Source organism: Cnephaeus nilssonii (assembly GCF_951640355.1).
Source record: "Cnephaeus nilssonii genome assembly, chromosome: 15".
Taxonomy (NCBI): Eukaryota; Metazoa; Chordata; class Mammalia; order Chiroptera; family Vespertilionidae; genus Cnephaeus; species Cnephaeus nilssonii.
The window spans coordinates 2,364,985-2,470,481 of NC_137086.1; the positions used below are offsets into that span (position 1 = coordinate 2,364,985).

Here is a 105,497-nt window from a genome sequence, read left to right on the forward strand (position 1 = left end):
ATACCGAAACGTGGATGTGGAAGGAGGGAGACCAAGCCCAGGCTCTGAATCAGCCGGGAGGTGCAGCGCCGGGAAGACTCCACGCAGGGTGGGCCGCTGACTCACCAGGCGATCCTTTCGCGTTTCCTAGCGACCCACCTGACTTCTCCAGGCTCAGCGAGTGATTCACCACCTGCTGTCTCCGTGACGTCACGGAGGCCGTTCTGCTTTGTTGGGGTGTCTATCTCTGTGTTTCTGTGTCACCCCCGGGAGGCTTTGGGGAGTCTTCTTTTTCACACGCCCTAACCCACAGTTGTTGAAATCCCTGGGCCCGAAACCAGCCGTCTCCTCGTTCTCTAAGGAGGGGGCGCTAACGGGGGGGCTGCGCCCTGGACTGGGAGGCGGGCTGGCCTTGCCGTCAGGAGCACAGCCTCCTCCTGGGGGCCCTCCCTTCTCTGGCCCTGGTTTCTCCACCCTAAAAGGAGATTTGGGCTACACCGAACCTGAGCTTTGGAAGTCCAAGGACGAACCACATTGGACTCTTCTCTGTGAGTCGTTTCGCTAGGCGAGAGTTCCCCGCAGCTTGGGGAGCGAACCCCAAGAGCGTGGCACCACAGAAGGAGACATGGGGACTCCGTGAGGGAGTGGGGGGCAGGGGAGGAAGAGCAGTGGGTTTGCGCCAGGCCTCTTAATGCTAAGTGAAGACAGCCTTCATCATTCCCTCCCTCTCTCCTGTGCTGTAAGTAACAGACAGAGGAGGAGCGATGGGCAAACAATGACCGTGGCCCTCGGCAGACCTAGGCCAGGAGAGAGGAGCGGGCTTTTCCGAGACAGGGATTGTCCTTGCACCTGCCCTGCTCATCCCCCGACAGGAGCGCCATGTCCCAGGACTGGCCAGGTCTCTACTACCGACCGTGTCCCAGCAGCCCCTGGGGCACATCATCGGGCAAGGGAGGGCGGTGATGGGCACGCAGAGTCTGAACATCCTGCTCACTTTTTACTTCTCGTCCTGGGCGTTGGTTGGCTGTTCAAGTCCATGGCTTGGCATTTTCCATCCGTTCTGAACGTTTTTCAGACATTATCTCTCCAAATAATACTCTTGCCCCTTTCTCTCTTCCCAGTCCTTCCAAGCTCCAGTTAAATGTAAATCACATTCTCTCTCTATCCTTCTCGTCCCTGAGCCTCTTTTTCATAATTTTCATCTTTTTTGTCAATCTGGGCTGTCATTTGGATCATTTCTTCTGACCCATCTTCCAGTTCATGTATTCTCTCTTTGTCTATATCGAATCTCTTTTTAAACCCACCCATTAGATGTGAAATTGCAGTTATTGCATCTCCCATTTCTACACGTGAAAAAAGATCGATCTGATTCTCTTCGAAGACCTTCCAGGACAGTTTTTTGTGTATCGTTCTCTGTTGCCTGAAGATCTTTTCAAACTTGCCCGTTATTTCTTTGAACCTAATAAGCAGCTTTGTCATTTGCTGCCTATGATTCCGTTATATTACGTGTTCGGGGGTCAGCTTAGCTGCCTGTCTCTTACTGCTTATTCTCGCTCTTGTTGCCTTACTTGCCCGTGTGCGTCCTTACCTTTTACTGAGGCTGCTTCCTGTTCTGCTCTGGAAAAACGCCTTAGTGGGAATTTTTCGAGGCCTGGATGTGACGTCAGAGAGGCGCTTCCACTGACCGGTCACCTGCCTGAGCGTCTGCCTGGTGCCTTCCCTGCCCTTCGGGCGACGAGCACCCGGGCTCTCCGTCTGCGCAAGGTGAGCACGTGGCGGCAGCCTCGAGAGGGGCTCCCCGGCTTCCTGGTGCCCGCATGCTGCTGTGGGCAGTCTCTGCAGTGGGGGAGGGCGGAAGCCCTGGGGTGCAGCTCCGGCCACGTCAGCCCCGGGGTGCAGCTCCGGCCATGTCAGCCCCGGGGTGCAGCTCCGGCCACGTGAGCCCTGGGGTGCAGCTCCGGCCACGTCAGCCCCGGGGTGCAGCTCCGGCCACGTCAGCCCCGGGGTGCAGCTCCGGCCACGCCAGCCCTGGGGTGCAGCTCCGGCCACGTGAACTCTGGGGTGCAGCTCCGGCCACGCCAGCCCCGGGGTGCAGCTCTGTGGAGCTGGCACAATGAGCCGAAGCTCGTCGGGTGGGTTCCCCGCCTCACATGGGTCCTGGGCTTTGAGCGCTCACAGGTTAACTTCTTCCAAGCTTAGTGACAAGTGTACTTGGAGTACAGGAAGTCTTAGAAAATTCTAGAAGACAAGGTTCGCTGACATGACACGGCGTTTTTCTGCCACATCAGACATGGTGCGTGCTCAGATTAAACAGCCTGAGGCTGTGACAGCTACACGGCCCCCGCAGGGGACTTAGGGTTTAGACACACAGAGGAATCATTGGGAATGCTCCCAGCCACGGGGAGCAGAGGCCTGGGGAGCGGGGCTTGCTCCTCTGTGTAACCCGTCTGGGGGAGACGGCGGGGGCACTGGGCTTCCGCTCAGGCCTTTGGGGGGGGGGGGGTGCAGGCCCTTTCTAGATCACTCCTCTTGCGAGCTGGCATTTCCTCGTGCTGCCATCTCATCATCCTGGGACGGCCACCGTAACGCTAGACGTCGCATCCATGTTTATGGCAGGAAACCAGGAAAGAGATGGCGCCAGTCACACCCGCCTGTTATCAGAGCGGCAAAGCCTCCCCGCGCACGCCCCCCGCACCTCACTGCCCGACAGGCCGCCGACCGCCCGGGACGGGGGAGCCTGGAGAAGCCAAGTGTCGAGCAAACAGAGGACGGCGTCAGGATGACTCAGAGCCAATACGACGCTCCCTCATCCGAGCACGGTCCCGCCGGATGCCGTGGGGACTGGAGAGGACGGAGGGGGCCTGGCCTGGGTGGGGAGGGTCCGGTCCTGTCACAGCTGCTGCCCATCGTGTCCCCACTCACCTCCCAGCAGAGCAGCGCGAATCGACACGGAGCCGAGAGCCTGCCTGTCGGGAGCCCCCGGGAGAGGCTTCCGAGCGAGACGAGGTTCCCTCATAACGGTTTGGGTTTTTTAAATCCACAAATGCCTGGGGTTGACGACTGCCCTGGAAAAAGCTCCCACCTGGCCCTAGATGCTCTATCCCACCTGGCCCTGGCTCAGTGGATAGAGCGTCGGCCTGCAGACTGAAGGGTCCCGGGTTCGATCCCAGTCAAGGGCACATGCCTGGGCTGCGGGCTCCATCCCCAGTAGGGGGTGTGCAGGAAGCAGCCAATCAGTGTTGCTCTGTTATCATTGATGTTAACAGAGAATCTCTCTCCCCCTCTCCCTTCCTCTCTGAAATCAATATACAGTGAGTAGCCAGATTATTATGATTTTTGAACGCATAATAATCTGGTCACTCAGTGTCTATCCTATATAATAAAAGGCTAATATGCAAATTGTCCCCTCGAGCAGGAGTTCGACCAGCAGGCAGGCTGGCCAACCACCCATGTCCCCTCCCCCTGGCCAGGCTGGCCAGACCCCACTCATGCACGAATTCATGCACCGGGCCTCTACCACACACACACACACACACACACACACACTGAGTGGCCAGATTATTATGTGTTCAGAGATCATCATGATCTGGCCACTCAGTGTATATTTTTTTAAAAAGAAAGAAAAAGAGAAAGCTCCCACTGGAATGCAGATGGCGCAGGGGGTCCAGCTGTTGCCGGGCAGACACAGCGCCCGTCTCCAGCCCGGGCCTCGGGGAGATGACACCCATCAGGGCGCGCGTGCCAGGAAGAGGCACAGACCGTGCGCCTGGGCCCAGAGGGGCTGCCTCCCTACTGGCGATCCCTTCGGCAAGTCACACCCACGCGCTCTGAGCACCAGCATCAGATGGGGCCCGGGCCCAGGAGAGCGCACCCCACGCTTTGAAGACAAGTCAGATAGGCGTGGGCGCTGTCCTCCCTTCTGGGTGGGTCAAGTACCAGGCCTGCCTTTTACAGGGTTCACAGCCGGGCCCATCCGGGAGACCTACATCTGGGAGCCCTGGGCGAACGCACAACCACGCCCATCTCCACGTTCCCAGCACAGGTGACTCCCCAGATCTTCAGTCCAGGGGGCTGGTGAGTGACAGGCGGGGCTTCCCTGGGTGGGAGGGTTGGGGAAGGGATGGAGGAGCAGAAATTGCTTCCTGCAGAGAGATTCTGGGGGCAGGGCGGGGGCGGGGGCAGGCTTTCTCTGTGTGGCCATCGGATTTTCTCTTCCTTTCTCTTAGTGCTGTGTGCTTCCCACAAGCGGGGCCTTTGCACACGCCGCTCTGCCTGAACCGTCACCGCCCAGCCGCCCCCCGCCACGCCCCCCATGCCCCCCCTGCCCCATCTTCAGATCTTAGCTTCAGCATCCGTGCCTCACAGGCTCTCCTCACCAGGTGGGCGCCCCCAGAGCACGTCCTGCACCTCCAAACCCCTGTCACCCTTCAAAGGAGCACATGCTACCCAGCTTTCCATTGGCTGGGAACCCACACGAGGGCGGGACTACATGGCCTTGGTTACTGCTCTGTTCTCAGTGATCCACCCACACGGCGGGCTCTACACTTACACCCACTGAGTGAGGGGAGGAGGGAAATCAAACCCCCCCTGGGGTTTCAGTAGAAACATGGGGACATGCTCATGCTGCACTGAGAAGCTAAACAAGTGAGGGGCACGTTATACAGGCAACACGACACCAAAACACCCCCAGGACAATACTGGGCGACATGGAAAGGAAGGCCACAGGATGCTGGCCAGACGACTCCTGAACTGTGAGACTACGAGGGATTTAATATCATGCACCTTTCTGTAACTTCCGGAAATCTCTGAAATGTGCATGTGCGTGTGTGTGTGCTTCTAATCTTTACTGAGAGTATCACAGATGTCTTCCCCTCACCTCGCCCTCCTCACCTGCCCGCCCCAGGCCCTCACCCTGCTACGGCCTGTGTCCACGGGCTGTGCATACATGCAGAGCAATTCCTGGGTTACTCTCTCCCCACGCACCCCTTCCCTCTGGGATTCCTGTTTTCTGGAATGTACATATTTACCTCCCAAATAAAGAGCGATGTGTAAGCCCTTTCAGACAGATACCAGAAGCCCTCACTGGCCTTGGAGGCACTTGCTCCTGGTGCTGGGGGGGAGTTGAGGGGGGGCAGGGCGGGGGGCATCAGGCGCGGGGTGTGGGCACAGCCGGGGCCTGAGCCGGCTCAGTGACCTCTGTGGGCCCAGGGCATGAAGCTCCCTCCACACAGCAGGCCCCAGCTAGTCGCTGACCAGTGCCCAGAGCCCTGGGCATCCGCCCTGGGCACCTCTCCCAGACCATCTGGGGGCGCGTCACGTACTAAAGCAGGTACGTGTCGGGGCCAACTGTGTGTGAGCAGCCTTTGGCCTTTGCCCAGCTGTTCTCTCTGCCAGGGGCACCCTCGCCAGTTACCCACTTGGCTCACCCCCCCCCCCCCACTCCTCTGCTCAGCCCGAACCCCTATGTGTTAACGCTGTCCCCTGCTACTCCCCACTCCTGAGTCCCCAGAGACATGGCAGACCCCCTCCCCCCGCCCTGTTCTGCCCTCTCTCCTCAGCACTTCTGTCCAGGCCTGGCCCCTGGCATGGCACTCGCTGAGGCAGGAAACTTTGGTTCCCAGATGCAGCCCCAGCATCAGACGCTGCCTGGCCCCGTGGGCACTCGATCGATCACTGTTGCGTGAAGAACCAGTGAATGAAAGGGCGAGCGAGTGAGCGAGCGAACGGGTCACTGAATCAGGGTTCAGTCTCTGCAGGGCCGAGGGATGAGCGGAATGGGGGTGAGGGGTTTGGGGGGCAGGCAGCCGCCACGGGAAGGAAGGCCAGGCAGAGGCTGCAAACCAACCAGGCAGGGGCTTCCGGGCACAGGGCCAGCCTGGAGGGCAGGGGGAGAGGAAGGGAGAGAAGGGGGCGTCCTGGGTGACTCCACAGAGGGTCTGACCTGGCTGCCAGGTGAGTGGGGGGGCGGCTGCCAGGTGAGTGGGGGGGCGGCTGCCAGGTGAGTGGGGGTGCGGCTGCCAGGTGAGTGGGGGGGGCGGCTGCCAGGTGAGTGGGGGGGCGGCTGCCAGGTGAGTGGGGGGGGGCGGCTGCCAGGTGAGTGGGGGGGCGGCTGCCAGGTGCGTGGGGGGAGGGGCCCCGGGTGCCAGGTTGGCAGGTCCTGACCCCTCGCAGCGGCCCATCCTGTCACGTGCAGGTACCTTCGCACACCAGGCCTGGCCCACCCGGGGACTGTGCTCAGCTCCCGGCCTGTCCCCGCTCCTTGGCCGTGGGGTCCGGGTGGCAACGGGCAAGAGCCCGAACACGGTCTCGCTGACAGTCAGGCCCCGCCCTGCAGAGGCCGTGGCCCGGAGAGTGAGCTGGGCCTTGGGATCGGCTCCTGGTGCTGCTGTAACGAAGGACCCGGCAGGGGCACCCCGCTTTCCTCTCTTCCCCTGCGGGCCACATCCTCCGGCAGTCAGGGGGCTGAGGCTGCCGCCAGCCCGCCCCTCGCGCCCCGTTTCTCCTCATACCAACAGCGGCCTGCTGTGCTCAGGGCCGCCGGTGCCCGCCTGCACCCCCACAACGATCACCTGCATTTTACACGAGTGACAGCCGGGCCCGGAGCCCCTGGAGAAGTGGCGGGGCGGGGCTCGCACCCAGGGCAGCACTTGCAGGGGCCCCTCTGCTGCCCGTGATTCGTGAGCCCGGGCGCCTGGCACATGCTGGCAGGACTCACGGAGCGTGTGCCCCGTGAGCCCGGACACCCTCCCGTGCGAAGTCCCAGGCGTGGGAGAGGGAAACCGCGCCCCGGAGTCGCGTGTCCCCAGCGCTTCTCCGTAAGTGCGTCCCACGTCGGATCTCATCTGAGTCTCCTGGCAACTATGATCCTCTTAGAAATGGGGAAACCGAGGCACTCAAAGGCCAAGACCCCGGGGCAGCGAGGAGGCATGCCCAGGTCTTCCTCCTCCTCCTCCTGGCCTCCTCCCGCGACCTGGGGTGGGTCCCCGGGGGCTGTTTCTCAGCGAGACGAGCTGCCAGAACCCCGCCGGACCCCAGCTTAGGCCAGGCCGTGACCACCTGCCGTCGGCAAGCCCAGGGCCTGTCCCAGCAAGACTCAGGTCCATGCGGAGGCCACTGTGCGAGCGGCCGGTCGTCCAGACGGACGGGCCGGCACCGTCCCAGGCGCAGGGGGCGGCTCGGGCGCTGGGCCCGCTGCCTTCCGAGCAGAACCTCCGGCGCCGGGGCTCCCGCTCGGGCCGTGGAAGCCAGGTTTCAGCTCCAAGTGAAAATGGGGCCGAGTTTTTAAGCTTTGAAGACACGGGTTCGTAATGAAAAGGCCGAGAGAAGCAATTAGAGCGGCAGGAACAGTAATCACTGTAATAAGGGTAATTGAGTTGGACTTATTAGCGCTGACGATTGGCTTTTTTTCCTTGCGCAGAGAGAGAAAATAATTCACTGATATTAAAACATTTAAGTTTTTTTTCCAAACCCCTGGGAAAGGGCTGGGTTTCTGGGTTTCTCAGATGTGAGGCGACTTTGGCGGCGTGACTTTCTCAGGTGGGGGTTCTTGTAAGAAGCGAAATCCAACGGACCCTGAAGGGTCTGGGAAGCAGCGAGGAGAGCGGGAAGGTCGGACACTGGGGAGCTGAACTCTCTCATCCTCTGTGTGACCTACCGAGTTCCCCAGCCTCTCGGAGCCTCAGTTTCTTCGTCTGTAGAATGGGGACAATTATACTCAACTGCAGGGTTGTTGGGGAAATTAAATTAAGCGAAATCATATAACATTTAATTAAAGAAGGCATATAATATCCCTGGCAAATGGCAGGCACTTAATAAATGTTAGTACCAGTCCCTAAAATTTATTTATCTCACACAAAATCCTACAAGGAAGCAGTCCAGGCTGGGGGGGTGATTTCACGACGGGCAGGGACCGGGCCACTTGGCTCTGGTGGCTCTGCCCCCCTCGGCAGAGACTCTCACCTCATGGCCCCATGTGGCTCCGAGCTCCAGCCACCGGGTCTGATGCCCAGCTAGCAACGGGGAGGAGACAGCAGTGTGGTTCTGCCTCTCCTTTTAAAAAAGAAAAATGTATACATATATTTGTATGATTTCAGAGAGGGAGAGAGAGGGAGAGAGAGGAAGAGAGAGGGAGAGAGAGAGAGAGAGAGAGAGGGAGAAACATCCGTGATGGGAGAGAATCACGGATCGGCTGCCTCCTGCACGCCCCACACTGGGGATCGAGCCCGCAACCCGGGCCTGTGCCCTGACCGGGAATCGAACTGTGACCTCCTGGTTCATAGGTCGACGCTCAACCCCTGAGCCAGCCGGTCGGGCTCTGCCTCTCGTTAAAGGGCACTTCCTGGAAGTCCCACACAAACACTGTGGCTTACAGACCTTTGGACAGCATTTGTCACAGGCCCCGCTGGGCAGCCAGGACTCCTGAGGAATGCGGTCTTGATTCCGGCAGCCACGTGTCCAGATAAAACGGGGTCCTTGTGTTAAGGAAGAACAGGAGGAGCCCGTGGAGACAGGCTGTCCGCCCCACAGCCCCCGCGACAGGTTGCCCTGGGGGTGGACGGGCACAGCGCACATGAACCCCAGCAGCGGCTGTACCTCTGACCTGCTTGGCCCTGGCAGACCCTGAGGCCCGGCGGCCCAGAGGGGGGGCTGGGACGCAGGGACAAAGGCCCTTTATCAGGAGCGCCTGGCAGCGAGCACTGTCCCGGCCCGCACCACGGTCTCCGAACCTCTGAAGACGCAGGCGCAACAAAAGCGAGAGATCATCGTGCCTTTTGTCTCCGGGTGTGGGCAAACCCACTCCGTTTTCAAAGCCGCATGGGGAGAGCCCGGCAGCGCGGTCCCAGGTCCGGTGACCTTTCCGCCCGGACACGGCCTGGAGGCCAGTGGCCCAGAGGCCACAGGCTCAGTGCGGCCTGGGGAGGCTGCGGGGAGCCCTGCCTCCTCCCAGGTTCCCCTGGCTCCGCTTCCTCTCATCGGCACAAAGCAATTCAGTGACACACACACACACACACGAGTGCTCAGGGGATGGCGTGCGGCGGCCCAGGTGGGCAGGGGGCAGCCCGCACGGCTTGGCCTGGGCTGACTCTCAGGTTTGGGACGATCCCTGGGGGCCGCCGGCGCCTGTGCAGCTGGAACCCGAACACAGCGGCTCCGGCTCCGGCTCAGGGTCAGGGGAGGCCGCGCAGGGGGCCCAGGCTCTCAGAGCCGACCTCGGGGCTGCTCCCTGCGCCACTGAAACCTCCCGCTAGACGTTCGGGGGTTCGGGGGTTGGGGGGGGGTCTCATTCCTCCCTTGCCCTGGAGCCCTGGGCACGCCTGCAGGAAGGACACAGGTGGCCGGGACCAGCCCCAGCCTGGGTGCGGGGGTGCGGGGTGTGGACGCAGTGAGAGCCCAGCTAGCTGAGAGCGGGGACGGTGTTCTGGTCCCAGCTCCGGTCACCCCGTGGGTCTCCCCGCCTATGCTATGGAAGCAGGGGGGGTGTGGAGCGGGGAGGCGGTGCAGACTCTGGGTGGCCCCCTGGATTCCGAGTCCCCGGTTTTAGGGACGGACCCACTGGGCCGGTTTGCTCGGAGGCTACTCCGTCCCTTTAATCAGAGGAACCACCTCTTTGCCACTTCCTGCTGACCCTCCCCACTCAGAGCACGAGCACGCTCCCCTCCCTGCTCCCACGCTTCCCTCCCTGCTCCCACGCTCCCCTCCCCGCTCCCACGCTCGCCTCCCCTGCTCCCACGCTCCCCTCCCCGCTCCCAGGCTTCCCTCCCTGCTCCCACGCTCTCCCTGGGCCCAGGAGGCAGGGCCTCACTGGAAAGGGCTGGGTGGTTGGAGAGGGCTGGGTGGCTGGAGAGGGCTGGGTGGAGGGTCTGGCTGGAGGGAGGGAGGGGAGGGGGGACAGGTCACAGGAGACCTGAGGGCAGTGAGGCAGGGCCAGAGGGTGACAGTTAGGAAAAGCGCCTGCTGGGGTGGCGAGCCCCTGGGGCTCAGTGAGGGGACCTGGCCCATTCTCGGGGCGAGTGCAGGGGGGGCACCGCTGGGTGGGCACCCGCAGCCCCTGTGATGCGGGCGGGCCCGGCCCAGCGCCAGAACCTCCGATGAAGCCTTCAGAAAGAGGGAGGTGCGGGCAAACCCCTCAGAGAAATGAGCCAAGGGCGAGAGCGGGGTGGGGTCGCTGAAAACAGCCTTGGGAGTAAGGGCCGCTGACAGCGTCCTGTTCTAGACGTCCCCAAGCCTCTTTCAAATATATTTATATTTCTTTTATTGATCTCAGAGAGGAAGGGAGAGAAATAGAGACAGAAACATCGATGATGGGAGAGAGTCACTGATCGGCTGCCTCCTGCGCGCCCCCCACTGGGGATGGAGCCCGCCACCCGGGCCTGTGCCCTGACCGGAATCGAACCACGACCTCCTGGTTCCTAGGCCGACGCTCCCCCTGAGCCGCGCGGCCTCTTTGATCCCCAGTTGGGGTAGAGACTGTCACATCCTCCCAGGTTTGTGGGTAATGTGCTGGCTGGTGAGGGGGGGGGCAGGGCTCTCCCACACCCCCTCTGCCTGTGCGGCCCTCTGCCTGCCCTCTCCCCACCCTGTCTCTCTCTCCCCCCACTCCTTCCCGCTCCGTCTCCTCTGTCTCTCAGGCCCCCCCCCCCCCCCCCCCGCCCCATCTGTGTTGGTAACAGTAGGTTCTGGCCCTTTCCTCATCTACAAATTCCCTGACCCCCACGCCCCCGGGGCTCCAATTCCTTCTTCCCTGCCCAGCCGCTGGCCTCCTCCGCACACAGTGGCTGCATTGTGCAGCCACCCCTCCTCACGCCTGTGGCCAGGAGCCACCCTCTCAGGCCGGCCGCTGCTCTCCCTGTAATTTACTGACGTTCCTGCCAGAGGAACCGGCTCCCTCAGACCTGGGCCCGGCCCGCCCCCTCCACCGTCCTCCCCAGGAGCGGCTGCTGGCATGTTTGTTTCCTCTGACCGCCGCCGGAGCCTGGATCACCCGCTTTTGTGGCAGGAACTCTGCTCCTTCCGCTAGTCCGCCCGGGGGGTTTGCTCCAGGCCCCGGCCAGCTCACCCAGGCCCGGGGCGGCCGGGAGCAGCTTGGCCGGGTGCTGGGCAGGGGGCGCCCCCACCCGGGCCTCCTGGGCCGCAGTGCTGGGGGACCCACGCGGCCGGGGCCGGCACGGCACTGCGGGTCATGAAAACCCAGCCTTACCCCGCCCGGGCCCCGGCTCCCCTCCTCAGTCCGCTGGTGCCGTGAGCTGAATCGTGCCCCCCCGCAACCCCCCAAAACCAGGCATGTTGGAGTCCTGACCCCAGCACTTCCGAGGGTGCCCGCACCGGTGTGGGTAGTGAGGACGAGGGCACTGGAGTAGGGAGGCCCCATTCCAACTCCCAGGAAGAGGAGGTCCCCGCGGGGTGACAGGGCAGGGGCTGTCGGCCACGCAGGAGCCGGAGAGGGCGCGTGCACGTGCCCCCCGCCCCCCATGCTCTCAGAGGGAGCGCGCCTGCCAGCCCCAGAGACGCCAGATGCAAATGTAGTTATGGGTCACCCCGTCAGGGCGACAGTGGCCCTCGGAGAGGATCGTGATGGGCACAGGGGTTGCCCCGGGGGTGGGGGGGACGGGGCGGTCAGCGACAGGCGGTGGGTGTGAGCAGCTGCACCTCCATGCTCCTGTGCTCCGGGCCTTCTCCGCCCTGGTGCCCGCCTGCCACCTCCCTCGGCGCTGAGCCTTCTCCGCCCTGGTGCCTGCCTGCCACCTCTCTCGGCGCTGAGCCTTCTCCGCCCTGGTGCCTGCCTGCCACCTCTCTCGGCGCTGAGCCTTCTCTGCCCTGGTGCCTGCCTGCCACCTCCCTCGGCGATGAGCCACTGCCGGGCGGACGCTCAGCCTGGGAGCCGGTCCTCCGATGGAGAAGAGGCCCTCGCCCAGGAGAGCACTGCTTTACCCGCAGCAGGGTGTGGGCGCTGTGCCCTTCGCCGCTGGCCTGGGCCTCCGTCACCTCCTGGTCTGGCAGACACGTGGGCCCCCGCCCTGCCTGCGTCTCCCGACCCTCATGCTTCGCCCAGGAACCTCATCTCCTTGGCTACCCTCCCGGAGCCTGTGGACCGAGCATGTCAAACTCAAAGGCTAACGCGGGCCAAATAAACGAGGCGTGCGGCCCGTGGGCTGCGAGTTTGACGTGCTTGCTGTAGACGACATTGGCGCTGAAGCCGGGGTTGGAGCTGGAGGCCTCCTCTCGCCTCCGTCCTCAGCGTGGCCGCTCCGGGGCCCTGAGCTCTGATGGGCTACGAGGCCCTGAGCGCCTGGGGGTCCGGGGACAGATGTCCTGCTGGGAGTGAGGTAAAGCCGCCAGGAGAAGTGGGCCTGGGACTCAGGAGGAAGGCAGACGGAGGCTCAGGAAAGAGGAGGGCCTGGCAGGAAGCTACAGATCCAGAGGTCACGGTCCGGGGCTCCTGGGGCCCCACAAAGCTTCATGGCCGTGGCCGCCAACAGGCCTCCCTGTGTTCCAGCCGCTGCCTGCAGGCCCCCCACCCCCACCCGACCCCCCAGTTGCTGCCTGCAGGCCCCCCCAGCCCCCACCCCGACCCCCCAGTTGCTGCCTGCAGGCCCCCCATCCCCCACCCCGACCCCCCAGTTGCTGCCTGCAGGCCCCCCCAGCCCCCACCCCGACCCCCCAGTTGCTGCCTGCAGGCCCCCCATCCCCCACCCCGACCCCCCAGTTGTTGCCTGCAGGCCCCCCCATCCCCCACCCCGACCCCCCAGTTGCTGCCTGCAGGTCCCCCGGGCTGAGCTTGTTACCGGGGAAACTGGGAAGCTCCAGCAGCCCTGAGGGTGGACCCAGGGTCAGTGGCGGGGGGGTGGGGGTGGGGGAACGAGTGACTGAACGAGGGGGCAGGTCAAAGTGCAACCGCCACCAGACACGCTGGAGGCACATGGCAGACAGACCAGCGTCCTGGATCGGACACCTGGGCATCCCTCCGGGCATCTGGAACTGGAGGGCTGTGAGTCACCTGCCGGGGCACTGGGAGGCCGCCGGGCGGGCGAGCCCCAGAGGGAGCGGGGACACGCCGGTCTCCTGAGCACCCAGCCACTGCCCGGCCGAGGGCCGAGGGCCGCCAGCAGCTGCCCGGCCCCTGCACTTCGCCTTCTCCATCGCCAGCCCTCACGGGCGTCCGTCCCCACGTGGGAACAGCATGCTGCAGGCTGAGCAGCCACAGCCACTCCGAGCGAGTGTGCCCCCACCCTGCCGTCAGCGGCCGGGCTGGCATTTCATATTTGGCATCGCAATGCCCGGGGCCGAGCTAGAGAGGGGCCTCCTGTCTGGCTGCTGCTCGCGGTTAAAGATGCTGGCTCCCCTCCCCTCCAGCCGTCCTCCCCTTCCAGCCCGGCTCCCCGACAGACCAAACCGTCCAGCCCGGCAGTTTGGAAATGCCTGTCCCTGGAGCCGCAGCTTTGATCTCTGATCGTGTGTCTGGAAAACGGTTCTTTCTTAACCTGGGAAGCGCTGTTCCCGCAGCGAGGCCATGCGGGCGCCTGAACCTGGGGAGTGGCCTTCCGAATGGGAGCGGCGTCATTTCCTCCCCTCTCAGGACTGAGTGGGTGCCGATGACCCCCCTCCCCCCAGGATCCGGTCCTGCAGGGGGCTCGGGCCTCAGAGGAGTGGGGGGGTCGTGAGGACAGGGCTCGGGGTTCCTCCCAGACCTCCTCTCCAGGGGCAGAGCCGGCTCAGGACCAGCCCACAGCCAGCCAGAGTCCACAACAGGCCCTGTGAGCACAACGTCACGGACATGAACGCGGTGCTGACGGCACAGACAGGCAGCTCAGAACGGTTCCACGGGTATTGGGGGGCTTGCTACTCAGTCAAGGCGGCCCCACAAGAACGAGGGGTTAACGAAACTGGCTCCTGTGCACACCCAGTGGAACTGGACCCCAAAGCACAAGGCATAAAGGGGCAGAATAACAGACTCTGCGTCTGAAGCCCCCTGCCCACCGCACACCCTCCGCCGTCCCACCAGCGCTCGGAAACCTCGCTCAGCACCCCTCCAGGCCCCGAACGCCACGCATTCCCAGTGTTTCTGCACCCACGGCCCCTGTCCACCCCTGGACCAGCCTCCAAACCCTTGGGATGCCCTGACTAAAGCATCTTGCTTTCGTGTGTGTGTGGGGGGAGGGGAGGCAGCCCCACCTGACAGCTTATGCTAACCAGTGAGCAACACGGGCCAGGGCGGGCTTATCTTTTTTTAAAAAAAAACTTTAAAACTTTTTAATCCTCACCCAAGAATATTTTCCCATTGATTTTTAGAGAGTGGAAGAGAGAGGGGAAGACAGAGAGAAACATCGATGTGAGAGAAACACATCAATTGTTTGCCTTCTGCATGCGCCCTGACCAGGCGGAGGGCCGGGAGGAGGCTGCAATGGAACGGAGGTACATGCCCTTGACCAGAATCGAACCCCAGACCCTTCGGTCTGCAGGCCGACGCCCTATCCACTGAGCCAAACAGGCCAGGGCCGGGGTTTATCTTTTAATAGAAAAAGTTCACGAGGCTAAGATGAACTAGATAATGGAATACACTGGGTGGCCAGATTACTATGACCACCTGACGTTTGTAGGCAAATTAGCCGTACGCTGCATCGTATGGGATACGGAAGCCGAAAGCCTGTTCGAACACTTTTCCTGTCTGCAGTTACAGAGAAAAAACGTCTCCAGTTCGCACAGGAACACAAGGATTGGACAGTCGAGCATTGGAAAAGAGTCACGTGGTCCGATGAATCACGTTTCCAGTTGCATCATGCAGATGGCAGAGTGAGAATTTCGCAGAAACAGCATGAAAGCATGAACACCACATGCATGAGTACAACCCTTCAAGCTGGTGGGGGCAGTGTTATGGTTTGGGGCATGGTTTCCTGGCATGATTTGGGCCCTTTAATTCGTGTGGAACAACGTCTGAATAGCACAACATACCTAGGTATCGTTGTTGATCAAGTTCGTCCTGTCATGTTGATGGCGTATCTCAATGGAGATGGCTTCTTCCAACAAGACAATGCGCCATGCCACGGTGCTCGTATTGTGCAGGAGTGGTTTCAGGAACATGAGGGAGACTTTACCTTGCTTAGGCGGCCCCCACAATCACCAGATCTCAATCCAATTGAGCATTTGTGGGACGAAGTTAAAAGAGCCATCAATCAGGCAGCTGGTTCCACAACCATCCAATCTCACAGAACCGGACAGGGCTATTCATCAGGCATGGTGTCAGATTTCTCGCATCCCCTTTCAGCATCTCGTGGAGTCAATGCCAAGAAGAATCGCCGCAGTATTGAAGGCAAAAGGTGGCCCAACGAAGTACTGACGGGGCGGTCATAACAATCTGGCCACTCTGTGTAGAAGATGGTGCTACACCAGGATATAGCCCTTAGCCACCACACAGCATTAGAAAACAGCAGTGAAACGCGACCCATCGTGAGAACAAATCGCTCCGGGGAACGCTGCTATGCAGTTGGGTAACGCTGGGCCACGGCACCACACTGGGGACATTGTTACCACATTAGGGCCACGGCACCACACTGGGGACATTGTTACCGACCTGGAGAAGATCATGTCTCAATAGCGACGGGCACAAAGGACTCCTTTTATTCACGAGTCACACGGAGAAGGCATTTTCCCGGCTGGAAACGGCCTCTTTAGAACAATGCGTGATTGAAAAGCCCGGGAAGCCACTGGGGCTGCGTATGGCGTGGCATTCTCTGAAAAAGGAGACAGAGCCCGGGATCAGGTTGCGAAGATCGTGGCCCAGAGAACGCGTGGCTTTCACCGCTGGGGAAGGTGAAGGCCAGCCGAGGGCAATGGGCCGGAAGTCGCTGGCTTCATAAAAACAAGACGCCCCAGCCAAGCAGGCTCCACCCACTCTTTGGCAATGAGACGGGAGCGAAGGGACCCTGCTGACCCACAGGGACCCACAGGGACCCACAGGGATCTGGTGGCAGAGAACTTAGGGACCCAGGAGCGGAAGGCAAACAAAATAGATTTTCCCAGCAGGCACTTCACACACACACACACACACACACACACACACACATGCACACACACTCTCGCACACACACACACTCACTCTCACACACACACACACATACACATGCGCGCACACACACACACGCGCGCACACACACACACATGCACACACACACACTGTCCCTTCAGAAAATAGTTCTAGTAAGAATACGATTGCTTTTTCTGGTGCCATTGAGCACAAGATACATGTATCTTTTTTAAAAAAATTTATTTCAGAGAGGCAGGGAGGGGGAGAGATAGAAACATCAATGAGAGAGAATCATGGATCGGCTGCCTCCTGCACGCCCCACACTGGGGATGGAGCCTGCAACCCGGGCCTGCGCCTTCACTGGGAATCGAACCGTGGCCTCCTGGTTCATAGGTCGACACTCAACCACGGAGCCACGCTGGTCGAGTGAGTTTTTATCTTTAATCGTTAATGGTTTCCTTTCTAAGAATCTATTTCAAATGCTTCCTTTTAAATGACAGAATTAGGCAATAGGCCTTGAGAAACTAGACACAACAGAGAGAGGCAGAGAAGACAACGTGCGAGTTCCTCCCCCCATAGTCCGCCCAGCAGGCCCCGGGGAAGAGCCCGGCCGGAAGCAATGGCTGCTGTCAGAGCCACTGCTTCCGACCACAGGAAGCCGGCCTCGTGGCCCCGACACTGTCCCCGCTCCCGGGCGAGGGCGGTGCGGGCAGGTCCAGGCCGCAGTGCTGCAGGCCAGGAGCGGTCACAGCTCTGCCGGGGGGCCCGCCGCAGGCACCCCGCCCGCGGGTGGCTGACCCCAGCCCTTCCTTCCGGAGGCCTCTCCTCTCCTGGGCTCTGACCCGCACGTGGCCTCGCCTGAGGCCTCCCGTCTGCAGAGAGTGGCTCCGAGAAGTGGCACAAGCCAGGCCCGTCTCGGCATAACCGGGTCACCAGTGAGCTGGCATCCGGGGAGGGAGGCGAGAGCCCGCGGCAGCTGTCAGAGGCCGGAGGGCAGGTCACTGTGGAGACCGAGGTGCCGCCCGGGTGGGCAGCAGGATCCGAAAGGGTCGGAGCGAGTCAAATCCACCACCACGGGGTGCTGGCCGCGAGGGGGGTTAGAGGCCACACCACGCTCCCCCTCGGGGAAATGCCAAGCCAGGGGTGCCTCTGCCACTTGGCCACATGAGCCACCGGCTGGCACGGTCTCTCAGCACCTACCTACCTCGTCCGGGGGCGGCCCTGTCCTCGGGCCCCGGTGGCTGCGGGGCGCGGGCCGGGCGCGGGACTTCCAGCCGCGGGGAGGAGGCAGGACTTGGCAGGACGCCCGCTCCGCTCCGCGAGGAACACGGACTCCCCGAAGTGGCACGTGTCACTGGGTCACATCAGCTTGTGCAGGAAGAGGCCACACGGGCTCCGGGAGGGTGGGAGGTGTCCCCTGGCAGAGGGCACGCTGGCACGGGGTTGCCACGGGAAGGCGGAGTCCTGGGACCTCAGCTCGCTGAGCGGCAGGCACGCTGGTGGGCGCAGGGCAGTGCGCCAGGGAGTCGCCGGGTGGTGACAGGCCCCGTGACACCGGCCTGCGTGTCCCCGTTAGTTACAGAGACCCCCCCAGTTGTGGCTACAAGGCCTTCGGGACACTTGCTCCCATGCCTTCCACCCCGGGTGGGGGTAGCTCTCCTGGGGGCCCCTCCTGGTTGACCAGACCCTTCGGCAGGCACTCGCCACCGTCCAGGCAGCGGTCACCTCTCTGACTGGCGTTCCTTTAGTGGAACGTGCACCTGCTCCGACTTCACGCGGGGACAAGTAAAGGCAGCAACGCAGACGCGGGACACGGGACGCGTGAGGCTCCCCATGTGCAGTGCCCGCTGAGCTGAGCTGAGCTGAGGGCAGGGGGTGTGCCTGGGGGCGGGGGGCAGGGCGCCCCAGGGAAGAGAGCAGGTGAGGGCGGGCCGCGAGGGGGCTGGTTAACACCTCTAGCAATAGAGCCCTCCCCGCCCGTCACCCCGGGGAAAGCTCGGCTCTCTAGGCCCCCACATGGCTGTGGGCAGTGGGGATCCCCCTGCCCCTGAAATGACGCTACCCTTCTCCTGTGAGGCCTGTGGGCGGGGCACCCCCAGTATCACTGCCAGGAGGAGGGGGCCAGGGGCAGGGCAGGCCAGGTCCCCCAGGCCTGGCACACCCGGGGTCAGGCGGCCTGTCGGCCCGCTGGCTTTTTCCATATTTACTCCGAGAGCTCTTCGAACAATGAGGCGGAAACGCGCCAGCTGTGCCGGATACGCCGTCTGCAGCCTTTCCAGGGAGGGGCCGCTCAGCGGGCAGGAAGCCGCCCGCACCCCAGGAAGCAATAATGCGGCTCGGCCTCGCTGCCCTCACACCCTCACCCTCAGGGTGAGGCCGAGGAGAGAGGCCTTGCACGCATCCTCCCTGACGTCGGATGTCGCTATGGGGGGGCCTGGGGGCTGTCCCCCACCAACACACACTCCACTCACCACAAACCAGAGCCCAGAGGGCTGCCCATGGCCCTGCGAGACCCCGCGGCGCTGACCGCCCTTGCACCGTGCACACGGCCTGCTCAGGCCCACCTTTGGGGGCTCAGACTCCCTCTCACAAGGGAACCCTCCCTTCCAGCCTATCAAGCAAGCCTCAACCGATCAGAATCTCCCCATCACAGACCGCCGAGCCTGGAGGCCTCCCCGCTGAGGCCGCTGTGCTGACGGCCAGGGCTGCCTCAACGGAGCCCCGCAGACTGGGCCGCTGGCCCGGGGCACTCCCAGCTCTCGGCACTGAGGGCCGGGCTGTGGGAGGCGCAGCACCCCGAGACTCTATCCCGTGTTCCTGAAACCCAGGTTCCCGTGTGGTGCACAGCCCGGCAGGGAAAATGGCAGGGAAGTCACCCACAGTGCATCATGCCAGGGCTGAGCTCCCACAGCTGAGCCGCGTACACTCCGGGCCCTCCCAGGGCCTCTGCCAGGTGACGCACCGGCAACCAGACAAGGGGCAGTTTGCAGGGTCCTGGAACCTGGCAGCTGAGCTGGCTCAGCCCCTCCTGCCAACACGGCCTCAGACAAGGAAAGCGCCACCTCCTGTGGTTAGAGCCCGTGAGCAGATGTGCCCGGCCCCGAAGGCCCCGGGCTCTCTTATCTGCCCTCCTGCTGCCCGGCCTGGAGCAGGGCCCCCAGGGGTGCCTGGCCGAGCGAGACCAGGCCTGGCCTTGAGAACTAGTTTGCTCGCATGTGGGCAGACAGGAGCACAGACACCCGCTCGTGGCCCTCGGTGAACAGGAGGGCGAGCTGGGCTCCGCGGGGCCCCCGTCCTCAGCGTCCACTGCGGCCGCACGCAGGGACACCTACGGCTCAGAACCTGGGGACCAGCCACACCCCGTCCACGGCTCTTCCTAGACAGGGCTCTTCCTCTCACGTCCAGGGGAGCACGGCGCAACACGGCAGACACGGCCTGGGGTGGCCCTGTGGGCAAAGCTGCAAGGACGCCAGCTTGGCAGCGCACTTGATGGCGAGGCTGCGGGCAGAGCGGCAGCACCCAGCAGCCGGAAATGCCAGGGGCCTGTGGCACAGCCTTATTCCTCACACAGTGGTCTGGAAGAGGGCGTCTGAGCGTGGAGGCCCACGTTCCTTCCACCCAGCGGCTCCTCGTGGGCATGGTCAGCGGTGGGTGCCCACCACACTTGAGCAACAATGGGATGTACTTACACATTGAACTGCGCACTTAAGGGTGGTTCAAATAGAGAAACCTGCCCAGCTGGTGAGGCTCAGTGGTTGAGTATTGACCTATGAACCAGGAGGTCATGGTTCGATTCCTGGTCAGGGCTCATGCCCAGGTTGCAGGCTTGATCCCCATTAGGGGATGTGCAGACGGCAGGTGATCAATGATTCTCTCTCATCATTGATGTTTCTCTCTCTCTTCCCTTCCTCTCTGAAATCAATAAAAATATATATTTAAAAAAATTAAAATGAAAGAGAACCCCTGCCCCCATGAAGGGTCAGGCCAGTTACCTATCTACCGCCTGGCGGTCTCCACTCCGCAGCGGCTGGGTTAGCAGGGCAAAGCCCGCTCAGGGGGCCAGTGTCGGCTCTGGGCTGGCAGTGCCGTGATGGAGCGAGGCTGGCCCGGGTGCCCACCGTGCCACCCCAGCTTCACGCGCACAATCATGCAAGACGGGGGGACGGAGGGAAATCCAACTGAGTCATCAGGATGTGCAGATCCGGGCAGGACCTGCACACGCGGCAGCCGCGAAGGAAACGCTCTTCATGTTTTTAAAGACTCAGTAGCCAGACACTCAGCTGGGACCCTGTTTCCTATTTCAGGACCTTTCCACACAGTCGTGCTCACAGGGACCTTCACAGACACGTCGAGGGGAAGGAACCAAAGAAGGCTTCTCCGGGCCTGGTCAGCTCCCTGGGCTCCCAGCGCTCAAGCGTCTTAGCAGGATCACTGGCTAGTGGAGGGCAGCCTGGGTCAGGGAGGACGACAGCGGGGGTCAGGGAGGACAGCGGGGGGCAGGGAGGACGGCGGGGGGGCAGGGAGGACAGCGGGGGGCAGGGAGGACGGCGGGGGGCAGGGAGGAGGGCCGGGGCAGGGAGGACAGAGGGGCCAGGGAGCGGTGGGGCTCCCAGAAGCTGCTCTCTACATGTGCCCTCCCACAGTTAAAAACAAGTAAAGAGCCTGGCCGACATGGCTCAGTGGTTGAGCGTTGACTTATGAACCAGGAGGTCAGGGTTCGATTCCTGGTCAGGGCACATGCCCGGGTTTGGGCTCAATCCCCAGTGTGGGGCGTGCAGGAGGCAGCCAATCCATGATTCTCTCTCATCATTGATGTTTCTTTCTTTTTTTTTTTTTTTAATATATTTTATTGATTTTTTTACAGAGAGGAAGGGAGAGGGATAGAGAGTCAGAAACATCGATGAGAGAGAAACATGGATCAGCTGCCTCCTGCACACCTCCTACTGGGGATGTGCCCGACCAGAATCTAACCTGGGACCTTTCAGTCCGCAGGCCGACGCTCTATCCACTGAGCCAAACCGGATTTGGCTCATCACTGATGTTTCTGTCTCCCCCTCTGAAATCAGTAAAATAAATAAATAAATCAATAAGGGGTGAAGAAGAATGTGTCGGCTCCAGGTTTCAGGGTTACCTGAGCCCATGACACCTGGGGCTCTCAGGTGGGGAGGAGTGTGGCCCCCAGACCAGGATGCTGCTATGGTTACCCATACAGATGGAACTCTAGCACATATTGGATCAAGTTCACCAAGGTGTAGGCCACTCTCAGCCCGAGAACCAGGACCAGGCCGGCCCCCCACCTTGTGCATGCACCTGTCACCTGCCCCAAAGCCAGGCCACAGGGCAGACCCATGGGGCACTCTGTCCCTCCCTCCCTCCCCCTCTCTGCGTTGGTTGGGACGGGCTTTGTGGCCCACACACCGGTCTCCTGGGACCTGAGGGGCTGGGAGTGGTTCATTTGAGGGTCAAGGGTACAGAGGATGATGGCAACCCAACAGCCAAGAGTTAGAAAGTGACACGAGCTGAACCCCGTGCTGGTGTGGCCCCGAGGACTCCCCAGGCGAAGGGTGAGCTGGCAGTTTCTTCATCGAATTGCGTGGGGTGCCTGCCGTGCAGCTCTCTGCGGAGAAAGGAGAACCCTCGTTTTTCCAAGGCGGCGCGGGAGCAGGAAGGCTGCGAACACGGCCTCGGGCTCTGCGCGGTCTGGAGCCTGCGGCCTGCACATCCCGGGACCTGTCGGCCTCCGTCAGCACGCGGGCCGATCCCTTAGAGGAAATCTCGCTCCTATTGGTTCCGTGCTCTGGAGAACCCGGACTGCTGTAACCAGGGTCCATACAAAATGCCCCTCTCCACAGGGGATGCGTTCCAAGACCCCCCCCCCCCGCCCCCGTGGGTGCCTGAGACCGCGGACAGCACCAAACACTCCATATGCTGTTTTTCCTGCAGATAAACCTCCCTCAACGGAGCACGTCAGGGCTCCTCCCTGGCACGTCCGAATTGCCGGCCCCACCGCCCTGGCGCTTTGGGGCCTCGCTAAGTAACATAAGGGGGACCTGAACACGAGCACCGGGAGGGGTACCGTGACAGCCGTGGAGACGCTGGTCAAAGGGTGACCACGTCCTGGTGGGACGGAGCGGGACAGCACATTTCATCCCGACACTCAGAACGCGCACCATGTAAAACTGATACATTGTTTATTTCTGGAATTTTCCATTTCATATTTTTGGACCGGGTGGACCACAGGGAACTGAACCCGCGGTAAGTGAGACTGTGGATGGGGAACGACAGTTCTGTGACTCTATCTCCATTTTACGCAGAGAAACCACCGCTCGGAGCTGTGGAGAGCCAGGCACTGCGGTCCATTAGTTCCGAGTCGCGTGTCAAGTGCCGCTCGCTGCTGTGAGAACCGGGCCGCGGTCCTGGCGCGGAGGCCCGCTGCGCGCAAGTTATGTCACCGGAACCAATGGCTGACGGTGCGTGACTATTGGTAAAGGTTCTTAATCACAACAGAAAGCAGCAAAAAACATTGACTGATTATTGAGATTTATAGCCACGCCCTTTTACATGTTTTTCAAATAAACCTGTTGTCATGGTAACCCTATTAAAACAAGATGCAACCTGGTTTAAAGAACCCGAGAACTAATTACAATAGTGCTTTATACTTCGTTACACCTTTCTTCTGAGGAGTTCAATGCACCTCACTCATTAGGCTCTATAACCACCCTCTGAAGTCTTTAGGGAACAGAGGTTATTAAACCCATTTTACAGATGGAGACACCGAGGCACGGATGGGTTAAATGGCCTGGCCACTGGCAGCAGCTCAGCCTCGAGCAAGTCTGGGCTAGGCCAGGCCTGCTCCTTCTCCTTCCTCCGTCTCCACTCAGGAGACCCGATCTGGTTCTGAAAACCCTCACCCTGAAAGCCTGCTTCCCACAGTGCGTCTGGGCTGCAGACTCTGCTGTCGTCTGTCTGCAGACAAGGCTGCCAGGCCAGGCCGCTGCCGGGATTCCCGAGGGAAGAGAGGCAGTGCCGGAGGTGCAGAGGGTGGGACCTGCCACTCCCCGTGGACTCAGCCTGCAGAGCCCACCCCCACACCCACGGGCCTTGGCGCCCACACACTCAACCTGATGCTCCCGGAGTGGTGGGGCCGCGGCGGGAACCGGCTGGCACCAACCTGCTCCTGCCTCCACCACAGGAGAGTCTGACCCTCTCCATCGGCCACGTGGCCGACAGGCTGTTCCTTGAACATCCAGGCAAAACCCCGCCCAGGCCTCTGCTCTGGCTCAGTGGTCCTCAAAGCGGGGCCCAGGTCAGCAGTGGCGGCTGTGATGATAGAAAGCTCTGGCCCCACCTCTGAGCCCGAGTCAGGCGGTTTACCAGCCCTCTGGGGGCTTCTCTGACCAGCATGTTCCTCCCCCAGGCATCCAGCTGCCGTCCCTTCCCGCCCCGCAGCCTTTTCTCAGTGCCGCTGTGCCCAGGGCCCCTCCCGACACAGCCTGGGGCCCAGGAGAACGGGGTGTCCTAGGGCGAGTAAGCAACCTATAGCCAACACAGGAGATGAGGCTACAGAGCCCCTACCTTTTACTTCACAGGAGCCTGAGGCGTCCCACCCTCCCCGCAGGGGGGCAGCGGGCGGAGGGATCCTGCAGCCGCGGCCAGATTCCCAGCAGGCCCTGCGCCTGCCCTTTTAGGAGTCCCCCGAACAGAAGCTCTAGACACCCTTCCACATTAAAGGACGGTGAGTGGAGAGGGGGGTGCAGAGGTGGGGGGCTGGTGAGAGACGCCGTGTCCGTTCCCGTGAGCCTCCATCTGTGCCAGGTGCTCCCCTCAAGTGCAGCCTCAGTCCGCCCTCGCCGAAGCACAGTGCTGGGCTCATGTTATGGGAGGAAGTGCGACTCAAGGTAAATAAACAGGCCAAGTTCACAGAGCGGGTAGGCCACAGGGCCTCCCCCCACCAGGCTGCTGGCTGCCAGCGCCCCAGGGCCCAGATGGATGGCCCCCCGGGACCTGGCGGTGCTGAGGCCCAGACCTGGAAGGGCCTCGCTCCGGAGCAGGCGCAGTCCCTCTGCAGCCTGCGCTCCACGGCTGGGCCCACACCAGGGCACACGCTCCCACGCCGCCGGGGGTGCCCCAGGAAGGGAGAGGGGCCCGGGAGCAGGCACAGGGGCGCAAGGGCCCGAGCCCAGGGAGGGCCGGGAGCACTGGGCCCGGGAGCCTGGGCCTCGGCCTGAAGGAAGCCAGGGAAGCCGGGCGCTGAAGCCGTCCTTTGGGAGAGGAGGTGCATGGGGGGCGGGGAGGGGACAAGCTGAAGGAGGAAAGCAGCCAGCACCAGGCACTGAGGGGGCGGAGGCCGCGGGCACCCCGACACAAGCTGGGGATAAGGGTCTTTCTGGTGACCGTCTCTGCGCGCGCACACACAGACACCGACATACACACACACACACACACACACACACCCGCACAGACACCGACAAACACTTTGTGGAAAAAAATCTACGTCTCAGACCACAGACGTGGACGTGGGAGCCACGCTGCCCCGGCCTGTGGAGCCAGCTAGTCTGCACAGAAGAGCAGGGACAGGACCGGAGAGAGGGGAGCTGAGAGAGCGGACCGAGAGGAGGCGGCGAGAGGAGAGCAGAGACCAGAGGAACGGGGACCCCGGGTCCAGGGCCAGGCAGCTACAGCTCCGCAGCCTGTTGGCTAGTGAACAGCCTACGGCTTCCCAGGCGGATTCCATCACCTACCACCCGCTGCCGCTCCAGGGCGCAGAGTCACACCAACACCCGAGAAACAGGAACCAACGTCAACTCTCAGATGAGCTCACAGAAAGGGTCTGTTTAAAGAAGCCGTTCATACACAAGTATTTATTTTTATGAATGTGTTCTCCAGCCGCTTCTCTCTATGCCGGTGAGAAACATAAAAAAGTCTGAATGTAATCTTGAGCTGAGTATAAAAGAATACCCCATAGCTTCCATTTCTTGTTTTAAGTTATTACCATTATTTTATATTCTCTTGGTATAAAAATACTTTAAAAAATCCCAAACTGATATATAGACCAGCAGCACACCTACCAGCATACTTACACACACACACACACACACACACACACATGCACACACGCGCTCACTCACACACACACACGTACACACACACATGCACACACGCGCTCACTCACACACACACACACATGACCAAGGCTGCACAGGAGCTGAGCCCCGCGTGCTTCCGGGGGTCCACGGTGAGAGGCGGGCCTGCCAGAGGAAGCTCGGGGACTGCTCAGCCGGCACTGTCAGCACAGGACCCCCTGGCCCTGGTCCCCGTTTCACAAGGTGGAACACCAACCACCTGGTCCACGTGACTGAAACTGGGAAAGGACGATCTTGGGGGAGGGGGGGGGGGCACACCTTTTGTGCCCGGGGACACCGCTCTGACCCAGAAGGCGGTTGGACAAGTTGCCAGTCTTGACCGTGGAGGCGGGAGCGGACCCCGTGCTCCACCGATGACGCCCGGAGGACGGAGCTGCTGAGTCCGCGCGGTCCGTCCCGTCAGGGAAAGGGCCGCCCTCGCTGGCGCCTGGACTTGAGGTGGCCGGCTGGGCGACGCAGCGCTTTCCTCTCCTGCCGGTGCATTTTCTCGGCCGCCTGCTGCTTCTTCTGCTGCTCAGACTGAAGGAGAAAACCAAATGAGAGGGGAAGAGCAAGAAAGGCCCACATCCCCTCGGTCACCCTCCGAATGCCAACAGCACGACCCCCGCTCTCAGCCCAGCCCAGCCGCCCGGGCACACGGCCTGGCGCCAGACTCCGCCCTGACAAACGCGGCCCTGGCTGCAGCCGCAGGACAAGGCCCACTGTCCCTGTCACACAGGAAACGCCACCCCCCGGGCGGGACAGGCGCCCTGACAGAGCCCCGAGCCTGGCTCTGCACCCCACACCGCGCTGCCGGACGCCCCGAAGGGACGGTCCCTGGGGAAGAGCCACCTCCAGGAGACAGCACCGCGCACAGAGGCCACTTCTGTTTACAAGCCGGACCACCGTCTTCAGACAAACCAGACTCCTGTGCACCAAAGCGCAGTGACCAGCCACGACGCAGCACGCCTTCACCAGCGCTGGTTCTGGGCTCTGGCTGCTTTCCAACACAGACACGGCCCTGACAGCCCGAGACCTGCTCCCACTGACCGAGCCTCCGGCAGCCCGCCCGCCCGCCGGCTGCTGAGAGGCGGCGTCCAGCGCTCATCACTCGGCCGAGCGGGCTCCTCCGCTCCCAACGGCCGCGCTCCCGCCTGTGTCCCCGCTGCGGTGAGGCTGAGCAGCTTACAGCACGGCCAGGGCTCGGGGTGCTTCCTGAGCCGGCAGGACCGCACAGACAGCCACCGCAAACACTGCCAGGGACACGAGTTCAAGTTGGAAACGGACGCCTGGGCGCCCGCTGGCCTCTGCCCTGTGTCTGCTCTAAAAGGGGGCTGCTCGGCCTGAAACGCTCTCACCCCGGACAAAAGAACCCCCTGGAGGCGGAGGGGCTGGAGGAAGGTGGTCGGTAGGTACACCCTCCGGTTCCAACACAGGCAGGTGCCGGGCCGATGCCTGGTCACCGCCGACCGCTCACCGCTCACCGCTGTGGGACCCGGGGCGTATGTGGGAGTTGTTGAGAGTAAACCCTAGGAGTTCTTGTCATGAGGAAAAAGTCTGCCTTCTTTTTTGCTTTTTATTATATGTATGAGAGATGAACGCTAACTAAAAAAAGTTCTTATATGGCAAGGCTGATGCCACCGAGAGCCACGAAGGACCAGAGGTCAGCGGGTAGAGGATTTGAACTCATTTCTTCAAAGAAAATGCACAGATGGCCAGTCAGTACATACACGATGCTCTACGCCGACAGCCTTTAGGGAGACGCACGTTAACACGACAACAGACATGACGACTATGGAAAAGACGACAACACACGTGCAGTGAGGGCGAGGAGACCCGGACCCTCTGCGCACGGCTGCTGGGCGCGCAAACGGGCCGCCACCTTGGAGAACAGCCTGGCAGCTCCTGGGAAAGTTATGAGTCACAATTCCACCCCTAGGTACACCCCCGAGCCCAACGGAAACACACGTCCACACAAAGCCTTCTACCCCAGGTCCCACGGCAGCGTTATTCCTCACAGCCAGGACAGGGGAAAGCCCACGTGCCCATCAACGGACAGATGGACAAGCGACACGTGTCCCCCGCACGATGAAGAGCTCCTCAGCCCCAAAAGGAGTGGCGTCTGCTCCAGCTGCCACCTGGTTCCCCCGAAGGCGTGGTGCGGGAGCCGCCGGCGCCAGAGGAAGCACCGTGTGACTCCATTTATAGGGAATGTCCGGGCAGACAAGTCCACAGACAGGAAGAGACCCGTGGTTGCCCAGGGCCGGGGAAACGGGGCAACATGAGTTTCCTTCCGGGGTGACGAGGATGTGCTGGAATTAGGTAATGGTGATGACCACACAGTGTGAACCCTGACCTGTATACTGTAAAAGGGTGAATTTTAAGGTATCTGAACGACATCTCAATTTTTAAAAATCAGAGGTAGAATCTTTGACATTCTCTCCCATTTGCTAACAAAATATATTAAGGGAAATCTACTGAATGAGAAAAAATACAACATCTGGTTTTACTCGTTAGTTAACAGCCGACATGGAAGCACCTGGTCCCCCTCTGACGTGGGCCAGGCCTCATGTGTGACCCTGAAGACGGGCTCTCAGGAACCGTGAGAACAGGACCCCAGCAGCCAGTCCCCTCTGAACTCCGACTCCTGGGCCGCTGCGCGGCGCTGTCACCAACGGCTCACTCGCCCTCCTTGGTCCTAAAGCCACAGAAGCTTCACGTCTTGCCCACGGCCCCGGGGGGCCAGGACTCTGCTCTCCACGGCTACTCTCGGGTCCCGGGGCCCAGAAACCAGCAGTGCCAACCTCGGGTCACGAGGACCCTGGAAAATCGCCCGGCGCTGCCGAAGGCGCGCAGGGTGCCCTCAGCCCTGGCCGCGGGGAGGGCGCCCACGGGCACGGCCTCCACCGGAGGCGCGGGGAGGCAGGCGAGGGCTCCACGGCACTGCCGCCAGGTGCCAGCGAGCCAAGAAGTGACGTCAGAAAACGACTCACCCTCTTTAACGTGAACGTCAGCTGCTTGCTGCCAACTGTGGTGTCGGACACATTCAACGTCCCATTTTTTGCTTCAAGTTTCAGCCGATCTTCTAGGGTTTTGCTGTGAGAGATTTGGGAGAAGGCACAATCATTAGCACTGTTTTGATTTGCCACTCGAAACAAGTTTAATTAGGAGTGATCACCTGAGGATAGCCCTCTCACACATGTGGCGATGAGGGAAAACGGCATTCAGTGGACAGTCAGTGGGAGGAATGGAGGCCATCCCGCATGCTCAGACACACAGTGACGGCGGTTAGAGCCCTCGGACCGGCCCTGGTCCTGCCCTTCTCCAGGCGCCTTTCCCCCTCCCACCGGAAGGACTGCCGGCCCACGGGCCCACACTTCCGTCCCCTTTCAGCTCTGTGCTTCCCGGCTCCTCCGGGCTCTGCCATGGTTTGCTGCCCTGCAACTCTCTCCTCTGCCTACTGAACCCTCCCACCACCTCTGCAATCCAGGTGGGAAACTTGAATTTCGTGCTAATTACGTAACATTCCCGTCCTCCCCACGGCCTCGGGGGGGCAGGACTTCTCCGCTCTACACGGCTACTCTCGGGTCCCCGTGGCCCAGAAGCCAGCAGTGCATGTCGTCATAATGTTTTACTGGAAAAATAAAAACGCTGGCCCTTTTTGTGAACTTGGTTTTCAGGGGAAAATGGAATTAAGCCTACAGAGAGACACCTGAAGTAATTTTTAACACCAGCACTAACCCGTCCGGAGAAAAGGCTAAAGCAACACCCTCTCATCCCCATGACGAAACTGGAAGAGGGAAGAGAAAAAGGAGAGAATATGGTTTTGTTTTCTACTCTGTTCCCTCCTCAAAATAGAAAAATACACTTCCCTTCCAACCCTCCCAGCACCAACTTGAAGTTGCATGTCCCCTTGGAAGTCAATCCTGAGACCTCGGTGGAATAGGGGGGGCGGGGGGGGGGAGCTGTGTGGAAGGCCCTCTTCCTGAGGGAGTCCGAGCTCTGACGAATGACCGAGTGCAGCTCGGCTCCTGCGAGGCCCCCAGACCGGGGTGCTCCGTGACAGCCCGAGCCCGTGTCTGATGCCAGCCGGTGAGCGCGCCCCGGTTTACGGCGCCTATAACGCTCTGACCTGCCCTCCTGGTCCAGTGTGAGACAGAGTGGTGAGCATAGAGCGGCCCTCTTTCCTGAGCAAGCATGCTGTAGAAGCACTGTTAAAGCACTTTTCATCTTTAACCTTCTTTACAGACTGACTAATCCTTTCAACATCCCGAGACAGAGGTATTTATCCTTTTTTTTAACATAAGAAAGATTTTACTCACATTTTTAAAAGTAAGTAAACACCAAAGAATTGACAATTTACACCAGATATAACCCTGATTTAGAAAAATAACTTCTCTGAACACAGGAAAAAAGGAAGAGGGGAAAGCCACGGACAGTTTAGAGCCAAAAGTGCGGAAGTGACTTTTCTTTACATTGGGAACTGTACACGCCAGACCCTCTGGCCTTTGTTCCAAGCGAGCTTTCTCGTGAAATGCAGGCTCCTGGGCAATCGTTAGCCTTTCCCTCAGACCATCCCGTTCCGTGGTCATTCTTCGTAGATCAGTGAAGGCTCTACCTCTTCCAGGCTCTACCCGCCGGAGGATGGCATGTGCTGTGTTGATTTAGGAGGCTTACAGCTTTTTATAATTTCTTGTTGAAGTCGAGCAATTTCTTCCTGTGCCTGTTCATAAAGAAGGAAGGTCTTGCCTCTCTCAGATGTAAGTCTTGATATTACCCTGAATTTCTGCCAAATGACGCTATTTTCCCAGCATGCATTTAAGCTCTTCACCGTCTCTTGTCTTCAAAAGCGCTACATCACAGTTTGTACCCCGGGAAGATGGAGACGGGCGTCTTGGACTCTCAGATCAACTTCTGATCATCTTCCTCAGATTTTGAGCTTCATTCCTGTAGTAATTTCTGTCTGCTTCTAAAGTCTTGACGAAGGAATCCACTCTGGAAGTTTTATTTTGTGCTTTTTCAGCCTCTAAAATTGTAGATCTGAGTCTTTTTATTGTATCTTCCAATACTATTACGTTATTTTGCTGGAAGTGAATTCACCCAGTCTCCCTGTGGCTTCCTCAGTGCTCCTTGGATGTGATATTCCAGGTCAGCTGCACTTCAAGCTCTTCCCGCTGACTGCTCTGAGCTGTGCGGAGCGGTGCACGCTGTCTCCAGTTAAGCTGCAGCCATCTTGTGTCCCTCAAGCTGCTGTTAAATGTCCTTCAAACACTTTGCTCCTTCAAGTTCCTTGTTGAGGGTATCCACCACAAAACTTTCCTCTTTTCTAGTTGCTCTGCTAGTTGGTCCATTGTAATCAATTCTTTACCAAGATGCTCATGTGGCTCGTTAAATTGTCTATCTGACTGCTTGCCACCTCCTCACTCTCAGGGGTTCCCGAACATATTCTTCCAAGCCGTGATGTGTCTGTTGGAGATCTCCCATCTGTGCTTTCAGTGTAGAGATGAGTTTATGCTGACTTCTCACTTCTTGTTCTCGCTGCAGTCTCCTGGTGTTTCAGTTTCAGAAACTGGAGTCCCCAGACCAAACCATGCTCTTTGTCGGTGACCTGGAGCTCCAAATCCGTCCTCGCAGCTCTCCGCCAGCCGTCCTTCTAGAGCTCACCCCTTCCCGACGGCACGGGGAGGTGAGATGTTACATGACCGGCCCCAGGCGACGCGGGGTTCAAGTTTAAGTCCCAGGTTCCAGGGTGAGGACTTCTGGTTTCCAGGCGTGTGTCAGACCACACTTGAATTATCAAGCTTTGTTCAGGAAATGTGTCCAGTAAGGATTCTAGATGACAAGCTTCCACATGACAAACGGCATGAAATTACGACTGACTTTGGCTTTTTTTAAAAAACAATAATTCAAAAGAGCAGTGTAAGCTGACTCGCCTCGCGTGAACTGTCAGCCTCAGCAGGTTCCTCGACCTGCTCATTTCCTCTCTGTCCCCAGAGCCGTAACCCTCCAGCCTCAACGTTAACAGGACAGGGAGGAACGATGGAGCCACGGAGACAAGGTGGCACACAGAACACACTAATTTGGGAAGAAAAAGGCTTTTCAAGTAAATGGTGGGCAATTACTCCTCCTTCAGGCATGACCTCTTCCTCCGCGGCAGGCACACACTCCGCTCTCCCCAGGTACTTGCGCTGCGCGCCTGCAAGGACTTGTCCTGTCTGCGGCGGGAGAGACAGGCGCTGGGGCCGTGGCAGGAGATCAGACACAGGGCCAGCGAGGAGCCTGCGCCATGAAAGCCTCTGCGAGTCAGCGGACAGACGGGGCTGCTGCCTGTGTGAGCTCAGAGACGACGGGGAAGCAGACAGACCCGGAGAGCGGCTACTGGAACGGAACAGCGCGCCTCCCGCCCGCCGCCCGCCGCCCTCCGCCCGCCGCCCTCCGCCCTCCGCCCGCCGCCCTCCTGGCGCTGCTGCCCTCCCACCCAGGCTTCAGTCTGCTGGCTGCGGGCTCCCCTGGAGCTGATAGGATTTCGGGGGGAAATCTCACTGTCACAAGATAGACCATCACCCCCTGAATGTGTGGGGATTGCCAAGCAGACAGAGATGGGCTTCAGAAGGTTGGAAGTGAGAAGAATTACTCAGGGCAGGATGGGGCAGGCACAGGGAGGAACCCAAATTATCAGTAGGGCTGTATTAAAGGAGAAAAGTGGGCATGAATTACAAAGGGAAATCGAATGAGATATTGATCAGAGGCCCAGGACAGCGGAACCACTTACTTGTTGGAGGCTTTACAGCATACACGCACTGATATTTCTTTAATTAAAACTGTGATTAACAATAATGCTCAACTGAGAGATTTTAAATCACTTTGCGTGGGAATGGACTAGAAGAGTGGAAGATATTCACAAAGGCAGTGCTATCGTCTGGCATGTAGAAAGGCGAAATTAACTCAAAATAAAAGCATCACCCTCTCTAGTCTACATCACAGGGAACGGAGAAATGGGATCCACAGATACACGGTGGATTTTAAGTATTTTAAAATGTAAGTACTTGTTATAAATACTGTACAGTATAACTATGACAGACAGGCACACGTGCTGTGAAAGTCACTGAAAACTCCATTTCGATGCTCTCAGCTTGCAGAGGTTGCGTCAGAGCCCCTGCCTCGTGGACTATGACTCCTGTTATCAGTGAGGGTAAGTCTGTGAAAGATTCCTAGAATCCACGTTGTTGCAAGTGGGGGAAACACGTTCGTAAGAGCGCAAAGTGCTCTAAGACTTTGGGAGGGTGATTTGGCCTTCTCATCACACACCCTTTTGTTGACCCAGGAAATTCCACCACTAGGTAATATACGCTAAATAAATTCTTTAAAAACAAACAAACAAGCCTGGCCAGCGTGGCTCAGCGGTTGGATATCGATCTATGAACCAGGAGGTCAAAGTGCAATTCCTGGTCAGGACACAGGCCCGGGTTGTGGGCTCGATCCTCAGTGTGGGGTGTGCAGGAGGCAGCTGATCCATGATTCTCTCTGATCATTGATGTTTCTATCTCTCCCTCTCCCTAAAATCGATAAACACAAATTAAAAATAAGTAAATAAACAAACAGGCCCCAAATGGAGTCACTTGTGCTAAGCCCCACCAAGACTTAATACTTGTGGCCTTAAGCCTGTTTTCACTGTGCTATTTATACTGCCAGACACCTCAGCATCTGTCCTTCCTCCTTTGACATGGAATTGGTGAACCCAAGATGATGTGGTGTGCCACGCACCTTCCTTGTTCTTAGACAGTGCAGAGCCTGCACCAGGGCTTGTCTGTCCCCCCGACCCCGGTTCAGGCTTCATCATTTCCAGCCGGAACTAGTGCACAGTGAGCTGGTCTCAGGTGTCCCATTTCTCCCTGCACTTTGTTCTACAACCGAGATATCTCACTGAAGGCTTCTGGGGACCCTTTGTGCCTCTATGTTTTTGTCTTTATTTTCTACAACAAGCGTGTGCTGCTTTTATTCCGTAGCATTTACATCATGGGGCGGGTTGGAATAGATCCGATCCTTACTTTAGCTGACACACCTTCCCTGGCTCCCCAGTGCTGGGCACACAGTGGCTACTGGGAATCTCTCAGAGATTTCCCCACATTGGTGACCGAGGTGTCGGATTCCATGCGATAGGGGCTTTGACACAACTTACGCAACCTACGGGGGTAGGCATCACTGAGATCCTAATTTTTCACAATAACTTGTTGTTAAGAGGCAAGAAATGTTACCTCAATGGCCACTGTCCGAAAGACTGTGATCGAGGGGGCCCGATGGGGAAAAACAAGGGCACCAGGAGTGTGGTTTTGCAGCATAAACACGTCCTAGTATACATTTACCAGCAGCTAGGCTACCCTGCCTCTCACTGCATGCACACTGCCCCTCAGGAAGTTGTGAAAGAGAATCATCATGAGACCAGGGCTCCCCGAGGCCCGTGATGCTCCCCTCCCGGAACCCAAAGCCTGGGGTGCCATGCTTAGGGCCCCGCGCCCGGGGAAAGCAAGGCCCTGCCAGCCAGCGCGAGGGCGTGCACTCACTTCCTCAGCTTCTGCTTGGTGGCAGAGTCTCTGAAGCTTCTGAACTCTTCGCCTGCTTTGATCTCATAGAACTGGGGCCTGAGGACCGTCTGCTGGTCCTCCCGGAGCCGCTCCTGCCGCCTCGCCCTCTCCTCCTGCTGCAGCAGCCGGCGCTGCTTCCTGACCTCGTCGACCCAGCCCTTCTCATCATCGGAGCTCTCAGAACTTTCCGCATCGCTCGGCCTTCCTTCCGGCTCTTCCTCCTCTTCCTGAAAGTAAAAATAGTCAGCAGCAGCCCCTCTCCCCCACCAAACACCGGCCCATTCTTGCTTTTAAATAGCATTAGCCCCTCGGAGTACGTGACAGCGCACGCATCGGGAAAATGCCCGGAACGGCCAAGGTGCACTGCGGAGCCGCAGGTCACACACTCACATCTCAGCTCCGCTCAGCCCCTCGGAGCACAGAGACGCTCACACGACAGAAGCAGTGGCAACACAAGGAACAGGACATTACCTTTCCAGGGTGTTCTTGTTGCTCCAGGAGTCTCAGTTTCTTCTTCCTTTTCTCACTAATTTTTGAAACAAGTGGATTCAGAAGCCTAAATTCTTCACTCTCTTCGTCTACTTGGAAGTCAGGGTTCTCAAACATGACTTTAAACCGATCGTCGGTGAGAATATTAGGAAGGCTCTGTAAAAAGAACATAAACATTTATAGTTAACACCTGAATAAAGTCTGACCAGAAAGATGGCTTTAAAACGTTTCACTCAACTATAAATTAATAAGCTGCATGAGGCATAACTTAGCAAATTATTATGCCATTTTTTTAGAATTAGTTTTCAGAACTGATTCATAGATGGCAGGCCTTACTTGGCCATCACACATATGAGCTAGGAACAAGCCTTTCTGACTAAGTTTATGCTTAATACATTAGAAAGAATTTCCTTCAGTAACATTTTCAAGAAAATATATGTTTTTGAAACCTGGCTTAAGTATAGCTACTATCCTGAATTAAAATAGTGAAAAAAAAGGAAAGAAAAAAAAAAAAAAAAGAAGGAAAAGTAAAATTAGTGAGTCTTTCAACTTCGTTCCAAAACCAGGAGAGGAAGCACATGGGCAGCAGTCAAAGATGAACCGGGGGCAGGGGGGGGGGGGGGGGCCTGTGTGCGAGTCACTGCTCCAGCTGAGCTCCTGGGAAACAGGGCCATTCCCATCCCTTCTAGAACACAGAAACATGTTTAAGGAACACGGCGCTAGACTCTTAAGAGTTTCTCTTCTCTAAAACAAATAAATTGCTTTGCCTAAAACAAGCAGGAGTTGGAGGAACAATTATAAAATGAAAACTCTTCCGACCCAGCTGGGAAAATACTTTCCCAGAGACTTTCCCGCGTCTAATTGTGTGTGTTCAGAGGATAAGGTGCCGGGAGTGATGTTCTACAGGAGTTTACAAGTGTCTGGCTAGTGATCCGCCTATAAATACTCATGTAAGTACACCAAACACTTGCCATTCACCTTTGGAAAACATCTGTAAGTATTGTTTATATCTAAGCCCGACCTCAAAGAAGTAGATCTGCAGATCTGAGTAGGGTGCTCATTAATGCTTTTCCCAACATAGTAATACATCTGAGGAATGTTTGACATTTAAAACAAATTAATTATTCCAATGCTATGACAGCCGGGAAATTAGGCGATGCCGACTTCTGAGAAAAGACGGTGGTTTCAGCACAAGCGTCATCTCTGCTAGAACCCCACCCGCTGAAAACGCGGGAAGGGGGCTTCACCAAGCCTTTAGGGTGCAGAGGCCAGCAAAGGGAACGGGGCAAGGAGGTTCTGGAAGCAAGAGAGGAAGGCCTAGGAGCTGGGCTCTCCAGCCGAGACTTCGGGGGCAGGGGAAGCGGTTGGCACGGAGGAGATGCCACCCACCCTGCCCCCTGCCCCCTGCAGCCCTCTGGGCTCTAGTGCTCATTCTCAGAAGGCTGGTGGCTGGGCTGTCGTTCTCCAACAGGAGAATCTGACCAACCAGGAGAAAGGCCGTAAATAAAGTGTCTAAACAGTGTCTCTGGAGCGTCGCCCATGAAACAGCGTGGCCAGGCCACCACTCAGAGCCTGCGGGCCTGCCGCCGCCTGGACGCTTCGTTCCGCTCTCTATCCTTCACTCGAGTACGGACACACGGCCACGGACCACAGCGGAGAGAAACCCCTTCAGTTTCTCCCCGGAGAACTTCCCAGTGGAAGAACCCGAGTTTCAGGACTGAAAGGGCCACCAAGCAGCCAGCCCCGCCGCGTGACACAGAGCCAGCCACGGGCTCCCCGCACTCTTTCCTGCTCTCTCTTGTTTTGAGGAGAAAACCCTAAGGAACTTCCTGAGGAAAAGCAGCAACGAGGGCCATTTGTTATTGTCCAGCACCTGCAGGTGTGACATCTCTGCACCCTCCCGACTGCCTGACGCACGTCTGGCTGGAAGCCACGTCCCTCAGGTCACTGCGGTCCCCACAGTCTGCATCCACCGTGGGGAGCGGGGAGCGGATCCCCAGGACGACGGCTGTGGAGCAGGATTCCCGGATGCCCAGGCCGGATGGAGCAGGGCAGGAAGATGTAGGAGAGGCTGGTCAGGAAAATAAAATTAATCTAACTACTGATCTTCACATACGTTTCTTGAGATGCAGTTGAGACAGCGGGCAAAGAATTGAGGGCTAAGTAGTGATGACAACAGAGAAAACAAACAAGAAGCCCATTATCAAGTCCAGGGAAGACCAGGGCCGTGCAGGAAGTGCGATCGGGAAGTGTGCTCCCGCTGGATGTGAAGAACATCTGCATGGTCACAACCACAAACTGCCCAACTCCAACTTACCCCGTTACAGAGGATGTTAGTGGGAGGCAGGTAAGGGAAGACAATGCCTGGCATTTAACAGTCAAGAAGCAGCACTATTAAGAGACACAGAGTTTTACACCAAAATAATCAGCTAAAAGGGGTTTATCTCAGGAGAAGTGGAAATGGGGGAGGGGGAGAGAAGGGACAGTAAGGCGGGAGGGGGAAGAAGAGGAGGAAAGGACAGAGGGGTAGTCAACATTCTTAACAAACCTTGGAGAAATATTAGGTTTTTAAACTATGTGTGTACCACTATTATAACAACAATTTTTAATTGGTACTAAAAAGATTTTTAAATAATACTTTGGACGTTGGAATTGATCTGATGCAACCCAGTGTCTATGCACGGTTATACCTTTCCCCTAGAGATGAACTGTTCCTTTAATATAAACTCCTAATGGTACAGGATAACCCCCGAGGCTGGAAGGACGCCTCCTCCCTGGTCTCCAGGCCACAGGGTACACTGGGCCCGGAGGAGTCGCGCCGGCAATACTGACTGAGCGGCTGCAGGATCCCAGAGAAGTACGTTCCTAGAGACCTAAAGGCAACAGCAAAAGGCTGGCAGAAAAGGCCCAGAGGCAGAAAATGATACTCCTCACCATCAAACCCGCACAGAACAAACTGTCCTGGTGCCGGGCCTGGCCAGCTCCTGGTGCGCTGGGAGCTCCGCACACCGTTGCTGCAAGGACAGATGAACCGTTTTCAATGGAACGAACACCAGCACACCTCTGAGCCTGGACAGGGTCCAGAAGACGCTACGTGGTGGGTCACTTTCCGCTGCAGGTCCAACATCAACTGACGGTAAACATCTTGCTAGACTTTATGTTATTAGCGGTAGCAACATCTGGGAACATATTTCACTGTCTGACTCCATGCAGGCTCGGTTGGTGCCAAAGCGGAACCTAGCTGCACCTCATGGCTTTCAAATCGGGAATTATCAGAGCTGCCACAGCTCTTGAGAGTTTGAAGAGCCGAGTTCAAAGGCAAGACTAATGAACTGCTGATGGATTTAACAATTCTTTCAAGTATTTTTTACAATTATAATGAAGGATTCTTTCTTTAGTTCCGGGATGGTTTTTAAAGTCTTCATTTTAATTAGATAACATTATTAAACAGCAAATCATACGAACTTTAACAGCAGCCTCGGGTGTTTAGAAGACTCTAAAGCATTTCTGAACAGAAACTGAACTCTGACAACAGGGCCTGATTTGGGTCCACAGCCACCGAAAAGCAAACTCGGGGCGCATTTGACAGATAGCGCTTTCTAGCGCAATTCAACCGGGCGGCAGCCAGAGCCAGTTGGGGCGTCCAGCAGCCGGAGAGAAGCAGCTGTCTGATGAAGGTGAGGGTCTCTAAGTTCTTCCTCACACTTGCAGGAGAAACAGTACAGAGCCGGTGCTGCTTACAGGATGATCCGATTCATATTTTGACAAAAAAAATTTAAAAGCACAGGCAGTCATGATTTTTCCCACCCATCACTCTGCCTGTTTCCTATCACTTACTTGTTAAAAACTACAGAGAGAACAGAGAGAGAATAAACAAGCCAACAAAAAGCTGAGCGCTCAACGCAGCTGCCCAAAGTTGCAAGGATCAGGCCACTGACTCAGATTCAGGTCCCGCAGGCTCCTGAGAAGGAAGCGACCTTCTCAACTCCTAGCACTAACCACGCTCGGGTGCCTGCCGCCTGGCTAAGCAGATGAGGAGAGAGCACTGGGGCGGAAGTCTTCATACAGCTGCAAAGTCAGACCGCCCCCCCCTCCCCGCTCCCGAGAATATCGGTTACAGAAAACACCCAATTTTACGACTGATCTTTGTCTATTTTCCCATTAGCAGAGTAAGGCACAGTTAAAGGTTAAGCATGCACACTCCCAATATGCCAATTCTAAGTAAAAATTGGTTACTTCTGCAATTATAAATAAATCTAGCTACAGCAAAAGAACAACATTTAACAATAAAAAGACTAATTATAGTCCAGCTGACATGGCTCAGTGGTTGAGCGTCGACCTATGAACCAGGAGGTCATGGTTTGATTGCTGGTCAGGGCATATGCCCAGGTTGCGGGCGTGATCCCCAGTGTGGGGTGTACAGGAAGCAGCTGATCAATGATTCTCTCTCATCACTGATGTTTCTATCTATCTCTCCCTCTCCCTTCCTCTCTAAAATCAATAAAAAATATATATATTAAAAATATCATAATTCATCCACAACATAGAATATAAAGCTCTCAAAAATATTTACAAAGAAATTTTAATAAAATGGGAAGCTACTTGTGTTATTTTATGAAACCAGGATAAATATTTCATATATACAACTAGAGGCCCAGTGCATGATTGAATCATGCACGTGTAGGGTCCCCTACACGCTTTCGATCACGGGGGAGCTGGGTGCCTGTCCGCTGGTGCCTGAGCGGACAGGAAACCAGCTCCCACGCTTTTGCTTTCGATCGCTGGTGCACCAGGCCTTTCAGAAGCCTCCGGCGCTGCGAAGGCTTCTGAAAGGCCTGGTGCCTGAGCGGACAGGCACCCAGCTCCCCCGCTTTTGATGGTCCGCGGTGGGATGTGAGCTTGCTGCCCCAGAGGCCCCTTCTGTGCCGCAGCACAGCCATGGCACAGACGCTGAGCTCGAGCCGCCGCTGGCGACGCGAGCTCAGCGTCCCGCCGGCCCAATCGGCCACCCCAGCCACCTGGAGTCCCGCCCCCCCGCGCCTCCTGGCCAATCGCGGGCATAGCGAAGGTACGGTCAATTTGCATATTTGTCTATTATTAGGTAGGATAGTGTCTTGCTAGTATAGTTTATAATTTTAAGAGAAATAAGACAGGAAAGAAATTCACTAAAATATTAATGCTGCTTTCCTCCAGGGGGAGTTATATGGGTGACCCCCTTACATTCTTTTCTATTTTATAAATGTCCCATACTGACTATATACTATCTTCTAAGTCGGGGAAAAAACAAGTGTATTTTTAAAGTAAAAATAAAAAAACTCTAAGTTACTATCAAGAAAATGTAGGAGCAATTTATCAATATTGTCTCCGCCTTAGAAAAGCTTACCTTAACTTTCTTTTTCCACGTAGATCTTTGCTTCTCCTCCTCCTCCTCGATTAATTTCAGCGCCAGCTCTTTGTTAACTTTTGGCAATTTCTAAGAGAGGAAAAGACAAGCTGTGTTAAAACACCTACATTTTAGCGTTGAAGGTTAAGCAAAGCTGAACAAAAGCACTCGCCATCCCAGCCTTTCCTTGCCACTGCGCGCTCACGCTTCACTCTCTAACAAACACTTAACAGCACCCTGGAAAAGGGAAGAAGCAGGCTTTTGCACTGAAGGAGTGTGTGTCATTTTTAAGCAGCGTTCGTTAGAACTGACTGGACGTGTGGGGGATGCCTTCATCGAGAGGGGCAGCTAGGGGCCTGGGAGGTAGGAGAGGCGGCTTGCTCGTCCCCACCTGCTTGTTGCTGGGTTGGCATCGCACGAAGACACTTTTCAGCCTGGCAGCACCAGGTGGTTCCAGGGGGCAGGGGGTCCCAGGAGCACCCTCGTCCTCCCGGAGGCCCTCAGCCCAGCAGCTGCCCTCAGAGGTCTGTGCCCAGCCCTGAGCCTGAGCTCCATGGGAACTCTTCCTGCAGCCCGGCCTCGCTTCTCAATCCTCGTGTCCTTGTCTTTTCAGTTCTCTACTGCCTGGTTAACATTCTTGACATTCAGTTCTCTCTGCGAACATGACTAGAGTGGTCTGACTGCTCCCTGGACCCTGACATGGTCTAATGCCTACTTCCTGCGACCCAAACAGCCAGCCGGAGACTCAGCCTGATGTCAGTAAGCAGTGGAGATGAGCAAAGGCCCAGCACTCCAGAATCCGAGCAGCCACTGGCAAACACCGCCGACTTTCTTAGGGTTGACAACACCAGTCCCCCTGGCATGATTTCCCACGATACCATTGCCACAGAGTCCATAATGACAAAACCCTCGTGATAAATAAAACATAATACCAAAAAAATTAGCAAAAGATGGAAAAACTCAGAAATGGATGACAGGCTTCTTTGGAACAATAACATGAAAATTAAGTACTTTTTCTCTGGCAAATTCAATGGTGAATACAATATTTACCTTTAATTGGACTCTCTGTGCCCGTGTTTCTTCTATCTTCTGTCGGATCTTATCTTTCCTATATTCTTCATAAGCGAATGGATTTACCATCAGTTTCACCTTTTCAAAGTAAAAAAAATTTAAAGAATTGTATTTAGCAACACATTTCATATTCACCATAACTACTATGTCAGAGAACAGACAGATCTCTTACAAATCATGAGTATGTTTTATGAAAATGCAAATCAGCAGAGAAGAAATGTCTATAGATTGCTCATTAGTCCCTAAAGTAACTGCACTTTTGTACTTACCTTGTGATAGAGTCTTATGTCCATGAAAAATCCATGCATGTATGCCCGGAGAAAAGGGGATCCGATGAGATGCGTGAGCCCTGGGGGAGTCAATCAGAAGAGGGCAGGCCCTTAGGGAAGCTCTTACAGTAATGACTGACATTCACTTAGGATGTTCAGGCACTGTCCGCCTCAGTCACCAAGTAGCCGAAAGAGGTACCATTATTATTGCCACTTTACAGATGATGAAACCAAGGCATATGAGGTGAAGTCCGCTGGCCAAGTCACAGGAGAGGTGGGATGTGGGCCCACGTCAGTCTGTCTCCAATCTCATGACATTGGCCACTGTGCTCCCCGCCCAGCACTTCCCGCAGACATAGTATTCCACGGACACATTTTGGAAAATACCATGTTATAGGATCTGGTAAAGGCCATAGCTGGGAAAAGTCAGCACTTATAGAAAGCCTTACTTCTACTTTTAATATAAATTATTGAAAAGGCTTTATATATGATGGTAAAATCCGTTGAAAAATGATAACCAATGGCTTATTTAATATTAAACTATATTTCTAGTATAACTTTTGTTGAATATCATATCTATTTGTACAGTTTTAAAAATGGACAGTACAATTACATTTTAACAAAATATATCTAAACCTTTTTAACTACCCTCCTCACCTAAAACAAACAGTAAAGAAACTGAAAAAGCAGCCAAAAGTACTAAAATGATAAAGACGTTTACTGTCCGAGTGAAGAAGGGGTGGGTCTGACATCCGGCCACTGTGAAAATCACAGACACTGAGAAAGACCCTTCGGCAGGAGGCGCCTATTTCACCCCGTTTCATTCATGAGTCTCCTTTAAAAGGGCTCAATACAACTCTTTTCTTTTTTTAAAATATACTTCATTGGTTTTTTACAGAGAGGAAGGGAGAGGGCTAGAGAGTTAGAAACATCGATCAGCTGCCTCCTGCACACCCCCCACTGGGGATGTGCCCGCAACCAAGGTACATGCCCTTGACCGGAATCCAAACTGGGACCTTTCAGTCCGCAGGCCGACGCTCTATCCCCTGAGCCAAACCGGTCAGGGCCAACTCTTTTCTTTTTAAACATTACAATTTAAAGAGCTATTAGTTAATTATTTTCTTGTAAATTTGCATGAGGCATTAGGAAAAAAAAACAACCAAAGGAATAAAAAATAAGAGATAAATCCATTTTCCTACTTGATGCAATCTGTGTAATCTATAGTTGGCCTTTCAATATAAAATGTATATTTTTACATATAAAATTTTTAAATGTATCTAAACTCCAACTATCAGTTTTTTTTCCTTTTAATTTTGACTCTCCGGAAATCTGGGGGGAAATGTCTCCTTTTTTCCCTTTATCCCTTTGCCACGGGGCTTCTAATGTTAAACGTTTGCCTGTCTCTCCCATCTGGAGTTTATCTCCGTAAGGCTCCTATCTGACAGGCAGGAGTGGAGCGAACAGGCTGGCTGGGGAAACCCTGCTGTGTGTCTGGGCAGATCACCTTCAGCAACACGCACGTTCACACCGTGCTGGAAGCGTGCTTGCTCCGTTCCCCGGGAGGAGCTGAAGGGATGGCCGGGACAGAAGTTCCTTACCAAAGCACAAAACGTAAAGCGCCTTTCTGATGGGACTGGGTAGGAAACATTCTGCCCAGATCACCTGTGCTATGAGATATGGGATAAAAATAAAGTTTAAGAGACTCTATTCATCTATTTACTGCAGGATTCTTTTTTCACATTCAACTGCAGTTGTACAGCTACTTGCTCCGAAGTCAGCTAAGCTGCCTACTCGTGTGGAGAGCAGACCCTCTGTGCCTTCGCATCCTCAGGAACCAGCCATGGAGTCTTTCCCCCCATCGAACCAGAGTCGCTGGGCTAAACATGTTCTTCCGCGAGGCTGGCGTGGCTGAGGTGAAGAGCATGGACTCACGGTCTGTCTCCCAACCCGCACATTCACTACCACGGAGGCCTGTGGCAGCTTCCTTTAACCTGTGTCTCCGTTTCCTCACCTAAGAGATGGAACCGTGATGGCATCCACTGCACAGAGCTGTGAGGACTGATGAGGAAATTCCGCCTGGCACACGTAAGCCCCATTCAAGTGTGGATATTATTAAGAGGCCTTTCTGGGTTTGTAGTCTTTAACCCTGAAGTACCTATTAAGGTCTCCATATTGAGGAGTCAATCTATGGGTTCTAAATTATGAATCAGGTCTTTTTAAAAGCAGACCCGACAGTGAGCCAGAAATCATTTACTTGCAGTCTCTAAGATTGTTCAAAACCTCATTATATTCAAATAGTACCTGAAAAAATGAATCATCGCCTCTCTCTCTCTCTCTCTCTCTCTCTCTCTCTCTCTCTCCTTACCCAAGGATATTTTTTCCATTGATTTTTGCAGAGAGAGTGGAATGGAAAGAAGAGGGGGGGTGAAGGGGGGGAGAGAGAGAGAGACAGAGAGAGAGAGAAACATCTATGTGAGAGAGGCATATTGATTGGTTGCCTCTGGCCTGTGCCCTGACTGGAGCCGGGGATCAACCTGCAACCCAGGTTCATGCCTTTGACCAGGAATCAAACCCATGACCCTTGAGTCCGCAGGCCAATGCTCTAACCACTTAGCACAACTGGCCAGGGCAATCACTGTTTTCTTGACAGATGTATTTTCTATATACAGGTAGTATGCTAAAAAAAGTATTCCTTCTTTAAGATGCAAAAACCTTCAGTAGGTTGAACTTATCTGAACCTTTCTCTAAGCACAGACTACAAATTTAACAATATGTACTGTGTTTAATATCTGATTTGGCAGAAAGAGAAGATTTGGAAAATCAGATAAACGTTGACGCCACCACTTCTAAAATGTTCAAAATTCCCCTCCCCGAAACAAGTAGAAATAACGTAATTTTATAACCAGTTTATCCTAATTTCTTTTCTTACCTAAGTTCTCAAGGTCCTTCCTGGTGACGAACTTGTAATCGTCGTACACCGTGCTTTCGGGGTTCTCTTCCAACTCTTCCGTCAAGTTGTCCAGGAAGGAGCACCACCTGGGAGCGGGGCCCAACACCTGCCGGCGACAAACGGTCAGCGAACGGACCTGCTCAGTCACCGAGTCAGCGCTTTTACAGCAGGTCTCCTCAAACAGAAGCCCAAACCCTGGGTTCCATCAGAAGTACTGAGAACAACTGCACACTCAACAATACCTAATGGGAGAGACGAAAAGTACGAAACACCTAGGCTTGTAAAGGGGAAATCTCACTTAGGTTGGGATACAGAGATAGTAATGAGTATTCTTACATCAGAACTATGGGAATATAAGTAACAGGCACTTATAATAAAAGTCATCCATTCACTTATCACCTCGCGTATTCAAAACAATACTGGAATCTACAGGAGTACTTTGGGTATACCAGGTTTTTTAAGTTTGCCACTCATGAAAAACAAAAGTCGAAAATGAAAATTACCTTTTTTTCAGGGGTTTCAACTAATTACTTGATAATTATACCTGCTCTTATATGGTCCACTTCACTAATTCATTAAAAATTAAAATTCTGTGCAGAAAATTCTTCAGAATTAACCTGCATTGCAATGCCAGGACCCCCGGGTGAGTCCCGGTGAAAGGTTGAGGAACAGAGGACTGAGCAGTTTACACCCAATTAAAACATCCGAGTGAGTGGCGCTCAGGTTGTGACCCATGAACTGCTGGTGGCTTCTGACTTTCGGGCGCTGACGCAGACGCCTCCCTCCCAGGGGGAGGCTGACCCCAGAGGACGCTGGCCCCGTGGGGAGCTGTGCTGGTGAAATCCTCTCTGAGATGGGCTTTCCGGAGAGGACACGGGCCTGACACAATGCAACTTCCACTGCCTGCCTGCCTGCCTGCCTGCCGCGCATTCTGACAGTAATCAGTACACAGAAACCGTAACAGAAATGATGAATTCCAGCGTAAACCGTGGGGAGAAGGAAGGTGGGAGGAAGAGTTATAACAAAGAAAGGGGCCCCCTAACGCCCTCTGCAATAAAAAAAGACATTAGGTACAGCCGTATTACCTTTCCTGATTAGAAAGGATGCCCCCGCCCCCTCCCCGCCCCCACAGCTAACGGCGATGGGCTGGTGAACACGAAAAACAACTCTTAGTGAGCACAGGAGTCCTATTGAGAAGTTTCAGGTTAGCATAGTCTGCACAGTTTTAAAAGCAGAGATTATATACGCCAAGTGGCTTGACTCTAATCCTAGAAAACTAACCTTCAAGAAATGCAAGGCATCTTTTAAAAATAATTCAATGTACAACACTTTTTGAAGAAACTGCTAGGATTTAAAGTAACTGAGGACAGTAGTTGCAGCCACCAAGTACCGATGCCACATCCTCGCCCACGGGAAGCACGAGAGCACCGTGCAACCCGCCATGCCGGGGTCTCCGGGAGCAGCGTCGAGTCTGGCCGCAGCACAGACGTGCGCACTTGCACACGAGCAGACACACTTAGTCGTTCAAAGCAATGCACTGAGCTCGCAGGGTCCACAGGGAGGACGGGGAGGGCTGCAGAAACCAGGCCAGTGGGACACTGAGGACATCTGAAAGGACTCAAGACGGAATGAACACCTGAGCAAGCTGGGAAAGCACGGCCCCGTCTGAGAGCGAGAGCTCAGGACCCCAACCACAGGGTCCCTGCTTCCACCAGCCACGGTCTCCCATGCCAAGCTCCCCACACCCTGGTGTCCGACCTCAGACAGCAGTCTTTCCTCTCAGACAGGAAGGAAGTACACCATCACCACTCCTCCAGAATGTGAGATCCACGGCACGGCCCCTTTGAGAGGAGGAACTTCATCTGCTTTAAACGATGAATTTCCAGGACCTACAACATTGCCTGCTAAGCAGTAGGTGGTCAATAAATATTTCTTAAATAAACCTGTCCATACAGAAAACATGCACTCATGAATTCATGTGAATAAGGTACTAAGACAATGTTTTAAATTGTCTAGTTGTCCGTATTCAGATAAAAACATTCAAATACCTCACTGTAACACTATTAGATCCGAGGACCCTTTTGGGTGAAGTCAGACCTCTTCTGCCTCCTGGCACGCAGGCACTGGTCACTACAAACCTCGCAATCAAGAGTTTCACCTTCGAACCTTAAATCAGTCATAAACACGGGCTGAAATATCAAAACAGCAGACCAGACCTGAACTCACTCTCACGGTCCTTTTCCATCATGTTCCACAAACGCCTTTTGATTCCAATGGACCTGCTCTAACTGCCTCTCAGGGACAGTCTGGTTATAGTAAATAACCTCTGCAATCAGTCATGGTCATTACATTTTATAGGAGGAAATATTTCCATCAAAAACAAAATGAAATTTAATGGGCTGATTTTATTAGCCACGTTTCCCTAGTTCCTTTTCAGAGGGAAAAAACACATCAGAACCACTATAACAAAGCTGGGATTACGGCTCTAAGTGGCATCAAACCTCAGGTTTATCCACAGAAGAGCTTTTCTCAAGGTCTACCATGAAGGTGCCCCAGCAGTGGCCGCACAGCCAGTGAGGGGGCGTACTCATGCGCACCGCTCTGCTGAACCCAGAATGGCCACAGTATTAATTAGAGGGTAAAAGTCCCCTGCTATCTTCATTCATGAATATATTAAACCTTCAACTAATCCTTAAAAATATATTAACTTACTTCCTAAATTTCAGGCTTTACAACTTTAAGAAAACATCTTTGAACCACTGGTATACTATTATTACTACCTCAAAAGTTTCTAGGTTTCCAGTATTGTCATTATATTGCTATTTTATACTAGAGGCCTGGTGCACAAAATGCATGCACTTGGGGGGTCCCTCAAGCCCAGCCTGCACCCTCTCACAGTCCAGGAGCCCTCAGGGGATGTCTGACTGACAGCTTAGGCCTGCTCCCAGGGCCTAAGCCGTCAGTCAGACACCCTTAGTGCTGCCATGGAGGTGGGAGAGGCTCCCGCCACCACTGCTGTGCTTGCAGCCGTGAGCCCGGCTTCTGGCTGAGCGGCGATCCCCCTGGGGGAGCACACTGACCACCAGGGGACAGCTCCTGCATTGAGCGTCTGCTCCCTGGTGGTCAGTGTGTGTCATAGCAACCAGTCATTCCACTGTTCGGTCAATTTGCATATTAGTCTTTTATTATATAGGATACTTCGGTCAAAATGAATTACTTGTTTATCTACATTTTTATGCACCTTAAGAGTTCTGTTTCAGAAAAAGGAATGTTCTATTTTAAACTTCTATTATCTGTTAATGTCCTTCTACTATTTATTTATAAAAATTTCCTAAAGTCACGAGTCAGTAAAAGTAGAGAACTGGGAATTGAGTCATTAAACTGCTATAAAGGGATATTATGGGTCCCTTAGCAACTTCAACGCCAATCTTGTCAGCCAATCTAAACGGAAATATTTGGTCCTCCAAAATAGGAAAGAATCTTTATCAACATGCTATGGGAAGGCCTCCACTCACATGGAGCCAAGTACTTGCCTGCTCTAACCCATGAGGCAGAAGAACCAGTGTTAACGTACATAAAAACACATGCCACGTGCCCGATCATTTGCCTCGATTACTACAATCTGCCTTTAAAATGTTAATTATGTTTAATTTTAAAACTCCAAATTCTCATGTACTCTGGTAATGGACAGACATGACTAAGGGTGGGAGGAAAGAGGATGAATATGAATATTCGGAGGGAGCTGACAGAGAAGGGCGCCCTCTTCTCCCACTGCACCTTTGAAAAACTGCTGTGCCAAACCCGGAGCTGTGCTAAGGAGAATAGAGAAGGGGGGGGAGGGGGGGGCGGAGGGGGGGGCGGCAAGGGAGGAGGGGACCTACCAGATGAACAGTTAAACAGATCAAGGGGGATGAAATAACCACCACAAAGTAAAGTATTATTAATATTATTGGGGGCAAAGACCCAAACTATACCAATTTAGTTTAAATGCCACTATTGTTCAAGTTACTTATAATGCTATGACAAAATAATTTTCCAATTGATTTCAGAGAGGAGGGGAGAAGGAGAGAGAGCCAGAAACATCACTGATGAGAGAGAATCACCGATCGGCCTCCTCCTACTGGGGACCGAGCCCACAACCTGGGCATGTGGCCCCGACCGGAACCGAACCCGGGACCCTCAGTGCCCAGGCCTACGCTCCATCCACTGAGCCAAACCAGGCAGGGCATTATTTCCTACTACTAATATAAAAGAAAATAATTAATAACATAGAACAGCAATTAAATTTGAAATTATCTTGTATTTTTAACTAATAATTAAAAAACTTCAGCAACTAAGAAAATTCTTAATTACTCCAGACTGTATCAACAGACAATAACTTTGAACGGAAATGAGCTTATGCGTGGGAGCTTTACCTGATATATAATTACATCAGGGCGTGTAGAAGTATATAATACATCCAAGCACATGCAGCTGAGTTTTTAAAATTTCTTTAAAACTTTGTTCAGCATGCATCACAGCAACCAGTGTGGAGTGCGGCCTATATGTGAATGCTAATCGGAAAGAGAACGATAATAGTGTCGGAGAGCATAGCTCACGTGGCTGAAGGGCTTAAGCATCTTCTTTTAAGTGCAGACAACAGAAATAGGCGCAGTGTATCTATGAAAGCAGGCAGTGGAATGAAATTCAACAGGAAAAGAGCTGTTTCACATACAGCAATCTTTGTGTGGAAGAACTAGATGGTTCTTAGTTTTCTTCATTCATTCAAAAGGTTACGTGAGCATTTACTAAAAGCAGTGCTAGCTGTCAAATATAAGTAAAACAAGTTTGGAAAACAATCAAGTACAATATGTTGTGATTGGTGCCACAGAAGAGAGATTTTTAAATGGTTCTGAGGACAGGAGATCAAGAGAGGAGACACGCTATCTTGAAAAACTCGCAGAGGTCATGATTTTATACTCAGTAAAACACAACTGCCATAGTTAGAATTTAATGCCACATAAAATTAGTTTTTTGCATTTTAAAAGGCAAGACAGCATGTATACTGTGTATTACAAAATGTCCTCCGTGGGTCTAGGCCAGTGGTCCATAATCAAGCACATCAGTATCGGTGATTTGGGATAAATAAAGCTAGAAAAAGCCTCATCTGCACATGGAAGGTTGAGTGTTAATGAAGCTCAGGTTCGGCTTTGCCAGCAATGAGTTACAAAAGCTTTTCCAGGGCTTTTTGGACTTCAGAATTGCAGCTCAGAGAGGATGGAGGTATATTATACCGTGAATATCACTGCCCACTATTATGATTAATGATAATTTTTCTAATTGCATAGCCTGCAACCTCCAGCAGGATTTTGCCAACTAAGAGGACCGACTCTGCGATATGTGAACTCACAACTTCCCTCCTGCTGCCTGAGAGGCCCACTAGCCCGGCATGCAGCTTCAGCTTCTGACAGCGGGGCCCAACAATAACTGACCACAGGCCCGAGACGGGAGAGCTGGGGGAGCCGAGGGAGTGGCTCGCTCTGAGGCATGTAATTGCATTTGCCACATAACGAGCTGCCTGATTGCACGCCCAAGTCTATGTGCATTTGTGAGTAATTATGAGTCATTTAAAGGTACTCTACTTGTCGCGCTTTGTTCACTCATTCCTAAAAATCAGATGAGCAAAGAGGCAGTTTAATTTCAACATTAATTTTAAAAGAAGAAAAATTACTACCTACTGTGATTTCAATTTTGATTTAGTGTCTGGAAAGTAACTTAGGCGCTGAGATGAAATCATCAGGATTGCTATGCCAGCCCATCGATCCGACAGCTCCTCTCTGCAGGGCTCCGTGAGTACCGAGAGGCCTAGGATGGCGTGCCTGAGCCCAGGCAGGGGAGTCAGGGCACCCGAAGCAAGCACTTAAACACACAAATGAAGCTGAGTGTAGCAACAACCACAGAGAACTTTCAGTTAATAATGGCATGCTAACTACGTATTTTTATCTCCCCTCTGTGCCAAGCCTAGTTAAAATTACAGTAAATGGATATGAAAAAAAGTATTAACCTTCAAGGACAAAAGGAACAAGAGAAAATACAGAGGTTAAGGAATTTAAGTGGTAAGTGTCGGGGTTTCAGAGGTAAAGAGAAAGGAGGGCGGGGTCGTTGAGAGCCGGCACTTCCAGACTCCTGTGTCTGGGAAGATGGCCTGAACAGAGGGGAGCGGATGGCACGGATGAGCGCCCAGGTCCCACCACCCCTAGGAGACCGGAGGATGGCTGCAGAGGGAAGGCAAGCTGCTCCACCCAGTGAGACTGGGCAAAGGTCACTTGAGCTGTGGGGCTGAAATCAGCACAATAAATGGCAGTTATCAAACTGTGTGGCCCTCGGCTCTTTTCTTAACTAAACTAGTGGCCCGGTGCATGGATTCACGCAAGTTGAAAGGAAATTAATTAGAAGAAATATTTTAATATCACTATTCTCCCTTTCTCTATAATAGAAGTGTCAACCAAGTTCACGATTGACAATGACAGATGGAAACACACACGTGTGATTGGCACCAGCTAAAGTTTTATATGTATCGCACATGTGCGAGTCAACTTAGCCTTTTATATATATAGAATAAACTTGCTTAATTAGACCTGCTTTCTGATGTAGCTAAACTTTTTCCAGCCCAGTGAAGCACTCCAACTTCTCTTTTAGGTAATCGTCAGCAACACAGCAATAAATATCAACACGAAGCAGATTATTATTATAGATCACGCAGGGAGAACAAAGGGTAAAATATGTAACTGCAGCAGTGTTTGACTATATTCTGTGCAGTGAGAAAACCTGAAGTCATTTTCAAGGTCCACCATTTCTTACTTCTTTTCAGTCGGGTCAAGTTTCTAAGCTTTCTAAATCTCCGTTTTCCAGCTAATAAAAAGAAAATAAGATTCTACCGAGTCTCCTATCTACCTACTCCAGGACTTCTGTGAAGATCAAATGAGATGAGGCACGGGAAAACGCTTCACAGACATTTGGTTAAAGTGTAAAATTTTTGCACCTGGCTAGAAAGCAAGTCAAGTTCCTAGGCTGAAGAAAATCCAAGGAGGCTAGTCACTGGGGAGAGGAAGCCCGCATTGCTACGTGACGTCATTACCCAGCACCCACACGACCGTTTTGGGCTGGCTGGGCTGTGGGCCGCATTTTGCGCCATGGGGTCTTGGCAGCACTGTCTGCGATTTGGTGGGGTGTCGCTCAGGGTGGTGGTGGCGGGGCCTGTGTCCCACGTGGGGGAAGCCGAGTGTTGCTTTGTCGGCGCCAGGTCCGTGGTGCCGTTTCTTTGTAAATGGCCAGTGTGCATCCCAGCAGCTCCTGCATTGAGCATCTGCTCCCTGGTGGTCAGTGTGCATCATAGCAACCAGTCGGACGGACACTTCGCATATTAGCCTTTTATATATATATAGATAGGAAAACGACGTTTCTTTCCAAGTCTCCCATTCATTCTTTTCTGAGAGCCTGGCCTTGAACCTCTGCTACAATCCCCGTTTGATGTTTATGGTCGTATTACACTTGAAATCCCCTGCAGTTTCCTGAGCTCACACCCACAGTTTACAGTGACAGTAACTCCAAGCAATGGCAACCTCCTCTACTCACAGCCCTTTCCTCTCCCAATGCCCCAGCTACACTAAAAGTGCTCAACCTCGACAGCTATGCCCGCACACAGGCGCACGCACAACCACCCAGGGGGCTAAAGGCGCCGGGCCAATTTTCTCGTGTGAGAAAGTGTTTATCTTTTGATCACGCACCTGGTAATGAGCACTCTCAAGACCTTGTTTTGTCATTTTATTCCTGCCAAGAGTTACACAGATGGTTCAGTGTGCTATCCTGGTTACCCCATCAGTGGTTTCCTGGTTCTAACCTACTTCCTTGCAGGGAAAGGTATTTACTAATAATTTTTCAGCATATCCTTTTGCCTTCCAATTCTTAATTCTGAAGCCCATGTGAAAACTAAGGGCAGCCTAATACAGCATTTAAAAATATCTAGAGGTGGAAACTTGGCAGAAACCAAGGAAGAATAAATTGCTTTTAAATTCATGTATACTTTTCCTCCAGGTTACACATCTCAGCAGTGCTATTCTAGGAGGATCAAAGACACTCAGCAGCTACTGTTTATCTACAGGGCACCATGCGTGGAACTAGGAAATCCTGAAGGACACATTTTAAATTCCAGCAAAATAAAATTGGCCACAGGTTTCCAAAGAAAGTCGAGGCGAGCATTGCTGGCAGAGCAAAAGAAGAGGGTAAAGGAACCCAACTTTGACTCACAGCGAATAAAATGGGGCCAACCATGAATTGTTTAAGTAACTCTCTACAACTCTAAGTAGAATATCTGTTTCAGAGTTTTCCATCTATATATCCCGCTGGTAAAAAGGCTTCTCATACATGACGATATACCATCCTATTAAGACCTACGATATGTGTGCACGCAGGGCTGTGGGAGGGAAGTAGTGGGAAGTAGAGTGCACACAGCATTCATCTATTCTGAGACGTCTCAGGATGGATCCCAAAAACGTCATGTAAAATCTCTAAAAAAGAGAAGAGCTTTACAAGAAAAACCACAAACTTAATGAAGTCTTTATGTTCAGAATGAATGGGAAGCTGTGTAGTTTGGTGGGGGAGTGATGAGAGGTAAACGACCACCTGCTATGGCTGAACCAAAAATTTAACTTTGGGCTCCCTGGCAGCCACGGTAAAAAGAGATGTACAATAGGAAGAAAAATATTTACTTGATAAAGGGACGTACACTGCTATGTCTGAAAGAGAAACTCTCTTGGAATTAAACTCAAGAAGAACATCATAGATCTTTCTTTAGGGACTCCAACACTGAGCAATATTTCTTTAAAAGAGCTTTACAAAAGAAACTTCACATGGCTGTTAAACATCAAAGAAACATACTAAATTTGTAAAGGCCAAAGTAATGTGGTCCAAGCAAACAGCCTGATGACCTACCTTGGCTCTGGCATAGTTTAGAGATGTGCAGTCCAATACTGTAGACACTAGCCACATGTGGCTATTTAAATTTAATTAAAATAAAATGAAATGGAAAATTCAGTTCCGTAGGCACATTTCAAGAGCTCAAGAGCCGCCCACGGCTAGCGGCTACCATGTCGCCGGAGCAGATCTAGCATGCTGTCACCATTGCAGAAGCTTCTACTGCGCTGGCTCACAGAATTCAAAGAAATGGGTGATAAACACGCATGAAGAGGACACTAGGTAGATAAATCCTGACACATCTACACAATAAACACTCCGCAACCACACACCATTGGAATCCAACGCGCAGCACCCAACGCCGCCGAGGATGTGAGCGCAGCACGCCCCTCCCCACTGGTGGCAGCGGCACTTCGGAAGACGGGCATTCTCACAAAGCTAAACGCTTGTCTATGACCTGGCGATTGTGCTCCTGCTGTTTATTTACCCAAAGGAGTTGAAAATTGTGTCCACAAAAAACCTGCACAGAATGTTTAAGTGCCCAAACCTGAAGCAGTTATTCAATTGGTGAATGAATAAACACATCGTGGTACCTCCAGGGGAACAGTATTTAGCAATAAAAAGAAATGAGCTATCAAGCCACAGAAAGACACGAAGGAAACAAAGATACGTTACTAAGTGAAAGAAGCCAATGTGAGAAGGCTGCATGCTGTATCATTCCAAATGTATGACATTCTAGCAAAGGCAAAACTGGAGACAGGAAAGGTCAGTGGTCGCTGGGGTTTGGGGAGGCAGGGAGAGATGAACAGGTGAGCACAGAGGATTCTGGGGCAGCAACTATTCTGTACGATACACAACAGTGGCCCTAGATCACCACACATCTGTCCAAGCCCTCAGAATGCACAGCACCAAGAGTGAGCGCCAAGGACCCTGGGTGATAACGTGTCAATGTAGGTTCACCAAGTACAACAAATGCACCACGTGGCACAGAGCGCTGACGGTAAAGGAGGGTGTGAGTGTGCGTGTGTCTAAGGAATATGTGGGAACTAGATATGCCTCTCAGTTTCGCACTGAACCTGAATGTGCTCTAAAACAGGGGTCACCGACCTTTCGGACCTCGTGGACCACCAGGGTCCGTGGACCACCGGTTGGCGACGGCTGCTCTAAAAAATAGTCAACTGAACGAATGGATGTGTGATACAACCATGTACAGCTAAGCCAAAACACAGACAGGCGGATCTTTCTTTCACTGTGCCTCACCTCCGTCATTTGCACATTGTTTTCCCAACCAAGAGTAATCCTCTGTTCAACAAGAACGTAAATATGTAACTAAAAAAGGCCTGTGCCAACGTGAAAATCAAGTACTCATTCCTGTTTGACTGTTTGCAACAACCTTCTAGAGCAATCTGAAATGCTAGTAATACAAGCCAATCCCACCTCCAACCCTCCAAAAACCATGGTGGGAAAGCTGAAGGGAAGAGGTGGGTAGAAGGGGGTTCATTATATTTCTCTCTACTTTTTGTACATTTGAAGTTTTTCCGTAAGTTTTAAAGAACGAAGTATCAATACTATTCATGCTCCCAATGAGCATGTATTGAGAGCCTCTGAAGCAGCTCACTGCCCTGGGCACCAGGGACACAGCAAAGAGTGAGACCAAAGTCCCCCCTCACGGAGCTCTCAGCCGAGCACATGGGCATGAGAAGACAAACGAACTTTCTTGGGATTTGAGAAAAACAGAATCAAGGTAAAGACAATGCAAGTCCTAGAACTTTTCTATTATTTTCTGCATAAGTTGGGCCTTTTAAAAGAATGTGGCCCAATTTCTTACCTATTTGTATAACCCACATTCTATTTTTTTCTTTCTTTTCTCTTTCCGCATTCTATTTTTAAGGAAAAGACAAAACACAGCAACAACAAACCAGAGTAGGTAAGGGCGGTTACCAATGAAACTGCCACGTGACTCCAGCTGCCGGGCACACTCAGAAACACCCTGGTTGTGACCACTCGGTTCTGTCACCGCCACCCACGTGACACAGCGAGAACCCGACAGCAGATTCACTTCCAAATCAAGTTGGTAGAGAGACCGACTTTACCAAGGGGTAAGCACCAAGGTGAAGGGACCGGCCAGAGCTGGGAGACAAGACCTTTGTCAATAATGGATTCCAACGGAATAGCTAGAGCCTGAACAGGAAGTTGCCGTTTATTTTCAAGAAGATGGGCATGCCAGATGGGTGACTGTTTAAGCAAAACAAGCATCATCGGATGCATTACAGATTTATGTCATACGTGCATCAGATATTTTCATATGGAAATTACAGGTATTTTTGCCGAGGCAGAACGAAATTAACTTTTGAAAATGTGACAGGAAACTCAGAAAATTACTTCCTGAGTGTCACACATTAATGCTTTCCCTGTGTCTGCTATTCTTGTGACCCAATAATCTTTAATGGGAAATGGAGAGGATTTCCTTTGTTGAGAAAAACGCCTCAGATGCTCTGCTACTGCCCAAGGTGCTTAGATGAAAATAGGAAGCCCACATTTCCCCTCGGTAAAGACACAAACAACTTGTTTGTAGAGAACAGAATACTTTATTGCCACCTGACTTTCGGGCCTCACTTCCCATTTGATAGTTATGAATATGCACCTGAAAAATTACAAATAGAGCACCAAGCCTTATAAAGCCAGTTCATGCATAAGATAAAATTAAACTAGGACAGATTTGCTGAGCTTGCGTTAGAAAGTAACGCCTCACCCCTTGGCATCAGCTTTGCGTCACCGCTAGAAAGGGGTGATGGAAGCCTGGAGTTTGGCATCGAACTCTTCCACTACCTGCTAGGTCCTGTCTGTAAGTGACTTACCCTCCCCCACCTTAAAATTGGGTCTTTTACCTTTCATAAGATGTCTTATCTTTCCAGATCTTTCTGAAAGGCTTGGTTTGATCTTCAAGATGTTTTTCTTGGAGAACAAAATTAAGCATATGTCCCATTTGCATTCTTGTGAATCAAGACATCTAAAACAAATGGACCTTTGAGCTCAAAGGTGAACTCAATGAATTGTGTTTTTCATTCAAATTTGTCTTTTTCTTCCCTTTCGAAGTTCTGAAAGGCCAGCCCTTCCCTCCCGCACCCTCAGTAATGAGTTTTCTTCAGCCCAATGCCCCAATATTGTCTTTACCTCACATCAGCCATCTTTTTCTCATGATCTTAGTCTTTTTCTACATCCCAAAATCATGCCTTCTCAGATGGTGCCTGGTAACATGATTCCTGAACTTTCTCCGACCCTCACCCTGAAAATATTTCTCCATGAGCACTAAGAGCCCCAAAGTCACCCCTCATCAGACCACCCTGTCCTTCCCCACCCCCACTCACATGTGGGTCACTGCCAACATTCTGCTTAATATCTACTTCTTGGCTGAATAAAACTTCTAGATTTTTTTCAGATGCTGCTTGCTGCTCAGCCCATTCTGAACTTGCTAACTATATTATTAATACCATTTCCCTTCCCCTACTCTAGCCATTGCACTGACATTTTCTGAAGTTCAAGTTCAATGTTTGAACCTCTTACCTAAGATCAGGTTCTGAAGTCAAGCAGGTAACCTAAACCCTCAGGGTGTCCTTCAGCGAGCCTCAAGGAGCACCCTTCCCGCAGGTGGGAACAGGGCCAGACGCAGCGAGTGGCCTGCATCTAGTGGCCTGGTCCTACCCAAACCCCATGTCTTCAATGATGGAAACCACATGCAGTGTGGTGACAGTAAGCGAGGTGAGGGGCCAAACATCTTTTGAAGAAAACAACAGATTCAAGCAGCCTTTTTCAAATGGCTCATCTCAACCACCTAACACAAAAAATAATACATGACTGCTTTCCCCGTTTTCCCAAGGCGACGCGTAACTAACCCTTCCTGAGACAAAGGGGAGAAGGCACTGGTCACAGGCGATGATGCTCTAGGGAGCTGGGCTGCACTCTCTTCGCTGAAAAGGCTCTTCCTCAAGTTCAGTCTGGACCTGTGCCCACCCAGTGGAATGGGTAGCTGGGTGGCTACCTACCTGAAACCCCTCCCTCCCTCCCTCCCTCCCTCCCTCCCTCTTCCCCCCTCTCCAACATCCTGGACTTAAAAGTGACTACAATAGTCCTAAATGCAAAGTAAGTGTAACAAAAATAGTAGTAAGCATGTCTCTGACTAATAAGACTATAGTTTTCTTATCTCCTTTCCAATATTTAAACATTTAAAAAATAACTATAGATGACTTCCATATTCATATACAAAATCCACTTTTTAATTATCTCCAAGACTCACAATAACATGGGGAATATTAATTAACTGGGGGAAAAGCAGATATGAATGATGTTTCTGACTACAGCGATGGAAAAATATAGCGAAGTGTCAGTGTGTTTGCTTTTGGATGGCGGAAAGGTGTTTAAGTTTCCTTCTACTTTCCTTACTCGCCATTTTCTATAGCGTGATGAGATAATGGGGGAAATGAACTTCACTTTAAAAATTTCTTATTTTATCAAATAGACTGCATCACTGCTTTCTGTTGCAATAATTAACAGCAAAACCAATGGCTAGTTGTTTTTAGTTCTTTCTCATCCTGCATTTTATGGTTTGCAACAGATTCAGCAAGCCCATATTGCATTCCTGAGAGGTTTTAGGGTTCTAAAATGTGATCATCACTTTTAGGGTTCTACATGGACACCGATATATTCAGGGTCATCTCAACATACACTAGTTCTTTCTCATCCTGCATTTTATGGTTTGCAACAGATTCAGCAAGCCCATACTGCATTCCTTGCTCACACAGAATCCGCCAGAACCTTTCCGTGCATCTTTATTTTATTCAGAATCACACTCTCTCTAAAAGCTTTATGCGGGAGTCCACATAAAGGCCCGCATCCACATAATGCCAGGTGCTCTGCCCCTGACCCCTGGAGATTGGTGGTTGCAAAAACTGTAGCAGCAATAACCAGATGGACATCGATCACGGACCAGGCACCGTGACACACGATGAAAAAGTACGTCTATTGCGCACAACTCCTTACACCACCACGCCTCTTCTGAAGTTCAAGAAACTAAAGCTCAGACAGAGTAAGTAACTCGGTCAAGGTCACGGAATTTGTAAGTGTCAAAGCTGCTACTCAAGCTCGGGTCACACTAATTCCGAAATCTAAGCTCTTTCCCCTTGCAATGTGAAGGAAGAAATGTCTTCAGATCCAGTTCTGCCATTTGCCCTTGAACAAATAATTGATTCCTCAGGTGTAAATTAGGGTTTGGATTAGATGACCTCGAATCTCCCTTCCTGCTCGAATGTTCTGTTTCAAAAGCTCCCCCGTTCTTTACGGCACACAGAAAAACCCTCAGGTGTGCAGACATCTCAGCAACTACTTGTTCAGTTTGTGTTCTGTCTTGTGCATCCTTTGTATGCTGGCAAATCCCCCAGGGAGCAATTTTCTCTGCACCTGGTACCACCTCCCTATGCCAGGAGAATATGCTGCTTTTGGCTCTGTAAATGGGGATTTCTAACAAAATTACTCTGGCACCATGTCCAGCAGCTCTCTGCTTAAACGAGCATTTTAGATGAAAATGTGATCATCACTTTTAGGGTTCTACATTGACACTGATATATTCAGGGTCATCTCAACATACACTAGTGGGCCAAAGAGCGCTCGTGTCTGGGGATTCTCCAAATATCAAGTTAGTAAATGTAAGTGAGCCGGCAGAACTGGCTTTAAACGGAAATGTATCCACTGGACCAATCCTGGTCCCGACTGAAACCCAAACCACAGGAGGCTCATCCCCAGCACTCCCAGCAGCCCCAGCGGAGCAGCACAGGGTCACACAGGAAGGAAAACAAAGGTACTGCTTTCAAAACAGTCCAGTCCTAGGTGCACAGCCAACTTTGGGACAAATTTTTTAAATGATCCAACTAAAGTTGTGTCCTTACTTTCAAGTTCTCCTTTTGTACTTTCTGTTAGCCTTTAACAGAATCACCATGAAGTCTCTGGGACAAGGCACTACTGTGAGAAATCTGCCAGCACTCCCAAGCATGGCTGCATCACACCAAGGTTCTCAGATCGGGCTGATTAGATGTATTGTCAGAGCAAAGGAACTGATCCTCATCCTACCGTATAAAATTATCTTCTGGCATACATACCAGCAATCAGCTACCCGGTAATGAGTGCTTCAGGAGCCGGGGGTACACGGGGCTCGCCTTGGAGCGACACTAACCCCTGGCTGGGTTTGGATCCCGAAGGAGACCCGAGTCCCTCAGGAGTCCACACAGTTGCCAACAGTGCTAAGTACAAAGAACCAACCTGAGATTAAATTACATTTCAGGGGAAAACCAAACCTGAAAAACAATTTCTGGCGTTAAGTCTCAGGAGTTGCAGGTGAATTAGGCCCTCGAATTTAAAGAGCAAACGAACCAAATAACAGATCCTGGTCTCTGAGGAGGCAAAGTGAATTACTGAGAAAACAGGGAAGACCAGAGAAAGTCCATCGACACCAATAAAAGAGAAATATGCAAATTGACCATACCTCCGTGACACCCACCAGCCAATCAGGAGTGTGTATGCAAGTTAACCCAACAAAGATGGTGGGTTAATTTGCATATGCAGGCACAGAGCGAAGACTGAAGGCTCCGGCCCAACCGAAGACTGAAGACTGAAGAGGCTTGTCTTCTCTGCTGCGGCCAGAGCGGAGAAGCCAAGCCTGATATATTCAGGGTCATCTCAACATACACTAGTGGGCCAAAGAGTGCTTGAGGCTTGGCTTCTCCGCTGTGGCCGGAGCGAAGGCCTGGGTCCTGGGTACCGGAGGAAAACCGGTGCCACAGTCAGGGGAAGGAAGGCATATTGCATGAATCTTTGTGCAACGGGCCTCTAGTTGGGTCATAAAAGACTAGCTAGCTATGGGAATCTGTAAGTGGTAGAGTGAGTGATCAGGACTTGCATTTAATCTATAATGAGTTAGTATTCAAGGAAGATGGTATCAGACAGAAAGGCAAAAATTAACAAGCTGAAAGAACATTAGGTTGTCTTCATTTTTCGCACAGCCCCAAAGGGGAAAGAGGTTTCCTGCCTGATTTATGAGATGCTAATACAAATCGCAGCCCAAGCCTCCTCTGCATGGCATGAGCCACGTATTCAAATTCTCTGGTCCTGGAGGCCTCAACTGAGCCCTGAGCCAAGCATCGGCTCGGTAAATCTGATGAAATCTGATGAAAAATGGCAGGCGTTCAGGCCCCAGGGCTCGCTTTGCTTTGAAGGAGGATCACAGAGAGCAGGTTCCAGGCAAAGGCCATGGCACTGAACCTCACTCGGTGCGAGGCAGCAGGCGGATGTGGGTCAGGAAGGAACACTCAGGACAAGTCCCAGCACCAGGCTTAGCTGAGCACGAATAACTTGTGCTCGCACTGTCCCCACACGCACAGTCACCTGGGAGTCGTCTCAGGATATTTTTCACAGCTTTCTGTTAAATCTGAGTTAGAAAGCTGACATTAAGGTCTTATAAGATAAGCTAACACTTGTCAAGAAAGCCGTTTCTCACCACCTGGCTAGCATCCGCCCTCTCACCCAGCCGTTTCTCACCACCTGGCTAGCATCCGCCCTCTCACCCAGGCGGTTTTATGTCCTTACTATGTGGAACATAAAACCCACCCTGAGAAATAGACCTGGAGAGTCGGAAGTGAGTAATGGGTCCCCTATAGTTCTGATTCTGTAATGGAGGTAACTAAAAATGCTTTAAGTCATTTTAAAGCCTTAGAATACTTCTACGAATACAAATTTGTATGTAAAATCTGACTTTGCACACATAACGTTATTAGCATAACTGAAAGACAGTATATCCAAATATTACAGTGCTTATAATATCAAGGGGGAAACAGTGGTTTTTCTTTTCTTATACTTTGTAACACTTGGAATGAGTAGGAATATGCATACATGGTTTGCATAAACAAAAACCTCCAGGTGTTTGTTCCTTTCAAACGTCATTTAATAAATGCAGAATGCAATACCAAAGGGAAAGAACTTGCTACTCCCCTCCCTTCCTGGACTCAGGAAATGCCCTCCTCACACGCAGTTACCCGCCGGCGGCTCCTGCCTCTCCCTCACTCCCCACACCCACTCGGTTACAGGCCTGCCTTCCAACCTTGACAACCCTCCCACTGCTACCCGCACCGCTGCCACTTGGCACCAGCGGTAAGATGGCCTCACCACAAACGTATTCAGGGCTGTCCCCCCACCACCCCCAAAGGGGCTCCTCACCTGGTCAGCAGCCCTCCCAGTGCAGCCCTCCACCCCTGGAGTGCTTTCCCCTCCCACGCTGACTGCGAGCTCCGCCATGGGAAAGGCTCCGCACTGCGGACACCGGCTTCCGGGCAGGCGCTGAGATCTAAGCACAGCAGGCACTCCCGGAGGAAGAGCAGAGACCTCCCCCAGGATGAGCAGTGAATGTTCCAGGGGGCTGACCCGGGAGAAGGCTGTGATGGGGGCAGGGGAGGCCCTTCTCGTCATCGATGCAGGTCCCCCTCTATAAACACCTCGGACACGTGCCATCTGGCAGGTTCCCCTCGATGAACACCTCGGACACGTGCCATCTGGCAGCTCAAGGACAAGGAACCTCTGAAGTGACGGCCTGCCATCAGACTCCTCTCACACTCCAGAGCCCCACGAGCCGCTCCAACAACCCGAACGGAGGCCTGGCCCAGGTAACACAGGCACCTTCCTCTTCCTCCGGACAGACGGACGGACGGACGAACGAATGAGAGCCTATCTAACCCATCCTCCTGTGGCTCAGCCAGTCTCCTCCCACAATGCAAATCATTGCGGCTCCATCCCCAGTAGGAGGCAGCCAATCAATGATTCTCTCTCATCACTGATGTTTCTCTCTCTCTCTCTCGCCCTCTCCCTTCCTCTCTGAAATCAATAAAAAGTTGTAATTTTTAAAAGGCCCATCGGAAACGTGGGGAATTTTCATAACTGGAGGCTGACAGTGGTTCTAAAGAGCTCGCCACTCTAGCTCTGATCTTCAGCACCCTCACTCTCCCCCTCCCAGATCTCAGAAAAGGGCGGTGTTTGCCGACCATAATCCAATGCCAACATGCGCTCTGCGGCATTCTGTTCGGATCGTATTCCCCACGCTCCTTTCCTACGTTACCTGAAAGGTAAAGGCGGGATGCTGCCAGGGCGGGTAAGAGGAAAGTTCTCTAAGAAACAAACAAACAACAGGCAGGACTGCAACTGCATGCCATCATTGCTCATGTCAATACCAAGTTTCTTTTATATGTTTTTTATTTTATTTTATTTTTTAAAAATATATTTCTTTATGGATTTCAGAGAGGAAGGAAGAGTGTGAGAGAGAAACATCAATGATGAGAGAGAATTACTGATCGGCTGCCTCCTGCATGCCCCCTACTGGGGATCGAGCCCGCAACCCAGGCATGTGCCCTTGGCCAGAATTGAACCCAGGACCCTTCAGTCTGCAGGCTGACACTCTATCCACTGAGCCAAACCAGCTAGGGCTATCACTTATTTTTAAAAGAAACTAACTACAGTGAGATGACCAGAAGAGTACTAGACTTTTATTTCAGAATTTGACCTTGATCACTAATAGCGGAAAGTGAGATTATGAAATACCTGAAAACAAATGTAAATCTGAAGAACTCTGCCTATTTCAATGCGATATGAAGTAGTTTCCCATAAAAGAAAGGTGACGCATTGTTTTAATGGCTCCAGGAAGCAAAGTGAACCGCGGTGTGTAACTCACACAGCTGCACGCAGACCCAAAGTCCCTCACTCTGTCCAGTTTAGAAATAAAGCACCCTTCCCTCTCCTATTTGTATCTGAGGTCCTCTGTGTACTACTTACCGGAATGTAATAGATGCCCATCTTGGGGGTTTCATTGGCGGTAAGAAGCATTCCTAAAAATAAACACAGCGAGAAGGTCAACACGTGGGAAAAGAAGAGTATCCTTTTTTACTTGTTTTCCAATTTGCACCGTTGGAGGTGCTCAGAGCACGGAGCACACGGCACCTGGGGGTCAGGCCGCGGGGCTGTGCCTGGCCTCCTCGAAGGGGCTCCTCAGGGCCAGGGAGCACCTGTCCTGGCTGCGAAGAGCCTTCCCCAGAGCGCGCAGGCCACACCGTGTGCCTTCATTTCTCAGGGGGCAGTTCACGCTTCAGACACACCGAGAGCATGGAGTGGCAATGTGCTCTTTGTTTTCCGTAAAAACGAGGAAGCTAAGAGGAAAGGTTTCTTTCTGTCAATCAGGAACCACAGGACCAAGGTAAAGCATCCCCCACAAAGCAGCTCCTAATGTCTGCATTCACGTTCACACCAACTGAACACAAAACCACTTAAGGGGAATGCTACGTGTAGCTACACCTGAAAAGACCAAAACAGCATCTAACAGCTCCTACGATACAAAAATAATTCACTCTCGGGGGAATTTTAACAGACTAACCAACAGAGTAGTTAATGATTTATTCTCCTTGGGCCAGCATTTTAGGAAAGCAAAATTAAAGCAGGGACAGCTTCCTGGCATCCAATCCAGGTTTCCCTGTAAGCCCAGCAGCAGCCTCCGAAGCCCCCCTCGGTAAGGAGCCAGCGTGCCCCGTGCCTCAGCTGCGCCCTCTGCTCTGCGCCACATCGGCCACGGACTGCTCCGTCCCCCAAGCTGCTCCCCACTCGCAGCCCCTCCCAGCACCAGGCACGTTAACAAGCTGGAATCAGCAGCCATCGGAGTCCCTGAGGCTCCCTCCGCGCCTTCACAGGGCATCTCAGGGAACCCACCTGTGAGGTGAGCACTGCCATCACCCCTCTTCCACAGATGAATAAACAAAGCTCAGAACTGGTTTGTCACGAGCTAGGGAACTTAGAGCTGAAGTGCAAACTCAAGAGCTGTTTTTTAAACACTTTTAAAATCAACCAAATTATACTTGTTTAAAAAATCCATTCAGTAGAGGAATCCACAGTGCGAAGATGTTTGGATTATCACACCAATAATCAAAATTAAATATGCCAAATGGTAAGGACAATGCTTTGATTCTGTGTTTTAAAAAGTATTTTTGCTGCCTTTGTTAATACAAAAGCTGTGGAAGTGATCGTACGCGGTTACAGGACTGAGATGTTGACAGAGCCGAGGTCAACTATAATCAGAAAGCAGGCCTCTCAGCCGAAGCCCATCTGGGACACGACTCCAAAGTGGGAGCTGGCCCTGAACTGGGACCCACCCTCCCCAACCACAGACACCCACCATGAAAACATCCAAAGCATGCAGCGAGGTCAAGAAAAGCAGGAATGTGTGTCTAATTTAAAGCAAAACAAAAACTAGAGACATTCTCACAGTTCGTACTCATGTGGGCGCCTCGTCTGGCCCTGGAGACGGAAGCTCCCTGAGGTCGCGATGCTACCCACGTCTCAATGGCAGCAAGGCCGGGGCCTCCGGACCCCGAGACGTGAGTAAAGACGACGTTCTGGGGACTGCACAGCCATGTCACAACCAAGAGAAGGCTCTTGCCGAAGCAATCCCTCTGCCTGGCTTCACTGGCAATCCTGAATTATTTAGCAGTGAAGGTTCCACGAGGGAACACAACCACATCTCCCCCACAAACCCCAGAAAGGCTCTGATTACACCGAAGCGTTCAATGCAGCGATGTTCCCACCGGAGCAGGATCTCACTTGGCCACATGTGGACAGAGACAAGCCGACCTCCGACCGGGAGGTCAGGCCTGAAACCAGCTGTAAAGGAGGAGACGGCCGCACCGGCCCGGGAGGTAGTGCAGCAGACATTCGGGTGGTGATGGGCGAGAGCGAAGGGAGGAACCCGTGCCAGGTGCTTTACATCCCACGTGCTCAGCTCTGGTCTAAGTAGGGAGCACGTGATGCCCCTGGGTAGGGCCCCAAGGACATGACAGATGACCCGAACCCCTCTTCGCTCTGTACGGGAGGACACTGACGGAATAAGGGGCGACTTCACATTTCACAGCAGAGCCGTCCCCCCCGCCCTGTAAGGTAGGTGAGCTGCACAGCTGTGAAGCCTGAAGCAGGTCTTCCCGAGCGGAAATCTGTTCTCTCCACCTGTGCTTCTGGAACCAGCGGTTCCGACAGCACAGGGCTGGGGCGGGCTCTGCCCGCCGTGAGCTCAGCAAGCACGGATGAAGCTGATGCGCACCCAAGTCCAAGGGCAGCACCGCCTCTCGGGCGCCCTGACCCACAGAGCCGGCTGAATGAGCAACAGCGCAGGAGGAGCAGGAGGGCGGGACCATTTCTCAATGCTCCGAGCAGCCTCCGTATCCGAAAACCATTCCACAACAGTCATCATGATTCGGCTTTAATTATGAGTAAGAGAGAAGATAAAGAAAGAGAAAGGTTTCAGCTTTCTAACATATGATTCAGCTCATAATGAGGAGGCACAAAACAGCGCAGCGTGGGGGAGAGGCGTGCTGAAGCCAGGGCGAGGTGGGGAGCAGCCCGCGGGCCCAGCCCAGGGAAGCGGGGGGGACTTGTCATGCTGCGCTTGCTGTCGCATGAAGTAAACTATTTGGCTGGTTTGGTGTTTGATTAATCTTATCAGCTATTTGACTGTAAGTCATGGTCTCTGTCCAAAAACGTCCCTCTTAAAACGTTGGCCTTTCAGAAAACGTTAAAATGTGTGCCTTTCAGAAAAGTGTACGTCTGCCATGAAGAGGTGGTCACTCAACAAAGCGAGCCCCTTGCCCAGCCGGAGTGGCCCAGAGGCTGAGTGCTGACCAGGCACTAAGAAGTCGCTGGCACATGCCCGCATTGTGGGCTCGATACCCAGTGGGGGCCGCGCAGGAGGCAGCCGGTCGATGTTTCTCTGTCCACCACCACCGGCCTTCCAACTTCATTCCTCCTCGGGCCACCACACCCGGGGACGCGGCGCCTCCCCTTCCCCAAATAAGCCCCCCATCATGTCATATTGTCTGGTATCAGGTCGTAGCCTAGCCTACACTGCCCCATCCCAGCATGGCCTCCCCTCCCTCCCCTCCCCTAGCCTCTTGCTCTTCTTGCACTGTTCCTCACCTGGATCATCTCGCTCCAACAACAACCAAATCTCACTCATCACTCCACACTCAGCGCAAACGAAAATCTCTGCGGCCTCCTCTAGCTGCTGTGGCTGAAGCCCCTTCCAGCAGGTCAGAGTGCTGCCTGTACACGACAGAACTTTCCTGCTCCGCCTGTGTCTCTATCAAAATGACCTGTGTATCTGTCCTCAGAGCACAACACGGTTTGAATGGGAACTATTCTCACTTTCTCTCAGACCCCACCAGTCTTCATAGATCTGCCCTGAAGGTATTGTTAAATCCTGAAATCTGCCTTGTAATTTGCATACAACATGCCAACACCCATGGTTTCATAGCCTGTGTATTATCAGGCAACCGCGGACTTCTCCCAGCCCCTACCTGGATTCCCACGCACAATCACTCATCACATCAAGGAGCTGAAGAGCTAAAACAGCATCTCACCTGCCACCTGCCTACGCTCTGTCACCAGTTCCTACTAACCGTGAGGCTGGCCGAGGACTGAGTCACTGAGAGGGCCACTTTCTGAGTCACCCACACCACCACTTCCTGCTCCTGGCTCTTCAAGTACATACAACAGCCAAGAACGGTCCTGACAAAGCCAAACCCTGTCTTAAGAAATAAACTGAGTCTAAAACCAAATAAAGCACAGCTTGGATTTGTCTCACTGAATGAGCCGAGGCTACACACTGCATACCTGAGTTGGGATAGAGGCAGACATCATTAATGTCATGTTCTGGCTCCAAGGAAGTGAATATTTTTCCCTGAAAGAGTAAGCAAAAAGGAATCGATAATTAGTTAAAGGAAGACAGCTTTTGGCAATCTCCCGTAAAGAAAATATACTGGAGATGTAACTCAAGCACACACTGGTACGTGAAGAAATACAATCGTCTCATTTGAATCATAGAATTTAAGTTTTAAAAACACCTGACAGAATTCATTTGATCAATTTATCAAATACTTTTCATTTTAGAGACAAAGAAACTGAAGCCCAGGAGGAAGAGGTGACTTATCCAAGAAAATAAACACAGTTTTAGAGATAATGTCTACACAAAAGAAAAGGGTGAAGTTTAAAATAAAGTTGTACATCAACTTAAAAAAATTTCTCTTAATCTGGGAAACACACCCTGGTTAAACTTGTTACTCAGGGAAACCAAAGGAGGTGAGATGGTCAGCATGGTGAAGTGAGGACACCACCTCCCACACCTAAACCACGGGCTCTGGGGAGACTGCATGAGATAACGAACACAGAATGACTTGCAAAATGAAATCCTGTAAATACATAAAGTGATGGTTATTATATAGTTAAGCCTAAGACATTTTTATTTTAAATGTGAGGGGAAATGTGCTTTTTTAAAAATTTAGAGAAGGGCCCTAGCCGGTTTGGCTCAATGGATAGAGCACCAACCTACAGAATGAAGAGTCCCGGGTTCGATTCTGGTCAAGGCCCGGGTTGCGGGCTCCATCCCCAGTGGGGGGCATGCAGGAGGCAGCCGATCAATGATTCTCTCTCATCATTGATGTTTCTCTCTCTCTCTCCCTCTCTCTGCTTCTCTGAAATCAATAAAAATATATTTTAAAAAAAATTAAGAGAAGGAAAGTAAGACAAAAAGACAGAAGATAAGATGGGTATGGAAAAAGGTGATAAGAAAGATAAACAAGGAAAGCCAGTCAAGCAAAACCAGACATCTGGGTGTTGGTCAAGAGGGTGCACTTAGTCATAACAACAATGCCAAAATAAAACTCACTGTAGCAACTACAGCACGAGGACTTCAAGAGCCCATGCAACAACCCCGCCAGCTCCGGCTATGTTAACTCCTTAGCAGAGGCTTCCATGGCAAAGGGGCGGCGGGCGGGGGGGTAAAGTATGGGGAAGGCGGGTATTTTGTGTTCAGTGAAAAACAGCAGCCAAGTTCTAATTCAAGACAATGAGATTCACACAGCTCCCTCCCTTTCTTCTCCAACTCCCACTGAAGCAGGAAGGGAAGAGGGAAGAAAAAAGGAAGGGGAAAGAGAACTGTAGCAGCACGGGACAAAGAAGAGGAATTCCACCTCAGGGAAAACCTGCCGCAGTTCAGGGCCTGGGAGGGTACATCCAAACTGACATCACTGGTTACCTTGAACCAGCAGGGAAGCCAGATCAAGGGTAACTTCTACTTCCCTAATATTTTATGAATCAAAAAAAATAAGACGTCTCCATTTGTAGCATTAAAAACAGGTACTGTTTAAGGATGAGTTTGGATTACCGGAAAAAGAGCAGAGAAAACCCAGCCCAAAGCACCACGCAGCCTCCCAAGAAAACCCTCCCCACCCAAAGCCAAATGCAAGCAGCTCAGTTGGTGCCGGTGGCCATCGGGTGCTTTCGCCGAGACCAGACAAGCTGGAAGCCTTCCTCCTTCCTCTCCCCTAGTCAGCCGAGGCACCGGAGCCAAGAAGCTCCTGGTGGGGGGGGGGGGGGGGGGGGAGACGGGGGGGACAACCCCCGAAGGCAGGTGATCTCCACCACAGATCCAGGGGGAACAAGGACGTAAGCTCAGGAAAGGTCAATGCTTGGGGAACGAAGAGAAAGTAAGTGCACATGAAACCAATGGCCCCGCAGCCAGGGGTTGTGACCAGGAGCCGAGCTGCGATGGGGCTGCTGGCACCTCTCCGAGCACAGGCAGCCCCGCGGGAAAGGCTGGTGCTCGCTGGTCCCTCCTCCCGCTTCCTCTCAAGAACGAATTAAAAGAAAAAAATAAAAGAGCGACACTTTTGGACTAAAGATGTCAAGTTTGTTATTAATTGAATGCAAAGAACTCTGAATGAATGTTTTCCTATTTAGTTGATGAACTAACCTTTTACTTCTCTCAAAATACTTAGGTTTTGAAATGAAAAGCAGAGGCAGATTAAAGCCAGTGATACAGGATTTTGTTACTTATTAATTAATACTTGAAGCTAGTGGACAGCACATCAAATATTCTTAAGAAAATATTATTTTAATAAAAATTTCAACAAAAACATACGTACTGAGTTCTTATTCCACATTTTGATAATTCGAGAATCTGCAGACAAAATCAAATCTAAAGAATCCTGGAAATGGACTGACTTGATGGGCAGCCCATACTGGTGATCCTTAACTAGCAGTGGCTTATCCGAGCGAAGATCATATAATAAGACCTAAAAGAAAAAGTAAGTTATTTCTGTTTAAACAAATTAAATGTTTTATCTTAAAAAGCAACTTTTAAGCTACAAAGGTGGCTGCCATTTGTTCTACTGCCTTTTTATGAGCACAATGGACACCCTCACCCAGGGTACAAAGACGCTAGTCGGCCCGCAAAAACGCTCTGAGAAATCTCTTACGTTACCCTCAGAGTGCATGGCTGTACGAGTTCAACCCTGAGCGCAGTTTGTAAGCACACTAAGATTGAGAACTACTGAGCTACACTAAGAAAGGAACAAAAAGTAAGCCTAAAAGAATGTATGTCATTTGGGAATTCAACAAATATATATACTGAGGGCCTACTATGTACCAGGCACTGTCACAGTGAGTGACAGAAACAAGCATGACAGACATAAAGAAGACAGTCCTGGGAGATTCTGGACAGATGGTGGTGGCAAGGCTATGGCTGGGGGTTGGGGGGTGTCTCTTCTGAGCCCTGCCATAGAGGCAAGAAACCTGGGGCAGCTCGATTTTCATCCCAGGTGACAGGTCCTCTCCAGACCATGAGGGCAGAGGCAGTACATGTCCTGGAAGCAGGGTCTCAGGCCTGTTTGGAGGGGAGAGCAAACTGACAAATGTATGGGCTCTGCCAGGAAGCGAGGGAGGGAGGGAGGGATTGAAACCTCTGCAGCCATTCACTCATGCTGAGCTGTGCCCCGATCGCCCGTGCAGGGGATCTGGTAAATAGTGCTAGGGGAAAGACAGATGCCTGGGACAAACACATTTTGGAATTATGTATTCAATGCATTTCTTGTCTACAGGAATTCTCAGAGCCTTCAATATATATTTAAATGCACTATGAATCTCCAAGAGTGGGAATCTGGCAGATTCCAAACTGTTTTGACCACAGAATTCTGTCCCAGGACACTCTGGGAAAATAGTTCTAAACCACAGTCAAGAGAACAGAGCCGCCTGTAGTTCCGCTCAAGAGCCTCTCAGACCACCCACTGAGGTCAGAACCAAAGTGTCGCAAGGTGCTAACAGAATACAGCACCTGGAATACTCCTTCCACTCTGGCCAAATGTACAGGGTGGGGCACAGTAGGTTTACAGTCGTCCGTATGGAAAGAACACAATAACTAATAAATGATAATAAAAGAATAAACTGTGTTTTGTGCACTCACACTGTAAACCTCCTCTGCCCCCCCACCCCCGCCCCCGTGCAATGCTTCACTTTCTGTTCCCACAGTCAAGAAGTTATGTGGCTGTTTCCCACGATACATACGTGTATCTGAACACTAAAGTGTGAAGTTTCCAGCTTAAACACTTACCTGCCCTGTGGATGTTCCAACTGCCATGGTTAAGGCACCGTTAAACTTCAGAGCAGAGATGGTTGGTAAGCTGTTCACCCTGAAAGGCAAAGCATTCCTGTTCCATGTGGACACGGCCAAGCCTCTTCCAGGAAACAAACTGATCCCAAGCTTTCCTTCAACTCTAAGGGGAAATCACTCTCTCCCTTCTTTTTAGAAGGCAACCATATCCAAGCTTTCCTAATCGAAGTAAAAATGTCTACATATAAATGTAACCAATATTCAGAAATCTGTAGGTTATCTTCAAAAATTGTAAGAATATTCTCAAAGTAGCTACAAACAACAACGAAAACTCCTAAAAATATAAAACCAGTTAAAAAGACTCAGACTGACCTCTCTCACCTTCATTAAGCCAGGACAAGGGAGTTACAGAAGCATCCCCTTTTTGCTTAAGAGCAAACATTCTCTATTCAGGCATGGATACACCCACTCCCCTTTTCAAAGTTGCCATGTCAAGCTAAAATAGAAGACTAGGGAGCACCTGGGGGCCCTGGAACCTGTGAAAGTATCAAGGAGGGAGGAATGGCTACGGCCATGAACCTGGAACGTGCTTCCCCTCAGCAGCCAAGAGCGTCATCACCAAAGCCACGCTGTGGTGGAAAGGTGCTAGCCGACAGGTCAGAAGCCAACCACAGTCCTCCTCTCACGCCTCACTGCCTGTGTCCCTGCCACCAGGCCCTGCATCCAGGCGGGGACTGCCAGCATCCTCATGTCTCTTACGCCACCTAGAGCCTCAGCCCAGAACTACAATGAGTATCCGTTTGAAACTTGCCTCCTTAGCCTCGGAAGCACATCTTTTTGCTCATCAGCAGCGGGTCTCCTGGGCCTGTCACTAGCCCTGCCTTCTAGAGTACTTCAGAGAGGAGTTCCATCTCACTTACCCACCCAGTGAGCTTTCACAGGAGAGGCTTTTTACATAATCACAAAAAATACAACCTCAGACAAGAGTCTCAAGAGGTTCATCCTTTAGTAACCAACCTTAATTTAGTATTGATACATCAGAAGCGGACGAATATTTAAACTGCACGTTCACGTCTACTTACTCTGAATCTGCTGTGACACTACTTAACGCACAGTCCAACAGGCCAACTCTGCTTCGAACCCGTGGGTCCCAGCACTCCACTCGACCCTAAACGAACAGAAACCAGCAACTTCAAATAACAGCTGCTACTGGAAAATTTTTAGATGAATACCAAAAAAAGCCTTAATGATAAAAAATATACACATCACAAAGATCAAAAAAATTATTTACAGTATTAACCATCTTATAAGCAAGACCTCGAATATACTTGGCAATGTGATATTCTATGCTTATCAAATCCCAAGCCCCAACAATCACGGAATCTCAGGAAGCCCAGCCTTTGGGCTGGGGGTCTACTCCCCCTCACCAGGTCTCAGGGCTGGGCTGGTGGAAGAGGAGCCTCAATACATAACTCCTTTTTAAAAATATATATATTTTTAATGATTTCAGAGAAGAAGAGAGAGGGATAGAGAGATAGAAACATCAATGATGAGAATCATTGATTGGCTGCCTCCTGCACGCCCCCTACTGAGGGGGATTGAGACAGCAACCGAGGCATGTGCCCTTGCTTGGAATTGAACCTGGGACCCTTTAGTCTGCAGGCAGCCACTCTCCACTGAGCCAACCAGCTAGGGCCATAACTCCTTTTTCAGAGCATTTTCCTGTTATCTAGCATATATTGTTCTGTTAGGACTCTATCTAAAACTGATTTATTTATTTTTACAAAAACTATTTAAAAACTTCCCCTTGGTAATCTCAGGAAAAGTAATTACCAAGAGAATGCTTCATTGGCCTGATTAGGCATAACAGTATCATAACACATTCAATGTAGTTTTACATATTCCCATTAAGTCAACATCATGTGTCCCATTTCAAATCCTCACCTCCTAACATAAAAATAACTTGAGTAAAGACCTGAATTTCATCCACATGGGATCGATTTAATAAACAAACAATGGAACCCTGCCCATATGTTTACAAAAGTTAGTTTTGTATTGTAAGTAATTATAAGTACCAATGTATAAAAATGCACATTTATATACTGTCACGTTAAAAAAAGAAAACAAGTGGAGAACCATGATAAATTTCTTTTTTGTAAAATACTTAAAAAAACGTGATACTAGCACATATGCACACCTGCACATACTCAGAAAACCCAAAGGGATAATACTGCAAACTGTTAACTCGGTAGCTCTCGGTGTGCAGTCTGGAGGCTGAGAGGCACAGAGGACACGTTTAAGTACTAGATGTCTGACATACTTCCTCTTTACTTTTCTATGAGAATTTTAATTGTCATTAGAAGTGCGAATCTAGAAAAACTCCTGACCAGCGTGAAGGACACCGATTCAGAGGCACTGCGGTTTAAAAGGCACGTGGTGTGTATTTATTGGATGCTACTCTCCAGGACGTACCAACCACAATCCCATCTGCCTTTACAGCGATAATGGCGTAAAGGATGCTTCCCTGGTTCTCACTGGCACCTTTATGAACTGGCAAGGTGAGGATTACCATCTCCATTTCACCCGAGGAAACAGCCCCCGGGAAAGTAACTAAGGAAACTAATAAGCAGCAGAGAGGGGGCTCCATGACACAGCGCCTCCTGTAAGAACAACCGCGGCCACACTGCTCCCCAGAAGCTGGGACCCAGCAGTGACTCCCCACCCAGCTCCAGAAGGTCAGGGTCAGAGTGCGCCTCGTCAGCTGCAGAGCGGGGCGGTCGCCAGCAGCTGTAGCAGCTTTCCACACAAAAAGCAAACCAGTGGCTTGTGGCTTCATTAGCACCGGCTCCTAGGAGCCCAGCAACTCTGTCTTTAAATACAATTTCGTTCATTACCAAACGTAAACAAACACTTCTAAACAATCAGGTCAGTTATGCTCACCTCCACTGTTCCTGTGGCAAACAAGCCGTGCACTGAATTTATGTCACAAACGTTGTTCTCCCTAAAACAGTAAAGCAACAGGGAGAACATATTAGTGTCCCCCAGGGGGAGGGACACCCAATAAACTTCCATCAAGTCAACCAAGTGCAATGGAGAAAGAAGACGTGTGATGCTCACTGATCTACTTGTGAAAACACCAGGCATGACGGGTAAGTGCCCGGAGCACAGCGACCGCAAGTGTCTGATCCCTCGGGTGACACTCTATCTCCCAGGGGATGAGACAGCAAAGAACTTCCTCCTGAAATACCAGTCCACGGCCATGAGAATAAACGTGCGTTCCACTTTCTCAATATATTTTCTCCCCAGGCAAAAACACTGGCTGTGACTGTGCCAACCCTGAGATCTGACTAGTTTAAGCTGGGTTTACTGCTCTAGGCCTCATTTTCCTTGTCTGTAGAATGAAGATGTCACCCACCTCATTTAATTGTTGTGATGATTAAATGGAAAAACTAAAAAATGTTCCACACAGCGTCTAGAGTTACAAGATACTCAATAATAACGGCTGTTATTATAAATAGAAAACTGTGCAGCTAAAGAGCAGATAACTTATTATTCAACAATGCATCATAAAGTTACTATCATATTTTAAATAAAATAAGAGCATTTCAAGTCAATGTGAAAAGAAATAGTGAGAATGTACTTGGTTTTATCACTACATGTTCTTCCAACTTTAAAAACCCTTTCAGAGCAACAAGGAAAACCCAACAAGCTCTTTACATACATAGATGAGGAGTAATCCAGCTTCCATCCCTCACTAGCTGTGTGACTTGTTCACACTACTTACTCTCTCTGAGCCTCAGCTGCCCTATCTGTAAAATGCAGCTAATAATAGCACCTACCATAAAAATTTGTTATAAGTTTAGAATGAGTTGATATACATAAAATACTGAATAATGCCTGGCATAGAAAGCCCTTTTACTATTATTGCTGTTGTTATTACTCAACATTATGATGATGATGATGACAGATTCAGATTCTTCCTAAAAGGACTTCTCTTTAAATAAAACAAAAGTTTAGACAATAAGGTATAAAAGGAAAATGGAAAAAAAACCACCTTAACTTTCTGCTAGCAACAACATAAAAGATGATAATTTTTAAATGTTATTCCAAGTTAATTCACAATTTCTCCACAAGAAAATGTATCACAAGACAAAATCATGAAGGGAAAGTTAAAGAACACTACAAAAAATAATAAACTGAATTTTTTACTGAGTTTTAAAACTTTCAAGTCTATTTTCTAAAAATTAAAAATTTCAAGAAGTCACCAGATGTTTTAGCGAATTTTTTGTTTAAGAAAAAACTTAATGCTACTTTTTAATTAAGTTGCCCAGGGTAGTGCTTGATAACAATTTGAGCATCTGGCTCCATCTCCTGGTCCAAATAAATACTGCAGGTTTCTTAAAACAAAATACTCACGCAGCATCAGTTTGTAGAGGATTTAGGTACCGTCCTTGTTCTAAGTTTAACCTATAAACTTCAGAGCTGCAAAATAATACACAAAGTTAAAAATATGGCAAACTAAAAAACAGCAAAAAATATGGCAAACTACTTTTCTTCAAATAAGTATGATTTTTAGAAATATATATATAAAGGGGTGGGCAAAAGTAGGTTTACAGTTGTGAGTTCATGAAAATTTATTCTTGCATTATTTATTATTATATTCTTTTCCATACAAACATCTGTAAACCTGCTTTTGCCCACCTTGTGTGTGTGTGTGTGTGTGTATCTCATAAGGCATCGCTTCCTTTTGTAAAATACAAAAGTGTACTTACTCTAAACCTAAAAAAGAATCACCTTGTGTGTAAGTTTGTTCAAGCATATAAGTGATTTAAACCACCCATGTGCCAAGGAAATATTATGAAGTCATTAGGTAGACTGTAATTTACAATAACATGGAGAGTACAAGATCCAAAATGTACCTATATCTATAATAATAAAAGCGTAATGCACTAATTAGACCAGACGTCCTTCTGGATGACCTTCCGGACGAAGCCAGGGCTGTGAGGGAAGCCCGGGTCCCGGGTGCCAGAGGGAAGCCCGGGTCCCGGGTGCCAGAGGGAAGCCCGGGTCCCGGGTGCCAGAGGGAAGCCAGGGTCCCGGGTGCCAGAGGGAAGCCAGGGTCCCGGGTGCCAGAGGGAAGCCGGTGCTGGCAGCTGGGGGAAGGAGGGCCTACTCTTGCACGAATTGCGTGCATTGGACCTCTAGTGTGTATATAAGAAAAGACTTGAAGGAAATACAATAAAAGATCAATAAGGGTTTCCTCTGGATGAGTGACTTTTTTTCTTTATTCTTTTTTATATTTTCCAATTTTCTATAATGGATATGTATTATTTTTATAACCATAAAGAAAGTAACATTTAAGAATAAAAAGCTTTTAAATACCAAGCAATGGTGCTAAGAAACGGACTTCCCCACTCATATGTGCCTATTAGGTTACCCATGTCTCTAGCGTTAGAGCACCATGCTAGGGAGAGTTAAGGATGTAGTTCCTAAATGGGCCACTTTGGAGCTACACCCTGTGAGCAACTGAAAGGCAGGCATCATGGCTTTTTCTTCTTTTAATTCTCCTCGATGTTGGGAACAGCAATTGTCTGGGGAAATGAGGTGGAAAGGAGAAAACAAAGGGTGTTAGGCCCGTACCTGGCGCCAACGAAGTACAAGTCGCAGGATGGATAGTGGTAGGAGAAGTCTCTCCCGAACTTGGGTATTCTGGTTTTGTAGTAAAAGCCTGACTGCGAGTGGAATTCAATGTACCTGTCATTATGTAAGAAGACAATCTGAAATGGAACAAGAAAATGAGTTTGCTTAGGTTTCCAGGTGAAGTGTTTATTTCATCATCACTAAAACTAGCTACGCTAGAAAACCTCTGATCTCCCTCACCCTCCTCTCTCTCTGTAAACACACAAGTATATATGCACGACGCTCCATCATGATTAAAAGTGTGATGAAGAATCAAACCTCTCCAGTGGGTACTTAATGCCTTCCTGCATCTTAGTTTTTCTGCAAATGTAACCTTCTAACTGAAAGGCTTAAAACAAATGGCCCCTCCCCCCAAAAAAATAAAAATAAAAACAAAAAAACAAATGGCCCTCCTTTATCTGGCACCACCACTTTATAACACAGAGCACTGCTCAGTAACTTTAATGAGTAATTTCCCATTTTAATAATCTCACAATTATCACACAGGGTTCGATAAACTTGTAAAAACTCAACTTTAATGTATTACAAAGGCATCTTTAACCTTTCGCATTCAGATGTCGAGTGTGACTCGACACGGTTAGCATTAGAATAAAGGAATCGAGAAAAAAGCAAGCGAGTGCAAAAGGTTAAAACCTTCAGGTGTATGTAAAAGCAAATTTATCAATATCTAGATCAAATGCATTATAAAATTACATGTCCCAAACACATGACAAATGGCTACCACAGGCAAAAGGATAAACTATACTCCATAGTTTCCAGAACTGAACACACTATCTAAAGCCATGTCAGCTCAGGAAATTCAATTTCCTTCAAGGTGACATCTGACATCATTTAAAATTTTTCATTGAAATTGAATAAGGCAAAGAAAGAAAAAGAAAAAAATGTATATAATTGGCTGTTTTTTGACCTGTTTCGGAATATGCCATGATCTTTTATTTGCAGGGTTAATAAAATTAAACATACAGCATAGCTATTTTACTTTACACATCTGAATATGAAAGCAACCTGGCAAATAACACCATGTTTAATGGTGTTATTAAACATGACTGCTACCAATTCTTAAAAATACAGGTAAGGTTTTGTAAAACTAAATTCCACTCATTCATGTATTGATGATAGCTAGTACAAATCAATCAAGCGTACCTTTGAATAGTCATCAGACAATGTTTCGAAGGTGACAACTGGAAAATAAGAAACAGTGGGGAAAAACCATCAATTCTCAAGTTTTTAATAAAAAGGCAAACTTAATGCAAAGATTCCAATTCAACACAAAAATTATATACAAATGCTGGGTTTTTCTTGTTTTTGCCCCTTCATAAAACAAGAACAAAGTTGCCATGTTATGCTGCTCCCAAAACACCAAATGGAAAATTTAAAGCTTTATAATTTCTCAGTACTGACCAATTAGATATTCTGCAGAACTGAAGGCAATTAAATATAAATTCACAAAACATAATGACTTCTAAATTTTGTCCCAATTTTTCTGAGATGTTCAAAATAAAGTAGGTATTGCAGAACATTCACAAATTGTTGCTTAAAAAAAGGCTACCAGTAACTTTGCACTCATTCACAGTGTATCGGGTAAACAAAAATAAAGAGAGAAAACAGTTGTTATTAGCAGCACATGGAGTCTGTATTGTGTGAACAAGTTAGGAGGATACAGATCCCATCCTTTTCCCTGATACACACCTGAATGTTCCCATTTCACTGCCCTCTGTGCCAGAGAGGATTCTAAGCATGGCCCACCAACCTTCCCATCGACAGCCCCTTTTCTGGAGTGAGTGAGACACCACTCCCGTGACTGTCACATGATATGGCCAAGGGGAGATTTATAATCACATGAGCCCTTTAAAAGCAGTTTTCTCCCGCTGGCAGAGGGGAGGAGCCAATGAGCTGCTGGGGTCTGGAGGCAGAGGGACCAGGTGAGGAGGGAAGCCGAGCATGACCCTAGGATGACGGCCGGTGGGAAACAGGACTCAAGTCCTACAACTGCAACAAACTGCATCCCGCCAGCCTGGAAGTCTGGAGGCGGATTCCTTCCCGAGCCTCTGGACAGGGGTCCCACCAGGCTGGCCCCTTGAGGCAGCCTGAGCAGAGGACGCAGCAGAGCCGGGTGGACTTCGCCTAAACCTGTGAGCTCCTCAGTGGGTGTTTACGGTCATGTGTTACACAGCTGAGAAAACTAATACACAACCATTCCCATTTTAACAGGCAGAAAAGATGCCAAACATAAAAAGCTAGTTCATGAACTCAAATTTAACCTTTTACTTACCTTCGGAATCTAAACACCTTTCGAACTTCAAGGATAATTGATAGGTGTCATAGCATCGAACCCGAGGTTTATATGTTCCTATAAAGAAATTAATGAGATGTAAAACCCAAAGGACACACTTCTCATTGTCAGTTCCCTGCAGATGTGCTGAGTACACTCGGTTCAGAGGTAAGTAGGATTCACTGTAACCACAGCAAAGGAAAAGAACTCAGACGCAACCCTCCCCAACATCCCCAGGGGCAATGAGCAAGGATGTAAGCAAGCAACTTACAGGAAAGGAGAGACAAATAATTAACACGCCTCACAAACAATCTAACAAAGCAGATTACAACAATGAAATCGCTTTTGTCCATCAGAATGGCTAATATGGTGTTAAGGTGAGGGTGTTAAGAAAAGTTCTCTCATCCACTATTGGTGATTACTATAAATGGTTACAGCTTCTCTGGAGGACAACCTGGCCATATCTGTGAACTATGTGATGTTTACACATCTTGAATCTGTATCTCACCATGTACAAATTCGTCCTATAGACACACCCACAAGTTACCAAAGTCATGAAGAGTTCCCTGCGGCACTGTTTACAAATGGCCAAGAACGGAAAGCAATGAAATGTCTGCTGATAGGAAATGGTTACATAAACGAGGGTAAATCTTCACACAGATCATAAAGAGGACGACAGACACGGAAAGCTGCCTAAATGTAGTACAGAGTGAGAGAGAGAACAGAGAGAACGAGGGGCGCTGAGACTGATGTCTGCAGTAGGATTCCATTTTTAAAACTCAACAATGATGATGTTAGCACTTGGTACAGAAAAAAGTTGGAGGACTAAGCACAGTGCAATTTTAGAGCCTTTCACATTTTATCTTTACACTTCTGTAAAGTTTGCATTTTATATAAGTTTACCATGTTTGCAATAAGAAAAGACTGATTTTTAAAAACCAATAGATACTTTTAAAAGAAAGGAATGCAGTAGGTCTATGTTCACTGGCAGGTATCAAAGCCCAAGATCGCTTTTTAAAGCAGTACAGTATATAGCCCTGGCCGGTGTGGCTCATTGGTTGGAGCGTCGTCCTATACACCAAAAGGTGGCAGGTTCTATTTCCAGTCAGGGCACATATCCAGGTTGCGGGTTCAACCCCCATGAGGGAGGCAACTGATTGACATTTCTCTCACTCCCTTCCTCGCTCTCTAAAATCAATGTAAACATGACCTCTGGTGAGGACTTAAAAACAAAACAGTATAATATATACATATACACATAATATACAGTCAAGTGCCGATGGGGACACATTCTGAAAAATTAGGCCTCACTGGGCGATTTCATCACTGCACTAATAGTACAGGGTGCACTCACACAGGCCTAGGGGGTCCAGTCCACGACTATAATTGTATGTGCTGTAGTTTTACAAAACTGACAGTGCCGTGGGTTTGTTTACACCAACATCACCACTAACCCGTGAGCAATGTATTGTGCTCTGACGTTACATAGCTAGGACATCACGAGGTGATAGGAATTGGTTAGCTCCATTGTAAGCTAATGAGACCATTGTTGTATACATAGCCATCATGGACCAAAACGTCATTATGCAGCATAGGACTATATACAGAATATAGATTACATGTATAATATGCATAGTGTGTATATTATGTGTAATTATTTACATACTAGAGGCCCGATGCACGAAATTTGTGCAAGGGGATCAGCCCATAGCAGCCCCGTGGCCCAGCCCATGTGGCCCCGCCCACTGGTCGTTCAGGAAGGTCATCGGAAGGTTGTTCCGCCTTCCGGTCTAATTAGCATATTAGCTCTTTATTATATAGGATATAAAACTGTATCTATTCTAAATATAAAACTGGAGGCTAGGAAATGTAGACAGTGTTACTACTGAGACAACCATTCACAAAGAACAAAAGAGATTGGCATGCAGATGCACAGGAGTTCTGTCAAGTAAGAAAGTGGTTGAAAAAGGGACAAAGGTGAATAATGTTAAGCCAGCAAAATAATGTACATGGACAATACATAGAATATATGTACCAAAATCACAACCAAAAATGGTTGGGTGGTAATGTTTTAAATTATAATACATTAAATGTTCCCACAGTCATGGCTCTGATACCGATGAATACTGCTAATATAAAATCTTAGTGACATAAAAATATTAAGTATATGACACAGAAAATGATGTTAAAAGTGACCTTTCTAGTGGGAGTGTAACATGATCTGACCACTTTGGTGGAAAGCCTGGCAGCTTTCTATCAAACTAAACATACACCTACCCTGGGACCTAGCAATGTCCTCAAAACATACTAGTACATAGCGCTTTATGAACAGCAGCCAAAACACAGGGCTAGGCCAGGTGTCCACGTGATGGAGAAGGATAAATAAAATGTTGTCTATGCCAACATGGAAATACCATTTGGCAATTTAAAAAAGACAACATATGGACACATATAACAACACATAAATCTCAAATATGAAGCCCTAGGTGCATGACCGCATTTATATAAAGTTCCAAAACAGGCTCACCTTGTCTGCAGTAAAAAAGAGAAGGCAGAGCAGTGGGCGCCTATGCAGGGGTGGGAGCAGGGCCGACTGTGAGGGACGTCAAGGCAGCTTCTGGATGAAAGGAATGTTCTACACCTTCAGAGCGGTTTGGGCTACACAGGTGTTGCATTTGTCAAAACCCATCACAGTTAAGATCTGTGTATTTCAACGTATGTAAATTTACGTTAAAAAGCCATAAATAAATAGTGAACTGGAGTTAAAGATATACACGCTGGGTACGTAGGGGTGGAGTATACTGATACCTGCAATTTACTCTGAAATGCACTAAAAACCAGGATGGGTGATGGGTGGACAGACAGACATGTAATGAAGCAAATACAGCAAACTACTGAAGAATCTAGGGGGTAGGTAAATGGATGCTCACTGTACAACTTCTTCAATATTTCAATTTTTAAAAAAATATATTTTATTGATTTTTTACAGAGAGAAAGGGAGAGGGATAGAGAGCCAGAAAAATCGATGAGAGAGAAACATCGACCAGCCGCCTCCCGCACAACCCCCTACCGGGGATGTGCCCGCAATCAAGGTACGTGCCCTTGACCGGAATCGAACCTGGGACCTTTCAGTCCGCAGACCGACGCTCTATTCACTGAGCCAAACTGGTTTCGGCTCAAATTTTTTTATAATGAAGTGATAAGGAAATTTAAAAAGTGACCTATGCCATCATATTTCCTGATATAAAATGTACATAAATCATAACCAAAAAGATGCTTACCAGTTGCTAAAATATATTGTCCATCTTTTGAAACCTTAATAGTGGTACAAACAGTAGGCATTTCAAAATCCTGAATAAGTTCAATTCTCCTCCGGACATCTACAAAGAGAGAACATGAGCAGCTGATCTGTTATAATCCATGAAACAGTAAAAGGCTAACGATTAGCTTTTATTTATTTATTTATTTATTTTATACTGTACAGCCCCCTTCAGTGCTCACAGCCCAAGGGTAAGGAGGCTGGGCAATGGTTTGAGGCTACAACTTCCTCTGGCATGGGTCCACTATGAGAGGCCCACAGGGAAGGGCCCCCCATAAATCATGACCATGCATTGATTAGCTTTTAATTAGGTCAAATCAAATCCCACCTCACCAGGAACACATCAACCACAACAAGAGATTTCTTAAGAAGAAGGAAGTTTGTTTTCCTGCAATAAGTGAGTGCAAGGTTTCTAACATGGACCACCGGGATTCATTTCCTCCTCACAGGAAGTCATGCTCAACAAGGAGGCAGCTGATAGAATACTAGTAATTGGTCTCACACAGCCTGAGCGAACAAGCTTGAGGCAAAGGCGAGGAGACTGAGATTTCCTTCGACAACAGAGCTGGGGACCCTAAAGGGCCAGAAGTCTCAAGCTGCAGAGGGAAAACAATACTCACCCACATCTTTCTTCTGTAGTGCTCTCTTCTTCCTGTCAGAAAGCCACTAGAGAAAACGAAGAGACTTTATTTAAAAACATATTTACTTGAATTGTTTTTCTGCTGACAAAAATAACACATGCTCACATTAAAAAACTGTGAAACTTTACATGAATACATAACACAGAAAGTAAAAATATTCTGTAATCCTAACCCAACTGTTAACATATCCTCTGGATTTTTTTCTTGTACATATTTACATATATTAGACAATACATTTTTAGAACTAACTGTACCATATTTTAAACAAGGGAAAACTAATTCATTTAATCAATCTAAGAGAAAACAGTAAGCTTCAAATATTATGGGTTATAACTAATACATGGAACTCAGTCTATTTAAGTGAAATTTTAAAAAGCAAGCCATTAAGCCCTAGCCAATTTGGCTCAGTGGACAGAGTGTTGGCCTGGGGACTGAAAGATCACAGGTTCGATTCCAGTCAAGGGCAGATGCCCAGGTTGTGGGCTCAATCCCCAGTAGGGGGTGTGCAGGAGGCAGCCGATCAATGATTCTCTCTCATCATTGATGTTTCTATCTCTCTCTCATTCTCCCTTCCTCTCTAAAATCAATAAAATAATAATCATCATTATTTAAATAAATAAATAAATAAATACAATAAATAAAGCCATTAAAAGGAGAACATTTCTTGAAAGTGTGTTTACAAAGAACAAAACTAGATAAATAACTGACTAAATAGCTGATACTTGGTAAGAAAGCAATGATACCTTTGAAAGTCATATTTACTGGGTTACCACATTCTGTTCTGTAATTAATGCCCCCCGGCCTAGCAGCAGCATAATGACATGCCTGAGTACGATGCAGCATTAATCAATCACGATTACCCTAAAGCAGCGGCTCTCAATAAAGGGCAACTTGCCCGCCAAAGGCATTTGGCAATTCCTAAGACCCATCTGGTTGTCACAACTGGGGTGTTCTCTTGGCATCCAGTGAGTAGAGGTCAGAGTTGCTGCCAAATACCCTACAATGCCCAGGACAGCCCCACAGCAAAGAACTGTTCAGCCCAAAATGTCAATAATGGCAAACCCTGCCCTAGAGAAACGAAAGAAAAGCAAGAGTAAAAGTAACGGATGTCATTTCTAAAAGCACAGCCCAATGTACAGCCCATGTGAGACACATGACATGGTCATGTTTAGGACTCTCTGATATGGCAGACTTGCCACTCAAAACCCTAAGTATAATACCTGAGGCAGTGACTACATTTGAAAACATATAATACTGCCCTAGATGGTTTGGCTCAGTGGCTAGAGCATCGGCCTGCAGACTGAAGGGTCCCACATTCAATTCTAGTCAAGGGCACATGCCCAGATTATGGGCTCGATCCCCAGTGGGGGGCGTGCAGGAGGCAACCAATCAATGGTTCTCTCTCATCACTGATGTTTCTCTCTCTCTTTCCCGCCCCCTGCCTCTCTGAAATCAATCCTATCGAATAAAAGGGTAATATGCAAATAACTATCACTCCGTCACAAAGATGATGGTGCCCATAGCCACAAGATGGCGGCACCCAGTCCTCTCAGCCCCACTGAGTCCCCCCAGTCCCAGGGGGGTGGCCGCTGGGAGCAGGCAGCATGAGCGGCCTGGCAGAATGCTTGCTTCGTCGCCGTGGAGATGAGGCAAGCGTTCTGTACCCGGCCGCAATGGGCTTCTGGGCCGTGGAGAGCCTCTGGGCAGCAGGCATGGAATGGCCAGGCCCCGCAGAGAGCTACTGGCACACGGATTCGTGCGCAGGGCTACTAGTGAAAATATAGTAAAAAAGAAAACATATAATATTTTGAAAGGCCTGAGTTTGAGTCAGGCTTTCCTCTGTATTTAGTGCACTAATTTATAGGGTTATGCTGGTCTTTGATTTTATTTTAGAGAGTAATGTTTCAGTTAATGGTGATGTCACACTATATTTCTGGGCACTCAATATATTCTTCACATCCACCTAATGCAAGCAGAATAAAGGCACACTACCAGGGCGTCCCCTCTAACCGGGGATGGCTTTCCTCCTCACAGGAAGTCATGCTCAACAAGGAGGCAGCTGACACAATAAATGGTCTCACACAGCCTGAGCGAACAAGCTCGAAGCAAAGGCGGGAAGATTTCCTTTGACAACAGAGCCTGGGACCCTAAGGGGCCAGAAGTCACTAACACAGTGATGATGGGAAATTTCCTTCAGGAGTTTCTGTACAGACAGCACTACAGCAGAGCAAACAAGACTAAGACCCCACATGTGGCATGAACAGTAAGGCTAAAGTTAAATAAAAAAAGTTCGCCAAAGAACTGAAAACTGTCACTAATCTCAGCCGTCCCCTCTCTATAAAGACCGGCCTGTGACCACTGCCAAGTATCTAATCAGAAACCTAGGAAAGGGCTCTGGAAATGCTGGGGCTCGAATATTCTCCCACTAAACAGGCCTCATGTTGCTAAAAAGAAAAAACGACCCTACTTTATCTTACATTTGAAGTAAGTAAAGAAAACTGAGCAATTTAAGTTAGAATTACCTTAAAACGAAGACCAAGAGAGATCACCATACTAATATGCACACAGCTGTTTACTCACATTTCCACTTGATGTTTACTAGCAAAAATAAAACAATACCTTCTGCTCATTAGCTCCCCCTCCCCACCATGTAGCCAGGTGTTCAGATCCAAAACCCCAGAGTTCTGCCCTGACCGGTGTGGCTCAGTAGATAGAGCGTCGGCCTGCGGACGGAAGGGTCCCGGGTTCGATTCCGGTCAAGGGCATGTACCTTGGTTGCGGGCACATCCCCAGTAGGGGGTGTGCAGGAGGCAGCTGGTCGATGTTTCTCTCTCATCGATGTTTCTAACTCTCTATCCCTCTCCTTTCCTCTCTGTAAAAAATCAGTAAAATATATTAAAAAAAAAAAAAAAAAAAACACAAAACCCCAGAGTTCTCTCCTGATTCTTCCTTTCCTTCACCTGATGCCTCCTTGCCACCAGCCAATCCATCAGCAAGTCCCATGAGCCTACCTCCCGCGTCCCACCATGTCTTAGTGTCTCCTTTGCTACCATTCTAGCCCAAGCCACCCACATCTCTCAGCTGGACATCCACATGTGACAATCCACGGGACCAGCAGGCACACTTCTCCCCTGCCCCGACCCTGCCCCTGACCTGACCCATCCCCACTCGTGCCCTCCCCAGCCGTGGTAACTTGCTCACAGCAGCCCCGTTTAAAACCCAACAACGACTCCCAACAGCACGAAGAAAACCCTAACCTCTTCCCTTGGCCGAGGAGGCCAACCTCTCCACCATCATCTGCCCCATTCTCTCCCCTCCTGAGCATGCCACAGTCACACCTGGGCCTCTTCTGTCCCTCCAACATGCCAAGCGCATGCCCACTGTGGGGATTTACACCTTCCGTTCTCTCGGCGCTGAAAACTCTCCCTTTTTATCACCCACGTTTCTGCTCGAATGTCACCTCTTGGAGAGAGGCCCTCCCTGAAGGCTATATCCCAAACACCTGGCCCTCCACAGCCCTCTTCTCGTCTCAAAGCACCAACCACATGGGAAGTTTCTCCTTGTTTGCTCACTCAGCCCCCTCCCCCAGCAGGAACCGCAGCAGCAGGTGCACCGTGTCTCCCCAAGCTCACAGTCACTTCTCAGCAAACGTGGGGGGTGAACGAGATGAGAACGGCCACGTGCGAAGAATGGTGGGAAGTCAAGGAGGCCTGGGACCTGGATTCTGAGAAGGAAGGAAGAATCTAATCGCCGGCTCCAGGTCTTTCGGGGAGGGACACACGGAAGAAGAGCTATACTGACTCTGCTTTCCCAGGGCAGGACCCAGGCCAGCAGCAAGCAGCGTGTTATATAGATCAGCGGTCGCCAACCTTTTTGGACCTCACGGACCACCAGTGGTCTGCAGACCACCAGCTGGCGACCGCTGATATAGATTTTTTATTGATTTCAGAGAGGAAGGGAGGGAGGAAGATAGAGAAACATCAGTGATGGCAGAGAATCATGGATGGGCTGCCTCCTGTATGCTCCTACTTTGGGGATCAAGCCCGCCACCCCGGGGCCTGTGCCCTGACCGGGAATGGAACCATGACCTCCTGGTTCATAGGTCCCGCTCAACCACGGAGCCACACCAGCTGGGCTAAGGCGGAATGTTTTAAAGCCACTCTCCAACAAGTCATCTGCAGATGTGAACGCGTGTCTGCAAAATGTTTGCTCTCACTGGAGGTGCTTGGGCAGAAACTCGACCATCGCTTACAAGAAAGAAAAGCCCAACTTCAGAGCCTATTGGGTGGCTCCGGGAAGTGGCCTCACCAGATCTGCGCACAACTTCACCATGAGGTTAGGAGAGAATCGCTGATTTTCCCGGCCCCTTCCCACTCTACGCCCTAAGATGCCAGGAAACCATGACAGTCAGCAAGTTTCCAAAGCCCTGCCCTGGCCCCTGAGCATCAACCTACGAACCAGGAGGCCGGGGCACAGGCCCGGGTGGCGGGCTCCATCCTGTGGGGGGCGTGCAGGAGGCAGTCCAGCAAGGATTCTCTCTCATCAGTGATGCTTCTCTCTCTCCTCCCTTTCTCTCTAAAATCCACAGAAAATATATTTGAACGGGCGTTAAAGTGAGGGAGACCTGTCTGTCGGCCAACCCGTCACATCTCCTCCTCGTGTGACAGCGGCGGGGAACAGCCACAGGAGCGCAAAGGGACGCGCCCCCCGTCCTACAGAAGCTGCCAAAAGTGCCCCCAAAGCCCACTGACCGGCTCGCCCTCAGTCCTCGTCTACCGGCGCCGACAGCTCCCGGCAGGCACCGTCTCCGGCCCCCGGACCTCCCCGGGTCGGGGCCGATGAGGGCCCAGCCGCCACAGGCCGGGGGCCGGGCGGAGGGGGCGGCGCCCCGAGGGGGCCCGGGGTACTCACCTCGGGAAGGGACTTGCCGCAGCTGAGACTGTAGATCTTCACCTCGTTCAGGCTGGAGACCTGCATGGCGGCCTGGAGGCGCGGCACGAGAGCCCCGTCGGCGCCGCGGTCCCTGCGGCGCACGCGAGCCTCGCCTCCCGGGGCTTCCGCGGCGCGGGCGCGGGGTGATGACGCACTTCCGGCGCCGGAAGCGCCAGTTCCCGGAAGCGGGAGAGCGGCGGCCTGAGGGGAGTGGGGCGGCTGCTGGCTGGAGCGGCGAGGCTCCCGCGGGGCGGCGGGGCGGCCTGCGACCCTGGCCGGGGCGGACCGGGAGCCGCTCCCCGTCCCCGCAGCGTCCTGAGCGGTAGGAAGCCCTCGGGGCCGCTGCCCCGGCCGAAGGGTCGCGGTCCCGGGCGGGGAGGCGGGCGGTGTGGGCTGACCGCAGGCCTTGCGGGCTCGGTGGAGGGAATTCGGAGTGGAAGTGTGTTTTCTCTGCGGTGTTTCTGCAGCATTGCATTGCAAATAAATGCTCCTTCAAATCGTGTGTTAAAAGTGTTATTTTGTGCCCGGCCAGTGTGGCTCAGGGGCTGAGCGCCGACCTAGGAACCACGAGGCCACCGATGGATCCCCGGTCAGGGCACAGGCCCGGGTTCCGGGCTCCATCCCCGGGAGGGGGGGGGGGGGGTCGTGCAGGAGGCAGCCGACCAATGATCCCCTCTTATGGTTATTTCTATCTCTCCCTCTCTTCTTCGCTCTCTAAAAAAGAAAGAAAGAGAGAAAAATGTAATTTTTAAAAATATGTTATTTGGTCTGGATTTGTTAGACACTCGTCCACTAAGGAAGGAAATTTAAAAATAAAATAGTAAGCCGAAGCCGGTTTGGCTCAGTGGATAGAGCATCCGTCTGTGGACTGAAGGGTCCCGGGTTCGATTCCGGTCGGGGGCATGTACCTTGGTTGCGGGCACATCCCCAGTAGGGGGAGTGCAGGAGGCAGCTGGTCGATGATTCTCTCTCATCGATGTTTCTGGCTCTCTGTCCCTCTCCCTTCCTCTCTGTGAAAAATCAATAAACTATATTTAAAAAATAAAATAGTAAAAGAAGGGGTGAAGACCAGGGAAGAGTGGATTTAAAGTTAATGTCCTTCGAGATGGGTGTGTGGCAATAACGACAGACACAACCCCTTCCACGCCCTTGGCTTTAGGGAAGTTCTCACACTTTGTTGATCTTCAGTTGGTGGAGAACCGCTTTGGGTGTTGCCCAGGACTTGAGAATCTGGGCTTAGATGAAAACTTGAGGGGCAAGTCAAAAGGGTCCTTTTGAAATTGGAACATGATACTCACTTCCCTTGACGGGTAACCAAGGTGGGTCATTTTGAGCACAGGCTGTCCCGGTTCATGGCAGGGAAGGAATTCTGGACTTACCGTCTTGTTTTTGTTGTAACTAATACGCAGGACGGACATCCTCCGTGGGGAGGCAGTGTGGCGCCTGGAGAAAGATGGTGGGCTTCAGAGTGGCAGTAGAATAGGTCCTTGAAGCAAGTCACGAAGATAGAAGACGCTTATTTCCAAAACATGCAGGGTGACTTTCAAGAAATCTCGAGTAACTTTATGCACAATAACATCCTTCTGTTATTTTCAAGGATGTATTGTAAATGTCCACTGACTTGTAAAATAGTACCTGTCACTTATTGTTATGTATTAGATGTAAGATATATAAATAGATCCCGCTCCTAACTTTAATAATTAAGGGTCCCAGACCATTTCACTTTACTTTATGCAACCCTATTTCCCACTGACCCCTAGGTTTGCCTTCTGTCTCGCTAGCCTCAGTTTGGGCATTCTGATTTTGAATCTCACCCTATGCTAATCTGGACTCTGCAATACCTTCCCCTTCTCCTCATAGCCAGATCCTTCCCGCTCATCAGAACTCACCTGTTTGCTCCTTCTCCTGTGCTTTCGCTGTGCTGCATAAATACCTCTTACGGCAATTATGTCTTTTTTGTTAGATTTTTATTATCAAAATATAAGGAGCACATCCTACAAGCATAGTAATACTGACCTTGGCTGTAATACTCTACCCAATATCTATGCTTGGACCCTGGTTCTCTCGGGCACCCTGGTTTCCTTAAAGTCACCACAACCTCCCACGGCTAATGAAAACGTCCTTGTTAAAGAGCCCACGAAGCTTCGCTCTTTATTAGACGGGATGGGCTCCTTTGGACACGTTCTTCACTCCGCTGTTTTTTCTCCCTCTTGATTCTTACTATAGGAAAATTTTGTAACATATTTAAAAGTTTAATGTCTTCAACTCACAAATGTACCACGTAGCTTGACGATTGACACATGACCCATCCTTCGGGTTTCAGCTACACCCTCACCACTCCCTCATTCTTGGATTATTTTGAAGGATTTTGAAACAAATCTGTGGCAGCCATCTTTGTGGATTGTAATGTGCTTTTCTGGCCACTCCCTCCATCTAGACTCGGTGACAGGACTGTTCACTCACCGGTGGGTTCCCTGGGACCGACCCAGTGCCTGGCGTATGGCACACTTTCAGTAAATATTTCTTGTCAAAATGAATCCGTTCATTGACCACTCCTCATCCGAAGTCCCAATTCTTTTCCTATACATTTTGGCCTTTGGTCATGAAAACTGTGTTTCTGTGCCAGACGATTGTTTTTTCAAACAGGTCCATGTACACATCGTGTCTCTCCAACTAGAAATGTCATAGCTGGCCTTGGCTGGTTTGGCTCAGTGGATAGAGCGTCGGCCCAAGGACTGAAGGGTCCTGGGTTTCATTCCGGTCAAGGGCACATACCTCGGTTGCAGGCTCGATTCCCAGGCCTGGTCAGGGCATGCGGAAGGCAACCAATCAGGGTCTCTCTCACATTGATGTTTCTCACTCTGTGTCTCTCCACCTCCCTTCCACTCTCTCTAAAAACCAATGGAAAAATATCCTCAGGTGAGGATTCACCAAAAAAATTAGGGTAAATGTCATCCTCAGAGCCAGGAACCGCACATGAGGGACCACAGTGTTTTCTGGGAGATGAACAAGGTGTTCTTGGTCTTCAGTGCCAGAACCACTCTTCCCACAGGCACTGGCCCGAGGGCTGCAGTCCAGGATTGCTTTTCACGGAGAGAGGACAGTGCAGTTTCTCTGGTGTTTCTAGTATCCTCTCCAACACAAGCACTCGGTCCCTGGGCTGTAATGAACCTGATAGGACGCCTTCTTTGATGCCCATGCTTGGAGTTAAGACACAGGCTCCAGAGCCATACCGCCTGGGTACAAATCCTGGCCCCCGACAGCACCTGGATCGAGCGAGTTAACCTGGTCGCTCCCTCCCTCCCTTTCCTCATCTGTACCTCGAAGGGCTGTCGTGAAGATAAATGAATATGGGCCATAGATCACTGAGTCCAAGACATCTATTTTTAAAAAATATATTTTATTGATTTTTACAGAGAGGAAGAGAGAGGGATAGAGAGTTAGAAACATCGATGAGAGAGAATCATCAATCAGCTGCCTCCTGCACACCCCCTACTGGGGATGTGCCTGTAACCAAGGTACATGCCCTTGACCGGAATCGAACCCGGGACCTTTCAGTCCGCAGGCCGACGCTCTATCCACTGAGCCACACCGGTTTTGGCAAGACATCTATTTTTAACATCCCTGAAATAAGGATGTGGTTTGCGTGTCAGGCGTGTTTAATTGACAGTATTTTTTCCCTCCAGTGGTATGTGGGTAATGGTGCAACTTCAAGTTAATGAATGAACTGAGATTCAATGAAATAAGGCACATAATGAAGCACAGTGCCTGACATAGTTAACACTATGTAAGTATTAGTTATTTACTCCTGGGAATCAAAACATTTAGTATTGTTTAAGAAAAAAATAGGGAGGTTAGAGATCAACTAAAGGACTTGTATGTATGCATATTAGCATGACCAATGGACACAGACACTGGGGCAGTGGGGGCTTGCCCTCAGGGTTGGGAGTGGCCAGCGGGGGGGGGGGGGGGGGGAGGGGGGTCAATCGGGAGAAAGGAGACATATGTAATACTTGAAACAAACAAAAAAAAATCTATAGCCAAAACCGGTTTGGCTCAGTGGATAGAGCGTCGGCCTGCGGACTGAAGGGTCCCAGGTTCGATTCCGGTCAAGGGCATGTACCTTGGTTGCAGGCACGTCCCCGGTGGGGGGTGTGCGGGAGGCAGCTGATCGATGTTTCTCCCTCATCGATGTTTCGAGCTCTCTGTCCCTCTCCCTTCCTCTCTGTAAAAAAATCAATAAAATATATTTTTAAAAAAATCTATAATCAGAAAAAGAAAAGTTACGCTGCAGGCTCTATTTAACCTTAAATGTTCCATTATTAGTTGCCACTCCAGAAGCCGCCTCCCCCTCCCCCTCTCCTCCCTCACCCCCCACATCCTCCTCCTCTTTGCCCTTTTCCTCTTCTATGGTTCTATCCCACGTCCGCCAGGTGGTTACTTGCAAGCGACAGTCACCGGCTCTGGCCAACCTGAAAGGAAAAGGAATTCCCAGGGAGGCTGTTGCGAGGCTCACAGAATCCTCAGGAAAGCAAGGAGGCCAGCTCAGAAACCAAAGAGGGGCAAGGGAGGCTGGGCCCTGCCCAAATCCACCCGGGAGAACCCACTGACCCAGACTCCACCGCTCGCCGCCCCCGAACACTGGACATTCCTGCAGCCACCGCAGCAGCCACCACCTCAGGGTCCCAGCTTCCCCTGCTGCAGCCAGCTCTCCCCTCAGCCCTCAGAGACTCGTAAACTATTGCGTCAGATAGGATCACTCCCCTGCTTAAGTACCCAGTGGGCACACCTTTCAGCCCACACTCCCTCCTGCCCGGGCGAGAGCGACCCGGCCCCCCTGACCCGAGAGCGCTGTGCAGGGCGCAGCCACAGTGCCTTCTTGCTGTTCTGGCCTCAGGGCCTCTGCACCTGCTGTTCTTTCTGCCTGGAATGCTCTGCCTTCAGCGTTCCCATGGCCGGCTCCTCTGTACCTTCCAGGGCTCAGCGGAAATGTCACCCCCTCCGAGGTGCCGTCTCTGACCCACAGTGGCTCCCCCTCCCCCCCAGCGGCCTCCTCACCTCAGCCAAACACGAGCTGGGCCTATTGCCAGGCCTCCTGCGCATGAGGAACAAGAGGAGGCCTGGGACTCGGTCCCGCCTGCCAGGGAGCTCTGGGCGGGGAGAACTCAGCCGGGGACGCTGCGCAAAGACAAGCCGAAAGGTTTGCCGGACTTGGCCATGAAGACCCTCTCCCGGGCCTGGGCCCCGCACCAGAGGGCAGGAGACACCTCCGCCCAGCGGCGGACCGTGGGCTGCCGCCCCCGCCCGTGTCCTTCAGTCCCACCCTCGCACCTTGTGTCCGTGACACGCAGGACGGTGCACGCGCACATCCGGGGCGTTTGGAAGGAGACGGGTTGGCGTGTTGATGAAGAAGAGCAGCTGCGGACGGCGAGCGAGCACAGGCTAGTTAGACCACAGATGGCTGCAAGGGGACCGCCGTTCTTGGAAGCGTATCGCAGCCTCCCCCTTTGTGATGGCGTTGCTGCTGACATTTCAGCCACAGCCCTGGAGCTCGCCGTGCCCTGGTCGCAGCGGGGCCCGCCCAGGCCATTTGTTGACTGTTTTCAGAACCCAGGCACCCGGCTACAATACTAGCGAATGTTCTCCCTCCCAAGAGCAGTTAGGCGACCAGGTCAAAACAAAAAACAAAGCCGTTGACCCTGGAAGAAAGCACCTCGCTTCACGGATGACTGGCTGGGCCCTCCAAGCTCCAGGGCTGCCCGCTGCACAGACACAGAGACAGCGACGTGGGAGGGACACGCGGAGGACTCGCAGCCCGCTGGCCCCGCGTCAGAAAGGCCTCACCTTTGGGTTAACATCCCGCTGTCACCATCTGGAAGTGGTTGTTTTTTAAATATATTTTTATTGGTTTCAGAAAGAGGAAGGGAGAGAGAAAGAGAGAGAGAAACAGCAATGACGAGAGAGAATCATAGGTGGGCTGCCTCCTGCACGCCCCACACCGGGGACTGAGTCCCCACCCGGGCCTGTGCCCTGACCAGGAATCGAACTGTGACCTCCTGGTTCATAGGTTGACACTCAACCACGGAGCCACACCGGCCGGGCTTAATCGTTTTGAGTGAGGGGCTGTGCGTTAGGTGGCCAGTCCCGTGTGCAGGCATGAGGGGCACCCGAGGGGGTGCTGGCCAGGCTCTCAGGGAGAGGACGTACAGGGCTAGCAGGAAGTGCAGCTGAAGGTCGGAAGGGCCAGACCGTGACCGTGTGCAGTTCGCATTGAGGCGAGTGGACTTCACCCGGAGCACCTGGGCGCCAGGCGGAGTGGCAGCTCCGGTGCACGAGCTTCTTTCCCAGGCTCGCGTGCAGCTAGAGCTACGGTCCGGCTGGGGAGGCAGTGATTGCAATGACCTGGGGCAGTGGTCGGCAAACTCATGAGTCCACAGAGCCAAGTATCAACAGGACAACGATTGCCGAAACCGGTTTGGCTCAGTGGATAGAGCGTCGGTCTGCGGACTGAAAGGTCCCAGGTTCGATTCCGGTCAAGGGCATGTACCTTGGTTGCAGGCACATCCCCAGTAGGGGGTGTGCAAGAGGCAGCTGATCGATGTTTCTCTCTCATCGATGTTTCTAACTCTCTATCCCTCTCTCTTCCTCTCTGTGAAAAATCAATAAAATATATATATTAAAAAAACACCACAAAAAAAAACACAGTACAACGATTGAAATTTCTTTTGAGAGCCACATTTTTTAAACTTCAACTTCTTCTAACGCCACTTCTTCAACATAGACTCGCCCAGGCCGTGGTATTTTGTGGAAGAGCCACACTCAAGGGGCCAAAGAGCCGCATGTGGTTCGTGAGCCGCGGTTTGCCGACCACTGACCTAGGTGGGTCGAGAGGGAGGCCTGCGTCAGCATGGTGCAGGCAGTAACGAAGAGTGAGACTGGGTGCGGGGACAGCTAGGGAGAAACATCAGCAGTCCTTCCTGATTGCTGGGGGGGCTGAGGGCGAGGCAAGGCTCCCCCCAGGCTCAGAGTCAGGCAAGATGGCAGATAGCAGTGGGCGGGGGGGAAGAGTGGAGCTGACAACAAAATTATTCAGGATGAGACTTCGTGTTAAGATGTCCATTCTCAGCACATTGATCTATAGATATAATGCGACCCCCATCAAAATCCCAGCAGGCTTTTTAATTTTTGGTAGACATGGGCAAGCTGGTTCTAGAATGTGTGAACACGCAAAATGTTTGTTGTTTGTTCTTCTTTTTCAAAACATGTGCGGGGATGGTGGGGAGTTAGAAGGCTTCCCGCTGCCTGATTCCCAGACATCCTATATAAAGCTAGTGACCAAAACAGCGTCATTCTGGAGTGAGAATCACCAGACAGTTCAGGGAAGAGATTAAAAAGCCCAGAAATAGACCCAAGTGATGCCATCATCTGATGTTCACCACAGGCACCAACGCAGCCCAAGGAGGGAAGGAGGTTCTTTTCAACAACGTCCTGGGACAAGCAGGACACCCACGTGGGGAAAAGGTGCGTGAGTCCCATTTCGCACCCAAACCATGACCATAAACCTAGACATGGAAGTTGAAACCATAACGCTTTTTAAAAGAAACAGGAGAATAGCTTGTGTCTTGGGGGATGGGGACTTGTGACTTTAGCTCAAATAATCCACATACCACAAAAAGCCATAATTGTAAAAAAGAAAAAAGCAACAATTAGTAGTCTTCATCAAAATTAGAAACTTCTGATCATCAAAAAAAAGCAGTTAAGAAAATGAAGAAACAAAATACAGACTGGGGGGCAATATTCACAAAACATACCTGGCAAAGGACTGCTGGCCAGGAAATAGAACTCTTGCCACTCAATCATGAATAAAACAATCCAATAAAAATGTGTATGTCAGTGACCAATGAACACATGGAAGTATACTCCACATAATCAGTCATCAGGAAACCGCGTACTGTTATCACACACACACACACACACACACACACACACACACACACGAATGGCTAACATCCCAATAATACCCAGGATTCAGAGGACGCAGAGCGGCAGGCACTCGCACACACGGCCGGCGGGTGTGTGAAGGAGTGTGATCCCTCGGGAAAACCATTTTATTTTTATTTTATTTTTTTTTTAAATATATATTTTATTGATTTTTCACAGAGAGGAAGGGAGAGGGACAGAGAGCCAGAAACATCGATGAGAGAGAAACATCGATCAGCTGCCTCCTGCACACCCCCCACCGGGAATGTGCCCGCAACCAAGGTATATGCCCCTGACCGGAATCGAACCTGGGACCCCCCAGTCCGCAGGCCGACGCTCTATCCACTGAGCCAAACCGGCTTTGGTGGGAAAACCATTTTGATCAGCCACAGGAGCTGAATGGACAGAACCGGAAGGCCCAGCAATTTCATTCCCGGGTACAGAGTCAACAGCAATGTGCCATGCGTTCAACCAAAGACCTAGACAAGCATGTTCACATCAGCATCCATCCAAACGCACCGCGGTTACCCAACAGGAACACGGTGCACAGTGAAATGCGTGCAGCAGCCCGACCGGTGTGGCTGGCTCAGGGGTTGAGCGTGGACTTAAGAACCAGGAAGTCACTGTTGATTCCCAGTCAGGGCACATGCCCGGGTTGTGGGCTCGATTCCCAGTAGGGGCCGTGCAGGAGGCAGCTGATCAATGACTCTCTCTTATCATTGATGTTTCTCTCTCTCCCTCTCCCTTCCTCTCTGAGATCAATAAAAATATATATTTTTAAAATGAAGCAGATCTCTGCAAACTGAGGAGGGGGAGTCCCACCTACACACACCTCCCCCGACTAAGCCCGTCGGTTCCTGCCACCGGGCACTGCACTTCCTGTTCCCACCCCCTGCGCTCCTCAGGCCGCTGGGTCATTCTAAACTTTCACCGTCATGTCTTCAGGGACAATCCTATTTAAAGTGGATCTTCCAGTTGCACTCAGTCCCCTTACCCCCTTTCTGCATAGAACTGTGAAAAGAGAAAAAGTAAATTTCTCACTTTTATTTACCTACTAGTGGCCCGGTGCACGAAATTTGTGCACATTAAAAGGGAATTAATTAGAGGAAATATTTTAATATTGCTATTTGCCCTTTCTCTACAATAGAAGTGTCAGAGATGAAAGAAAATTAGTAAAATGTATATGAAAATCTCCCTCCTGTCAGAGTCTGGGGCTCGCCACGGGACCTAGAGTCAAGTATCTGCCCCACCCATGTGTGCCTCGAAATCACGTGAGACCCAGACCCAGCCAGCCCCACCCCCGTCAAGCCCCGCTGGGCAGGGGGCACAGCCTCAGGTCCCCCGTCAAACCCCGCCGGGCAGGGGTCGCGGCCTCAGGTGTCCTGGTGCAGCCTCAGGACCCCCAGCCCCGGAGAGAGAGGGTGTGACGACCATTTGCATATTAGCTCTTTATTCTGTAGGATTTCTTGTGCTGGGAAGGGTAAAGCTTCCCCTCTCATCCTCTGGTCCGTTTGGCCGGCTGAATAATCAGATCAACAAGACTGACAAGAGAAAATGAAATTTAATTTTTGTGCGTATGGGACCCCATAGACATGAGAGAGTCAAAGACTCTGGGTACATGAGAGGTTCCAAGAGAGGGGGACGGGGGGCGAAAAGGGACAATGCAGGATGATAGGAAGGGCAGGCGTTCAGTAAGTGGCACTTTGCTCTGACCTTTAAATAGATCGAAAGGGTTACCTGACCTTCTCTTGTTATGGGCAAGGTCCCCAATTCAGATTCCTCTAGGAAATTAAAGGAAGTGGAGCAGGAGTTCCTCTGGAGCCTCAGGGCCTTGGTTGCCTTTAGCTCAAATAATCCACAGACGGCAGAGGCACATCTCGGGGCGGCTCGATCTGAACTCCCACGATTGCCTACGACCTGCTTTCCACCCGGACTGTGAGCGTCCCGAGGTAGGTGGCCTTGCCAGTCATGTCCCACGTTGTTCTCCCAACAATGAGCACACAGTAGGTCCTCCACTGTCAGGAGAACCCAGGTGTGTGGGCAGTCAGGACTCCGAGACCGTGCCAGAAGGCCTCCCGTTTGGGAAGGGGCGAGATGGGGCGGTGGGCAGGGGGACTCAGAGCCCAAGGGGCAGGATTTTAAGGTAGAAGACGACTGAGCTTGTTTGCAAGCTGAGGGGAGGGATGGGGCGACTGACAGTGAGACGATAAAGAAGAGTGATGGGGGGAGATGTGAGGATTGGGGGTGAGCACAGGAGGTGGTGCTGACCTCAGAGAAGGGGAGCCTGTCGGTCCTCTGAGGCAAGAAGAGAAAGGCGGCAGTGGGGACCGGGGTGTGGGCGATGACTCACAGCCGGTGGAACGAGAAGGGACAGGCGGGTCACTCCTCTTTACGTAGGAGGCAGAGTCATCTACAGAATGAGGACTGCAAGCCCAGGGAAGGGACCCCCGCAGAGCAGGGATGCTGGACCGCGGCTTCGCCCGGACGGCTGTTTCTCTGCTTCCTGTCTCCCCAGCCGCAGGAAGGCCCCGAGAGCGGGGCCGGGCCTGTCTAGCTGACCGCTCACTCCCAGCACCGAGAGCAGGCCCGGCTCGGCGCCCAGGTGTGGAACGTGTGAACGGGCGAGCGAGCGGCAGACGGACCTCCGGAGAAGTCGTGCGGGGCCCTGGCTGGGACAGCTCAGCGCCGGGACGGAGGTGAAGACAGAGCTGATCTAGGTGAGGGTTCTGCTGAAGCAAGGCGGGGGGTGGGGTGTGGAAAGAGTAGGGCACCAGGGAACCAAAGGTGCCGCTGAGCGGGAAGTCAGACGGTCCGGTCTGGCAGGAAAAGAGGCCAGATCAGGAGGAGGCAGCAACAGCAAGCAGAGGCGTGTGTGCCTGTGTGTGCATGTGCCTGTGTGTGTGCGTGTGTGTGCGTGTGTGTGCCTGTGTGCATGTGTGCGTGCGCCTGTGTGCGTGCGTGTGCCTGTGTGCATGTGCCTGTGTGCGTGTGCGCGCGCGCCTGTGTGCATGTGTGTGCCCGTGTGCATGTGTGCGTGTGTCTGTGTGCATGTGCCTGTGTGTGCCTGTGTGCCTGTGTGTGCATGTGTGTGTGCCTGTGTGCGTGTCTGTGTGCATGTGTGCGTGTGTCTGTGTGCATGTGCCTGTGTGCCTGTGTGCCTGTGTGCGTGTGTCTGTGTGTCTGTGTGTGCATGTGTGCGCCTGTGTGCGTGTGTGTGCCTGTGTGTCTGTGTGTGCCTGTGTGTGTGCCTGTGTGCGTGTGTGCATGTGTGTGCCTGTGTGTGTGTGCGCGCGTGGGTGCGCGCAGTGGGAGTTGGGCATGAGTGGGAAGGACAGCGGCTGTGGAAAGAGAGTGGGCTCGTGGTATTTCCGCCTCCACAGGTGGAGCAGTTTCAGGTGATGACAAGCGAGGGTGTGGCCGCAGGAGTGGGCAGCTGGCAGGACGGGGCAGGGGCGGCCCCTGGCGCGGAGGAGATGCAGGTGCTCGGAGGTGGGTGGTGTTGTCACGGGACACGCTCTGGAGCGGGAGAGGAGGACTCCCCAGGTCAGACGCCGGGCTGCACTGAGGAAGGGTTGTGACCAGATGATGCCTTTCACTCATTCGTTCATTCACTCATTCGTTCGTTCATTCATTCATTCATGAAGTACTGATCGTCGGTTAGCCTGACTGGAGGTGAGCCCGGCAGACACGGCCTTTCCTCATGGGTCTTGTCATCTTCGAGGCCCTGCCACCAAGGACACGCCTCTGCTTTCCCCATCCTGCCCAGGAGGGGCAGCAGGCAGCGGGGCAGCTGGACGGCCGGAGCCTCGGGGCCGGGCTTCTCCACGGACACGGGGCGTCTGGTCTGGCACCAGCTGTTTCCGGGGGAGTCCTCGGGGAAGGCCGGGCTTGGCCAGGGAGACGGCTCCAGGGAGCCCCGGGGGTTCGGGATCAGGGCGAGGACGCAGAGGACTCTGGGAAGAACAGAGTGAGCGGCGGGTGGGGAGCAGGGTGGCCTGGAAGTGCGCAGGGTGGATGGCCTCTCCACACTCGGGAGCTCCCGCTCGGGGTCATGCCCTGCACCTGCGGGCACGCGGAGATGCGCCCTGGTTCCCCACGCCCTGCAAGCCGCTCCGCATGGCGCTGCGTACGCTGCTCAGGCCGCGGCCCCATCACGCAGCTGGCAGGACGCTCATGGGCCCCATCACGCAGCTGGCAGGACGCTCATGGGCCCCATCACGCAGCTGGCAGGACGCTCATGGGCCCCATCACGCAGCTGGCAGGACGCTCATGGGCCCCATCACGCAGCTGGCAGGACGCTCACGCTGCTCTGTGGCTTTGTGTGCGGAGATCCCCTGCTCCCTGAGGCTTTCTTATGCAAATTCCCTGTGCACCGGGCGCTCAGGTTTCCGATGGAAAACCAATGCTGTGCTAAGAAGGATGCCGTGGGCCCCTTCCATCCTAGGCCACCTGTCAGGTGTCCTCCTGCCACACCGGTCCACGGGGAGGGGCAGGGCGGCGTCCAGCGGCGGCTGCTCACAGGCGCCGCGGCTCTGAAAGGGAGCCTTCAAACCTCCGGCAGGAAAGGCTGGGCGCAACACCCACGCTGTCCTCCCGCGGAGCTGGGCGAAGGGTGTGGACTGTCCCCCGAGCTGGCAGCAGGCACCTGGTGGAGTGAAAGGAGGAGGAGGACAGGACTGGCCACGTCCCCACCATTGTCGCCTGTGCTCGCCTGCCCCTGCCTGCAGACTCCCGCCCACTGGCCTCCGGCGGGCCAGCTGGCTGAGCCCACCCCCGGGATGACCCAGCGGCAGGATGCAGAGCCCCTGGTCTCTCAGCAGAGCTGGCCTGGGGCTGAGAGCCAGGAGCGGCAGCCAGGCCCGGCCCCACAGCCATCCACACAGCGGCTCCCCCAAAATGCGGGCTGCATGGTGTTGAGATCAACATAGAGGTCAAATATTCGGAGAACCTGACGTGCGTGACCTCTGATGTCAGCCAGCACAGCGTGGCTCTCAGAATCTGAGTTCCAGCAACGTTTATCAGCTGTGTATGCGCCAAGGATGTATTATTCATGGCAATGAACAATGTGTATTTATCAAATAATTCAATGTCTGGTTGCTCTATGTATTCAATATCATAATATTAATCAAGTGGGGAATTCCCTTATTAAACAAACATGGACTGGCTACCTGCCAGGCACTGTGCTGGGTGGTGGCTCACAGGAGGGCGAGGTGTGGCCCCTGCCCTCTAAGCGACGTGCCGTCCGCCGTGGGGACAGAGGAGTAACCCAGGATTACAGCCTCGTGCACTGAAAACTGGTGGGGGAATGCGAGACGCCAGGTAATGTGGGGATTCAAACAAGGATCGAGAAAGGTTTTCCAAGGCAGGTCATGCTTGCCTGGCTGTGGTGGCTCACTGGATTGAACATCATCCCATGGACCAAGAGGTCCCAGGTTCGATTCCTAGTCAGGGCACATGCCCAGGTTGCAGGCTCGATCCCCAGTAGGGGGCGTACAGGAGGCAGCCGATCAATGACTCTCATCGTTGATGTTTCTCTCTCTCCCTCTCCCATCCTCTCTGAAATCAATAAAAAAATAAAATAAAAAAATGAAAGGACAGGTCGTGCTTGAGCTGACTTTGTTTTGGGTTAGCTTTTTAGTAACCTAGATGGTACCTGTGGCTGCTTTCCTCTTGTCAAGCAGCTATAATGAGGCTTAATTCACATACTACACAACTCACCAGTTCAACTGTGCCATCCACTGGGTATTTTGCCAGCCTGCAAAGGGAGGTTTTCCTTTGGAGGGGTAATTCCAAAATTACAGAGAAGTTGTAAGAGTGTTCACAGATGTAGACATGCAGATATACAGCGAGGTTACACATTTACAAAGACATGCTATTATTTTGAACAGTTTGAGGGTAAGATGAAGACACCCTGTCGCCTCACCGGCCCCTAGTCCAGCCCTGGCACCCCCCAGTTCTCCGGGGAGCCTGGGTCCTCTGAGTGGACAATGGTGCTTGGAAGTTAAGGTAGCATCGCCCCTGGGCCTTTGAGCTAAGGTCAAGTGTAGTATCGGTTCTTATCAGTTTAGTATCTGGTACGTCCTTTACCCAAGGACAACATGTTCAGTGGATTTCTGAAGTGAGGGGATGGAATGGGAACTTGCTCCGTCCACTCCACGCACCGACCCGGTATTGCAGCACCTCCTGGGGTGATGCCCCCCGTTCCGGGGAAAGACAGAAACGAAATCAAGGTGTGGGCTACTGAGGTGTCTCCGTGCTACTGGTAACACATTGCTTCCAGGTTCCCTCCATCAACAGAGCGAGGAAATTATCTACCTATCATCTATCTATCTATCTATCTATCTATCTATCTATCTATCTATCATCTATCCATCCATCCATCCATCCATCCATCCATCTTAAATCTAGTTCATTACTAATACCTCTAGTTCCAATCCAGCAACTCAGGGTTCATTCTAGTTTTCTCCCTCTCTTTTTTTCTGATTAAATATATTTTTATTAATTTCAGAGAGGAAGGGAGAGGGAGAGAGAGAGAGAGAAAGAAACATCAGTGATGAGAGAGAATCATGGATCAGCTGCCGCCTGCACGCCCCACACCGGGGTTCGGGCCCACAACCCAGGCCTGTGCCCTGACTGGGAATCGAACTGTGACCTCCTGGTTCATAGCAACGCTCAACCCCTGAGCCACGCCGGCTGGGCTCTAGTTTTCTCTGTCTCTGCACTTGTAACTCCCTTCTCTCATGTGATAAATCGGCTTCCATTATCCATTTGCTCGGCCGAGGATACACCAGGATTGCTAACTCATACTAATGTGAAAAGTGAACTGCTAACTAGTGTTCAGCAACAACCTATCTTAACATCATGACATAGTCCTTCTAAGATGTATATTATGTATTACATATGATTTTTTACAAAATTGGAATTTTTTAAAGTATATTTTTAGTTATTTCAGAGAGGAATGGAAAGGGAGATAGAAACATCAACGATGAAAGAGAATCATGGATCGGCTGCCTCCTGCACGCCCCCCATGGGGGATTGAGCCCACAACCTGGGCATGTGCCCCTGACCGGGATCGAACCTGAGACCCTTCAGTCTGCAGGCCAACGCTCTATCCACTGAGCCACACCAGCCAGGGCCTCCCATGCTATTCCCTACCAGCCTCAGAACAAGCGGAAGGCGGGTCCTCTTGGGGGGATGGGCAAGGTTAAGCCGATCACCGACGGCCTCACGTCAAAGCCTAATCTGTTTCTCCCACACCGTTCGGCCTCGCAAGGGACAATCCCACCTGCATGTTTCTCCTCTGGGGAGCTGTCCCTCCAGACCCCCCCCCCCCCCGGGCTCTTCCCAGCCGAGCCTGGAACTCACCTGAGCCCATGGCGGGGGGCCGTGTGCCTGTGCTGCTGTGGACAGAGCATCCTCTAGGCCGTGTCCGTGAAGCAAGCGCCAGCCAGGTCCAGAAGGAGCCATCTGGGAGAGGCCGCGAGGAGCCGACCAGCTGGGCCAGCCTCGTTCTTCTGGTTCCCAAACCTGACAGGACTGTTCGATCCTGCTCACATGTCAGCCGGCTCGAAGCGTAACCATTGCCAACGGCGGGGCCGTTTCAGGCCTCTCTGGCCAAAGCCTGATTCATAACAAGCCGAGATGAGCCAGGGCCGGTGCGTTTCCTGCTCGCCTCTCTGTTTCGGAAGAGAGCCTTCTCCTGCCCTGGTCCTCGCGGGCCCTGGAGCGGAGCGGCAGCCCTTTTTCTCACCTGGGGGTTTGGGCATCAGTGGTCAGGGCACGTAAACGTGCAGCCTGTAGCTGCAGGTTCTAGAAGTTGTGGAAGTGGGGGGATGGGTGGGAGGGCGAAGGGGGTTGAAAATGGGTCGTTAAATGCTGCTTCGGGCTGATACGCCGGAGGGAATGGCTCTCCTTCGATGCTGGGAACGATAGTTGATATTCTCCTAATAGACCACGGGACCAGGCCCACAGCCTGTGGCCAATTTCTCTGCGTGAAAGACGGATCTCACTCTACAGGGAAACTTGAGGGAATAACACACGTCACCTCCAGTGACCAGGATCTGCCTGGTTGCCTTGGAAAATTGCAAATCAAAATGCCCTTGGGCAAGTTAGCATGGTTTTTAACTCTCCCTCTCTCTCCTTCAAGATGTAAGTTGTCTAACAAGATCTCTTGATTTGCCTTTGTAATCAAATGTCTCTGACTCAAGTCCTGAGCTCTGCTAAGCTGCTGGTGACACCGGGTTAAATTCACTGATACGGGAGATTTGATCAATTCAAAAAAAGCGATTGACAGTAGGATGCCAGGCTTTACGTATAATGTTTCTGTAATCTCGTTCGTGCCAGAACGTTTATATCTGTTTACATGAATATGCATTAACAAGTAGTAAGGATAGAAATAAGCCAGTGGGAGAAAGATAATTATCACATGATCTCACTCGTTTGTGGAATATAATGAACAACATATTCCGATGAACAAAAATAGATCCAGAGACAGAGAAGCATCGAACAGGCCGTCAAACCTCAGAGGGAAGGCGGGGGGTGGGGGTGAGAGATCAACCAAAGGACTTGTATGCGTGCATATGAGCCTAACCCGTGGACACGGACACAGCGGGGTGAGGGCATGTGCTGGGTGGTGAGGGGGCTGGGGCGTGGTCAATGGGGGGGAAGAAGACGCATGCAGCACTTCAAACAATGAAGAACCTTTTAAAAAGTGATGCGGAGAATTTGAATGTTCGTGGTGGCTATTTTCAGGTCATGGAAGCGCCGGTGATATTGTTACCTCCCTCTTCCTACTTCTTGGTGTCGCCCAAAATCTCTATAAGAAGCACAGGATTACCTTTATAAGCAGAAAACACAAAACAAAACAAAAACAAGTCATGTGAGGAACGTCTAGTCACCCTTACAGCGGTGGTGTCACCCACTATGACACAGCCCGAGATGTGAGAAGCGGTGTAAGATGTGAAAGACCCGCAGATTTTTGGAGAGAGCGGTATCAGGAAGACCAGGGACACGCTGGGGCCTTATTGTTTTCTTAATCTCCGGGCATCAGGCTGCATCTGACTCTTATTTCAGGAAACCAGCTCGTCAGGAAGAAACCGTCTTCACAGAAAGAAGGGTGCCCTGCGCAAGCTGGGCCTTCCAAGCGGGTCACCCGGGCCCTGAGGCCGGGCCCGTGGTCCTGAGCGCGCAGGCAGGAAAACATCGAGGCCATGGGGACCCTGGGCTCCCCGGCAGGGCCCTGGCCCGGCCTCGCAGGCTTGTGGGAAGGGCTGGGCAGAGACAGGCCGGGTCAGAGGCCCGCGTCCCACCCACGGCTGTGCCCGGAACCGGCCGTGGAGGCCCGACGGTTCACGCGCATCCCTCCGCGCGTGGGGACGTGGAGTCCGCTCCAGCCCCGGGGCCCGGTCCCCCCTGGCTGGGAGAATGGCATTGTGGGTAAGTTGCAAAACGGGAGACCCATTGTCCGTGTCCACCGGGACACTCCTTCCCGGGAATTGCCACCCAGCCGCGCCGTGCACACCGGGTTTCCCCATCCCGGTTTCAGTTTTCCTCCCTCGGGAAGGTGTCGCAAGGCCTGACTAATGCGCACGAGTGTCCCAATTAGGGTGCTGCGGGGCGCAGGTGCCGGGAGCTCCAGGCGGCCGATCCCAAATCCACAAGCGGATTGCAGCGCCGCGCACGCTGTGCCCCACAGCCGCCTTCCCTCCCGGCGGGCGGGGCCCCGCCTTCGCCTCTGTCCCAAGGTCTGGACGCGCCCACAGTCCTGCGTGGACAGCCGTCGTTGAGGAAGGGGGCGCCCATTCGGAAGGCAGCAACCATGCCTTCTCCCAGAGTCACCCTGAGGTTAAAAAACAAACAGAAGTCCTCCCAGCGAGCACCCAAAACAGCGCCCCCGAGAGGCGCTCCCGCCCTCCGCCCTCCGCGGAGAAGGGATGCCCAGTTCCTTGTTTTGCTTTGGAACCGCGCGCGGTAGTGGCCGGGTTGGTGAGCCCCGCGCCCCCTGCGCCCCCGGGGCCGGGCACCAAGCCCCTCCCCGCGCCGGGCGGGCCGCCGGGGAGCGCCGGCCAGGGGGGCGCCTGGGCGGGGGAGGGGGGAGTGTCCCGGGGAACAGGGACGGCGCTCGCCCCCGCCCCGGAGATCCGCGCTCTGCCCCGGTGTGTGCCCACCCGGGCGCCGGCGGGCGCTCTCCCCAGGCCAGCCCGGTCTCTCGGCGATCTTCCCTGAGACCCTCGAGCCCTGTCCCCGGGGCTGGGGGTGCGGCGGCAGCGAGGGCAGGTGTCCCCGTCCCGGGAGCCCCGCCTCTCCCGCTCCGCTCGGTCATCTCACGTCCTG

The 105,497-nt window shown here is 51.8% G+C and overlaps 1 protein-coding gene across 2 annotated transcripts; it reads right to left on the reverse strand.

Moving 5' to 3' along the window:
• Positions 1–14,727: 14,727 nt before the first annotated feature.
• NOL10 (nucleolar protein 10) lies at positions 14,728–87,312 on the reverse strand. 2 transcript variants are annotated; one of them, XR_013814615.1, is made up of 22 exons: positions 87,165–87,312; positions 82,233–82,278; positions 81,575–81,673; positions 78,294–78,371; positions 77,165–77,202; positions 75,962–76,098; positions 74,738–74,803; positions 73,262–73,322; positions 71,404–71,489; positions 70,322–70,400; positions 68,859–69,008; positions 66,550–66,616; positions 62,677–62,729; positions 43,843–43,969; positions 40,914–40,993; positions 40,624–40,722; positions 39,574–39,663; positions 34,173–34,346; positions 33,681–33,928; positions 28,113–28,215; positions 25,399–25,659; positions 14,728–15,704 (listed from the first exon to the last, which is right to left on the reverse strand). XR_013814615.1 is itself a non-coding variant. In XM_079791793.1 (21 exons), exons 1-21 carry the CDS (start codon positions 87,228–87,230, stop codon positions 25,540–25,542), a joined length of 2,067 nt encoding a protein of 688 aa, XP_079647919.1. In that variant the 5' UTR covers positions 87,231–87,312; the 3' UTR covers positions 22,054–25,539. The 2 variants fall into 2 exon arrangements, 1 of the variants encoding a protein (XP_079647919.1); XM_079791793.1 differs by lacking the exon at positions 14,728–15,704 and having other exon boundaries at positions 22,054–25,659.
• Positions 87,313–105,497: the final 18,185 nt, after the last annotated feature.

Bases quoted from the DNA above. Each gene is read 5' to 3' on its own strand.
- NOL10 (XM_079791793.1), bottom strand. From the start codon at position 87,230: ATGCAGGTCTCCAGCCTGAACGAGGTGAAGATCTACAGTCTCAGCTGC. The intron at 74,804-75,961 runs GTACGGGCCTAA...ATTATTTTGCAG, and splicing joins TTGTACTTCGTTGGCGCCAG to CTCTGAAGTTTATAGGTTAA. The intron at 28,216-33,680 runs GTGAGTGCACGC...AATCTCTCACAG, and splicing joins ACCAAGCAGAAGCTGAGGAA to CAAAACCCTAGAAGATCGGC.